Below are 140,148 nucleotides of genomic sequence, written 5' to 3' on the forward strand. Positions count from 1 at the left end.
GTTTTTCTAAGCAATACTTACCAGTGGGGCTTATTGTACAAACATGTTGTGATATCAAATAATTGAACAATTTCAACATCGGATCATCATGACAGATGTGTGAGTACGGAGCCAGAGTCCTTTCCTCAGTCTGTAGGGCTTTAAAGACATGTCAAGGTTTGACAGCTGTGAAAACACAGCACTGTGTTCACAGATCTAAATGGAAACCTGATGAATACCTGTATCTTCCTGCTTAGGAATTGTGGGGGTTTAAGTAGCGGTTGAAAAGCTTGTCAGGAACTGACAAACAAAGATGTAATTGTACACAACCAGAGAGTTGCAACACTTTTGACCAAAGAACCAATTACGGGTTGTGTTAGTAGTTTATACCATTGTAATAAAAATGTTCACATACAGTACAAGTCAAAGGTTTAGACACACCGACTGATTCAAGAGTTTTCCTTTATTTAACTATTTATGATTCCATATGTGTTATTTCATAGTGTTGATGTCTTCACTATTATTCTACAATGTAGACAATAGTACAAATAAAGAAAACCCCTTGAATGAGCAGGTGTGTCTGAACTTTGACAGGTACTGTATGTTAAGTTGTGGTGATAAGAGATGATGTCTTGTCACCAAGCAGCTGAAATATTTGTTTGGTGACATCTTATTAAACATGAAGCATATCATATCAGGTGTTTGAAGGACCCATGTATTGCCAACTCACTGGGCAAAAACTGGTTGGAATCAACGTGCTTTCCACGTAATTGTACTTCCACGAAAAATAAGGCAGGGACTCAATTTCATGGGAAGCCACTCTTCCTCTCCTTCCTCCCTCGCTCACCCCTCCCTCCATCCCCTCCGTCAGCTCTGCCCTGTCAGAAACCCAGACGATGAAGAGATAAATCCGTCCTAATGAACTAGAACAAAATAAGGAGTGCGTTACAGCTTCTCCGGTGCTAAACATTTACATGTGTCTCTATTGTGAAACATGAGCCTCCATTCAGGAGCAGGTCAGGGGACAAATGCTGATGTGAGGGTGGGGAGCTCGAGCCAGTGACTGTGGTTGTGGCAAGCGGAGGCATTAACAAGGTGTTAACACACATGGATCCAAACAGAGCCGTCAGTGAAGCACGGACTGACATCTGCAATCAGGCATGGCCTTAATTGTGGGCCACACCACAAGATAGTTAAAGAGAGCTGGATATACTGTCTCTATAGGGTCGGAGTTGAACTCAGAGAGAGAGAGAGGGAGAGGAGAGAGATCGAGAGAGAGAGAGGGAGAGAGATAGAGACCAACAAAGAGAAAGGCAAGAAGGAATGTATGTTTTTTGTATTATTAGGACGGTGACAGAGTGAAGCAGAGCTTTAAAAACTCCAGCGATGCAGAAATGTAATCACACTACAATCACAAATTGTCATGGGAGAGCAACATGGCATAAAACGCTTCATATTAGGTGAGACTGTCAAAGTGACAATGGCCTCTATCCCTGGCTGTATTTTCTGTCCAAGGGATACTCACACAGTGAATTAACGGCGGTGGCGGGCCCTGGGCTGCACGCAGCTTCAGTTATGTAAACCGATCCAGGCTGGGAGCCAGTCAACCGTCCACGGGACTTTGCATCAAGACCAGGCCCCATCCAGCTGCAATGCAAACAAGACTGAAGCCCTACTGCTCCTGGGTGTACTGGTTGTGTCAGCACACAAACACACACAGGGTGAACAACAGACACATGTGGGCAAACACACACTGTATGCGGAGTATGTGAACATAATTCGATCAAATACACACACTAATACACATAAGCACCGAGATGACAGATACAAATAGTTACCTCATACGAAAAGTAGAACCAACACAATATCAATTCTGATATCTAAACAAACAAGATAAGTGGAATAAGTGGAATAAATTGCCTAGTCAGGAATTAGCCTAATATTTAAATCTAAACTTTTAAAATATTTTTAGATTTAAAATAGATTTAGAATAGAATATCTATTCAATTTATGTATTACATTTTAATGAAGTAACATCAGAACTGGTGTCTGCTAGTATAGTTAGTTATCTTGTTTTTTATTTTGCATAATATGCTGCGACCCTAATCAAAAAGTATTTAATAACTCAAAATAACAAAACGTATGTTGTTGCAACATTTCAACTTAAAAAACGTTTTCATTTTTTTGTTGCACCGCATGGGTCACCGGTGCACTTGAATGCAGCATTGCTGTATGGTGCACTTAAAATGTATTGTAATAGGCCCACATCTATCTCCGTTGCGTCGTGTTTTGTTGCAGGTTTTGTTTTTTATGGGACACAAGTAAGCATTCAGTTAAAGTTAAATTCACCGATGAGAGCGCATCGGGCTGTAATGGTAAGTAGATGACTCAACTGTTGACTCGTTTATTCTCGCTTGTCTGTACTATTTGGCCCGCGGGGACTTGTGTTTGACACATGTGCGCTAGCCACGCAATATTTTGGGACTACCTAGAAATGTATTGGTGAATTATATTAATACTGCATCCATCTATTCTGCCAACAATGCCTTACTGTACGACGTGTACTTTTTTATAAAATATAAACTATTTTTAAAACCTCTTATAAAGTTGGTTTTGAAGCATAAACTGGGATTTTTATATTTTTGACTGGTTTGATTGTTTCATATCTGCAAAGTAGGTTTTACAACACTGTCAGATGCACTTTAAACTGTGGCATATCTTACAGAAACTTCACCTCAGTGATCACATGAGAACTCTCTCCTCCAACCTCAGGGACCCTAACCAGCATGGAGACCAGACTGAAGAGGTCCTCACCCAGTCCCTGACCATGGCCATTGTTCCCAACCATTAGCGTGGCAAACACCAACCGCAAATAACCCACCTGTACACGGCCAGCAAATGGTTAAAGCAAAGCGCTGACATTCAAATAGCTTGATTTGTTTCTCTTTGTTTGCAGAGAGCCGTTTGTCCCGGTCAGCCGGAGTGCTAGTATAGAGACTGGGCCTTGCGCTCTTCATTTGCGTTGGATGGTTACTGCGACGCGGCACAGCTGGACAGATTCATTCCACGACCAGACAGTGGTCATATTCCTCTCTGGGTTGCAGTGATGCGCTAACTGGACGCAGATGGCGGCCACATCCTCTCGAAGTTGCACCAATGCGTAACTACAGGCCTCTTTGCTGTGGGGTCCTTTATGTGTCCACTCATGCTGAACTAAAGCATCCTTCAAATTTGACATGAGGAATAGGTTTGAAACTAAAGTTTGTTTTTAAAATAACTATTTTTTGCATAGAAATAAACGTGAATTATAATTGACGTAACAATTCACATTTCCTGTTGCTGCAGGATTATTTTCCTGCTGTAGCAAACTGCAAAAATCTGTAAGCCACCTTGAGAAACAAGTTCCTATCTAAATACACTTCACTTCTGTAACAATAATCTGAAAGCAGACCTAAAACCACTTGGTCTAGTTTTTATAATTGTCAATTGAGAATCACTCTTGCCCACTAAAACCTCACCTTTCCTTTCCTTGTCATGTCCCTATCATTTAGTTGAATCATTAAAACATGAGTAGCCAAGGTTTCAGCTTTCAGATTTAGTAGAAAATGTTGATACTACTAAGTCCTATCATAATTCTCAATCATAAACAAGATTTGAATCAGATATTAAAACAACTGGGGCTATTGTGCGTGAGGGCCATGTGATGAGGCGTTCATAAACTATGGAAAATATGAGCTCGTGCTCATCCCCCACAGTGAATGTCTCTTAAATGAGTGGATTGTATTGTTCACGACCGTGGAGCCTGAGGTACAGGCTTATGGGGGAAAAGGTGAGGTCCAATGTAGATACTGTTTAACTTGTTCACCTGTCATCAGTATGTGTCATTAACCATGTACAATAACAAGGCATCTAGTTCGATCTATCTATACTGGCTCATACATCTCACATATCCATTAGGAATGAAAATAGACATTTTTGAATTTCTAAAATATGAAGATCTTTACACTAAATGCAACACTATTAAAAGTTAGTGCTGGGTAAACCCATACTGTCATCCATTTTTTGAATCTATTTTCAAAATGTTAAAAGGTCCATTAAAATTCAAAATAGGCCATTATGCATAGAGTACAGAATTAATTTGCATCATTAAAAACACCTGATCTTTCCAGAATTTGCATCACATGATCAAACTATTCTCTCCCTATCTATGAATGGCTATGACTGACACACACAAACAGCCCAACAGGCAGTGAGTGGATGGTGTATTTGCATGTCACGATCTCCTCTCAATGGGTATCCAGACGGGGGTGTCAGCCGGCTTTGCATGCACTAAACACACACACCCCCGTTTTACATACAGCTTCAATGGAGGACCCTGGGGGCCAGTGTGTGGCATCTCACAACTTGCCTTAGATTATCACTAAACGTGCAGTGCTTTTTATAATCTAAATTCTATTTCTATCATTGTAGACAATGACAACAATAAGCTATGTTGATCAGATAATCATGGAATATTTATGACACCAGCTGGCCTATTTTATTTGACCCATAAAGCATCAATCACATATGGTAGATACATAAACAGTTGTTGTTAACTGACAGCTTTTGAATATTGAATTAAACATTGTACCATGTACCATGTACAGTCCATTCTCCATATAAACAGAACAGGGCCAAATAAGTTCTTCCATAGACCAGTCATTTCACTTCAGGCTCACTAGGACTTACTTGAAAAATGTGACATCAATATCTCTGACTTCCCTAGTGAAATAAAATACAAATATTGTATATTCAATAGAATTATATAATATTGACCCCATCAATACGCAGGTTATGAATGTCTGTCATCACAGGAGCCTTGCCTCAATGCTGACACGGGGCCAAGAAGCGGCCATTGTGAGATGCCCCGGATAATTCCTTCGGGCGCTAGGGATTACCTGGAAATGACAGCTATGTGGAGTCTTACGGGAACCCAGGGCGTATTCACCTCTGTGGTGATGACACCTCATGGTGTAAGGCCCTTAGCTCCAGAGCCTACAGACCAGGGGACCCACAGCCCCAGCCCACCCCAGGAGGCAGGGCCTTTCATCGGGCTGTTGTCTGGGGGCTCCCTCCCTCCACCCCTCTGGATCTGACACTAGCACTTTGTGTAACTCTGTGAGTGTTGAGTGCTGGGAGAGTGCAGCAGGGGTTTCCCCATTCTGTTTGCTTAAAGGATTGAGTTAGTTAACCCCAGCACTCTGGAGTAGACTGTGACTCATCATCACATACCAAACGGGCTGTTGAGAGGAGTGAGTGAGGTACTGTTGTTGGCGCTGGTCAAATGGCAAAATGTTTTGTCATCAAGTTGATGACAAGCGTATCTAATAGCACGTGTATTTCAGTGAAGTAAAATGCCAATCAATATTATGTTCCTAACACATGGTCATATTGTACAAACACAAAAATACTTGTAAAAGCTCTACCATACAAAACAAAGGAAGAATAGTGACATTATCTTCAAATAATGATGCTGCCATATATTCATGACAATGAATTAGCAACATTATACATTTTTAAAAATGACTTGTAATTCTGATTTGATGTTTGTCCCTCATTCTCAGGTTATGTCCAGGAGTGTGCTGCCTGCATGGCCTTGCTTTGCATGCATAAAATCACAGGGCAGGTTCAGTCTGGACAACATTTACATCTCTTAACACAGCTGGGCCCGGCTCACCACTGGGCCAAAACAAACAAGGAAACGCAGAAGAACAACAATCCCTAGGTTAAATCACCACTAAAGAGGCCTTTTAGTGTTCAGCATCAAAACAACAAGGCTCCATTTTGGACCTTTTCAAATCAACTTGAGGTGTAACTTTAGAGCTGTATTTGAATGGTTGGAAGGAAAGACAGTTTGTTCATTGGTCACAGGGTTTGAAAAGTACCTTAATAGAACATATTGGACAGCTGTAGTGCGGTACTGAGATCATCAGATTCATTTATTTACTGAAATCTGGTTCAATTGGAACTAAAAACAGAGAATATACTTTTTATATGTTTTCGTAATTTCAATCGTTTACTGTCTTGTACATGTTACTAAAAAGTCAGTGCTACTCTACATCCAATATTTACAGCAACAACAACAACAAAAAATCCTAAATATACACTTTTAAAAAACTGCCAGTGGCATTACATACATTTTAAAACACATGAACAATAAACCCTTATCCATTTTACTGAGGTGAGTCAGTCCCTGGTTGGGGGTGTGGCTCAGGTGTGCTGCAGAGGTGGTAGTCGAGACCTCAGGTAACTCACTGACACTCTCACACACACAACTGGAAGAACGTGTTTACAGTCACTGTATTCTCTCATCTCTACCTGACGAGACTATCCTGGATATATAGAAAACTGGGAATGCAAACCATCTTTATTTGTTTGAACTGCTGGTTTTTTGGACTCGAGGACTGAGTTTTTGAGGACTGTGTGTTTTTGAAGAAGGAATGTTGAAACTTCCCTTTCTAGTAAATATTTTATTGCTCTTCTCTCCCTGCGTCTGCTACTGTTCCTGTCGATGACATACTGCACTTTTGGACAACCTTAGAACGATCTAGACCATTAACTTTGCAAGTTAGTCCGTTCTGTTTTTGGACATTTACAAACTACACTCAACCATGCCGGTGGTCAAAGTGGAGAAAGACAGTCCTTCTGAGATCTCCCTGCCTGCTCCCACCCCTCCTCATACGACCACAACAGTATCGGATGAACCGTCGAGGGGCCGTCGCAGGAAGAGACCCCTCCAGCGAGGAAAGCCCCCCTACAGCTACATCGCCCTCATCTCCATGGCGATAGCCAACTCGCCCAACCATAAGCTGACCCTGGGCGGCATCTACAAGTTCATCACGGAGCGGTTCCCCTTCTACCAAGACAACTCCAAGAAGTGGCAGAACTCCATCCGCCACAACCTCACCCTCAACGACTGCTTCATCAAGATCCCTAGGGAGCCAGGGAGGCCCGGGAAGGGTAACTACTGGGCCCTGGACCCCAACGCAGAGGACATGTTCGATAGCGGCAGCTTCCTCCGGCGCAGGAAGAGGTTCAAGCGCTGTGACTTTACGACCTACACGTCATATGTACATGAGTCCCCTGTCTTCTCGCCTGTCCAGATCGCTCGCTCGACCTACTCCAGCTCCGTCTACGGCTCCAATATGGCGGTGAGTCCCCCGTACGGCCAGCATGGTCAGCTACCCTCTGCCTACTACCCATCCTCCTCGCCCCCCGGGTTTGGTCCTCACTGCCAGTCCCACTCCCGCATGTTCAGCATCAACACAATCATAGGGCACCCCTCCGGGGGTCAGGGGCCCGAGATGATGCAGCAGCCCAGCCGGAGCTTCAGTCCAGAGGGAGGCCCCGCTGGGGGCCCCAGCCACTGTAACCTCGGAGCCCCAGCCTTCCAGGCCCAGTCATGTGGAGGGGCCATGCTGTCCCGCTCCTCGGCCCATGTGGGGTTTCCCTACTCGGGCACCAATGGACACCACCACCACCCACACCACCACCCACCTCAGGGCTCCTACAGCCAGGGACACAGCCAGGGGTATGGAGGTTCAGGGCGCCTCCACTCCCACTCCTCACCCCACATTGCTGGAGATGCTGTGGAGCATTATGGGAGAGTGTCCCCTGGTCAGTTGGGCTCGTTGGTCCAGTATAATGGTGCAGGTACCACCAGCACTGGAGCCTACCTAAGACACCCCACGTACTCGGGGAACATGGATAGGTTCGTGTCTGCCATCTGAGGAACTGTCTTCAAAGAATTATGCATTGGGTTGGTTTTTAGGACAGAACAGTTTCAGTGGACTTTTCCGTTTCAGTTGGCGGCTGTGAGAGACAATGGTGATAGTGGGATGGCATGACTCAAAAAGAAAAGACTAAAGGACATAAGATGAACAGGATTCTTCCGTCATGTTTTGGTGTGTTGTTTTGACTTGAATCAATGTGCATGTTTTGAGATATAAAATGTCATTAATTCAGTGGCTGTGACAAATATGATATGGACTGCAATACAATGTAAACACGCTCAAGTATCAAGTGCAATGCTCAGGACACTACATTGTTAAATATACATGGTTTAAATCCATATCATGATGCACCATAATGTGTGTACAGTTGAGATTTGAGTTTAAAGGTTGTGTCTGGACTTGTATCACTTTGTAGCTTCATCGAGTGTATCTCAAATGCCTGAATGAGGTTTTGCAGTTTGTTTTCTTTACTGTGGTGAAAATCTGTGGTTGTAAAAGCTCAATTTTCATGAGTTGAATGTGTGCAGGGTCTTTTTTTAATGTAAATGTCTAAATATATTTGTAATTAAATTTAAACTGTGTAAATTATTGTTTCATTTTGTGCATTTGATAAAGATTTTTTGAAAAAAATTCTGAAGTATTTTGTGCCTTTTTAAAAATAAGGAATCAGAGTTGATTTACATTCATTTAAGCAAAACAACATAATTACTTCAAAGATAAATGTATCATTGAATAAAATATGCAGATGCCTGTAAGTGCAAGTTGTGACAAAGGGAGTTTCAATGGTAGAAATGAAAACTCTTGATTTGGATCCACTTAACACTTTAATAATTGTTGTAATTAAAGTGCAACAATTGGAAATGGTCACGCAAGGAGTTATGGGAACGTTTCATGTTTTTATTATTCGCATCTACAGGTCAGGATACACAAAATGAAATGCTTACTTGCAGGTTCCTTCTCGACAATGCAACAACTATAAGAAACAAAAGATAAGAACACGAATATAAAGTAAATGGCTCAGTAGAATAGAATAAACATTTTAGCAGAAGCATAGTAATAGAATGTGTCACTGAAAAGTCCATAATTCTGTAGATTTACAGCTAAAGGAATGTAGTAGAAATGCATACAGCTTAGAGAAGAGCTAAAGTAAAAGAGCTCTTCAACACATACACTTCAGGCTTCATGACATTAACAAAAAAAGCCTGCTTCCTTCATTCCTTGCCAGAAACAGGCACTTAAGACATTTCAGACTGCATCTTTTGTGCAGCCCATTCCTCCCCTCCATCATTTCAGCTCAGTTGGACATGAAGTGTGTCTGGAGCCATAGAATTATCAGTCACTGTGAACGGCAGGCACAAGTGTCATGTCCAGACATCCGTGTACAGATGTAGGATCTTCATTTGATCACCCTGTTGCAGGAGATCTAAAACTTGTGGTGTATTTGAGGTTTTAAAATGTTTCTGAAGTCTGACATTTCAAAGCGGATATTACAGACTTGCAAAAAATGTCTTATTAACCCCTACAAAAATATCCATGAATTACAATCCACATAATAATTCACATTTCCTGTTGCTGCAAGATTATTTTCCTGCTCTAGCAACCTGGATCAAATTAGGATCCTACATCTGTAGCGCACACTCAGACAGAAAGCCTGACCTAATCTTTGCTAAGGAACCAGCAATCAGCAAATTAATTCACCTGGAACCTGATATTTTAACTCAGTACACTACGTGTTCAGTGGTGTCAGGTTAAACATGTGTGTGGCTCAGACAGTCTATTGTCTAAATATACTTTACACTCAAGACAACAAGACTTAAAAGGGAGGAAGAGAAGAAAAAAACTGTTTTATGCCATCGTTATGAGGTCGTTTCAGATCAGCTACATTTGAAGTCGTAAGTTTACTTACACCTTAGCCAAATACATTTAAACTCATTTTTTCACAATTCCTGACATTTTATCCTAGTAAAAATGTCCTGCCTTAGGTCAGTTAAGATCACTAATTTATTTTAGGAGTGTAAAATAATAGTAGAGAGAATGATTTATTTCAGCTATTATTTCTTTCATCACATTTCCAGTGGGTCAAAAGTTTACATACACCCAATTAGTATTTGGTAGCATTGCCTTTAAATTGTTTGACTTGGGTCAAACGTTTCGGGTAGCCTTCCACAAGGTTCCCACAATAAGTAGGGTGAATTTTGACCCATTCCTCTTGACAGAGCTGGTGTAACTGAGTCAGGTTTGGAGGCTTCCTTGCTCGCTTTTTCAGTTCTGCCCACAAATGTTCTGTAGGATTGAGGTCAGGGCTTTGTGATGGACACTCCAATACCTTGACTTTGTTGTCTTTAATTAAGCCATTTTGCGTCCATTTGGAAAACCCATTTGCGACCAAGCTTTAACTTCCTGACTGATGTCTTAAGATGTTGCTTCAATATATCCCCATAATTTTCTTTCCTCATGATTCTATCTATTTAGTGAAGTGCACCAGTCCCTCCTGCAGCAAAGCACCCACACAACATGAGGCTGCCACCCCCGTGCTTCACGGTTGGGATGGTGTTCTTCGGCTTGCAAGCCTCGCCCGTTTTCCTCCAAACATAACGATGGTCGTTATGGCCAAACAGTTCTATTTTTGTTTTATCAGACCAGAGGACATATCTCAAAAAGTACGATCTTTGTCCCCATGTGCAGTTGCAAACCGTAGTCTGGCATTTTATGGCTGTTTTGGAGCAGTGGCTTCTTCCTTGCTGAGCTGCCTTTCAGGTTATGTCGATATAGGACTCGTTTGACTGTGGATATAGATACTTTTGTACCTATTTCCTCCACCATCGTCACAAGGTCCTTTGCTGTTGTTCTGGGATTGATTTGCACTTTTTGCACCAAAGTATGTTAATCTCTAGGAGACAGAACGCATCTCCTTGCTGAGCGGTATGACGGCTGCTGGTCCCATGGTGTTTATACTTGCATACTATTGTTTGTACAGATGAACGTGGTACCTTCAGGCGTTTGGAAATTTCTCCCAAGGAGGAACCAGACTTGTGGAAGTCTACAATTATTTTTCTGAGGTCTTGACTGATTTCTTTTGATTCTCCCATGATGTCAAGTAAGGAGGTAGTGAGGATGAAGGTAGGCCTTGAAATACATCCACTGGTACACCTCCAATTGACTCAAATTATGTCAATTAGCCTATCAGAAGCTTCTAAAGCCATGACAGCCTGAATTCAATATACCACAAAATGACAATGTTTTTAGACATTTTGGAAAATGTATTGAAAAAGAAATACAATAAATTCAATTTATGAGTCAATACATGTTTGAATCATTTTTGGCAGCGATTACAGCTGTGAGTCTTTCTGGGTAAGAGCTTTTCACACCTGGATTGTACAATATTTGCACATTATTCTTTTTTAAATTCTTCAAACTCTGTCAAGTTGGTTGTTGATCATTGCTAGACAACCATTTTCAATCTTGCCATAGATTTTCAAGGCGATAAGTCAATATTGTAACTAGACCACTCAGGAACATTCAATGTTGTCTTGGTAAGCAACTCCAGTGTATATTTGGCCTTGTGTTTTAGGTTATTGTCCTTTTTTAAGGTGAATTTGTCTCCAACTGTCTGTTGCAAAGCAGACAGAACCAGGTTTTCCTCTAGGATTTTGCCTGTGCTTAGCTCTGTTTCTTTTTATCCTAAAGAAAACTCCCTAGTTCTTGCAGATGACACACAGACACATAACATAATGCAGCCACCACATTGCTTGAAAATAAGAAGAGTGGTATTCAGTAATGTGTTGTTGGATTTGCCACAAACATAACCCTTTAAATTCAGGACAAAATTCAGCATTTCTTGCAGTTTTACTTTAGTGTCTTATTGCAATCAGGATGCATGTTTTGGAATATGTTTTATTCTTTACAGGCTTCCTTCTTTTCACTCTGTCGTTTAGGTTAGTATTGTGGAGTAACTACAATGTTGACCCAGCCTCATGTTTTTCCTATCACAGCCATTAAACTCTGTTTTAAAGTCACAATTAGCCTCATGATGAAATCCTTGAGCGGTTTCTTTCCTCTCCTGCAACTGAGTAAGGAAGGACACCTGTATCTTTGTAGTGACTGAGTGTATTGATACACCATCCAAAGTGTAATTAATAAGTTCACCATGTTCAAAGGGATATTCTGCTTCCTGTTTTTTTACCCATCGTCCAATAGGTTCCCTTCTTTGTGAGGCATTGGAAAACCTCCCTGGTGTGTGTTCCATGTTTGAAATTCATGCTTGACTGAGGGACCTTACAGAATTCTATGTATGGGGTACAGAGATGTATTCATTAAAAAACATGTTAAAACACTATTACTGCACACAGAGTGAGTCCATGCAACTTAAGACTTGTTAAGCAAATATTTACTCCTGGACGTATTTAAGCTTGCCCGAAACAAAGGTCTTGAATAGTTATTGACTCAAGAAATTTCAGCTTGTCATTTTAATTTGTACACATTTCTAAAAACATAATTCCACTTTGCCATTATGGGGTATTGTGTTTCGGCCAGTGAAACATCGCAACGTAATCCATTTTAAATTCAGACTAACACAACAAAATGTGGAAAATGTCAAGGGGTGCGAATACTTTGAAGGCTCTGTACCGACATGTAGTTGTTGATAGACACATTGACTATATTCATCATGCATTAAGTGAATCTAAATGCGTGAAGTTAGTCAAAATAAATCTGCAGATAACTTAAATTAGTGAAACTTATCAAAGATCAAGTCTTTTTGACAATACAAATTCTAATATCCTACTGGTAATCAAATATAAAGTGAATATCACAAATCCATCTGGATAGACTGTGGGATACGTTCCTTGGAGCCGACAGCAACTCACGTCTTAGGTATTTGTTACATCTAATTGAGAACAGTGTCGGACAGCACGTGGTTGAGACGGTGTATATAAAAGGTAATTAGTCGTATTGAAAAGCAGCCAAGCAGAAACGACGAGGAGCATGACAGACAGAAATGATTTAGAGGACATTTCACAGCGTGCAACATCAAGAAATGACCTAATTGTCAAATATCATTTTACTTGTCGAAAGATTTATGAAACTGTTGTAATACATCATCGATGTTGCCAACCACCAATTAGGCCATAACTGCATGCTCTGTCAAAACTTAACAAGGAGGCCTCCGTCGTTGTCAGTGGGCTCACAAATTATAAAGCATTGAAAAGGATATCTTTGGAGATGTTCGTTTTTTTAACACCCAAAATTAATTCCACTTTACATCATTGTAATGTCAATCCAAAGTGAGAGTAACATATTGATGTAGCCATACTTGTAAATTGTACATAATAAATACAATGTGTGAATGTACTTTCATGGAAAACCCAGAAACAGTTCAAACCAACTCCATTCTGTTCAAGTTTAGATTTAAAAAATAAAAAACTTAGTGGAGAGCAGTTGGAATCATTTCATTGAGTGTTAAGTCTATCAAACCAGAACGCTCTGTAATATTAAGATGACTAAATTTGATACCGTTTGCAATTGCAGAAGTGTTCGGCTGTATATTGTAATGCTGTAAACGTTTACAATACATTTAACATAAATCAATTCCATCAAAACTACTCAGACGTGTTACCAGAATTTTTTATTTGTACAAATAGGTTTAAGAAAAAAAAATTAAACAGAACTGGTTAAAACTACCATTTATAATATGACATTAACCAAGATATTCGACTAGAGTCTTGAGTTCTTTGCAGTGCTTGATAACGTCAGGAACAGAAGACAAAGTCTGTAGAGAAAGAAAAGGAAAAAGTGTCAAGTCTAATGCCAAACTATCAATATACACCAAGTAACACATATGAATATGACCATTTCTATTAAAGGTAGACTCGGCAAAATGACGTTGCCACGAGCAGCACTGCAGATACTGAGATGAGCAAATTGCAAGACTTCACTCTCACAGAGTATTTGCACATGTGCACGGAATCGCATCACGCTTTTACAACTTGGCAGCCACAGGACCAAAACAGGGGAGAAGTGGAGCCTCGCGCTTCAGTGCTCTTAGTTATTGTGGAAATGGACCCACTATGCTGTTTACTTTCAACATCTATGTCATATCGCTGACTCTACCTTTACATTTCAAACAGAAACATGTATATCCCTGTACTCACCTTTCTGACCGTATCAATCATATCGTCAAGGACTCGAAGTTCCTTCTCCGCTTTCTTCTGGTTGGTGTCGTGGATCATTTGCTGCAGAGACAGAGGGGAACATTGAAGATGGTGACTTGTGCATTGGATAACACTTACAGTTGAAGTCGGAAGTTTACATACACCTTAGGCAAATACATTTAAACTCAGTTCTTCACAATTCCTGACATTTAATCCTAGTAAAAATTCCCTCTCTTATGTCAGTTAGGATCACCACTTTATTTTAAGAATGAAATGTTAGAAAAATAGTATTTCGGCTTTTATTTCTTTCGTCACATTCCCAGTGGGTGAAATAATCTGTCTGTAAACAATTGTTGGAAACATTACTTGGTGTCGTGCACAAAGTAGATGTCCTAACCAACTTGCCAAAACTACAGTTTGTTAACAAGAAATTTGTGGAGTGGTTGAAAAATGAGTTTTAAATGACTCCAACCTAAGTGTAAGTAAACTTCTGACTTGAAGTGCTTTCCTTAAAGCTGGAATCCTTAGTTGCAACATCCATTTGTGGACTTGTAAATTAATTACACACCCATTGATCCTTGAAGAATATAACTTATATAAATGACTCATGAGCTTAGTTCAACTGTCATAGCCAATCAGAACCCAGAATATAAGCTTGTTTTAAATGTAAAACACTTCATAGCCTCATAACATGGTTAAAACTATAATTTTGATATCATAGATGGAGATGCATCCATAGCTCTGCATAGGAATTTGAGAGTGGTTACATTTCTCTAGGCCCATCCCTCAAATGTTTACCAAATCAGAGGCGGGGTGACACACTTGTGTATAGATCGTATAGACACTTACATGTCTCTTGGCTCTCTCCAGAAGCTTTGCTCTTCCTTCCTCAGCTTCCAACAGAGTCCTCTTTAGTCTTTCCACCTGTGGTGGAGACAGTGTTTAAGGTCCTACTGCCTGTCAAAGACAACTAGTGTTGGAGGGAAAGGATTGCTTGGTCTTTCAAGGCTGCAGGGTTGGTGTGAGGGGATGTATTTGAGATGTAACTTTGGCCAATTTAAAACAACCCAAGGTTGGGTCATGTGGGTCAGGTTGGCTGTGGCGCGTTCAGATTGAAATATTAGCTGTGGGGACAGCAGAGACATGACACCGTAGGGTAGCTCTAGCAGTTCTTACAGGGATAACAGGCAACCTATGGTCTGGATTGTACCTCTTTCAGTAGGCGGATCTTGTCGTCCATGGAATGCATGCTGTGTGCTGATTGGTTGCCGGTCTTTCTTAGCTCGTCCCTTAGAGCCTGGGACTCCACCTGTGATTGGTGCAGTGAACGGCGCAGGTCTGCCACCTCCCTACACAGCTCCTACAGAACACAGCAGCAATAACAATAGGCTAAATGGAAGCACATCATGACATATAGGTGACAATTCACACAAGGATAAAATGTTGCCTAAGAACTTTTAGGAAGATGAAATCAAGTGAATGTTGACAGTATTTTTTGGTCAAAAAAGTGATATAGTCCCTTACTTTGTTCTCAGATTTGTGCTTGTAAAGAAACTCCCTGGCCTCATCCACTTCACTGCAGATCCTCTTCATAGTGTCTACCTCCTAGTAAAACAGAACAAATGACCTGGGTTCAGCCTCAGTCACACAGACCACTATTCACCAAAATACCATGTCAGTCAAGTAATCAGACATGTCTCATGTCCTGTAGCCAAGAAACTAATAAAAAGTATAGATTGCTCAGTAAAATAATCTATAATGCACAAGTATTGGCAGCACTTTGCCAATATGCACATTAATACAGGGTTTAACACAGGTAAGAAGTGAAGTGGAACTAAAACTGGTGTTTTAAGTTGTACGGTCTGATCTGAGAGCAGTGTAGTGTCTCACCTGGGCTTTGTTCTGTAGAGCCACCTGGTACCGGCCTAGCTGGGTCTGGAGACTGCTCAGCTGGCCCCTCAGCTCGGATACCTCAGCCCTGTGTCTGTGGGCCTGGGCCTCCTGCTCCCCCTGCAGCCCACAGCTGGTATCGCAACACAATTATTGGTTAGGTTTACTCAGCGTATCCCAAACCCTGTGCACCAAAGTGTGATGATTAGTTGATTATTTGAATCAGCTGTGTAGTGTTAAGGCAAAAACCCAAACGTGCCCCCTTAGGGTCCCGAGGACAGAGTTTGGGAAACCCTGGGTTTAACCCTAATATGATGGAACTTGACATAGGGCAGGCAGTGTTTCCCACACTGGAGTCAACTTCAACTAATCATCAAACCCTCAATGAGTTCAGGTGTGTTTGCCGGGGCTACAACAATGTGTGGTGTTGGGGTTACTGGAGGGCTGGAGTTGGGAAACACTGACTTATGGTGACCACAATGGTAAATAAAACAGTAAATAATTGAATGCTTAAAGGAGAAATTGTAAGCTTCACATCTCAACACAAAATAAATGCCACCCACGTCACAGTGCTTACATGGTTTTGTTCAGTGCCTCCTGCTCGGTGTCCTTGCTCTGTCGTAGCTGTGTGATGGTGGAGCCGAGCTCAGAGACTGTGTTAGCCAGGTCTGCTAGCAGCTCCACCACGCTACTCTGCTCCTCCTCTGGAGGCACCACTGGAGACCAGGAAGGGAGGGCATTTAGTGACTGGGCCCAGGACACATCAATACAGACAAACAAATGGGTTGTGTCCAGTAGGTACTAAACGTTTTGAAACAGGGGAGGTGCTACGAACTTGTCCAATAAAAACACAGACTTTAGTTTTTCGTTGTACGGTTTGCTACAGTGTACCCTGCTGAACAGAACCCAGATACCCCCTGGGGCTACCAGCAACCCCCCTGGGGAGATGCGATGGAGGCCTCACCCTGACACTTCTTAGGAGTGATGGGTGCGAGGCGAGTGAAGGCGCTGGTCTCGCTGCCCAACCCTTCAGCTTGTGGTTCATCTGTCATGTCTAAGGGGGGATGTGTGTCATTGACCTGCGCCAGGTCAGTGGTGATGGCCACCATGATGCTGTCCACGAAGGAGGTGGAGGGATGACGCTCAACATGGAGGGAGGGCTGGGACACCTCGTCTTTACCACAGACCTCTGGCTTCTGAAATAATGCCACATATCACAAGACTGATAAAGGGTGTGTGCAGTGTGTGTGATTACCTTGGTGGTCAGAGCAGTGTGAACATCGTTGGTCAGTCGTCTCAGTGTGTGATTACCTTGGTGGTCAGAGCAGTGTGAACATCGTTGGTCAGTCGTCTCAGTGTGTGATGTAACAGGGTGTGTGTGATTACCTTGGTGGTCAGAGCAGTGTGAACATCGTTGGTCAGTCGTCTCAGTGTGTGGTGTAACAGGGTGTGTGTGATTACCTTGGTGGTCAGAGCAGTGTGAACATCGTTGGTCAGTCGTCTCAGTGTGTGGTGTAGCAGGGTGACGTCAGTAACAGCCTGGGCTAGCTGCTCTACCAGGTCCAAGTGGACTGACTGGGCTCTGGCTTGACTGTCCTCCAGCTCTGCCTGCAAAGCCTCCCTCTCAGCCCTGACACACACACACACACACAATCAGCTAAAGACAATTGTTCAATTGTTTGTAATAACCACATCCCATGTAGTCATATGAGACAACCCCACTCCCACCCCCCAGAACTCATCACAGCTCAACTCATTAAAAATAAATAATGTCTAATAACTAAATGTACTATGACTCCACAGTGAGTGGTACTGGGACTTACTGGAGGTGGCTGAGGGCTCCTTTCAGATCCTCACACTGGATGTTTCTCTCCCTGAGCCCCTGTAGGTTAGCCCGGAGGGTCCCCTCGCTCTCCACCACCTGCTCCCTGGCCATATCATTCTCCATCTGTAGGAACTACACAGGGGAGGAGGAACAGAGCTGTTACACACAGCACTCACCACGGCTGAGTTTAGGATCAGCACACAGGAAGAGAGGGAGCTCTACAGAGTAAAAGAAGGAGAGAGAGACTGGTAAGGAACAGAGAAAGAGACAAAAAGGTAGAGGAACTCAAAGCAAGAGAGCACCACCACATACAGTACTGTAGAGAGATATCCAGAGGTCCACCTACCTCGTTCATCTCCATCATGCTGTTGAGCTGCACGTGCACTTCATGGAGATTCTGCAGCTGCAGGCTCTGGCTGTGGGAGTGGCTCTGCAGCTGGCTCAGCTGCTCCTCGCTGTGGGCCAGAGCCTGGGACAGCTCACATACACGCTGCTCTGACTGGACCAACGCACCCTCCAACCTGGACACAGGAGGGGTTCAATGAAATGTTATAAAACGGGTTGTTTGCATCCTGGATGCTGATTGGTTGCTATGCGAGAGTTGTGGGACAACTCCTCCCACAAAATAGCATGTGCTAATTCCACTGTCCTGCAGCCCAGGCAGGAAATCCATAAACTTTATATCCCTCGGGGTAAAAAAAGCATCACCACATTAGTTTTCCATGCTACTATTTGGTTTGCAACAGTTAGAGGCAGACAGGTCGTTTTATACAAGCCCTATGACCTTGCACCAATGTATCATTTTACACATTTCTCCTGTGCCAGTAGGCTTGAACACAAAACTAATAATTCACCATGGAAACCGTAAACAGTCAGAATTCCATTCATTCCTTAACCAGTGCTGCCTATGTAGGCCTATTGGATATTTAATAAATCATTATTTATTACAGTTCTTTTATCTCATCATTGAATCTCTACTAGCTAGCTACATGCCAATGATTTGTTTCGCATAGCGGAATGAAAAGAATGATTCTAATTAACGACTGGGTCAAAACATGAGAAAATAACTAATGACCAGAACACAAAAACAAATTTACCCGTTCAAAATAGTGTTTAATGAAGAAAATATATATATATATTTTTTTTTATTAATATGCCGGCAACTGTTATAAAAGCAATAAGGAATGAGAATCCGGCTGTTCCCTCTGCCTTGATTCAGGCCTAAGAACATCCCGTAGTCAGGAGTAATCCCTGGGTTCTCATGCCTTATTGCTTAATTAAACCCAATGACTAAACATGCCTTAATAGTTAAACCAATGTGCATTATTGATTACAAATAGCAGAAGGTATGCGTGTCTTAGTTCATGTTAAATCATCTTTATAGCTGCAATGTAATGGGGCTAAACAGAAAAATACATCAGAATAGCTCATTTCAATGGTAAAACAGATTTAAATAGTAGTGATAAGAGAAATGAGGTAACGGAGTTCACTTACTGGTTGGCCCTGTCGGTAGCTTGCTGGACTTCTTGCCATGACTGTTGCAACCTGAAATAAGAAAGTTAAGGTTATTTTTCTCTATATATAAAAATATGTTTAATTGACAACTGCCATAGTTGAAGCACCATAACAGCTTAGAGTGAACTTTGAACTGACTTGGTGGACTCTGCAGCCAGGGCCTGCTCTAGGAAGGCATAGGAGGCCAGGGTAGATGAGACTGTGGCAGACAGCTCCGTGACCTTCCTCTCCAGCTGAACTCGCTCCTCTTCTCCCTCACTCAGCTTCTGACGCAGAACACCCAACTCTGAGAGAGTGAGAAGGCGGGAGAGCAAGAGGGAGAGAGAATGACAATGCTAGATTATAAACATATCAGCACTTATTTTTAAACTTACCACAATAACACTTGAAACTCAAATGCTATCTTCAATGGTTTGTTTAAATCCCTACCTGAATTGATGATGGTGGCCTGCAGATTCAAGTCCCCAACCTCCTGTCTGGCATCTTGGAGACTCACGTTGGTTTGGTCCAGTTCCTCTTGGATCTGTCATGTAGAAGTGAGCCACGACGCATTGGAATGAAGCCATAACATTGTGGAGAGACGAGTTGCAGAAGACAACAGAGAACAGAGCAAATAGAACAGGCAGTAGAGACATTGTGACTTGTGGGAGATGATAGAGAATAGAGAGGTCAGACCTGCTCTCTCTCCTCCACAGCTTGGTCTCTCTCTGAGAGGTGCTGGTCTCTCTCTCCTATAGCGTTGGCTGCCTTCTCATTCAGCTTCACCAGTATAGGAGTTGTCCTCTGGAGGAGATGCCTGGCTGTTTTCAGCTGGGGAGAATATGACATCTTACACACGCGTCGTACAGAACAAAACAACACATTGCAACCATTTGGATGTCTTTTCTTTCCTGAGAAGACAATGTAGCCTGCAGGTTAAGACATACCTCTTGATGCAGACTGTCGTGATCGCTCATGGTTCCTCTCAAGAGCTCAGATGCAGAGTTGAGGGATTCCACGTAGGCCTTGTTCAATGCAACCTGAGTAAGGACACACACATGAGCACGGGAAAACAAATACACAGCACCAAAATAAGCACAAGCCGGGAACCAGGCGATTGCCTCTAGCCCTGACCTCAGACTGTGTGGGGTACCTGTTCTGGGTAGGTCTTGTTCAGGGCAGCCATCAGCTCCTGGTGAGATCCCACACTCTCCTGCAGCTCAGAGATACGCACGGCACAGTGAGCCCTCAGCTGCTCAGTTACACTGAAGGCTGCGTCCTTGGCGGTGAAAGCCTCCTCCATCCGTCTCCTCATGTCCTCTCTCTGCTGCAGGGTGTCTCTGACCTTCTGCACCATCCTGCTCTGGGTCTCCTTGCACTTCTCATAAAGGGACTTCATCTGACCATACTGTGTAACCAGGCTCTGCTGGTCCTCTTTAACCAGGTCTGTTATCTGCCTCATGCTGCTGAGAGCAGCCTCAGTGTCTCTACTCAGGGCTGTCATGGTGCTCCTGGTGTCCTGCATGCTGTGGAGCAGGTTCTGTAGAGTGGTTTGATCCAGTTCTAGCTCCTTGATCCTCTCCAGGGCCGTCACATACAGGTCTTTGTAGGTTACCGTCTGGCTGAGTTCAGTGTGGTCGGTCTGGACCAGCTTGTCTCTGAATTCTGAGGGCCCGGGGCCCCTAGAGTGGCCCTGTCCCCTGGCTGTGCACAGCTGCTGCACCAGGGCCTCCACCATGATGAGAGTGGAGGTCAGCCTCTGCTCCAGCTCCTGTCTGGGGACCCCACACAGGCTCCCAGGGGCCAGACTGACACAGAGAGAAAATAGTCAGTTCTCATACCACACACGGGAAATACTTGTGAACACTCTCAGACAAACACCAAAAAACAATATTTACATGGTTCATATTACATAAACACAGAACATTTGACAGAGTTTTCACTCACAAAAACACACAGGCCATTACTCACTTCCAGAGCAGAGTCTCGGTGCTGGTGCAGGCGTCAGACACAGAGAACTCCCTCTTCCTCTCAAACTGACCAGAGGTGTTGGCACTGCGTTCTGCCCGCCTCACTGGAGTGGTGCCAACACACATGCTGTGGCACTCCACAGCCACGGTCCCCGCTGTAGTATCCACTACAGGAGGGGCGGGAGCGGGTGTAGGGGCTAGGGCAGGGTTGCTAACAGGGTCCATCTTGCCCGATGCCAGGATGAGAAATTGGGCCATCTGGATGAGTTGCTGCTGAAAGGGCTCCTCACAAACCAACCTTGGTAAATGATCAAAAAGACCCATCTTTACTTTCTCCACCTTGGGTTGGGATTTTACATGAGGTACATCCACTTCTGGCCTCGTCTCCACAGTCTCTGTGACTGGGTCTGGAGGAGGAGGGGGCTTGCAGGTCGATGCGGCACCCACTGCCGTCGAGTTGAACTTGGGCAGAGGCATGGGGCTCTCCAGGACGGCCCCCCAGAGTCGGCTGTCTGGGTTGGCGGGGACAACGGAGCTACCCTCAGCAGAGTTGAGGACACAACCTCTACCGTTTTCCAGAGCGGATTCCTCCATTTGGGCGAAAGACGATTTCTGAATGCCCCTTCTTCTGGTCATGGGGGTAGTGCTAAGAACGGGGCTGAAGATCTCAAACTGTAAAGCATCACCACCGCCGGCCCACGTCGCTACAGAGGGGATCTTGGGTAGCGCAGTCAACATGTGAGCAATGTTCTCAGAGCTCGCTTTGTCTGTAGTGTTGGAGAGAAGAGGAGCGTTACTGCTTGAACCCAGCGCGCTGTCTGTGGCCCCACTGGACTCCTGCATTGAACCATGAGAATGGGAGTGAGAGGCTATCGATGGGTTGTCCTCATCTACAGGTGTGGAGCTCCTGGCCGAGGCTCCAAACTCATTGCAATGGGAGCGGTCAGTTTCCAACTGTATAGCTGGAACCACGGCGCTGTCTTCATGAGAATAACCCTGTTTGGGGCCTTCAGGGAAAAGCTGACAGGCGACATCATCCAGGTCCTTCAATGACCTTAAGGATGCATTTCCCATTGAGGGTTCACTGATGGCAGCGGCATCCGCTTTCCACACGCCACCTTCACTTTCCACATGGCTGTAAGGGTGTTTTGCATGATCGGAGGACTGCTCCTCTATGATGCTTGGGTTGACCCTGTCGTTGTACGGTAGATGACTTGTCACAGTCTGATTCTCAGGTAGGAGGATAGTGTCTTTGGACACTCTGGTGGACTCTGAGACTTCAACCTCAAGCCCAGTGCAGATGAAGGATTTGACTGTCACATGTCCTTGTCCGCCAGTGGCATTTTGAACACCAGTTGACTCTTCATTGGTATGTACCATCTCTATGGATTTCATAGTACTACAATGTGTAGGTTCTTTGAAGGAAAGGTGTGCACTAGAGGCCACATTACAATAGAGGTGATCTGCGTGGTCATCGATGGACTGCATGTCCAACTCATCTACTATAACACTTTGATATATACTGTCGTTGTATGGCTGATGGTGGTTTGCAGGCTGATCCGTTGGTAGGAGTATAGTCTCAAGTGCCACCCTGGAAGCCTCTGAAACTTCCACCTCCCCTCCGGTGCAGATGAAAGACTTAAACGTTACATCTCCCTGTCCGCCAGTAACAGTCTCAGTGATGTGGGCTATATCGGTGAACTGTGGAACACTAAGACTGGCGTTTGAACCCCCATTAAAGGACAGGTCAGCTTTAGTTGTGGCCAAATCTCTTTCCAAATCACAATAGACGTGATCCACATGGTTGTCGCAGCATTGAGTAACCATACTGTCAGAGAGACATGTGTTTTCATCGTCATAGCCAGGAAGAGAAGAGATGTTCAGTTGATTCTTGGGTAGCCGGATGGTTTCGTCTGCAATCCTTGAGGGCTCTGAAACCTCAACCTCACCCCCAGCACAGATGAAGGACTTGAAGGTAATGTCTCCAAGTCCACTGCTTGTATCAACAGCTGTGTCCTCAGTGGTAGGAGCTGTATCGCTGGTAGTAGTTTTATCACTGGGCTTTGGAACACTAGGAGAGCATAGGACCTCAGCTGGTGGAGGGCAATGTGTTAACGGGTCTGTGTAGATGAACACAGCATCATTCTGTAGGGAGAATGGGAGAAGTATAAGGTAAATTTTACATTTCAAACAACAGTTCAGTGAACCAGATCCATAGGCCCATAGCTTGGCTGTTCGTCATACCTTGGGTGTTTTGAGGATATTGCTGCCCGACCCTGATCTAGATTTGAGTCTAGAAGATGGGGTTGAGACATGGCGCATTTCATTCTGGACACACTTCAATGGGGTGCGTTCTCCAGATCTTGTTGAAGGCTGGGTGCATTGAGAGAAGCCAACATCCAGTTATTGATAAACAACGTAGCTAGTTAATGTTAGTGACTGCTATCCACAATTATGGTCGAAAGTTATGTTCAGTAAATTCATAATACATGTGTGAAATGCAAATCTTACCATGGTCTCTCCAAATGTTTGTGATCTTCTCGTGGACATATGAGGGCTTGCGTGGCTGGGCTACTGTCAGAATACAAACACCCTGTCATTATTGTTGGAGCCATATCAGACCTGTTACCAACTTGCCTGGCTAGTTAGCGTTCAGATAAAAGTGATGGGGTGTATTCATTGTTCGGATTCAGTTGCAAAACGTCTATTGGACTAATTCAAGTAAGTCCCTCCCCGTTTCGTTCCATTTAATAAACGTTTTTCAACAGAATCGCCGGAATTAATACACCCCTGATGTAGGTAGCTATGTAACGTTAACTATGGAAAATAACGTTATTAACGTTGACTGAAATTAGCTAATAGGCCTACCTTTGAGCATATTATCCATTGTGTTAAATGACAGAGCTCATGCAGAATTTGAGTTTCACGGGGACATTTGTGTAACGTTTGTTAGCGAACGTTAGCTAGCGTTATCCCATAACGTTAGCTGGCTAACGTTATGAGTTGTGACCAGATTTCAAATATTCGGCTACAAAACGCTGTAAATAAAAGTCAGAGCTATTGCATATGGTTATTATTAACAGCTACTTAAAATATTTTGCTAAATAAAATGTTTTTGAATGAAGTAAACAAACCTGCTGTAGGAATAAACGTCAACCGCCTGTTCTTCTTTCAAACATGAGTAGGTTCGCTGCTATTGGCTATAAACCGTAAACGTAAACTCTCCAACGCCTTCACGTAAATCTATGGGTCGCCTTTTACCCATTACTGACACCTGCTGTTGTGTTTGTTTCGTGTATGGTATTATTTTCAAATGTTTCAGATGCTACATGTTCTCAAAGACAAAATTCAATGGAAGTCACAGCCCTGCCCATACTGGATTTGAGTAATTTTATTCATAAGACTGTATTTTATTTTCATACAAAAGACTTAACATTCAAACATTCCAAATCAAGTTGTATACAAAAACAAACTTTTAGGGAGATTACAGAAATGCCAGATGGATCAACTGCATCTAACCCTCATTGCATCTGTCCCACTCAATGATTGGTATTAACTTTTTAATACAGACACATCAAACTTCATTATATTGAATACTGCACTATATTCCATCACACAAAAACAACCATCCATATTCCATCATCATCAATAAACCTTCAGATAAGCAAAGCATACATTCATTTCTGTCTGACAAGCTGAACTTTTTCAGTTCCTGGATCCTGACCAGTGGTTTAGAAGTGACCCTTGTCTCCCCTCTAGCTCTGTGGTGCTGGAGCTCCTGCTTGTCAGCCCCATCCTGATCATGGGTCACACTGCACCGGCGGCGGAACGAGCCAATGGTCGTCCTCTCTTTCAGCAGGCTGTCGCTGATGGCGTCCAGGGACATCTTCCTTCCCTTCCCCCGGCACTGGCGGAGCAGGGCCCCCACAGTGAGGCTGGCCCCCAAGCGAGGTGTCCTGCAGTGGAGGAGAGAGGAAGGAGGCCGGGGCTGGGCCTGGGGCTGGTAGGAAAGGCTGATCTGACCCAGTAAGGCCTCGGTTAGACTCCTCATGTATAACTTCCAGTCCTTAGATGGGGAGGGGGTGGTTGTCTTCCCTTCCTTCCCCTGCTTAGACCCTTCAGTCAAGGCCTTCTTTGTCTCAGGTTTTGCCTCTGGTGGCTTCACTGTTTTATAGAAGTTCTCCCTCTTTGTCCATAGGGTTTCTGGAAGGGGCTTGAAAGGCAAGTCCTTTCGGAACAATGGAGGTAGACCTTTCTCTGGCTGAGGCTTCAGGTGACCTGTGACCTTGTGGTCAATGGCACAATTAATGGCATTCTGCTTGACTGCTGTCTGGTGTTTGACCAGAACTTGACCGGGTTTATCATGACCACAAAGCCTGGGGACTGCGGCCTCAGATATGTCAGTGCTCAGACAGTACTTCTTCATGGTTTTCAGCAGCAGGTCAATGATAGGACCGTTACCTACCTGAGCTGAGTACCACAGAGCCATGTGACCGTGCTTGTCGACGTGGTTCAGGTCATAGTCCAGCGCTTGGAGGAACAGCCGAACCAAACCCAGACGCCCGTACAAGACCGCATACATCAGAGCGGTTCGACCGTGGCGGTCACAGAGCCCCACATGGCCTCTGTGAATCAGGAGCATGCGTGCCACACCGAGGGACCAAGACTCCCCATCATGGAGGCAGCAGAGCATTAAAGGGGTCCTCCTCTCCTCATCCCTGCTGTTGACATTAGCCCCAGCCTCGATTAACCTTCTAGCTAGGATGAAGTCAGCCTTTAATATAGCCTGGTGGGGATTCAGTGGTCCCATTAGGCAATTCATGTCAACTGGTGAAGGCGTAGTTGTTTTCTCTCTGTTCAGTGAACTATTTACATCCAATTTAACAACACAATTAATTTGTTGTAATTTGCTGACCCTAAAAACAGCGTCTCCTCAAACGAAAATACCCACTGTGTGTGTGTTACTCCGAACCTCCAACTCTCTCACACACTCTCACAAGAATACAAAGTAGTAGTGTGAAAGAGAGATTTGCTGTTGCTATTGGAAAGGGGAGTGGTTCTAGTAGTAAATCTATGCCAGACAATGAAAGGCCCACCACTCCACTCCATCCAACAATGACAAGTTGAACAATCCCACAGACTGTTGTCACACTGGATATAGACAGATGGCAATTAAGTTCCCAATATAAATCCCTGAATTTAAAAGACTTTGTACTAGACATTGGATTACTAAAACTGAGAGGTTGACAAAGGTCAAGGGAAATACTGGAAGCAATTTTGGAATCCATATCCTATCATAGCGGAGTTGTTATTAAAACTGTGCAACAATCTAACTTAGATAGTAAAGGCGTGTTCACTACCATTACTAAACAGAACTCAACCGTAAAGATTCCATCTGATAAGTGATAGTGTGCACTGCAGTGTACTGAGGTGCTCTCTCCCAGCCTAGAGGTGCTTGGAATAAATGCTCTATAATGTAACTTACTTAGTAAAATAAAGTGTTACGATCATACGGTATAACCAACCATTTCATCAAGCACTCTATCTTCACAGGAAAATTAAAACAATGTTTTAATTAAACAATTTTTAAATAAAAATATAAACGAAACATGTAACATTTTCAACGATTTTACTGAGTTACAGTTCATATATGGAAATCAGTCAATTGAAATAAATACATTAGACCCTAATCTGATGGATTTGACATTCCTGGGAATACAGATATGCATCTGCTGGTCACAGATTACTTTAAAAAAGAAGTAGGGGTGTGGATCAGAAAACCAGTCAGTATCTGGTGTGACCACCATTTGCCTCATGCAGCGTAACACATCATCTTCGCATAGAGTTGATCAGACTGTTGATATTGGCCTATATCCAATGTAAAGAAGAAGAGTATGTTCTTACAGCGGCTCCTCCAATACACTGACCTGGGGTCAGCAGATAGGAACCCCCTTAATGGCGTCCGCAGCCTCCTATGGATCGTGCAGGAACCGGAACCTGGGTCGGTCACGAGATTCTAGAGAAACGGGGACATTGATAGAGGAAGAAGCTAGTGAAAATATATCTACTTTAACAATTATAGCAAAATGGATGACGGAGAAACATTACTTTTTTAAAAATACCGTTGACTTTAATTTGGTAGAATAGTTTAGGCATGAGATGCATCTATACAAACCTGCTGCAAAAACAATTGGCGCCACAATGGTGCTCTCTGGTGGATGAATGCAGAACTCAGTCCTTTTAAAAAGCAATAAAGCTCTCAAGTCAACCTCAGCTCGGGGAGAATTCTATAGGCTTACCTGCACTGATGGGGTAAAAGGAACTCCCCCAGCGCTCTCTCTGCATGGGGGGGTGAAGTGCACCTCCAGACTGGTCACAGGAGGCTCCCTGATCCAGCTGGGAACTCTGGGAAAAAACAAGCTCCAAATTGGAATTCCAAGTTGGGAACTCTGGCCTCTTTCTAGAGCTCCGACATGAAGATCCCTGACGTCATGATTCAACCTTCCTCTTTTCCAAGTTCCCAGTTATCTTGAAAGCACCATAAATCCAGAGAATGATAGACTTTGGTGAAAGTTTCATGACAAATTCTTCCCACAAGAAGGACCCCAGTGCCACCTTCCTGTTCAAGTGAGCACAGCACAACGGTGAGTCCAAAAATATATTGTATACTGCTGCATAAATTATGTAATATGCCAGGGAGATAAGTATACTGTAGCTAAGAAAGTAATACTAAGTGTATGTTGTGTAGTAAGCTGTTAGTAGCCCATGTGCCTCACCCTAATCATTTGGTCCCTTTCCCCCTCAAAACAAAGCCTACTGTTCTGACTTGGTGGTGCACATTTAGCATATACCCTGTTTAAAAAAAATGTAATAATCAAATATTGTAAGTGCTTTCATTGTCTGCTTATATGCCCCCTTCTGACTTGGTGTACGGGGAAAATACTATAAGAACAGCCCATATTCTGTTGCTGTACATTTCAAAAGTGCTGAACAAATAGATTTTTGACAACGTCTGTTTTAGTTCGCTCCTTAATGTCTTAATCAAAATGACAGATTGCCTCTTATCCGCTCATCGTTCCCTTATGCCACAGTTTGCACATCTCAATTGTCAGTAGAAACCACATTTGTTCAGCAAGGCAGACATATATTTTTTTAAAGCAGTAAATGAGGTTGAATGAACTGTTTCGATACCAGACAAGGCTCCGCTGATAGGCAGGTGTAGCAGTGGTAAGGATTCATTCCCTCCATGGTGCTGAAAAGAAAGCTTTGCTTTTGGGACAGTTTGTGGGCACCGTTTGTCACCGTTATAATGGAGTTAAGTATTGTTTAGTGTTGTGTTGTGTAGTGGCTTTGCTGGAATGCATCTACAAAAAGGTTGAGTTTGCCCCACCAAGATTTACATGCTAAAATGATTTGACAACTTGGAACAGCACATCATGCCATTTAGGCTGGCACATTTTCAGTTTGCGTAATCTCCAACAGCCTACTGTCACTCACAGATTCAGACTTGAGGCAAATTAAGGCTATTTTCTTGCCTGCCGAACCCCCCTTCTATTTTGGACACTTATTCTTTGGACACTGTGTTAATTAACAAACCGCCAGACGAGCTTCAACGCCATAAAACACTCCTTCTGTGTCCTCCAACTGCTCTTAAATGCAAGTAAAACTAAATGCATGCTCTTCAACCGATCGCTGCCCGCACCCGCCCCGCCCGTCTAGCATCAATACTCTGGACGGTTCTGACTTATGTGTGGACACCTACAAATACCTAGGTGTCTGGTTAGACTGTAAACTCTCCTTCCAGACTCACATTAAGCATCTCCAATCCAAAATTAAATCTAGAATCGGCTTCCTATTTCACAACAAAGCATCCTTCACTCATGCTGAAAAACATACCCTCGTAAAACTGACCATCCTACCTATCCTTGACTTCGGCAATGTCATTTACAAAAGAGCCTCCGACACTCTACTCAGCATGCTCTTGTTGGCTGGCCCTCGCTTCATATTCGTCGCCAAACCCACTGGCTCCATGTCATCTATACGTTTTTGCTAGGTAAAGCCCCGCCTTATCTCAGCTCACTGGTCACCATAGCAGCACCCACCCGTACTATGCGCTCCAGCAGGTATATTTCACTGGTCACCCCCAAAGCCAACTCCTCCTTTGGCCGCCTCTCCTTTCAGTTCTCTGCTGCCAATGACTGGAACGAACTGCAAAAATCACTGAAGCTGGAGTCTTATATCTCCCTCACTAACTTTAAGCATCAGCTGTCAGAGCAGCTTACTGATCATTGCACCTGTACACAGCCCATCTGTAAATAGCCCACCCAACTACCTCATCCCAATATTATTATTATTTTTGCTCCTTTGCACACCAGTATCTGTACTTGCACATTCATCTTCTGCACATCTATCACTCCAGTTTTTAATTGCTAAATTATAATGATTTCGTCACTATGGCCTAATTATTGCCTTACCTTCTTAATCTTAATACATTTGCACACACTGCATATTGATTTTTGTATTGTGTTATTGACTGCACGTTTGTTTATCCCATGTGTAACTCTTGTGTTGTTTGTGTCGCACTGCGTTGCTTTATCTTGGCCAGGTCACAGTTGTAAATTAGAATTAGTTCTCAACTGGCTTACCTGGTTAAATAAAGGTGAAATCAATTTACATTTAAAAAGTAACATTTTGCGACTGCAAGGCTGGCATACTTCAGAATAATTTTGGTAGCTCATGTGGACAAATAGCCAAACCGAAAACTGCAGACATTACTAGTGCCTCCCCCGCTATCAAACCGACATAAAACATTAAATGATTCAGAAATCTCAACGAGCAAGCAAGTCGCAGCAATGAAGAATTGAGTGCGTGCGCGTTCATGCAAGTCGCAGTCATGAAGAATTGAGTGCGTGCGCGTCCACGCGAAGAGCGGTGGAGAATTCTGGCAAGGGGTGCTTTTCGGCACAACACCGGAATGTTTTTATAGTTTCTTATTTAATACCCCGTCCAGCTGTTCGCGGTAATGCACCGTTAACTTTGGATGCCAACCGCGGTTAAACCTTAAACCCCATCGAAGAAGAAGTAGAACGCTCCAGCCCAAGTTACACCACCCCATTCCCGAAAATGGATCGCTCCTACAGACAGTGAGTCACGTGGCCTGCTATATAAACCAGGCAGACAGGCAGGCAAGCAGCCAGCTATACTGCTCGATTGAACGTAACAATGGGTAAAACGAGTGACCTAAGGGACTTTGAGCGTGGTATGATCGTAGGTGCCAGGCGCGCCGGATCAAGTGTCTCAGAAACGGCCGCCCTCCTGGGCTTTTCACGCACGACAGTTTCTAGAGTTTACCGAGAATGGTGTGACAAACAAAAAACATCCAGTCAGCGGCAGTTGTGTGGGCGAAAACAACTAGTTGATGAGAGAGGTAGAATGAGAATGGAAAAAATCGTGAAAGCTAACAGTCGGGCCACAAACAGACAAATAACAGCTCAGTACAACAGTGGTGCGCAGAACGGCATCTCGGAACGCACAACTCGGCGATCCTTGTCACGGATGGGCTACAGCAGCAGACGACCACGTCGTGCAAACGAGGAGTGGAAAAACATCGCCTGTGTAGATACGGTAAGGAGGCAATAGAATGTAGACTGTTCTATTGTCATTGACCAGATTGCCCCACATTCAACAAATCTGGCCTAACTAAGTGGAAAGTCGTCAAATCCGTCATGATTTATTTATTGTAACTGGCCCACAGTGGTTAAGTCCAATTTTAATATAGTTGGTTGTTTTCGCTGCATAACATTTAGAAGTTGCCCCTTTTCAGATTTAGAAGTGACTGCCAAATTCTAACTGCCTTTCCTATAAACTGGGTAGCGTAGTTAGTATACAAAAGTCATGGTAGTCAGTCGTTTTAAACTAATGCATGTGTTGGTTGACATCCATACAAGCATTATACTCCAAGTTTTACCTCGACACACAGTATAGTGTGAAATACACATAAATAATATCCTAAATATAGGCTATTTTGCTGGGGGAGGAGGAGATTTGGGATCTTCCTTCACTGTCCTTTAACTCACGCGTTTCCATGGCAATGCCATTGTTTGTTTTGGTTGGATTGATTGACCTCTTTACCATGTCAGCTGGCTGTAATCTCCAGGAGACACATTTGATGTCAGCAGTGCTGTAAAAAGTACTCACTACATATTCGTCACCAAACCTACTGGCTCCAGGTCATCTACAAGTCTTTGCTAGGTAAAGCTCCGCCTTATCTCAGCTCACTGGTCACCATAGAAACACCCACCTGTAACATGCGCTCCAGCAGGTATATTTCACTGCTCTTCCCCAAAGCCAACACCTACTTTGGCTGCCTTTACCTTCCAGTTCTCTGCTGCCAATGACTGGAACGAATTGCAAAAATCACTGAAGTTGGAGACTTCTCTCCCTCACTAACTCCAAGCATCGGCTGTCAGAGCAGCTTACCGATCGCTGCAGCTGTACACAGCCCATCTGTAAATAGCCCACCCAACTACCTACCTCATCCATATATATATATATATATATATATATATATATATATATATATATATATATAATGAAATATTCTTATTAAATACTTTTTTTCTTTACATATTGCTGATATACAAAAAAAAATAAAGGGAACACTAAAATAACACATCCTAGATCTGAATGAATGAAATATTCTTATTAAATACTTTTTTCTTAGTTGAATGTGCTGACAACAAAATCACACAAATTATCAATGGTAATCAGATTTATCAACCCATGGAGGTCTGGATTTGGAGTCACACTCAAAATTAAAGTGGAAAACCACACTACATGCTGATCCAACTTTGATGTAATGTCCTTAAAACAAGTCAAAATGAGGCTCAGTAATGTGCGTGGCCTCCACGTGCCTGTATGACCTTGAATCCTCGAGCTGACAAAGTGAAAAGTCTGTGGATGTGCCCTTGAGCAAGGCACTTAACCCCAATTGCTCCACGGTCGACATTGATGATGGCAGACCTTGGCCGTGACCTGACTCTCCAAGGATGTCTCGGGGCGAGGGGGATATGCAAAAATAATAATAATTCCAATTCATACATGTGTATTATCACACATTAATGTGTAAAGTAGGACAAATATAAGCCCTCACCATATGATGTATGCATAAAATTACATTTGAATGTGTGTATTCTCAATTTTGAGTGTTTGTAGTGCAGCTGTAAACGATGTACGCAAACATTAAAACAAATATTCTGTCTGAATTACATATATATATATTTTTTTCCCTTATAGGTACGGGAACTTGTCCTTGACAACTGTAGCTCAAATGAAGGAAAAATTGAAGGCCTTACAGCAGAATTTGTCAGTCTGGAATTCCTCAGTTTGATAAATGTTGGTTTAATCTCTGCCTCCAACCTTCCCAAACTTGAGAAACTCAAGAAGGTAAAGTTTTGCTTTAGAATTTATTTATTTTTTACACAAGCTTACATTTACAGTACGTTTTTTTTTTTTTTTTACACATTTTGTGTTGGAGGGGAGAAGGGGTAAAAAAAGCAATTGACTACGTTCCTAATGGCACTACCTTTTGAGGCCCCTTCGTCTAAAGTAGTATTACATTTACATTTAAGTCATTTAGCAAATGAAGGAAAAAATTGAAGGCCTTACAGCAGAATTTGTCAGTCTGGAATTCCTCAGTTTGATAAAGCCTCCAACCTTCCCAAACTTGAGAAACTCAAGAAGGTAAAGTTTTGCTTTAGAATGTATTTATTTTTTACACAAGCTTACACTTACATTTGTACCTTTTTTTTTTTACACTTTAAAAAAGAAAGCAAGCTCTTATCCAGAGCGACTTACAAATATGTATGTAAGGAATAGGGTTTCATTTGGGACGTAGTCATTATTTTCTGAAAGGCTGTTACTTGCTTTGGTGTTTTTGGACAGAAGTGACTGATATCTTCACATTATGTTGCAGTTGGAACTCAGTGACAACAGAATCTCTGGTGGCCTTGACGTGTTAGCAGAGAAACTCCCCAACCTCACACATCTAAATCTAAGCGGAAACAAACTGAAAGACATCAGCACGTTGGAACCTTTGGTAGGTACACAACTCCCGGTAGAGCACAATACAGTGCGACACAATCTCATTGTCTCAGGCTGTCTCAAATGACACTTTTCCCTTTTGACCATAGACCTAGTTGGCAGTGTGATGTTTGTTTCCCTATGATAGTAAAGTTAATGCTGACAGACACGGCAGCTCTGCTTCTAGCTCCTAAGCAACTTTGCAGTATTTTGTTATTAGCCCAGAAAGTTTTTATGTGTTAATACATACAGCCTGAAATAACTTTTGGATAACAGCACAGCGGTCACTCACCAGCATTACGACCAGGAATACGACTTTCCCAAATTTGTTCGTACCCACCAGGGCAATTTAAGTTATCCCAGAGGCTGCTCCAAGACACTACCGGCGGAGAAGAGGTATTCGGAGTGGACTTCTAGTCCGACTCATGAGGCGTGCACACCATTCACCACTTCTGAGTATATTACTCGCTAATGTTCAGTCTCTGGACAATAAAGTAGACGAGCTCAGGGTGAGGATCTCCTTCCAGAGAGACATCAGGGACTGTAACATACTCTTTCACGGAATCATGGCTCTCTTGGGATATACTGTCCCTGTCCATACTGCCAGCTGGGTTCTCAGTTCATCGTGCAGACAGGAATAAAGAACTCTCCGGGAAGAAGAGTCGATGGTGTATGTTTCATGATTAACTACTCATGGTGTGTTTGTGATAACATAGATACTCAAGTCCTTTTGTTCACCCGACCTAGAATACCTCAATCAAATGCCGACTGTATTACCTCCCAAGATAATTAACTTGGGTTATAGTCACAGCCGCGTATATTCACCCTCAAGCCGATATCACAAACTGGAAACTACATCCCGAGGCCGCATTTATTGTAACTGTGGATTTTAACAAAGCAAATTTGAACAAATTGGTACCAAAGTTCTATCAACACATTGACTGTAGTACTCGCTTCGGAAAACCACTAGACCACTGCTACTCGCCCTTTCGCAATGCCTACAAGGCCCTCCCTTCGGCAAATCAGATCACGACTCCATTCCTTCCTAGGAGGCAGAAACTCAAACAAGAAGTACCTGTTTTAAGTTCTATTCAACGCTGGTCAGACCAATCAGAATCCATGCTTCAAGATTGTTTTGATCACGCAGACTGGGAAATGTTCCGGGTAGCCTCTGAGAATAACATTTGACGTATACACAGACACGGTGGCTGAGTTCATCATTAAGTGTATTGGGGATGTTGTTCCCGCGGTGACGATTAAAACCTAACCAGAAACCGTGGATAGATGGCAGCATTCACGCAAAACCGAAAGTGCAAACCACTGAATTTAACCATGGCAAGATGATTGGGAATATGGTTGAATAAAAACAGTGTAGTTATTCCCTCCGTAAGGCAATCAAACAGGCAAAACATCAGTACAGAGACAGTGGAGTCGCAATTCAATGGCTCAGACACGAGCCATATGTGGCAGGGTCTAAAGACAATCACGGATTACAAAAGGAAAACCACCCACTTCGGACACTGATGACTTGCTCCCCGACAAGCTAAACACCACCATCGCCTGCTTTGAGGATAACACGGTGCCACCGACGCGGCTCGCTCCCTAGGATTGTGGGTTCTCCTTCTCCGTTGGCTGAGGTGAGTAAGACATTTAAGCATGTTAATCCTCGCAAGGCTGTCGGCCCAGACGGCATCCCTCGCTGCGTCCTCAGAGCATGCGCATAGCAGCTGGCTGGAGTGTTTACGGACCCATTCAATCTCTCCCTATCCCAGTCTGCTGTCCCCACTTGCTTCAAGATGTCCACCATTGCTCCTGTACCCAAGAAAGCGAAGGTAAATGAACTAATTAACTATCGACCCGTAACACTCACGTCTGTCATCATGAAGTGCTTTGAGAGGCTGGTTAAGGATCATATCACCTCTACCTTACACCCTAGACCAGGCCTCTGCAAAGGCCGACCCGGGGGCCGTATGCGGCCCGCAACCTGATTTCAATACGTCCCGTGGAATCATGTTCGGATCACAAAGAATTTGCAATAGTAAAGTTTTGAAAAATGTGTTTGTATTCATTGGGCTTTGAATTTGAATAACAATCTTTTGCGTAATGATTTAACTCCCAGCGCTTGTGGGACATTTATTTTGAAGGCATGTATAAATAACAACTGCACGAGGACAGACCGTGACTGACAGGCTGACACACGCGTCCTGTCAGCTAGCTAGAAATTGTGCAAAAATTAGTTTTTCAAAGGAAAGTAGACAATGAATGTAGGGTGTTCCAGCAAGAGTGGACATCGAAATATTTATTTATTGAGGTATCAGGAAAAGCTGAAGGCAAAGGGAGGATCGCTGTCCTGAAAGACTACAACTTGTCCTGACACTTCCAGACGAAGCAGAGAAATATAGGAATGTGTTTTCTGAGCAGTGGGCAAGTGCATCGAAAGAGTTGCTTTATCAGTTGCAAAAGCAGCAAGGACTTTTCACAAAACTGCATTCAGCAAATGACAGAATTGCAAGAGCTAGCTATGTACTGTCCCACAAAATTGCTAAACATAGCAAGCCATTCGCTGAGGGTGAATTCATTGAAGAATGTTTAATTGACTGCAGCAATACTTTGCCCCGACAAGAAAGAGCTGTTTGAAAATGTTTCCCTGTCAAGACGAACAGTGACACGGCGTGTTGAGGACGTCACAGAGAATATGGAACAACAGTTGAAAGACACGGTAAAGGATTTAGCCTATTTCTCCTTGGACCTGGATGAGAGCAGTGATGCATGTGACATGGCACAGTTGTTGATATTCTTACGAGGCATAACCCCAGACTACAGAGGAGCTTGCTTCAGTGCAGTCAATGAAGTGCACAACCACAGGGAAAGGTTTATTGGGGGAGGTTAATAAGTGTGTGGCAAAGCTGGGACTGCGTTTTGAAAAGTTATCCAGTGGGACCACTGATGGTGCCCAAACTTGACAGGAGAAAACTTTGGCCTTTTGAAAAGGATATAAGATCAAGTAGCTGAGCTGAACCCAGATCAGAAAATTATTTTCCTGCATTGAATTATTCATCAGGCGGTGCTCTGTAAATGTGTACTGAAAATGAGCTATGTTGTGGATAGTCACTAAAGTATGAGCAAAAATCATAAGCACAAAATCTTTAAACCACAGGCGGTTTGTCTCGCTGTTGGAAGGGTCATGCAGATCTCCCCTACCACACAAATGTGAGATGCCTGAGTTTGGCCAAGGTGCTTAAAAGGGTGTGGGACCTGAAGTCCGAGAGTGCTGAGTTTTTGCAAGTGAAGGGAAAATATGTGGATTTCCCTCAACTGCAAGATAAAGAACGGTTGGCAGATTATTTTGTTGCCTTCACCGTGGACATCATGGCCCTCATGAATGAACTGAATTCCAAACTACAAGGGAAGGGCCTTTTTCCACATCAGATGTACAGCCTGATCAAAACCTTCAAGGGAAAATTACTCCTCCTGACACGCCAAGTAGAAGCCAACAATCTCACCCACCTTCCGACACTACTAGTCTGTTCCCTATCAGATGACAACAATCTCACCCACCTTCCGACACTACTAGTCTGTTCTCTATCAGATGACAACAATCTCACCCACCTTCCGACACTACTAGTCTGTTCTCTATCAGATGACAACAATCTCACCCACCTTCCGACACTACTAGTCTGTTCTCTATCAGATGACAACAATCTCACCCACCTTCCGACACTACTAGTCTGTTCCCTATCAGATGACAACAATCTCACCCACCTTCCGACGCTGCTAGTCTGTTCTCTATCAGATGACCAGTGGGAGAAGTATACATCGCTGCTGCGTGCTTTGAACAGTGAGTTCTCATCGTTTTGAGGATTTCAAAGTGTTGGAAAATGGTTAATTCTCAAATATTAAAACGGCATACAAAGAACAGCATACAAAAAACACATGGATAGCATACGATAGATTCATTTTAGACTACACAAGCTTACAAACAATTACAATGGTCAAGTCACAAGAATGGCTTCAGATCAAAGTCTACGTTGAGACCGAAGGGAACAAGGGTCTTTAAATTAAAGAGCCAGGCAGTCTCTCGTTTTAACAATAAATGATCAAGGTCACGCCCTCTCCTAGGGAGGGTGACATGTTCGATGCCAATATAACGCAGAACCTATGTATGTGAACAGACCTTTTCAGTGATGAAATATAGCAAGTCAAGTCACAGATCATCTCTTACTAACTCCCACCTTTCAGCAATCCTGCACATAGTGACGTCAGAAACTATACCTGACTTCACTGCTCTAGTCAATGCCCATCAGACTTCACTCCTCACACAGTAGTTTAAATGTAATGTTGAGTGCTTTAACTTTCTTCTGTTTTTATGCATACCTGTTAACAAGAGTTCTGTCCGTGGTGCTGAATGCACAGTGTACTTTTCCCTCCATATAGTTAATTGTATGTTTTAATAATGAAAATACCTACCAAAAGGAGAACATTGATGTGGTTTATTTATGTGCATGTTAAAGTAAAATAAGTAGCATATCTGGATGTGATTTACAGTAATATCTGTCAACACAGTCGTACACATGATGTATAATCCTGTAATATGATTCTGGCCCACGATGGCAAAAATATATTCTGTCGCCCTCCATGGAAAATAATTGCCCAGGCTTGCCCTAGACCCACTTCAATTTGCTTATCACCCCAATAGATCCACAGACAATACAATCACCATCGCACTGCACACTGCCCTATCCCATCTGAACAAGAGGAATACCTATGTCTGAATGCTGTTCATTGACTATAGCTCAGCCTTCAACATCATAGTACCCTCCAAGCTCATCATTAAACACGGGACCCTGGGTCTGAACCCTGCCGTGTGCAAGTGGGTCCTGGATCTCCACTTTGCAGATCCTCAACACTGGGGCCCCACAAGGGTATGTGCTCAGTCCCCTCCTGTGTACTCCCTGTTCACCCATGACTGCGTGGCCACGCATGCCTCTAACTCAATCATCAAGTTTGCAGACAACACAACAGTAGTAGGCCTGATTACCAACAATGACGAGACACCCTACAGGGAGGAGGTGAGGGCCTTGGTGGAGTGGTGCCAAGAAAATAACCTCTCCCTCAACAAAACAAAGGAGCTGATCGTTGACTTCAGGAAACCGCAGAGGGAGAACGCCCCTATCCACATCGATGGGGCCGCAGTGGAGAAGGTGGAAAGCTTCAAGTTCCTTGGCCTACACATCACTGACAATCTGAAATGGTCCACTCACAAAGACAGCGAGGTGAAGAATTCGCAACAGCGCCTCTTCAACCTCAGGAGGCTGAAGAAGTTCGGCTTGGCTTTTACAGATGCACAATTGAGAGCATCCTGTTGGGCTGTATCACCGCCTGGTACGGCAACTGCACTGACCGCAACCACAGGGCTCTTCAGAGGGTGGTGTGGTCTGCCCAATGCATCACCAGGGTCAATCTGCCTGGCCTCCACGACACCTACAGCACCCGATGTCACAGGAAGGCCAAAAAGATCAAGGACATCAACCACCCAAGCCAGAGCCTGTTCACCCCTCTATCATCCAGAAGGCGAGGTCAGTACAGGTGCATGAAAGCTGGGACCGAGAGACTGAAAAACAGCTTCTATCTCAAGGCCATCAGACTGTTAAATAGCCATCACTAGCCGGCTACCACCCAGTTACTCAACCCTGCACCTTAGAGGCTGCTGCCCTATATACATAGACATGAAATCACTGGCCACTTTAATAACGGAACACTAGTCACTTTAATAATGTTTACATACTGCTTTACTCATTTCATATGTGTGCGTGTGTGTGTATATATTGTATTCCATTCTACTGTATTTTAGTCGATGCCACTCCAACATTGCTCGTCCTAATATTTATAGATTTCTTAATTCCATTATTTTACTTTTAGATTTGTGAATTGTTATATACTGCTGTACTGTTGGAGCTAGGAACACAAGCATTTCACTACACCCGCAATAACATCTGCTAAATATGTGATCATTTGATGTGGCACTCTACTATAAAATCTAGTGAGAGATTTTATTCAGGCAGTGTTGTTCACCCCCTAAATCCCCTAACCCATTTGGTCCCACAGAAAAAGCTGGACAGCCTGAAGTCTCTAGACTTGTTCAACTGTGAGGTGACCAACCTGAACGACTACAGGGAGAGTGTGTTCAAGCTGCTCCCTCAGCTCACCTACCTGGACGGGTACGACGCGGAGGACCAAGAGGCATCCGACTCGGACGGAGAGGTGGCCGGTGACGACGATGAGGGTGGGCAGCCATTTAGTTTTCTTGTTGCGGGAATATGAGGAAGTGCAGATGTGAGTGGAATGGGGGTGTTCTGTAGCTCAGTCGGTAGGTCATGGCACTTGCAAAGTTAGGATAGTGGGTTTGATTCACGGGACCACATACATACAATGTATGCTTGCATGACTAAGTCGCTTCAGATAAAAGCATCTGCTAAATGGCATATTATATATTACAATCCAGATTAGTACATCGTGGGTGTTTTGTCATTCAAGGGAATTCTATTGTGTATTTGGTAGGGTTTGTCAGCATGTATCTGTGTGACTGACAATGGATGTGATATATATTATTTTATATATATTTTAATTTTAGAAGGGAATGAGGATGGAAAGGAGGAACACTTTGACAAGGACTGTGATGAAGAGGAGTAGTAGTAGTAGAGGAGGAGGAGGTAAAACCTTTTTTGGTTTGTTTGTGACTCAATAGTTTAATGTGGGTTATAGTTTGAGAGCTCTGTGGATGCTGACCTGCTCTGTCACTTCTCTCCAGGAGGAAGACCTCGGCATTGATGATGAAGTTGACGATGGTATGTAATTTTCATACTTTTTGTCACAAGCTCATGTTAAAGCTCATGTTTCACGTTTGGATACTTTACTAAGTACAGCATCATATAGTATAATAAGCCTTTCCCATTTCTCCCAGAAGTCAAGGCTGTACAAGGAGAGAAGAGAAAGCGAGAGCCTGACGACGATGACGATTAAGAGCAAAAAACGAAAGCATAGTGTTACCAACTCCTTCCCTCTCCAATAGTTGTTACATAGGATGAGCCTTCACTAGAATACAGTATATACATATGAAGTGGGTAAAACAGTATGTAAACATTATTAAAACGGCAGAAGTCTCTAAGGTGCAGGGTTGAGTATCGGGTGGTAGCCGGCTAGTAACAGTGACTAAGTTCAGGGCAGGGTACTGGTCGGTGGTCAGCTAGTAACAGTGACTAAGGTTCAGGGCAGGGTACTGGACGGAGGTTAGTTACAGTGTCTAAGTTCAGGGCAGGGTACCGGGCGGTGGTCAGCTAGTAACAGTGTAAGTTCAGGGCAGGGTACTGGGCGGTGGTAACAGTGACTAAGTTAACAGTGTAACAGTGTCTAAGTTCAGGGCAGGGTACTGGGCGGTGGTCAGCTAGTAACAGTGACTAAGTTCAGGGCAGGGCGGTGGTCAGCTAGTAACAGTGACTAAGGTTCAGGGCAGGGTACTGGACGGAGGCCGGCTCGTGGTGACTGAGTAACAGTCTGATGGTCTGGAGATGGAAGTTGTTTTTCAGTCTCTCATTCCCAGCACTGTCTTCGCCTTCTAGATGGTAGCGGGTTGAACAGGCCGTGGCTCGGGTCCTTGATGATCTTCTTGGCCTGTGACACTGGGTGCTGTAAATGTCCTGGAGGGTAGACCGTGTGCCCCCTGGTGATGCGTTGGGCTAACCTCATCACCCTCTGGAGAGCCTTGCGGTTGCGAACTGTGCAATTGCCGTACCAGGCGGTGATCCAGTCGGACAGGATGCTCTCAATGGTGCATCTGTAGAAGATTGAGGGTATTAGGGGTCAAACCAAATTTCTTCAGCCTTGTCATGTTTTTTTTCATACTGAACGCAGCCCTGGTTTGATTTAAGTCAAAACGATGTAAATACCTGAATGTTTGTTTAGCAACGATCAACGCGGGTGTTTCTACAAGTATTTCATTTTCAATAAATGTGCAAACATTTCTAAACTTGTTTTCACTTGGTCATTATGGGGTATTGTGTGTAGATGGGTGAAGGGAAAACATGATTTAATCCATTTTGAATTCAAGCTGTAACACAATGTGGAATAAGTCAAGGTGAATGAACACTGATATTCCTCTTTCTACTATCTTTAAACATACCAATGTTTAAAATGTTTAAATGTTTTGTATTGCAACAGTTGTGAAAGAATGACATGAATAATTCACCAAAAATTGTATGTGTGTTAGGCATCTGTGATAAGTTGATGTAATAGATCTATTATTCAGGTTCCCCTAGTACCCGAGTCCTGACATGGAATCATCTAACAATTAAAAATATCAGATGTGAGTCACATTTGAAATATATTGAATGATCTATTTTCCTCTATGCCAGGCTATATGAAGAAGACAAATGACATTGACTCCTGGGGTGTTGAATTGTTGCTCATAGCAACCCTGGTTATCTATGAACGTTGGAACATCTTAACCTGTTTTTGTTTTGACATTATAGAATATTGATAAGGCCTCAATGGTCTTCCTCTGCACCCATGCAGGACTAGCCACCCCCAGAGCACAGCTGCACCCAGCACAGCTGGAAAGGACTAGCCACCCCCAGAGCCTGGTTCCTCTGCACCCAGCACAGCTAGAAAGGACTAGCCACCCCCCAGAGCCTGGTTCCTCTGCACCCAGCACAGCTAGAAAGGACTAGCCACCCCCCAGAGCCTGGTTCCTCTGCACCCAGCACAGCTGGGTATTATGTTACAGGTGAGACATACCCAGAAATGGTCAACGTCTTGTCGAGCTCTCAAACCCAGGCCTTATGGATAAACCCTCAAAACGACTACATTAGCTTGGAGGAGCTGAAAGTGAGTGGTATTGGGGGAAAAAAGCTCTCAAACCCAGGCCTTATGGATAAACCCTCAAAACGACTACATTAGCTTGGAGGAGCTGAAAGTGAGTGGTATTGAGGAAAAAAAAGCTCTCAGACCCAGACAATCATGTAGCTCCAATTTACAAGAATGGGTTTACAGGGCAGTGATGAAAGCAGTTTATATGAGCTCTACACAGCATTGGGAATTCAAACAAAATTATATTTGATCCACATTCAATACTGTTTCAAAAACATGCACTAAAGCATGTCAAGATAAATATAATTACAAGGTTTCGCAAACATAACTGTCTCGTTGATGTTTTACCGACTAACACCCTGCTGAGGAAATTGTTCTTAAAGCTACAAAGCAACTTTTTGGGCGCCCTGACCAAATTCACATAGAAATGTGGGTTATAGAGCTTTCATGCTCATTGAAAGCAAGTCTAAGAAGCAGTAGATATGTTCTATGTGCTCTATTTCTATGCTTCATGTCAAGTTTAGTGGTCTTTTCCTTTCGGTTTTGTACACCGGCTTCAAACAGCTGGGGGAAAAAAACTCTGGTTATTGAGAATATATTTCACAGCGTTTTGATGGTACAATGATTCTCTACACAGGTAGTATTCATCTCTTACCCTGAGGTCCGGCACCTGCTGGATTTCTGTTCTACCCGTTAATTAATTGCACCCACCTGGTGTCCCAGGTCTAAATCAGTCCCGGATTAGAGGGGAACAATGAAAAATAAGCAGTGGAACTGGCTTCGTGGTCCAGAGTTTAGGCACAAACTGAAATTAGGCAAACTGTTAGAATTTTAGCAACCATGTAATGGCTGTGCGATTTCTGCATATTCTACTTTTAAGTAGTTAACCAAATAGCTACCCAGTCTATCTGCAATAACCCTTTTTGCACGAACCATGACTCACCACACTGCTGCTACTGTCACTCTATTCCTAGTTATATGGACACATTTACCTCGTACCCCTGCACAGACTTGGTACTGGTCCCTCTTGCTATCATTATTCATTGTACATCTGCTATTTTATTACATGCTTTACTTGATTTCCTTTCTCTGTATTGTTGGGAAGGGCCTGAAAGTAAGCATTTCACTGTTAGTCTATACCTTTTTACAAAGCATGTGACATAAAATTTGAGTTGCAGTGAAACTCCTGTTCCTATTGCAGTCTTTTCACCTTCCCTCCCATTCAAAATAAAATAAGCTGCAACATGTCATCTCGTGGAGTGACTGAAGTATCCATTGAGGAATTTGGTGCATATTGTGTGATATAAATATGAGTTCTAGACTTGTCACTAGCACAAAATGTAAACATTTTATTTACAAAGCTTGGTCATACAGAGAGTAAAAAAAAAAATGTAGCTATAACCTTGATTTGTGCAACAGGCAGCCACACAAAATCACAGCTCGCTTGTCGCACAGTTGCTATAGCGATTTTATTTTGGGGGAAAAAATAAAGAATGCAGACAAAGGGGTAAGAAATAAACCTAACAATGTATTCATAATTCATCCAACAAAAATATTAAAAGCGCAGACCCAAAATGAAATACCAATCCTGAAGTCCTCACACAGGTATACATAAAGGGGAGTTGACAGTGAAATTGTGGAATGCGGAGTGGTGCGCTGCTTGAGAACCTTGGGAATGTCTCTGGATTCCATGGGGCGGAGGCAGCTCCACTCTGACCAACCGTCTGGTACAGCCTTGCCCTAGACTAGAGGTCGACCGATTAGGATTTCTCAACGCCGATACAGATTCGAGGACCGAAAAAGCCGATACCGATTAAATTGGACGATTTTCTATTTATTTATAATAATGACAATTACAACAATACTGAATTAACACTTGTATTATATTAAGTTAAAATATCAATAAAATCTATTTAGCCTCAAGGAAATAATGAAACATGTTCAATTTGGTTTGAATAATGCAAAAACAAAGTGTTGGAGAAGAAAGTAAAAGTGCAATATGTGCCATGTAAGAAGGCTAAAGTTTCAGTTCCTTGCTCAGAACATGAGAACATATGAAAGCTAGTGGTTCCTTTTAACATGAGTCTTCAATATTCCCAGGTAATAAGTTTTAGGTTGTAGTTATTATAGGAATTATAGGACTATTTCCCTCTATACCATTTGTATTTCATTAACCTTTGACTATTGGATGTTCTTATAGGCACTTTAGTATTGCCTGTGTAACAGTATAGCTTCCATCCCTCTCCTCGTACCTCCCTGGGCTTGAACCAGCAACACAACAACAACAGCCACCATCGAAGCAGCGTTACCCATGCAGAGCAAGGGGAACAACTACTAGAAGGCTCAGAGCGAGTGATGTTTGAAATGCTATTAGCGCGCACTAACTAGCTAGCCATTTAACTTCGGTTACACCAGCCTCATCTCGGGAGTTGATAGGCTTGAAGTCATAAACAGCGCAATGCTTGACGCACAACAAAGAGCTGCTGGCAAAACGCCCGAAAGTGCTGTTTGAATTAATGTTTACACGCCTGCTTCTGCCTACCACCGCTCAGTCAGATTATATGCAACGCAGGACACACTAGATAATATCTAGTAATATCATCAACCATGTGTAGTTAATTAGTGATTATGATTGATTGTTTTTTATAAGATAAGTTTAATGCTAGCTAGCAACTTACCTTGGCTTACAGCATTAGCGTAACAGGCAGTCTCCTTGTGGAGTGCAACGAGAGAGAGGCAGGTCGTTATTGCGTTGAACTAGTTAACTGTAAGGTTGCAAGATTGAATCACCCTGAGCTGACAAGGTGAAAATCTGCCGTTCTGCTCCTGAACAAGGCAGTTAAACCCACCGATCCTAGGTCGTCATTGAAAATAAGAATGTGTTCTTAACTGACTTGCCTAGTTAAATAAAAAGGTATAAAATTAATTAATAAAAATTGTAAAAAATATATAAAATCGGCGCCCAAAAATACCGATTTTTGAGAACTTGAAAATCGGCCCTAATTAATCGGCCATTCCGATTAATCGGTCGACCTCTACCCTAGACGGGCTCAAAGCTGGGAGAGAGTCGTGGCGTAGGCAGGGTGGGTGTCAGGGTGGAGAGGGAAGGGGTTGGTAACTTGATAGGCTGTCGTTTTCTGCTCATAATCATCTTTGTCAGGCTCTTGCTTTCTCTTCTCTCCCTGGACAGCCTTGATTTCTGGTAGAAATGGGAAAGGGTCATTATACTATACTAGTGATGCACTGACATGACATTTTTTGGCTGATACCGATATGCACCATTTTCCTTGCCAAAAAAACTGATACCGATAACCAATATTTAACATTTTAGCAGCCTTTTAAGCATTCTCGTACAGTTAAATAGTTAACACACAAACATGGACGCAGCGGTCTAAGGCACCGCAACTCAGTGCAAGAGGCGTCACTACAGTATCTGGTTCAAATCCAGGCTGTATCACATCCGGCCGTGATTGGGGGTCACATAGGGCGGTGCACAATTGGCCCAGCGTCGTCCAGGTTTGGCCGGGGTAGGCCGTCATTGTTGTTCTTAACTGACTTGCCTAGTTAAATAAAAAGTTACACATAAACTGACCAAAAGGTTATTTTGATGGCACTTACGCATGTCTCCATTACCAGTAAAACATAAAAACGCATTTATTTCACTTACTTGCTGTGTCGTTCATTTGTTCAGTCGTTTCATTCTCAACCAGGATTGATATGGAACGCCGTTTGGGTCTTTGCACGGAAATAATATATGAATTGTTGTGACATGAAATTCAAGTGATAGTGTAAAAAAATTTATGAACACGTTAAATTATTGTGATATGCAGTCATATTCAGGTCCTGATTGGTCATACCATTTGACGTGTCAAATAAGCTTGTTGACCAATCAGGACCTGAATATGACTGTACGTCACAATAATTTAACATGTTCATTAATTTACGTAATTCCTATTTCATATGTCACAACGATTCATCGGTACGTATGCTATGATGCTGGTAAAGTTGTCTCGCACAGTGCTGATCATTAAAAAAAAATTCTTGCTAGCTCATGGATGCAAACAATGTTCTTCCCCAAAAACATAGCAAAACCACATGTTTCAGTAGCATAGCTAGGTGTCATCTAAAATAACCCTAATTTATAAGACAGTTCTTATTTGATTAATGGTGGTCGGACCCATCTATGTGAAGCTAGCCACAATAAGGATTAGCCACAATAGTAGACTTTGCGGTTAGCCTTCAAAATAAAAGTTTGGCATAATTCTACTATTTGTGTTCATTTGCATCACTGTCAATGACACTAATCCTTATTGTGGCTAGATTCACGACACATAACCCGGTCCGGTCGAGCATCACTAGCCAGATGAAGTTAACTGGCTGCTTATAACGTTAGCATTGGGCAACAGGGTTAAGTAGCTGGCTAGCTATTTATTTTCATGAACTTCAGTTCAATTACAATAGGTGAACAACAAGTGGCTACCTAGCTAACACTTACGATTCCTAAATCCTTGCTAAGAATAATGAAAATGACTGCAGTTTCTACTGTTATTGCTTTTCAAGCTGGTTGTATTGGTGCTACCTGAAGCTAGCTACCCCAGAAGATGCGGTCAAACAAATGACGCTTTATTAAACGCGGCATTGTAAACATCGTTCATGGCCGGTGTTTGCAGACTTTTTTGTAGAGCTTTGACAGTTCTACTGTATCATTTTTGACACGCAAAGACCCAAACGGCGTTCCATAGTATGTATGTCATAACGCTACTACTGTGTAACTCCGGTAGGAGCTATTCTGAAAAATAGCGCAATTGGTAGTGTGTACCAGTCGGCGAAAGCCAACATTACCACGACAGAGAACGGTTGATTGTCAAGCGCAATGAATTCCATTATCTTGGCTTTAATGGATTTCGCCTTTGGGTTGTCTTGTTGAAATTCTTACGCTTTCAAATAACTGCTCAACTTGTTGACTACTCGATCCACACAGCAGACATTGTGGGCTAGGTTAGGAATGCTGTGTTGCACGTGTAGCGCAAATTTTTTACATGGCGTCATTAGCTCATGTACCTACTTTATAGGTATGCATGTCAGCTTTGACATCGGTTTTGCACTTTGGCGTTAACCAGATATGTTCACCGATATATCATGCATCCCTATACTATATGGTACTGTACTTAGTAAAGTGTCCAGAAGTGAGCTTGTGACAAAGTATGAATGACATACCATCTTCGTCAACTTCATCATCAATTCCGAGATCTTCCTCCTGGAGAGAAGTGACAGAGCAGGTCAGCATCCACAGAGCTCTCAAACCATGTTGATCTTTTTAAACTATTGGGTCACAACACAAACAAACCAAAAATGGCTTTACCTCCTTATCTCCGCTGATCTCATCATCCTCTCCTACTACTACTCTCTCCTCTTCATAGTCATCATCCTCCTCGTCAAAGTCTTCCTCCTCTACGTCCTCATCCTCTCCTAAAAAACAAATACACCACCTCCATTGTCAGTAATCACAGAGAAATGCCGACAAACCCTACAAATGCACAACAGAATTGCCTTCCATGACAAAACATATGGATTGCAATATATAAATATTCCATTTAGCAGATGTTTTATAGTGATGCGAGCATACATTTTACGAACGGGTGGTCCCGGGAATCAAACCCAGTATCCTGCCGTTGCAAGTGCCATGCTCTACCAACTGAGCTACAGAAGACCTTCCAGTCAACGCACATCTGCACTTACATTTCCTTGTATTCCCTCAAAACACAAACTAAATGGCTGCCCACCCTCATCGTCGTCGTCATCGTCCACCTCTCTGTCCGAGTTGGTCGCCTCCCGGTCCTCCGCGTCGTACCCGTCCAGGTAGGTGAGCTGAGGGAGCAGCTTGAACACACTCTCCCTGTAGTCGTTCAGGTTGGTCACCTCACAGTTGAACAAGTCTAGAGACTTCAGGCTATCCAGCTTTTTCTGTGGGACCAAATTGGTCAAAACTATATGGGGAAATGAAATTTGAGGCATAGCCTGAGCCAATGAGATGGTGTCGCACTGTATTGTGCTCTACCGGGAGTTTGGTGTACCTACCAAAGGTTCCAATGTCCTGATGTCTTTCAGTTGGTTCCCGCTTAGATTTAGATGTGTGAGGTTGGGGAGTTTCTCTGCTAACACGTCAAGGCCACCAGAGATTCTGTTGTCACTGAGTTCCAACTGCAACATAATGTGAAGATATCAGTCACTTCTGTCCAAAAACACCAAAGCAAGTAACAGCCTTTCAGAAAATAATGACTACGTCCCAAATGAAACCCTATTCCTTACATAGAGCACTACTTTAGACCAGGGCCCTCAAAAGTGCACTATATAGGCATTAGGGTGCCATTAGGGACGAACAAATGGCTCTTTCTACACCCCCGGCAGAATTGAAGGTATTTTTCAAAAGGAGTTAACACAAATGTTACTGGAAGTGTAAGCTTGTGTTACAAATGGAGAGAACCCCCCCACCCCACCTTTTTCAGTTTCCCAAGTTTGGGAAGTTTGGAGACTGAGATTAGGCCAACGTTTATCAAACTGAGGAATTCCAGATTGACAAATTCTTCTGTGAGTCCTTTGATTTTCCCTTCATTTGAACTGCAGTTGTCCAGGACAAGTTCTCGTACCTATAAGGATAAAATACTTTGTTAAATTGTAATCCATGTAATTAAAAATAAACACATGCATGCGTTGTTTCAGATGCATTAAACACTCAATGGATAATGCACCCATATTATGAAAAACATTTGATGCATTTATATAAAAGTTGTGGGAAACATGTGAGAATAGTCACATGTTGGCAACAGTAACTTGCTGCATCAATATTTTTCATGGATAAAAACAAAAAGCTTTTAATCTAAACTTCAGGATGAAAGAGGTCAAGACACAAAATATGGACCGCAATGATAGGAGTGGTTGTTATTCCACTGACAGTTTTCCTGACTTCTGTATGAATACTTGCAACTGCTCAGTTCCTAGTTACAAAATGTTAAATGTAATTGTTTAAAGAGCAGAGTTCACATTTAATAGTCAGGGACAGTCGTTGCGCAACAAAAAGGTTTAAGAAAGTTAACGTTGAACGTCAAAGGTCATGATTTGCACACTAACAAAGTGAAACATTGATAAGGCTGTCGAGTAGAGCCATCAATAAAGGTATTTGGTTGCATGATGTTTTATGTCGAGGCACCGCGGTTGTTTCTTTAAACCAGCTGCCACGAGGAAGAACCGCACAATACAGTTCTACCTTCACTTGCCCGCTGTTCAGTCACTAATGACACATGCAATGCTTTTTGTTAGCAAGCTCGCTACAGGCTAGCCATTGCCCTTTTAAGCGCTGCCGTGCAGTTGAGGACCTGCAAGAGAAGCCTGACTGCCCGCCATTACCTACCCTACAGCAATGGAAAGGATTGCAAATATACTCTAAATCGAAAACATTGAGGTAAATTGATTGACTAGCCATCGAGCAAACAACTGATAGGACAGTTTGTTAGAAATTAGGTTGCAACTGCAGCCCGCAAATCGGGGTGTTCCTACAGGAGCCTCTCTATATTGTAATGACCTGACTAGATCATAAAAGGAACAATTGTCCAGACTGAGGTTCGAGTTTACGGTTTATTAACCCAACTTTACACAGGCTACTGTTTGGCCGTAGCTTCATGCCAAATAAATTAAGGATACCCCACAAACCAACCGTGACCTTCTCTTGTGAAGCCCAGACGTAAGAGAGAGAACAATGGCTAAACCTGGTCTTAACTTCCAATGCTCCATCCCCCTGCCCAACCCCCCTCCACACCACTCCGCCAACCACCAGGATGCCCAGCATCAGAACATTCCAGGCATTCCCGTGATTGGGAGATAGCAGGTTGATTGGCATGTCGGACACCGAGAATACTGATAAGTACAACACAACCCACTTATAGCCTAACACACAGCTGTCTGTGCGGGTCGCTACACAGCCCCCCCACCATAAAGTCCCTCGTCACCGAGGGAATAAAGTCTCTGAAGCGACCCGGAGGGCTCCTTTGTCTGAGTGGCCGTGATGGTCGCAGAGTGTCCAGATGTGGGACCCAGGGGAGGAAGCTGCACCCGGTAATCAACCTCCCCTACTCTCTCCAGGACGCTGCAGGGTCCGACCCAGTGCCTGTCCAACTTGGGGCATCTGCCTTTTTTTTCTTAGGGGGCTGTAGACCCAGACCAGCTCCCCAGCCAAAGAGCCTTCCCCAGGTGTGCACGTCATAGTTCCTTTTCTGCCTCACACCTGCATTCACCAGCTGCTCTCTGGCGAAGGTGTGGGCTGTCTTCAGGCGGTCCTGGAGTCTCCGGGCATACTCCGGTCCTGGGGGAACGTGAGGGCTATCCAGGGGCCGACCAAATGCCATCTCTGCAGTGGTGCGAATCCCTCTCCCCAGCATGAGGAGGGCAGGCATGCAGGAGGTGGAGTCTTGGACAGCAGAGCAGCATGCCATGAGGACCATAGGCGGGTGCTTGTCCCAGTCACGCTGGTGTTTGGAAGAGACGATGGCCAGCTGCTGTCCAAGCATTGTGTTGAAGCGCTCCACAAGGCCATCACTTTGAGGATGGAGAGGGGTAGTGCAGGTCTTTTGCATACCCAGCCTCTCACACATGGTGGCAAACACACGGGACTCAAAGTTTCTGCCTTGGTCGCTGTGGATGGACTCAGCTCCAAACCTGCTGAACACCCCGCTGTCAGGGCGTCGACGATGGTCTCTGACTCCTGGTCAGGCAGAGCATAGGCCTCGGGCCATTTTGTGAAATAGTCCATGGCCTTGAGCACCCAGCGGTTTCCACTGTCTGTGGTGGGGAACGGCCCAACTTACATCCACTCCCACCCTCTCCATGGGAGCCCCCACTGGGAACTGTTAGAGCTGAGCACGAGAGCGGCCTGGGGGTCCCTTTTTCGCTGTGCAGTGGTCACAGTGGCAGCAAAAGTCCTCCACATCCCTCGTGCTGCCCCCAGTAAAAGCCCTGACAGGCCGAAGCACATAATGGTGCCAGGTTTCCTCCAGACGCGACGCTTGGCATTCAGGCCAAAGACTTCAATCTTGGTTTCATCAGACCAGAGAATCTTGTTTTCCATGGTCCGAGAGTCCTTTAGGTGCCTTTTGGCAAACTCCAATTGGGCTGTCATGTGCCTTACTGAGGAGTGGCTTTCATCTGCCCACTCCAGCATGAAGACCTGATTGGTGAAGTGCTGCAGAGATGGGAGAACCTTCCAGAAGGACAACCATCTCCACAGAGGAACTCTGGAGCTCTGTCAGAGTAGCCATCAGGTTCTTGGTCACCTCCCTGACCAAGGCCCTCCTCCCCCGATTGCTCAGTCTGGCCGGGCGGCCAGCTCCAGGAAGAGTCTTGGTGGTTCCAAACTTCTTAAGAATGATTTAAGAATGGAGGCCACTGTGTTCTTGGTGTGCCTTCAATGATGCAGACATTTTTTGGTACCCTTCCCCAGATGTGTGCCTTGACACAATCGGTCTCATGGCTTGGTTTTTGCTCTGATGTGTACTGTGGTACCTTAAAATAGACAGTTGTGTGCCTTTCCAAATCATATCCAATCAATTGAATTCACCACAGGTGTCTCAAGGATGATCAATGGAAACAGGATGCACCTGAGCTCAATTGAGTCTCATAGCAAAGGGTCTGAATACATATGTAAATAAGACCATTTTCACTTTGTCATTATGGGATAACAAAACAACAAGTCAAGGGGTCTGAATACGAAGGTTGCTGCCTGTCACATGACCTATATCAGTACACTTAACTTGAACATTATGAAACATATATTAGATCAAATACACCTCACGTAGCAAATAGGCCATACATTTTTGTTGACCAAATTCGAAACTCATTGACCGCCATACAAAAACTCCTTGCTTGGTTGGCGAAACAACCCCACTTGCTGGAGGGAGAAAGATTTTCAGCCAAATTAGGCCTCACTTCCTCTTTGTTATAGCTAGTACACACCAGTAGCACAGAACAATCAGACAGATATTTCACCAGTTGTATGAATGTGAAGCATCTGGTCACTCAATACTAAATATGGTGATGAGAGGAAGCCCAGTGGCCAGCAATGGGAGAAGATGGAGTTTGGGCCAACATTCTGCTAATTTTCTCATCTATTAAACATTTGATCTCCATACAGTATTGCGTTTCCAAAACTAGAACCTGTAACAGACAAGAGTTTTGTAGATTTGACCCTTTGCCAAAGTTAAAAATGTATGTGTTCCATATAAAAAATATGCAATAAATGATAGAACGTGCCAATAGGATCTCACTAGCTCGTGCATGCTCTGCCCATCTCCTTGGTTGTTCTGCCAACTATGATTCATTTGCTCCCATTGGAAGTGACAGGCTCAGGTCTATCTTGGGCACAGGAGGTTGGTGGCACCTTAATTGGGGAGAATGGACTCGTGTTAATGACTGGAGTGGAATGGTATCAAATGTGACTTGTTTCAGAAAAAACCTTGCGTATGTCACGGGTCACTATTTCACAGGAGAGCCATTTGAATATCATTTTTTTTTAAATCAAAATGCATATTTTGGCAGAAATGTCTTCTGAAACATAACTTTCATGTGCCTTAAGACTTGTATGCCTTCTGTAAATACAAATAAAATAGTTAAATACTGAGCCTAGTTGGTTTATCCACAGAAAGACAGCAACCTTCTCGCTAGCCATGATTGGCTGAGATAATGAGTGGACTAGACATGCCGAGAGATGAGTTCGGATTGGTCTGCCATATAGCACGCTTCTGTCCATTTGAGCTGGTCAGTATGTGTAGGTAATCCTGTCTTGTGCGGCTTTTTTTTACCAAGTATATTGCGTAGGAGAACTGCATAAGTGTTGCTCTCCACTTTCTGGAGGACCAAGTTTTAACCAGTGGAATTAGAGAATGATAGCTAAGGAGATGGAGAAAACACCAGTCTCTGGATTACATCTTCAAACTAAGGGCAACCATGGTAGAATACATCAAAACACGTGGTTTCCGGCCATTATGAGTCGTTCTCCCCGCAGCAGCCTTCTGTGCTCTTGGGTTAGTTACAAAAATCTTTACCAGTAGTGTCCTTCACCCCCACTGGTCAGACACTGTTTTCCCGCAGTTCTGTTAACGACGGCGGCAGCGGAGGACACTGTGCTAGCTTAGCCAGGTCGTCCTGAGGCTGACGCCGGTACACAGCAGGCGGGGGCGATGACGTGTGTTAGTTAGCTAACAGTGTCGCTGACTAGCAAGCTAGCTAGTTAGCACATGGTGTCGTCCTAGCCTCCCGCGGGGGCGACCGTTAGACAGTGTCCTTCGCCCCCGCTTGTCAGGCATGGTTTTCTCCGGTACGTGGGGGTGACAGTGTGCTAGCTAGCTAACTAGCATGCTAGCACATAGTGTTTTCCCAGCTTCCCGACTGCTGTGGGAGTGACCCGGTACAGTGTCCCGCTAGCTAGCAAAGAGGACTCTGGTACACAGCAGGCGGGGGCGACGCCGTGCGTTAACTAATAAGCTACCAGTGTCGCTGACTAGCAAGCTAGCTAGTTAGCACATGGTATCGTCCCAGCCTCCCACGTGTTGTGCTCGTGGGAGGCGACCGGTAAACAGTGTCCTTCGCACCCGCCTGTCAGGCATGGTTTTCTCCGGTATGTGGGGGCGAAAATGTGCTAGCTAGCTAACTAACAAGCTAGCAGTGTCACCCCAGCCTCCCGACTGCTGTGCTAGCGACCACTAGACAGTGTCCCGCTAGCAGGCAAAGAGGACTCCGGTACACAGCAGGAGAGAGTGAAACATTTATTTCCCTTTTGAGCCACATTCAAAAAGGTGTCACACAAGCATGAAGATGTTGTGCTCTAGGGGTGCATTCATGCGGGAACCAATGGACTTATCGGGGTGTTTCTACAGATGCAGGAGGGGACGTCCCTAAAGATGCAGGAATGCCCACATGCAACAACGCCCTGAATTGCAGGCTGCAGTTGCACACTATTGGAAATTAGTAAAACAAAGATGGAGTTCCTTCCTCTAGAGCTTCAAAGACGACAGAATGACAACATGGTGATTCCTGAGATGCAGTGATCTAAACGCTCCAAATAAGAATGACTGTTTACTCGCAGTAATACCGTAAAAATATCAATTCAAATGCATTCAATGTTGAATACTTGTATTCATGCATTCATGAAAAGCCAGAGGTCGAACGGAGTTTTAGCAGCCCACACACCGAACGCCTTTGGCTCGGTCTCATGTCATTCAGGCCGGCTTTTTCACAAGACGGCGACCAACATGTTAATCGTCTTTCCTATACATTATAAAATGTGAGATTATTAACACAAAGTACAAAATATCGACAATGAACGTGGAGCTTGTTGGCCAGTTTCAGTAAGTTTTTTGTTTTCCTTCGTGGTAGTTGCGAGGAATAATATGACTGGGAATATACATTCGTTGACCGCTCACAACAGATGCGGTAAAGAAGTCGATCGAACTGGACCAAAACAATGGAATTGCCATGGAAACGCATATGGGAAAGGGCTGTGGAGGAAAGATTCCGAATTTCTTCATTGCCCCAACGAAATTAGTTTACATTTAGGCAATGTATTTTACACGTTAAGGTAAAAATCGGAGTAGAACGCTTACATGGATGTCAACATCATGTCATCGTAACCAATCAACTGTGTTACAGTTTTTAAAACACGACTACCATCGATTTATGTATGCTACCTAACAAGTTTAGCTATATGAACGGGAGTTAGTATTTATCCGTCACTTCTGAGCCTTAAGGGGCAACTTCTAAACATTATGCAGCGAAAACAGCCAAACATATCAATCGGGTTTAAGTAACCACATTGTGGGCCTGTGACAATACATAAATAAACCCTTATTTGATACATCCACTTTGTTTGGCGCACATTCAACAAATCTGACCTATCTAATCAATGGAACGGTCTGCATTCCATTGACTCCTTTACCTTATCTACACCGGCGATGTTTTTCCACTCTTCGTTTGCCCGGCGTTTGCTGCTATAGCCCATCCGTGACAAGGATCGACGAGTTGTGCGTTCCGAGATGCCGTTTTGCACACCACTGTTGTACTGCGCCGTTATTTGTCTAACTGTAGCCCGCCTGTTAGTTTGCACGATTCTTTCCAATCTCATTCGACCCCTCTTATCAACGAGCTGTTTACGCCCACTGGACTGTCGCTGACTGGATGTTTTTTGTTTGTCGCGCCATTCTCGGTAAACCACAGACACTGCCGTGCGTGAAAAGCCCAAGAGTGCGGCTGTTTGTGAGATACTGGATCCGGCGCGTCTGGAACCGACGATCATACCACGCTCAAAGTCCCTTAAGTCACTCTTTTTGCCCATTCTTACGTTCAATATAACATAACTAGACGCCTGTCTGCATGCTTTATATAGCAAGCCACGGCCACGTGACTGTCTGTAGGAGCGATCCATTTTCGGGAACGGGGTGGTGCACCTAATTATGTGTTTAACCCCTGGAGTGGGGTACTGTATTGCAGCCATCTTGGCACTCAATTGTGAAAGAGTATTTTAGAAGCTATAGAAAAGCATGTGTCTACATTCGTTTTTGACAAGTGTATTATATTACAGACAACTTAATGCATTCTTTTAGGGTAAGTAAGGGTAAGTAATCCTTCTCACCCCCCCAACAAGATTTAGATGCAAGTGGCTGTTCCACTGGTTGTCATAAGGTGTATGCACCAATTTGTAAGTCGCTCTGGATAAGAGCGTCTGCTAAATGACTTAAATGTAAATGTAAATGTTTTAAATTATATGAGCTAAGCATAAAATATAAAAATGTTCCTTAAAGTAAACTCAGGAAAAAAAAGAAACGTCCCCTTTTCAGGACCCTGTCTTTCAAAGATAATTCGTAAAAATCCAAATAACACAGATCTTCATTGTAAAGGGTTTAAACACTGTTTCCCATACTTGAACCATAAACAATTAATGAACATGCACCTGGAATGTCGTTAAGACACTAACAGCTTATAGACGGTAGGCAATTAAGGTCACAGTTATGAAAACTTAGGACACTAAAGAGGCCTTTCTACGGACTCTGAAAAACACAAAAAGAAAGATGCCCAGGGTCCCTGCTCATCTGTGTGAACGTGCCTTAGGCATATCCCACCCATTTTCACCTACCTCATCCCCATACTGTTTTTATTTATTTGCTCTTTTGCACACAAATATCTCTACCTGTACATGACCATCTGATCATTTATCACTCCAGTGTTAATCTTCAAAATTGTAATTATTCGCCTACCTCCTCATGCCTTTTGCACACAATGTATATAGACTCCCCCTTTTTTTCTACTGTGTTATTGACTTGTTAATTGTTTACTCCATGTGTAACTCTGTGTTGTCTGTTCACACTGCTATGCTTTATTTTGGCCAGGTCGCAGTTGCAAATGAGAACTTGTTCTCAACTAGCCTACCTGGTTAAATAAAGGTGAAATAAATAACTAAATAAAACATGTAAAAAAGGAGGCATGAGGACTGCAGATGTGGACAGGGAAATAAATTGCAATGTCCGTACTGTGAGATGCCCAAGACACAGAGACAGGATGGACAGCTGATCTACCTCACAGTGGCAGGCCATGTGTAACTGTAACCAAAGTAAAATGGCTAGCTAGTTAGCAGTGGTGCGCGCTAATAGCGTTTCAATCGGTGACATCACTTGTTCTGAGACCTTGAAGTAGTGGTTCCCCTTGCTCTGCAAGGGTCGCGGCTTTTGTGGAGCGATGGGTAACGATGCTTCGTGGGTGTCAGTTGTTGATGTGTGCAGAGGGTCCCTGGTTCGAGCCTGGGTAGGGGCGAGGGGACGGACTAAAGTAAAACTGTTAAACAGCTACATCCGAACATCACACCTGCAGGTCAGGTACAGGATGGCAACAACAAATGCCCGAGTTACAACAGGAACACACAATACCTCCAATGAGCTGAAATAGGCTGGACTGAGGGCTTGTAGGCCTGTTGTAAGGCAGGTCCACACCAGACATCCCGGTCAACAAAGTCACCTATGGGCACAAACCCACAGTCACTGGACCAGACAGGACTGGCAAAAAGTGCTCTTCGCTGATGGTCGGATTCACGTTTATCGTCGAAGGAATGAGCGTTACACCGAGGCCTGTACTCTGGAGCAAGATCGATTTGGAGGTGGAGGGTCCGTCATGGTCTGGGGGCGGTGTGTCACAGCATTATCGGACTGAGCTTGTTGTCATTGCAGGCAATCTTCTCATCGCTGTGCGTTACAGGGAAGACATCCTCCTCCCTCATGTGGTACCCTTCCTGCAGGCTCATCCTGACATGACCCTCCAGCATGACAATGCCACCAGCCATACTGCTCGTTCTGTGCGTGATTTCCTGCAAAACAGGAATGTCAGTGTTCTGCCATGGCCAGCGAAGAGCCAGATCTCAATCCCATTGAGCACGTCTGGGACCTGTTGGATCGGAGGGTGAGGGCTAGGGCCATTCCCCCCAGAAATGACCGGGAACTTGCAGGTGCTTTGGTAGAAGAGTGGGGTAACATCTCACAGCAATAATTGGCAAATCTGGTGCAGTCCATGAGATGCAGCTGGTGGCCACACCAGATACTGACTGTTACTTTTGATTTTGACCCCCCCCCCATGAAACATAATTGAAATACTGCAGAATCCCATTCATTCCTATGGAGGACTGCTCCTACTATGGAGTGCCAATATGGCCAACCGGTGGCTTCAAAGCCTCAATGCCCAATAAATAGCATCAGCAATCCAGGGTTTATATAAATCATTGGGTCTACCTAAAACTGACCAGAGTATGTAACAAATCAGCTTTAACTTGCCAGAAAATACATTTGTTTATGAATATCAAATCAAACAATATAACATTTGTCGAGATGCGAGGCTAGGCAAGTAGAAGATGATCTGCAACATTGTATATGGCAATGGCCCCTCAATAACTTCAATCGAATGTTAGCAAGCTAGTATTATAAACTGGGTGGTTCGAGCCCTGAATGCTGATTGGCTGATAGCCATGGTATACCATTTATTTATTCATTGGAAACCAGTTTATTGGTTAGAGCATTGGTCCAGTAACCGAAAGGTTGCTGGATCGGATCCCTGAGCTGACAAGGTAAAAATCTGTCGTTCTACCCCTGAGCAAGGCAGTTAACCCACTGTTCCTCAGGCTCCGAAAACGTGGATGTCGATTAAGGCAGCCCCCTTAAATGCAGAACACACATTTCAGTTGAAGGCATTGTTGTACAACTGACTAGGTATCCCCCTTCTCCCTTTAAAGTTGGCAATAAGGCACCTTGGGGTTTGTGATATATGGCCAATATACCACAGCTAAGGGTTGTATCCAGGCACTCCACGTTGCGTCATGTATAAGAATAAGAACAGCCCTTAGCCGTGGTATATTGGCCATATCACAAACCCCCGAGGTGCCTTATTGCTTAAATATAAAACATTACATTATGGCTAGGTTTGCTTAAGGGGGGCTAATGGTCGTTATAGCCTACAAAGATGTGGATGAAACTAGTTACCTTCTGTAGCTCAGTTGGTAGAGCAGGCTTGTCCAACGCCAGGGGGTGGGTTCGAAACCAGTGGACCACCCATCTAAATCGTTAGAATGTATGCACACATGACTGTAAGTCGCTTTGGATAAAGTCTGCTAAATGGCATGATATGATTATTATTATACTAGTGAAACATTTGTTTGCGTAGCTAGCCTAGCTAAATATCTGGGTCCCTACTGAATCAGGAAAAATGTCTAGGACTCCATTTAGCACAAATATAGTTGGACATGCTGTAAAAACAGTGTATTATTGCTGGGGGAAGTGCACTGTAATAAAGGGTGCCCCCATTTGAGCATTTATGCTAGCAACAAACATGGCTACCAAGGTCAATATAAAATAAACCATTCCGCCTGTGTAATGCATTGTGAAAAGGTTGACCTCCTACAACACTGATGTAGAAGTTAAATGATTGAGACAACTTTGCAATTAAACCATGTGTGTGTGCAACCCACTAGGAGGCTGTGAATTGGTTAAACACTGCACTAATGCCAGCAAGCAAAATCAAATCGTCAGTGATGCCCCATTCATGTGCAAACCGGAAATGTCAGACTTGCTAATAGGTTTTAGTTATACACATGCTACGTTCAACCAGTTAGCATTCCGAGTTCCGACCAGCACTTGAATGTGGCATAAGGCCTGGCAGGCTGTCTGGTTGGCAGTTAGTAAGTTGCTGGTTGGCTAGCTAGAAATTACAACATGCACAGAAACCTATTACAATTTCCCATGTGTACTTTTGTTAGGCGGCATAAACAATCACTGATATCTTACAACGTAATCAGATGTATGAATTCAGATCTATTTAATCTATTCAGATCTGTCTCTGTGATACGATCACAGGCACCCTACATCTCTATGACTCCCCACACAGTAGAGTGGACATTGACACAGATACTTGTGACTGTGGCGTCCAACTTGAGAGCACCAGTGTACCATCAGAAGAGGGGACCACCAGTGTGGAGACGCTGCATTCAGACTCAGTAGCTTCGTCCTCCTGTACTGTTGATCCCCAGTTGGACTTGGGGGTTGAGAGACGGGATAGTCATAGCACAGACCCCAGAATACTCCACTCAAAAGACAAATCCAAAGTTCACATCCTCCATCCAGGCAATGCCTCCAGCTCTTATGCTCCTAAATACCAAGGCAAAGACATCACCCCTGTGCTGGGGGAGCTCAAGGACTATATCAGCCAGGTAGATGACCACCTAGCCCTGGGAAGCTCTATAGGAAAGTGCCTGTAAAGTAAGCTTTTCACTGTTAGTCTACACCTGTTTACAAAGCAAGTGACGAATAAACTTTGATTTCATGTGTTCCTATTGCAGTCTTTTCACCTTCCCTCCCATTCAAAATAAAATAAGCTGCAACATGTCATCTCGTGGAGTGACTGAAGTATCCATTGAGGTATTTGGTGCATATTGTGTGATGAGTGTTCGACTTTTCCCACGGAGGCAACCCATTGCACTCAGCAGGAGTTGAGCGACAGGCACTTGTAGCTACAACCTTGATTTGTGCAACAGTCGGCCACACTGAATCTTAGCTCGCTCTTCACACAGTTGCTATAGCAATACATTTTATTGGTGACAAAATAAGGAACAGAAAAGATGAAGAGGGAAGAAATAAACCCAACAACAACTTTCTCTTCATAATTCATCCAACAAAATATTAAAAAGCACAGACCCAAAACTAGATACAGTACCTGTCCCAAAGTCCTCACACAGGTATACATAAAGGGGGAGTTGACAGTGAAAAAGTGGAATGCGGAGTGGTGCGCTCCTTGAGGATGGCTCTCGGTTCCATGGGGCGGAGGCAGCTCCACTTGAACCACCTGTCCGGTACAGTCTTTCCCCACACGGGGGCTCAAAGCTGGGGGAGAGACATGGAGTAGGGAGGGTGTGGGTGGGTATCAGGGTGGAGAGGGAAGGTGTTGGTAAGTTGATTGGCTTTCTTTTTTTGCTCATAATCATCATTGTCGTTAGGCTCTTGCTTCATCTTCTCTCCTTGGACAGCCTCAACTTCTGGGGGAAATGGGAAAGGGTTATTATATTATACTTTGTAAAGTATCAAAAAGTTAAACTTTTTAACATAAGCTTGTGACAAAAAGTACAAGAATGACATACCATCATCATTGTCGTCCTCATCATCAATACTAAGGTCTTCTTCCTGGGGAGATAGGACAGTGCTTTCAAACCATATCCCCCGTTGATCTTTTGGGTCACAAACAAACCAAAAAAACGGGCTTTACCTCTTCGTCGCCGCTAACTTCATCATCCTCCTCGTCAAAGTCTTCCTCCTCTCCATCCTCATCCTTCACTCCTAACATTTTTTTTAAAAAGCAAAGAAATACATCACACCCACTGACGAAAAACCCAACACAATAGAATCCCCTTGCATGACAATATCCACGATGTACTAACATGTACTGAAAAAATATATATATATAAAATGCAACATATAAAGTGTTGGTCCCATGTTTCATGAGCTGAAATAAAAGATCCAATAATTTTCCCATTCGCACAAAAAATGTATTTGTCAAATTTGTTTACATCCCTGTTAGTGAGCATCTCTTTTGTCGAGATAATTAATCCACCTGACAGGTGTAGCATGTCAAGAAGCTGATTAAACAGCATGATCATTACATAGGTGCACATTGTGCTGGAGAGAATAAAAGGCCACTAAAATGTGCAGTTGTCAAAACACAATGCCACAAGTTGAGGAAGCATGCAATTTGCATGCTGATTGCTGAAATGTCCACCAGAGCTGTTGCCAGATAATTGAATGTTCATTGCTCTACCATAAGCCGCCTACATCATTTTAGAGAATTTGACAGTACGTTCAACTGGCCTCACAACCGCAGACCGTGTAACCAAGCCAGCCATGACCTCCACATTCTGCGGCTTCATCACCCGCAGAATCATCCGAGACTAGCCACCCGGACAACTAATGACACAGAGTTTGCACAACTGAAGAATGTGTGCACAAACTGTATCAGGGAAGCTCATCTGCATGCTTGTCGTCCTCACCAGGGTTTTGACCTGACTGCAGTTTGGCGTCATAACCATCTTCAGTGGGCAAATGCTCACCTTTGTGTATTGCGTTGTGTGGACGAGCGGAATGCGGATGTCAACGTTGTGAACATTAGTGGCCCATGGTGGCGGTGGGGTTATGGTATGGGCAGGCATAAGCTACGGACAATGAACACAATTGCATTTTATCAATAGCAATTTGAATGCACAGAGATACCATGATGAGATCCTGAGGCCCATTGTCATGCCATTTATCTGCTGCCATCGTCTCGTCTTTCAGCATGATAATGCAGGACCCCTTGTTGTAAGGATCTGTACACAATTCCTGGAAGCTGAATGTCACAGTTCTTCCATGGCCTGCATACTCTGACATGTAACCAATTGAGCATGTTTGGGATGCTCTGGATCAACTTGTACGACAGCGCGTTCCAGTTCCCGCCAATATCCAGCGACTTCGCACAGCCATTGAAGATGAGTGGGACAACATTCCACAGACCACAATCAACAGCCTGATCAACTCTATCCAACGACCCTACCATTAAGGTATCTGTAACCAACAGATGCATATCTGTATTCCCAGTCATGTGAAATCCATAGATTAGGGCCTAATGAATTTATTTCAATGGCTGATTTCCTTATATGAACTAACGCAGTAAAATATAAGAAATTGGTGCATGTTACATTTATTTTTGTTCAGTGTATAATGATATACCATTTAGTAGATGCTTTTAGCCAAAGTTGCTTGCAGTCTTGTGTGCATAAATTTTACATATGGGTGGTCCCGGGAATCAAACCCACTATTATGCCATTGCAAGCTCCACGCTCTACCAACTGAGCTACAGAAGACCCACATTCTCAACTCAAATTACAACTGCATTTTCATTTTCTATTACTTCCTCAAAACATGGAAAAAAACTAAAATGGTTGCCAACCCTCATCGTCGTCGTCCACCCCATCCAAGTCAGATGCCTCTCGGTCCTTCACGTCGTACCCATCCAGGTAGGTGAGCTGAGGGAGCAGCTTGAACACACTCTCCCTGTAGTCGTTCAGGTTGGTCACCTCACAGTTGAACAAGTCTAGAGACTTCAGGCTGTCCAGCTTTTTCTGTGGGACCAAATGGGTGTAGGGTAATTAGGGGGTGAACAACACTGCCTGAATAAATCTCTAATTAGATTTGAGAGCACACCGTATCCCCATATAGGCTAGCAAACTAATTTTGACCAGAGCCACATAGGGAAACAAACATCACACTGCTAACGAGGTCTATGGTCAAAACTCTAAAAAGGGAAAAGTGTCATTTGAGACATAGCCTGAGACAATGAGATGGTGTCGCACTGTATTGTGCACTACCGGGAGTTTGGTGTACCTACCAAAGGTTCCAACGTGCTGATGTCTTTCAGTTTGTTCCCGCTAAGATTTAGATGTGTGAGGTTGGGGAGTTTCTCTGCTAACACGTCAAGGCCACCAGAGATTCTGTTGTCACCGAGTTCCAACTGCAACATAATGTGAAGATATACAGTAAGCTCCAAAAGTGTTTGGCCAGTGACATTTGTTGCTTTGACTGTACTCCAGCACTTTGGATTTGAAATGATACAATGATTGTGGTTAAAGTGAAGACTGTCAATTTTAATTTGAGAGTATTTTCAAGTGAGCATTTTAGAAATTACAGCACTTTTTGTACATACAGTACTTCCCTTTTTACGGGACATAAAGTATTGGGACAAATTCACTTGTGTATTAAAGTAGTTAAAGACTTGAGTATTTGGTCCCATATACATGGCACGCAATGACTACATCAAGCTCGTGACTCCACAAATTTGTTGGATGCATTTGCTGTTTGTTATGGTTGTTTCAGATGATTTTGTTCCCAATATAAATTAATGGTAAATAATGTGTCATTTGAGTCACTTATTGTACATAAGAACAGATTACATTTCTAAACAGGTCTACATTAATGTGGATGCAACCATGATTACGGATAATCCTGAATAAATTGTGAATAATGATGAGAAAGTTAGATGCACAAATAGCATACCCCCAAGACATGCTAACCTCTCACCATTACAATAACAGGAGGTTAGCATTTTTTGGGGGGCTATGATATTTCTGCGTGCCCCTGTGACAACAACGTTGGACCCCCTTGTGGCCCCACTAAATGTGGAGTATGAAAGCACTTTTTAGGATATGACAACAATAACATCTAATGTAACTGGCCCCTCTAACAGCACAACTGGCCCCAGACCTAACCACTAGAAATGGGCAAATGTTTTAGTAAGTGGTGTCAGGTGAGGTCACGGGACATTTCCAAGTGTCCCTAAAACTCTCCAAAGTGGCATTTGTCTGTAAATTAGACAATTTCAATGCCACTACATATTTGCAATCCCTAAATGCTTTTTGTTCAGTATAAAAACACAATTTCTACCATATCAACCTCACTCAAACATTGTGGTGGTGTTATGGGGCATCCGGGGTAAATTCAAGTATTAATGCAGTAATTGCACACTGGATGAGTCTAAAATGTATTGTTCACTATAAAAACAAACTTTCTAAAACACCAACCTCTCTCAAATATTGTGGTGGTGTCAGGGGACATCCAAGTGTTTTTTCAAGCTCTCCAAAGTACCTGAACCTCTCCAAAGTGCCACCAGAGAGGAGGCTGGTCGTAAACTTTCTCTTGCCTTTTCAGTATTGAGAATAAGTGTCTCAGACATTCCAAACACAAATTATGCGGGAAATGGTTGGTGGGGATTGAAACAATCATGTCATATCATTTAGCATTTTGTGATGTCATTACGGATGGTATAACAATAACTATCTTTAACAGCTTTCACAATGTAGATATCAGATTTGCATCTAAATGTTCTAAAACTTATGATTAAATATGAAACTAGCTGTGAAAAGATAGCAATGTGACTTTAGCCTTCTAAATGAGAATTGACTGACACCAAATCAGGCCCTCGAGGACTGGAGTTGCCCACCCCTGCATTAGACGGACCGGGCGATTTCAACAGAGAGAAGACAGACAAGTGTAAATAAATACATTGCAATTCTTTTCAAATGAGCGGTCGTTCATGTGCAACGTATTCACATGAGCATAATTTTCCAACTGTATATACGATGGGTTCCCTCTGTCTCTCCCGCTCTCTTTCCAATTGTTTAACAAGCCTTCAAATCGGGTTAGTCCACTAGGGACCTTTCATTGCATTGTTAGTAATCAATTCAACCTATACTGTGTGTGTTTTTTTATGTATTTCTGTGTATAGTTAGTAAATAAATTAAGCCAATTTTTGTGTCGCTGAATCATTTAGACTATGGTTCGTGCAGATTTAAGAGGTCAAGAATTTCAGAATGAGACTGATGAGGTAATAATGATTAATGGATGACTGGTATGATAATATATTCTTGAGTTATTTCAGAAAACGGTAACTCATTAAACAAACTTTTTCCATGGTACCCCAAGTTACTAATGATTTAATTGTTACATGATTAATTTAATCACGTAATAATTAGTTATGTGATCACTTATTTTATCAAATCAATTCAATTATAGTCACGACATACATAAAATAGCTTATCAAACAAACTTGGTTACACACGTGTCCTTCACTTAAACAAGGTGCAAAAATAGAAATAAACTGAACTATTTACAAATGGCATTAGTGTTCATTTTACATCCCAGGTGTAGATGACTAGATTTCACCTTCACCATAGCTTGTGCATGTCGTGATAGTCTGAAGCAGTCCCTCTCTGACAGGAAACAAAAAGCAAACTGGTATTTCAGACAGAAGATCTGGCATTTCACAATTTTTCCCCCTTGTGTTTTGCAGTTCTTCCTTTTATCTGTTGGCATGCGTGTTGGGTAGTGACACTCACCTTGAATGGGGGGGGGGGGTTGTGATATTTGTGAAGTTGCTTTTGGACCCCAATTCAGCTATTTCCAACACCAGCTGCTCTCAGAAGGCCAACTTGCTTTGGCCATCGGCTTCAGGAGAATTAAATACTTTACTGTGTCAATGTCCACAAAGTGGTAGAAAAAAAACTATCATTCCACTTCCTGTAGAGGACCTTGTTGTGGCCTATCAGAGCATCAGATCAGTTGACACCCCCGTGCTGGCATTGTAGTCCTTCACAGACACAGAAATTCTTCCTCAACCATGCTCCATTGGCATTTTTCACTCTCTGAGACATGGAAATGATTGAATGCCTTATGCTGTGTGGTGAGCATGGTTACTTCCCTAGTAGTGTCCTTCTATTTCACAAAAAGCAGCTTGTTAGTCCTGAGCCAAATAAATGGTCCCACGCTCTGCAGTCTTTGCCATGTCGTTTACCTTGGTATTGGCGAAATCGACTCTGTTAGGACTAATGGTGCCACAAGCCCCTATTTTCTTTTTCAATAGGTCTATGAAAAGCATGGGACTACAATAACAATTGTCCACAAAGATGGGGAAGCCCATCAGCTGCATGAGTCATAACTAAGGCCCTTACCAGTGGGTGTGATCGCCTTCATAGATGAAACATTTGCCCATGTAGGCAGAGCCTGAATCGGCTAACACAAAGAGCTTGTAACCCCATTTGGTCAGCTTATTTTTAATATTATGCATCAAGCCAATTCAAGCCTTTGAGACAACCATATGCTCATTTATAGATAGATTTTGAGCAGGCTGGAAGTAAGTTTTGCATGCCTCCACCATGTCATGATAAAGGGGCTTGACTCTTGCAAGACGATCATACCCTGAAGTCCCCTTCTGGTCATTCTCCTGATCCTTTTGTGGGTCACACCTGTGACGAGTATGGTTGATGGCCAAGAATAGGTTCACTCATGATGGAGGCGGGAACTCAAACCGATAAGAGTAGGGACTTGCTCCAGTTGTCAACTAGTCTTGATACCTTTACCAGTCACATATAAATCACCAAGGAAAGGTAGTTGAGCATGTCACCCATGGTTTCCAGGTTTCCACCATGCTGCTTTTTGTCCCCATACTAGTTGGTCATACTAATTAGTGTTCCCAGTACAGAGGTGGTAAAGTAGAGCTGAAACAGCTGTAAGGGGGTGTATGTTTAATCACTAACCAACTGTGGGCCTTCAGGTCGTTTGGGTATAGACCTAATTTGTTCTGGCTCCTCATCTTCAAGGACTGTATGCCACCGGTCCTCAGTTTCATCTCCCTCTGTTCTGCTGCTTCCACAGACTCTTTGTTGAGGCCTAGATTTCCTCCCTGCCCCACCACCTCCAGGTGAACATCCAGAGAGGGGAGTTGTGCCAGGGTCTACAGTGCCAGGGTCTGCAGTGCCAGGGTCTGCAGTGGGGGAGGTTGAAGAGGAGTGGGGCCTCAGCAAAACTCAGGAAAAAAAAAAGAAACATCCCTTTTTCAGGACCCAGTCTTTAAAAGATAATTCGTAAAAATCCAAGTAACTTCCCAGATCTTCATTGTAAAGAGTTTAAACATTGTTTCCCATGCTTGTTCAATGAACCATAAACAATTAATGAACATGCACCTGTGGAATTGGCCGTTAACTTCTTTGGGACTGGGGGGGCAGTATTGAGTAGCTTGGATAAAAAGGTGCCCAGAGTAAACTGCCTGCTACTCAGTCCTAAAAGCTAAAATATGCAGATAATTAGTAGATTTGGATAGAAAACACTGAAGTTTCTAAAACTGTTTGAATGATATCTGTGAGTATAACAAAACTCATATGGTAGGCAAAAACCTGAGAAAAAAACCCAACCAGGAAGTGGGAAATTTGAGGTTTGTAGTTTTTCAAGTCCATTGCCTATCAAATATACAGTGTCTATGGGGTCATATTGCACTTCCTACGGGACCTGTTGGATCGGAGGTTGAGGGCTAGGGCCATTCCCCCCAAGAAGTGTCCGGGAACTTGCAGGTGCTTTGGTGGAAGAGTGGGGTAACATCTCACAGCAAGAACTGGCAAATCTGGAGCAGTTCATGAGAAGGATATGCACTGCAGTACTTAATGCAGCTGGTGGCCTCACCAGATACTGCCTGTTACTTTTGATTTTGAACCCCCCCTTTGTTTAGGGACACATTATTCCATTTTTGTTAGTCACATGTCTGTGGAACTCGTTCAGTTTGTCTCAGTTGTTGAATCTTATGTTCATACAAATATTTACACGTTAAGTTTGCTTAAAATAAAACGCAGTTGACAGTGAGAGGACGTTTCTTTCTTTGCTGAGTTTAGATGTCCAAATAAAATGTTATTGGTCACATACACATGGTTAGCAGATGTTAATGCAAGTGTTGCGAAATGCTTGTGCTTCTGGTTCCGACAGTACAGTAATATCTAACAAGTAATGTAACAATTCCCCAACAACCTCAACTAATACACACAAATCTAAAGGGGTGAATGAGAATATGTACATAAGTATATGGATGAGCGATGGCCGAGCGGCATAGGCAAGGTGCAGTAGATGGTATAAAATACAGTATATACACGTGATATGAGTAATGTAAGATATGTAAACATTAAAGTGGAATTGTTTAAAGTGACTAGTGATGCATTTATTAAAGTGATCGGTGATTGTGTCTCAATGTTGGCAGCAGCCTCTGAGTTAGTGATTGCTGTTTAGCAGTCTGACGGCCTTGAGATAGAAGCTGTTTTTTAATCCCTCGGTCCCAACTTTGATGCACCTGTACTGACATTGCCTTCAGGATGATAGTGGTGTGAACAGGCAGTGGCTCGGGTGGTTGTTGTCCTTGATCTTTTTGGCCTTCCTGTGACATTGGGTGTTGTAGGTATCCTGGAGGGCAGGTAGTTTGCCCCCGGTGATGCATTGTGCAGAACGCACCACCCTCTGGAGAGCCTTGTGGTTGAGGGCGGTGCAGTTGCTGTCCCAGACTGTGATGCAAGCCTGACAGGATGCGCTCGATTGTGCATCTGTAAAATTGTCAGGGTTTAGGTGAAAAGACAATTTCTTCAGCCTCCTGATGTTGAAGAGGCGCTGTTGCACCTTCTTCACTACAATGTCTGTGGGGGTGGACCATTTCAGTTTGTCTGATGTGTACGCCCAGGAACTTAAAAACGTTCCACCTTCTCCACTGCTGTCCCTTTGATGTGGATAGGGGGCTGCTCTCTCTGCTGTTTCCTGAAGTCAATGATCATTTCCTTTGTTTTGTTGAGTGAGGTTTTCCTGATGCCACACTCCACGTGCCCTCACCTCCTCGCTGTAGGCTGTCTCGTCATTGATCAACCCCACTACTGTTGTGTCGTCTGCAAACTTGATGATGGAGTTGGATGGCCATGCAGTCGTGGGTGAACAGGGAGTACAGGAGAGGGCTGAGCACACACACTTGTGGGGCCTCAGTGTTGACGGTCAGCAAAGTGGAGAGGTAGTTTCCTACCTTCACCACCAGGGGTTGGCCCGTCAGTCCAGGATCCAGTTGGACAGGGCGGGGTTGAGACCCAGGGCCTCCAGCTTGATGATGAGCTTGGAGGGTACTATGGTGTTGAATGCTGAGCTGTATTCAATGAACAGCATTCTTACATGGGTATTATTTTTTTCCAGATGGGACAGGGTAGAGTGCAGTGTGATGGCGATTGTGTCATCTGTGAACTTGTTGGGGCAGTATGCAAACTGAAGTGGGTCTAGGATGGCCGGTAAGGTGGCGGTGATATGATCCTTGACTAGCCTCAAAGCACTTCATGATAACAGAAGTGAGTGCTACGGGGCGGTAGTCATTTAGTTTACTTATCTTTGCCTTCTTGGGTACAGGAACAATGGTAGCCATCTTGAAGCATGTGGGGACAACAGACTGGGATAGGGAGCGATTGAATATATCCGTAAACACATTAGCCAGCTGGTCTGCGCATGCTCTAAGGACACAGCTAGGGATGCCGTCTGGGCCAGCAGCCTAGCGAGGGTTAACACGTTCAAAGGTTTTACTCACGTCAGCCACGGAGAAGGAGTAGGGCAGTCGGTGTTAGCGAGCTGCGACGGTGGCACTGCATTATCTTCAAAGTGGGCAAAGAAGGCATTTAGTTTGTCTGGAAGTGTGACGTGGCTGTTTTTGTAGTCTGTGATTTCCTGTAGACCCTGCCACATACGTCGTGTCGGAGCCGTTGAATTGTGACTCCACTTTGTCCCTGTACTAGCATTGTGCTTGTTTGATTGCCTTGCAGAGAATAACTACACTGTTTATTAGCCATATTTCCAGACCTCTTTCCATCGTTAAATACGGTGGATCACGCTTTCAGTTTGGCGCAAATTCCGCAATTCATCCATGGTTTCTGGTTAGAGTAGGTTTTAATAGTCACAGTTGGTACAACATCTCCAATGCACTTCATTATAAAAACGCACTCACCGAGTCAGCATATAAGTCAATGTTGTTCTCAGAGACTGACCGGAACATATTCCAGTCCTGGTGATCAAAACCATGTTGAAAAAAAAACAATGTTGAAGTGTGGTGTCCGATTGGTCAAACCAGCATTTAATGGTTCTTGTCCCCGGTACATCCTGTTTGAGTTTCTGCCTATAAGACCGAACAAACAAGATTTCGGATTTGCCGAAGGGAGGGCGGGGGAGGGCTTTATCATGGAAGTTAGAATAACAGTTGTCGTGCAATCAATATGCTGTCAGAATTTAGGTAGCCTTGTTCTCAAATTTGCTTTATTAAAATCCCCAGCTACAATAAATGCAGCCTCTGGATATATAGTTTCCAGTTTACATAGAGTCCAGTGAAGTTCCTTGAGGGCAGTCTTGGTGTTTGCTTGAGGGGGAATGTACACAGCTGTAACTAACTGATGAGATTTCTCTTGTGAGGTAAGGTCGGGTGAGCAGAAGGACTTGAGTCCCTGTATGTTGTTATGATTACCTCATGAGTTGTTAATCATAAAGCATACACCCCCGCCCCTTCCTCTAACAGCACCCCTTTGTCACACATAATATGCACGCAGCTCTCGCTCCTATACACTCTTTCTTATTATAATGATCATAATTGTAATAAGTAAAGTCGTTATCATTTGTAGGCATAATATAGTATCCTTGTATAACCCCCATAGAGCTGTAGACCTAACGCGTCCTGTTAAGTTTTAATACCGTAACTTAGGCCTATATTTCAATATATAGGCTACTGTATCAAATCAATCAATCATTCCTGCCATCACACAGCATACGAAACATTCAGGCTTTGAAACGCAATCAAACATTTTAGTTTTAAAATGAAATAAAAGGAAGCTTTGAATAATTAACCTAAACAATAAATAAACCGCAATTTACTAATGCATGCAACTGTTTTTAGTCTGCTGTAATAAAGGCTATATAATTTTTGTTAGATAAGACTCTGGTACAACACTTAGTGTTGTTTACGCTGTTCCAAATGGTCAAAAAAAAAATTGTAATGTTAATGCAACTGTTTGGCACACACAATACTCACACAAGGTGTGCTCCTATACAGCTTTAGCAGGGACAGTGCAATAAACACTTGCTGTGGTGCCTTTTTCTGCAGTAGGGAGGTGAGCGAGACAACATGCACCAGTCACACAGGCACTCCGTCATTTAAAAAAAAAAAGACTGTTTAACCGAGTCATTTGTGTGGCTTAATTATTTAATCAAACAGTGTGCTTAAAGCGTCAGACAAGCACAGTGCATATGTAGTTGGTTTTATTCAAACACATAGGGTGTGTATGTCAATTATGGATAAAGAAGTTTAAACATTGACCAATCGATTGGTCGAAAGAACAAGACGATTCTCGTTTGACCAATATATTTATGGGGACAGCCCTAGTAGCATCCACATTAATATAAGTTTAGAAACATCAATCAAATGAATCAATAAAATGTATTTATAAAGCCCTTCTTACATCAGCTGATGTCACAAAGTGATGTACAGAAACCAAGCCTAAAACCCCAACCAGCAAGCAATGCAGGTGTAGAAGCAAGGTGGCTAGGAAAAACTCCCTAGAAGGGAGGCTATGAGGGGTGGCCAGTCCTCTTCTGGCTGTGCCGGGTGCCGTCTGATTTACAAAAAAGTGACTACAAAAATGACAAACCATTCATTTGTATTGGGCACAAAATAATGTGAAACAACCAAAACAAACAGCAAACAAATGTATAGAGTCACTGCATGCTATGAATATGGGACCAAATAATTAACTTTGTACTACTTTAATACACATACAGGGCCTTCAGAAAGTATTTATACTCCTAGACTTATTCCACATTTTGTTATGTTCCAGCCTGAATTCAACATTGAATAAACACAAAACGAAAACATGTTTAGAAATTTTTGCAAATGTCTTAAATTATATACAGTAATCTCTCATTTACATAAGTATTCACACCCGAGTCAATACTTTGTATAGGCGCCTTCGGCAGTGGTTACAACTGTGAGTCTATCTGGGTAAGTCTAAGACCTTTCCACACTTCGATTGTGCAACATTTGCCCATCATTGTTTTCCAAATTCTTCAAGCTCTGTCAAATTGGTTGTTGATCATTGCTAAACCATTTTCACGTCTTGCCCTAGATTTTAAAGTAGATTTAAGTCAACTCTGTAACTCGGCCACTGAGGAACATTCAATGTCATCTTGGTAAGCAACTTCAGTGTAGATTAGGCCTTGTGTTTTAAGTTATTGTCCAGCTAAAGATGAATTAACCTCCCAGTGGTCTGGTGGAAAGCAGATTGAACCAGGTTTTCCCTGTGCTTAGCACCATTCTGTTTATTTTCTTTATACTGAAACACTTACCCATCCTTAACTATTACAAGCGTTCCCATTACATGATGCAGCCACCACCATGGTTGAAAATATGGAGAGGTACTCAGTAATGTGTTGTGTTAGGATAAATCCAATACTTTTAATTCAGGGCAAAGTTTATTGCTTTGCAACATTTTTTGCAGTTTTACTTTCAGTGCCTTATTGCAAACAGGATGTATGTTTTGAAATATTTTTATTCTATACAGGCTTCCTTATTTTCACTCTGTCAATTAGGTTAGTATTGTGGAGTAACTGATCCATCTTCAGTTCTATCACAGCCATTCATTTGTAAAAAATATCTAAAAACATAATTCCACTTTGACATTAGGGGGTATTGTCTGTAGGTCTGTGACAAAACAATCTAAATTTAATCCATTTTAAATTCAGGTTGTAACACAAAATGTGGAATAAGTCAAGGGGTGTGAATATTTTCTGAAGGTACAGTAAAAGTGAATGTCCCAATACTTTTGGTCCCCTAAAATGGGCCGACTACTGTAATTTCTAAAACGGTTCACCCGATACGGATGAAAATACACTCAAATTAAAGTTGACATTCTGCACTTTAACCTCAGTCGCTGTATAATTTCAAATCCAAAGTGCTGGAGTAGAGCCAAAACAAAATTGACACTGTCGCAATACTTTGAGCAGTCACTTCTGTCAAAAAATGCCCAAGCAAGTAACAAATCTTTCAGAAAACAATGATCATGTCCCAAATGGAACCCTATTCCTTACATAGTGCACTACTTTTGACCAGAACCCTCAAATGTAGTGCACTGCACAAGGAATAGGTTGCCATTAGGGACTAAATTTAAGCTATTTTTCAAAAGAACACAAATGTCACTTTTACTATAAGTGTAAGCTTGTGTATAAAAAAAATATTTAAAAAAGGGCCCCTCCACACACACCCGGTCAAAAGTTTTAGAACACCTACTCATTCAAGGGTTTTTCTTTATTTTTACATTGTAGAATAATAGTAAAGACATCAAAACTATGAAATAACACATATGGAATCATGTAGTAAACAAATAAAATGTTAAAGAAATCAAAATATATTTTATATGAGATTCTGCAACGTAGCCACCCTTTGCCTTGAGGACAGCTTTGCACACTCTTGGCATTCTCTAAACCAGCTTTGAGGTAATTTCAATCAACATGTATGCCTTAAAAGTTCATTTGCGGAATTTCTTTCCTTCTTAATGCATTTGAACCAATCAGTTGTGTTGTGACAAGGTATGGGAGGTATACAGAAGATAGCCCTATTTGGTAAAAGACAGAGGCCATATTATGGCAAGAACAGCTCAAATAAGCAAAGAGAAACAACAGTCCGTTACTTTAAGACATGAAGGTCAGTCAATGCAGAAAATTAAGAACTTTGAACATTTCTTAAAGTGCAGTCACAAAAACCATCAAGAGCTACAATGAAACTGGCTCTCATGAGGACCGTCACAGGAATGGAAGACCGAGTCACCGCTGCTGCAGAGGATAAGTTCATAAGTTACAAGCCTCAGAAATTGCAGCCCAAATAAATTCTTGACAGAGTTCAAGTAACAGTAACATCAACTGTTCAGAGGAGACAGTGAATCGGGCCATCTTGGTCAAATTTCTGCATAGAAACCACTATTAAAGGACACAAATAAAAAGAGACTTGCTTGGGCCAAGAAACACGAGCAATGGACATTAGACCGGTGGAAATCTGTCCTTAGGTCTGATGAATCCAAATGTGAGATTTTTGGTTCCAACCGCCATGTCTTTGTGAGACACAAAGTAGGTGAACGGAAGAGCTTCATGTGTGGTTCCCACTGCGAAGCATGGAGGTGGTGGTCTGATGGCGTGGGGGTGCTTTGCTGGTGACACTGTCAGTGATTTATTTAGAATTCAAGGCACACTTAACCAGCATGGCTACCACAGTATTCTGTGCCATCCCATTTAGTTTGATCTTAGTGGGACTATCATTTGTTTTTCAACAGGACAATGACCTAACACACCTCCTGGCTGTGTATGGGTTATTTGACCAAGATGGAGAGTGATGGAGTGCTGCATCAGATGACCTGGCCTCCACAATCACCCAAACTCAACCAAATTGTGATGGCTTGGGATGAGTTGGACCGCAGAGTGAAGGAAAAGCAGCCAACAAGTGCTCAGCATTTGTGGGAACTCCAAGACTGTTGGAAAAGCATTCCAGGTGAAGCTGGTTGAGAGAATACCAAGAGTGTGCAAAGCTGTCACCAAGGCAAATGGTGGCTATTTGAAGAATCTCAAACATAAAATCCATTTAGATTTGTTTAATGCATATCCATATGTGTTATTTCCTAGTTTTTGATGTCTTCACTATTATTCTACAATGTAGAAAATAGTAAAAATATATTTAAAAAAATGTTGAATGAGTAGGTGTTCTAAAACTTGTGAGTGAGTGTTTGTATAAAATGAAGCAAAACATTACCTTTTTGAGTTTCCCAAGTCTGGGAAGGTTGGAAACTGAGAATAAGCCAACATTTATCAAACTGAGGAATTCCAGATTGACAAATTCTTCTGTGAGACCTTCGATTTTCCCTTCATTTGATCTGCTGTTGTCCAGGACAAGTTCCCGTACCTATAAGGATAAAAAATAAAAATGTGAATGTGTACAATTTAATGCATATGTACATTGTTTACAGCTGCACTACAAACTCAATTGAGAATGCTAACTTTATTTTATGCATACATGATACATAATCATTTGAGTGCTTATTTCTATTCTACAAATGTCCTGAGACACCCTCGGAGAGTGGGGTCTCTGCCAGGGTCTAATTATCTACGGTGACCCTGGAGCAATTAGGGTTAAGTGCCTCTAGGGCACACCCACAGATGTTTCACCTTGTCGCCTTAGGGATTTGAACTAGAGACCTTTCGGGTTATTGGCCCAACAATAACGGTTAGTGTCATCTGGGATCCTTGGGACATCCCTACCCAAAACCTTAACCCTTACCTAACCTTAGCCATTTTAAAATGTCAACTTCAATGGGGTAACATCGGATAGGATAAAGTAATCCTTCTCACCCCCCTTAAAAGATTTAGATGCACTATTGTAAAGTGGCTGTTCCACTGGATGTCATAAGGTGAATGACATCCTCGAGGATCCTGGACATCCCGAGGATCCTGGATAGCATGGGCCACGCTAATCGCTAGCCTACCTGCCGCCCTAGCTATATACCAAAGTGTTGTCGAAAACCTGTTGGCAAGAATAACTTTATGGAATTAAAAATATAAATAATTGAATATAAACGTAATGATGAAAAATGTATAAAAATATGGACCTCAATGATAGGAATGGTTGTTATTCCACTGAAGTTTTTATGAAGTTGCAACTCCAGTTCAGAGCTACAAAATATTACATTTAATTGTTTAAAAAGAGCAGAGTTCATGCATACTAGTCAGGGACAGTCATTACCAAATCAAAGTCTTGATAAAAAGGGTCAAGAAAGTTAACGTGGAAAATCAAAGATCACGATTTGCACACTTTAAACCAGCTGCCACTAGGAAGAACCGCACAATACAGTTCTACCTTCACTTGCCCGCTGTTCAGTCACTAATGACACATGCAATGCTTTTTGTTAGCAAGCTCGCTACAGGCTAGCCATTGCCCTTAAACTGATGAGCTGCAAGAGAAGCCTGACTACCTACCCCACAGCAACAGGAAAATTGTGAATATACCCAGAAAATAATATTTTTACCTTCAAATCTATTGGAGGAAATGGATTGCCTAGACATCGAGCGAACGACTGCTAGAGCAGTTTGTTACATTATATTAGTGTTTTGTAAACAACATTGAGGGAAATATTCAGAACGGAAATTAGTAAAACAAGGAAAATGTGGTCAAGGTATCCTGCAAACAAAATTCCTTGGGTCAAGCTATACGGGCTGTAGAATATGCGTACGCATGCATGCACATTATGGTTTCACATAGAATACACATGATAGGAAGAAATGCTCCGATCTCTGAACCTCTTCGAAACATTTGTCGCCAATGAATTGTTTGATGTGATATGTTTATACCCAGTAACTTCATTCAAAAAGTGAGGCAAATTGTATTGACTTTATTCACACTTTTGTTTTGGTTCAGTAGCAGCAGGCATCACAAATAAGTCTTGCACTGTTGCCACCTGTTATAGACCCCCCTCAGCTCCCAGCTGTGCCCTGGACACCATATGTGAGTTCATTCTGTTAGGTGACCTAAACTGGATATGCTTAACACCCCAGTAGTCCTTACAATCTAAACTACAGTGTGGAGAACAAGTATTTGATAACCTGCAAAATTGGCAGTGTTTCCTACTTACAAAGCATGTAGAGGTCTGTAATTTTTATCATAGGTACACTTCAAAAATCCAGAAAATCACATTGTATGATTTTTAAGTAATTAATTTGCATTTTATTGCAGGAAATAAGTATTTGATACATCAGAAAAGCAGAAATTAATATTTGGTACAGAAACCTTTGTTTGCATTTACAGAGATCATATGTTTCCTGTAGTTCTTGACCAGGTTTGCACACACTGCAGCAGGGATTTTGGCCCACTCCTCCATACAGACCTTCTCCAGATCCTTCAGGTTTCTGGGCTGTCGCTGGGCAATACGGACTTTCAGCTCCCTCCAAAGATTTTCTATTGGGTTCAGGTCTGGAGACTGGCTAGGCCACTCCAGGACCTTGAGATGCTTCTCACGGAGCCACTCCTTGGTTGCCCTGGCTGTGTGTTTCGGGTCGTTGTCATGCTGGATGACCCGGCCACGACCCATCTTCAATGCTCTCACTGAGGGAAGGAGGTTGTTGGCCAAGATCTCGCGATACATGGCCCCATCCATCCTCCCCTCAATACAGTGCAGTCATCCTGTCCCCTTTGAAGAAAAGCATTCCCGAAGAATGATGTTTCCACCTCCATGCTTCACGGTTGGGATGGTGTTCTTGGGGTTGTACTCATCCTTCTTCCTCCAAACACAGCGAGTGGAGTTCAAAACAAAAAGCTCTATTTTTGTCTCATCAGACCACATGACAGTCTCCCATTCCTCCTCTGGATCATCCAGATGGTCATTGGCAAACTTCAGACAGGCCTGGACATGCGCTGGCTTGAGCAGAGGGACATTGCGTGCGCTGCAGGATTTTAATCCATGATGGCATAGTGTGTTACTAATGGTTTTCTTTGAGACTGTGGTCCCAGCTCTCTTCAGGTCATTGACCAGGTCCTGCCGTGTAGTTCTGGGCTGATCCCTCACCTTCCTTATGATCATTGATGCCCCACGAGGTGAGATCTTGCATGGAGCCCCAGACCGAGGGTGACTGACCGTCATCTTGAACTTCTTCCATTTTCTAATAATTGTGCCATAATTGCGCCAACAGTTGTTGCCTTCTCACCAAGCTGCTTGCCTATTGTCCTGTAGCCCATCCCAGCCTTGTGCAGGTCTACAATTTGATCCCTGATGTCCTTACACAGCTCTCTGGTCTTTGCCATTGTGGAGAGGTTGGAGTCTGTTTGATTGAGTGTGTGGACAGGTGCAGTTAATACAGGTAATGAGTGGAGAACAAGAGGGCTTCTTAAAGAAAAACTAACAGGTCTGTGAGAGCCGGAATTCTTACTGGTTGGTAGGTGATCAAATACTTATGTCATGCAATAAAATACAAATTAATTACTTAAAAATCATACCATGTGATTTTCTGGATTTTTGTTTTAGATTCCATCTCGCACAGTTGAAGTGTACCTATGAAACCTGCAAAATCGGCAGTGTATCAAATACTTGTTCTCCCCACTGTAGATGCCCTAAATCTCACACAAATTATCAAGGAACCCACCAGGTACAACCATAAATCTGTAAACATGGGCACCCTCAGATATTATCCTGACCAACTTGTCCTCCAAATACACCTCTGCTGTTTTCAATATGAATCCGCTATCGGTCCACAGTCAAACGACCACCCCTCATCACTGTCAAATGCTCCCTAAAACACCTCTGCGAGCAGGCCTTTCTAATCGACCTGGCACGGGTATCCTGGAAGGATATTAACTTCATCCCGTCAGTGGAGGATCCCTGGTCTTTCTTTAAAAGTAATTTCCTCACCATCTTAAATAAGCATGCCCCTTTCAAAAAATGTAGAAGTAAGAACAGATTTTGCCCTTGGTTCACTCCAGACCTGACTACCCTTGACCAGCACAAAAACATCCTGTGGAGGACTGCACTAGCATCGAATAGTTCCTGCGATATGCAACTTTTCAGGGTAGTCAGGAACCAATACACGCAGTCAGTTAGGAAAGCAAAGGCTTTGCTTTTCAAACAGAAATTTGCATCCTGTAGCTCTAACTCCAAAAAGTTTTGGGACACTAAAGTCCATGGAGAATAAGAGCACCTCCTCCCAGCTGCCCACTGCAATGACGATAGGAAACACTATCACCACCAATAAATCCACGATAATTGAGAATTTCAAGCATTTCTCTACGGCTGGCCATACTTTCCTCCTGGCTACCCCAACCCCGGCCAACAGCTCCACACCCCTCGCAGCTACTTGCCCAAGCCTCCCCAGCTTCTCCTTCACACAAATAAAGATAGCAGATTTCTGAAAGTGCTACAAAACCTGTACCTGTACAAATCAGCTGGGCTAGACAATCTGGGCCATCTCTTTCTAAAATTATCCGCGCCATTGTTGCAACCCCCATTACCAGTCTGTTCAACCTCTCTTTTGTATGGTCCGAGATTCCTAAAGATTGGAAAGCTACCGCGGTCATCACCCTCTTCAAAGGGTGATCACCGACAACAATGTTTAACTCTGTTGTTTGTGTCGCACTGCTTTGCTTTACCTTGGCCAGGTCGCAGTTGTAAATGAGAACTTGTTCTCAACTAGCCTAACTGGTTAAAAAAAGGTGAAATAAAAATCATTTTAAAAAGCTCATCACTAAGCTAAGGACTCTGGGACTAAACACCTTCCTCTGCAACTGGATCCTGGAATTCCTGACGGGCAGCCCCCAGGTGGTAAGAGTAGGCAACAACACGTCTGCCACACTGATCCTTAACACTGGGGCACCTCAGGGGTGTACTTAGTCCCCTCCTGTACTCCCTGTTCAACCACGACTGCGTGGCCAAACACGACTCCAACACCATCATTAAGTTTGCTGGCGACAATGGTAGGCCTGTGGTAGGTCGTAGGCCTGATCACCGACAACAATGAGACGGCCTATAGGGAGGAGGTCAGAGAACTGGCAGTGCGGTGCCAGGACAACAACCTCTCCCTCAATGTGAGCAAGACAAAGGAGCTGATCGTGGACGACAGGAAAAGGCGGGTTGAACAGGCCCCATTAACATTGACGGGGCTGTAGTGGCGAGGGTCGAGAGTTCCTAGTTCCTTGGTGTCCACGTCACCAATGAACTATCATGGTCCAAACATACCAAGACAGTCGTGAAGAGTCGTGAAGAGTCGTGATGAGGGCACTCAGGGGACAAGGAGATTTGGCATGGGTCCCCAGATCTTCAAAATGTTCTACAGCTCACGGGTCCCCAGATCCTCAAAAGGTTCTGCACCATCGAGAGCATCCTGACCGGTTGCATCACCGCCTGGCACATCAACTGCTCGGCATCTGACTGTAAGGCGCTACAGAGGGTAGTGCGTATGGCCCAGTACATCACTGGAGCCAAGCTTCCTGCAATCCAGGACCTAAATAAATAGGCGGTGTCAGAGGAAAGCCCATAAAATTGTCAGAGACTCCAGTCACCCAAATTAGAGACTGTTTTCTCTGCTAACGCACAGCAAGCGGTACCAGAGGCACCAGTCTAGGACCAAAAGGCTCCTCAACAGCTTTTACCCCGAAGCCATAAGACTTCTGAACAATAAATAAAATCGCCACCGGACTAATTTACATTGACCACCCCTCCTCCCTTTTGAACACTGCTGCTAGTCACTTCACCCCTACCTACATGTACAAATTAGCTCAACTAACCTGTACCCCTGCACACCAACTCAGTCCCGGTACCACCTGTATATAGCCTTGTTATTCTTATTGTGTTTATTATTTTAGTCTATTTGGTAAATATTTTCTTAACTCTTCTTGAACTACACTGTTTGTTAAGGGCTTGTAAAGTAAGCATTTCACGATAAGGTCTACACTTGTTGTATTCAGCACGTGACAAATAAAGTTTGATTTGATGATATACAATATTTGAATATCTATGATTTTAATTGAGCCAACTCAACTCGTTTGCCAATTCAAGTAATTACTGGGTTAGTTTCATCTCATATTCCATAATATACACAGTTTACCAAACATTAGGAACACCTTTTTAATATTCAGTTGCACCCCCATTTTGCCCTCAGAACAGTCTCAATTTTGTAGGGGCATGTACTCTACAAGGTGTCGAAAGCGCCCCAGGGACGCTGGCCCTTGTTGACTTCAATGCTTCCCACAGTTCTGTGAAGTTGGCTGGATCATTCTTGATGCACACAGGAAACTGTTGGGAAACTTGGCGGTGTAAAGACTCTATAATTTTTTACTTTTATTTTTTAACTTTAGTTTATTTGGTAAATATTTTCTTAACTCTTCTTGAACTGACCTGTTGGTTAAGAGCTTGTAGTAAGTAAGCATTTCACAGTAAGGTCTACACTTGTTGTATTCAGCCCATGTGTCAAATAAAGTTTGATTTGAGCATGAAAAACTCAGCAGTGTTGTAATTCTTGACACAAACCGATGTGCCTGGCACCTATTACCATACCCAGCTCAAAGGCACTTACATTTCTGTATTTCTCTTTCACCCTCAATGGCACAAATAGACAGCATGTCTCAATGGTCTCATGGCTCAACAATCCTTCTTTAACTGGTCTCCTCACCTTCATCTACACTGATTGTGGTGGATTTAACAAGTGACATGGGATCATAGCCGTCACCTGGTCAGTCTCATGGAAAGAGCAGGTGTTCCTACTGTTTTGTATATACACTCTGTGTGTATGGGTCCTTCTATAAATAAAGGGGGCCAACGTATGACATCACGCCTGAAGAATGAAAAAGATAAACATAATTTCTATGCTTTAATAACAAACAATTCACTGACCGCTCGCAACAGATGCGGTAAAGAGGTAAATCGAACTTAAGGCTATTGTTTGTTAGAGGTAAAATCGGAGTATAATACTTGATGTCAACCCCAATACATTCATGTCATCGTCACCAATCAACGTAATTAGTTCAAACCGACTGACTACTGCCGATTTCTGTATGCTAGCTAGGCTAACCAGTTTATATGAACGGGAGTTAGAAGTTAGCATTTAGCAGTCACTTTAAGTCTGAAAAAGGACTACTTTTAAATGTTATGCAGCGAAAACAGCCAAATATATCGAAATCGGACCTGATTTGACGAATATCGACTTTGTTAGATCAGATTTGTTGAATGTGCGAAAATCTAGTAAATGTTGGAACGCAGTGTTTTCCATTGACTCCTTTACCTTATCTACACAGGCGGTGTTTTTCCACTCCTCATTTGCCCGGCGTTTGCTGCTATAGCCCATCCGTGACAACGATCGGCGAGTTGTGCATTCAGAGATGCAGTTTTGCACACCACTGTTGTACTGCGCCGTTATTTGTCTAATTGTAGCCCGCCTGTTAGTTTGCACGATTCTTTCCAATCTCATTCGACCCCTCTTATCAACGAGCTGTTTACGCCCACTGGACTGTCGCTGACTGGATGTTTTTTGTTTGTCGCGCCATTCTCGGTAAACCACAGACACTGCTGTGCGTGAAAAGCCCAAGAGTGCGGCTGTTTGTGATATACTGGACCCTGCGCGCCTGGAACCGACGATCATACCACGCTCAAAGTCCCTTAGATCTCTCTTTTTACCCATTCTAACGTTAAATCGAAAAGTTAAGCTGGATGCCAGTCTGCCTGCTTTATAAAGCAAGCCACCGCCACGTGACTCACTGTCTGTAGGAGCAATCCATTTTCGGAAATGGGGTGGTGTATGCAGCAATCTACGGTCAGGAGTATTAGGGCCAAGTGAAGAGAAAAAAGAGACTTTACACAAATATAAACACAACATGGAAAGTGTTGGTCCCATGTTTCATGAGCTGAAATTCAAGAGTGCAGAAATGTTCCATATGCACAATATGCATATTTCTCTCAAATGGTGTGCTCAAATTTGTTTACATATCTGTTAGTGAGCAATTTATCCTTTGTCAAGATAATCCATCCACCTGACAGGTGTGGCATATCAAGATGATTAAATAGCATGATCATTGCACCTTGTGCTGGGGACAATAAAAGGCCACTAAAATGTGCAGTTGTGTCACACAACACAATGTGACATATTTTGAGGGAGAATGCTGTGCGTGCCATTGTTGAAATGCCTGACTTCGATGACCTGGTGAAATTATACTTTAGAATGTATTTATCTGTATTTATTTAACGAGGCAAGTCAGTTGCAAGGTGTCCCTTCCACTGGAGGGTTGAGCTAACTTAGGCTAATGCGATGAGCATGAGGTTGTAAGTAACAAGAACATTTCCCAAGACACAGACATATCTGATATTGGCAGAAAGCTTAAATTCTTGTTAATCTAACTGCACTGTCCAATTTACAGTAGCAGTGAAAGAATACAATACTATTGTAGGAGGAGAGTGCACAATTTAGCACAAAGTTATTAATAAACAAATTTGCCATATTTGGGCAGTCTTAAAACAAAATTTGAACAGAAATGCAATTGTTCATTGGATCAGGTAAACTTTGCACATACACTGCTGCTAACTAGTGGCCAAAATGTATATTGAACCTGGGCTGCAATAACACATTATGGCCTTTTTCTTGCATTTCAAAGATTATGGTACAAAATAAAGTTTTTTTTTCTCCTTTGTATTATCTTTTGCCTATGTATGTTATGTTGTGAATTTGAACATGAACTATGCCCTTATTTAAGATGACTGTTTTTCGTATGATGTACACAATGATTAATGACAACTTGCTCGGTAGGTCTATGTCCTCATTGTGGTTTTACAGACGTCTTTAATACGTCTTATTTAGACACTTTATTCAAATATTTATGAAATGCATATGGTTATATTTGGTAGCACTTATTTGTTTTTCCTTCGCCCCAACCCCTTTCGATGCGTGGAATGGATGTGGGTGGGGCTAGGTCTACATAAGGGTGTTTTTTTTTGTTTTTTTTTACTCACAAAAGCTCTGACGAAGGCCGTGAGGCCGATAGGTAAGCTTATTAAAGATCAGTGATACTATCAAGAGCAGTGTGCGGTTTCCTGTTTCCTTCATCTTGTTCAACTGTTACCATTTGGGGTTTTTCTCTGAGACCGCCTAGTATAGACATCCTGGAGGGCAGGGAGCTGCTCTCAATTGTGCCACTGTATAACCTTTTGAGGATCTGAAGGCCTTTGCCAAATCTTTTCAGCCTCCTGAGGGGGAAGAGGCATTGTCGTGCCCTCTACATAACTGTGTTGGTGTGTTTGGACCATGATAGCGTCAGAGCGTTCATACATCTTGCGCTTCATAGAGCAGAGCTCTTGTGAAACAAGTTGTCAAGGAAGTGAGTTTCTGTTTATCCAGCACCTCCCATCAACCAATCATGTCAATGTGGAGCTATACGGAGCCTTAGGCATTGTTACAAAATTGGGGAGATGCAAGGCGATATGGTACACAGCTTGATTTGGCCTCCGGAGGCTCCGCAATTATGTCAAATCCTCCGGATCCACTACAGCCCTGTTGATGAGGACATGCTCGTCCCTCCGTTTCCTGTAGTCCACGATCTGCTCCTTTGTCTTGCTGATGTTGGGGGAAGAGGTTGTTGTCCTAGCACCACACTGCCAGGTCTCTGACCTCCTCCCTATGGGCCAGGGATGGTCAACTTTTGTAGGCCTGCGGACTAATAAAAAAAGGTTTGTCTCTCAATTTACTGTTGAGAGTTAGAATAATAGAATACAGAAGGTGCAATTTCAAAATGTGGTTGTGCATCAGTCACTTAATTAGCCCATGTCAGCAAAGCATTTTTAGATTGGTAAGTTAGCTGGTCGCTAGACTATCTAAACTTGTAGTAAGCAAGGTCGAATTACCGACTGGGGTGGGGCCCATTGATCATCAGTTATCATATTAAAAACTGCAAACATTTGCCTCCACCCTATGGCAAAATAAGTAGAATTGCAGGAAAGTAGCTGACCCACGAGACACTGCAGCCCCTTATGATGAGTTCTGCTTTTTTGTGGCCCCCACACCCCCATCAGTTGCCCATCTCTGCTATAGGCTGTCTCATCGACGTCAGTGATCAGGCCTCCCACCGTCGTGTCGTCAGCAAACTTAATATTGGTGTTTGGAGTTGTGCACAGTTACAGTGTCGGGTGAACAGGGAGTATAGGTGGGGACTATCCACGTACTCCTGAGGAGCCCCGTGTTGAGGGTCAGTGTGGTGGACGTTTTGATTCCTAGCCAGGAAGTCCAGGATCCAGTTGCAGAGGGAGGTGTTCAGTCTTAGGGTCCTTAGCTTAGTGATGAGCTTGGAGGGCACAATGGTAGTAATCTCCTCGTGAACATGATGATGATAGCTTAAGTGGCTAGGCTACTGTCAGAATACAAACAACCTGGTATTATTGTTGAAGCCATATCAGACATGTTACCAACTTGCCTGGCTAGCTAGCTTTTAGACTAAAGTGCTGGGGTGTATTCATTAGTCAGATTCCATCAGCAAACTGAGCAAAATGGGGCAGGACCTACCCACATTTCCCCAATAGAAACTCGTTTTAGTGGAAAAATGTTTTTGGTTTGGAGTAAATTATTTCCCTTTAGAACATTTTGCAACAGACGAAACGTTCTGCAATTTTTTTTTATTAAAGAACTCACTCCTGGGGTGTAATCTTCCACTACTAATTGGCAACACGTTTCGTTGGCAACTAAAACGAGTTTCCTTTGTGACAAATTCAGGTAGGTCAGGCCCCGTTTAAGAAACGTTTTGCAACAGAATCGCCGGAATTAATACACCCCGATGTACAGTATGTAACTAGTTAATGGGCTATGGAAGATAACGTTATCATTACGTTGACTAAAATGAGCTAATACCCATACCACTGGGCATATTATTCACTGTGTTAAAGGACAGAGATAAAAACAGAATTTGAACTTCCCGGGGACATTTGTGTAACGTTAGGTAAATTGCCGTTAGCTAGTTAACTACAGTAGCTAGAGTTACTGGCTAACGTTATGAAACGTGACCCTGTTTAAATTATTCGGCTACAAAGCGCTGTAAATAAAAGTCCGAGCAATACTTAAAATATTTCCTAAAGAAAATGTTTTTGAATGAAGTAAACAAACATACTGCAGAAGGAAACGTCAACCACCACTTCTTCTTTCAAACACGAGAAGGTTCGCTGCTATTGGCTATAAACCGTAAACGTCAAATCAAACGCCGTCACGTAAATCTATGGGTCGCATTTGACCAATTACTACTACCTGCTGTTGTGTTTGTTTCGTGTATGGTATTATTTTCAAACGTTTCAGATGCTGCATGTTCACAAAGACAAATTTCAGTGGAAGTCACAGTAAAGCCCAAATTTGATTTTAGTAATTTTATTCACAAGACAGTATTTGTTTTATTTTCATACAAAATACAAAACATTCCAAGACAAGTTGTATACAAAAACAAACATTTAGGGAGATTACAGAAATGTCATGTCTCATCTGCATCTAATCCTCACCTCAATGCATCTGTCCCACTCGATGATTGGCATTAACGTTTTAATACAGACAGGTCATTGATAGGACCGTTACCTACCTGAGCCGCGTACCACAGCACCATGTGATCGTGCTTGTCGACACAGTCATAGTCCAGTGCTTGGAGGATGAAGTCAGCCTTTAACATAGCCCGGTGGGGATTCAGTGGTCCCGTTAGGCAATTCAAGTCAACTGGTGAAGGCGTAGTTGTTTTCTCTCTGTTCAGTGAACTATTTACATCTGATTTAACAACACACTATTAATTAGTTGTCATTTGCTGACCCTAAAAACAGTCTCCTCAAACAAAAATACCCACTGTGTGTGTTACTCCGAACCTCCAACTCTCTCACACACTCTCACAAGAATACAAAGTAGTAGTGTGAAAGAGCGATTTGCTGTTGCTATTGGAAAGGGGAGTGGTTCTAGTAGTAAATCTATGCCATGAAAGGCCCACCACCACTCCATCCAACAATGACAAGTTGACCAATCCCACAGACTGTTGTCACACTGGATATAGACAGAGGGCAATTAAGTTCCCAATATAAATCCCTGAATTTAAAAGACTTTGTACTAGACATTGGATTACTAAAACTGAGAGGTTGACAAAGGTCAAGGGAAATACTGGAAGCAATTTTGGAATCCATATCCTATCATAGTGGAGTCGTTATTAAAACTGTGCAACAATCTAACTTAGATAGTAAAGGCGTGTTCACTACCATTACTAAACAGAACTCAACCGTAAAGATTCCATCTGATAAGTGATAGTGTGCACTGCAGTGTACTGAGGTGCTCTCTCCCAGCCTAGAGGTGCTTGGAATAAATGCTCTATAATGTAACTTACTTAGTAAAATAAAGTGTTACGATCATACGGTATAACCAACCATTTCAACAAGCACTATCTTCACAGGAAAATTTAAAAACTTTTTTTTTTATTAACAGTTGTTTATAACATTGCATTTATTTAGTTAAATATTCATATTTTCTCAGATTCACCTGTAAAACAATTATTGAGAGCTGATTCCAAAATCAATCCATAGAACCAGAACCATTAGGATCATACAGAACTTGAACCATTCAGCTGGCCAGTTCTTTTCCAACAGCCACGAGTCTGACCCGGAGCACCTCAGCGAAGCCCTGACCGAACCAGCAGGTGATGTCTGCCGTGTCCAAGGTGAAGAAGAAGAGTCTGTCCTTACAGCGGCTCCTCCGATACACTGACCTGGGGTCAGCAGATAGAACCCCTCTGATGGCGGCAGCAGCCTCTTTTGGACCACGCAGGAACCGGAACCTGGGTCGGTCACGAGATTCTAGAGAAAAAGGGACATTCATAGAGGAAGAAGCCAGTGAAAATAAATCTACTTTAACAATTATGGCAAAATGGATGAAGGAGAAACATTACTTTTTTTTTAAAATACCATTGACTTTAGTTTGGTAGAATAGTTTGGTGGTTCCAAACTTCTTCCATTTAAGATTGATTGAGTACCTGTATTCTTAGGGACCTTCAATGCTGCAGAAATGTTTTGGTACCCTTCCCCAGGTCTGTGCCTTGACACAATCATGTGTCGGAGCTCTACGGACAATCCCTGACATGCACTGTCAACTGTGGGACCTTTTATAGACAGGTGTATGCCTTTCCAAATCATTTCCAATCAATTGAATTTACCACAGGAGGACTCATTTATCATCTCAAGGATGATAAATGGAAACAGGATGCACCCGAGCTAATTTTCGAGTCTCGTAGCAAAGGGTCTGAATATTTATGTAAATAAGCATTTTTAAATATTTTTTTAAACATTTGTAAAAAAATATATACCCGTTTTCGCTTTGTCATTATGGGGTAGTGTGTAGATTGAGGATTTTCTTTGAAATGTAATCCATTTTAGAATAAGGCTGTAACGTAACAAAATATGGAAAAAGTCAAGGGGTCTGAATACTTTCCCAATGCATGGGCTTACCTGTATTGATGGGGCCAAGGAACTCCCCCAGCTCTCTCTCTGCATGGGGTGTGAAGCGCACCTCCAGACTGGTCACAGGAGGCTCCCTGATCCAGCCAGCGATGGTGCTGTAGGCCTCTTCCCCATAGTAAGGCCTAGCACTATCCTCCACTGGCTCCAATGGCTTGGCTTTAGGGCCATCTGAAGCCTGAGACTTTCCTACAGAGCTCCCCAGGGTGAAGGGGTCATGTCCCTCGCTGATGTAGGCCTTGAGCTCCCCCAGCACAGTGGTGATGTCTTTGCCTGGGTATTTAGGAGCATAAGAGCTGGAGGCATCGCCTGGATGGAGGATGTGAACTTTCGATTTGTCTTTTGAGTGGAGTATTCTGGGGTCTTTGCTATGACTATCCCGTCTCTCAACCCCCAAGTCCAACTGGGGATCAACAGTACAGGAGGACGAAGCTACTGAGTCTGAATGCAGCGTCTCCACACTGGTGGTCCCCTCTTCTGATGGTACACTGGTGCTCTCAGGTTGGACGCCACAGTCACAAGTATCTGTGTCAATGTCCACTCTACTGTGTGGGGAGTCATAGTCAGAGATGTAGGGTTTGATATCGAGGACAGGGGTGCCTGCGATCATGTCTATCTCACTCAGATGAAGTGTGTCACCTTAAAGTAGAAAGTGAACTGTTTATTTCATAAAATACACCAATCCACATAGCAGGCAGTTCGACACTGAACAATAGTGTGCCTATGGCATGCCAAGCTTAGCAATTATGGAGACAATAAGACTAAGCATGACACACACACACACACACAAAATGTACTGCTCAATCTGAAATGAGATTCTGCAACATTCTGGGGATTATATATTTGGGGATGCACCTTTAGACAGAAGACCGTCACACTGCGCAGAAGAGCAAAGCAATTAAAGCTGTTTTTGGTGACTGATACTAACCTGTGACTCTGTCCAGCTTGGCCAGGGTCAGACCCAGGGCGTTGGGCCGGTGGGGGCTACGTGTGGAGTACACCCCAACCCTCTGGCCGTTCAGTCTGGGGGGCTTCACCTTGGCCTTATAACTCAGGTGGCCGTTCTTATGGAACAGGAAGATGACCCTGGAAATGGAATGAGTGAATGAGTGAAAGCAGGCTAATGTATTTACTGTACAAGTGTAGACAAATTGGGAATAATGGGATGTAAGTTGATCAAAATAGTTAATGACTAAGAAAATGATTGTGACATCCTTGATACGTTTAGCTAATGAGAGAACTGTCTTTGCAAAAAATACAGATTGTTTTATGTAGTACTGACATTGCTACCTTCTTAAACAGCCTTAAGTTTAGCTAGCTACCCCCTCTACTAAGTTTGGCTCCCTGTCCCCGTCTCTAGTACGTACCAGACATGAGAGTAGTTGTCCAGGCCGACCAGTGAGTGTTCAGGGTTGTTGAAGACACTCTGCTGGATCTGAAGGGTGGCCCTGGAGGGCCCACATATGGTTGGCTGTCTGGGGGTGCCATTCTTCACTGAGAAACAGGAGCTGATGTAACCTATGGGGACTGTCTGGATGGTCCCTGTGAAGGAGAAATTGACATTTTAAAAAATTATTAAAGGTCCATTATCTAGCTTTGTACCAGATCAAACATATTACAGATACAAATGCAAGCTATAGATATGTCATTCTCATAGAAAATGATTCCCATTGGAAGAAAGTCTGATAAGCGGAAGATCCTTTGTGTGCGATATTTCTATATGGATTCTATATTGAATAGAAGTTCTAATTAAGTGCCAGTCAGCTAAAGCTAAATAATGATCAAGACAAGTCATGCGAGGAAGATATAAGAGAGGGATATAAGCGAGAAATCGAGTGCCTTAGCCAGCTACCTTTCTCAAGTGAAGTCTGTGTCTCTAGTTCTGCCTGTGGCCTTGGCTGACTCTTTGGAGATCGACTCTGGCCAATGTGTGTCAAAGCAGACTGGAGAGATGTCATGTGTTTTCGATGAGAACGAACAGCACTGTCCAACAATTGCCTGGGTTGGGGGGAACATTTTAATATCTGTATTGACACATTATGGTCAGCAGCATATAGTCAGTATGTAATACGAATAGCGACTTCCAAGATGCCATGCGTTACTTCTTGCATTCATTTCATACCTGAGATTCTTGATTTCTTTTCGCATGACAGATATCTGCTGGTTGAGTTTGCTGGCATGCTCGGTACAGTTGCAAGTGGCAGACATTTTGATAGTGTCCTGATTGCTTTGCTAGTTTGTCATTGATTAGATTAAATAATCAGAATTCATACAATAACATCTGATAATGTAAAATATCAGAGATTGTTTGTGCTGCCTAACAAAAGTACACATATCTGCTGAAATGCTTTCGCACATGTGTGTCGTCATTTCTAGCTGGCCAACCAGCAACTTACTAATGGAAAGCGGTGACTGAGTGCTGTAGCAAGCATGCGCAAATGATTACGTAAATTGTGAAGCAAAATTTCAAACTCGTGTCCTGATGGGGAGTTATGGATGAAACTCGTAGAAATAACTATTTTTAATGGTTGTCAGTTTAGAGAAATGCCAAAACAACATGTCTACTGTAATATTGAATATATATAATGACTCCTTCGACATTGTTTCACTACTGTAAAAGGACAGCAGAGGGTACTATTGAGCAACTGAGACTTGTTCTTGTTTTGTAGATGATCATAACAAGGAGACAGTCATATTATCAACAAAGCATCACACCTTTATTATCATAGCGCTTATCTGAAATAAACCATTGGTATAAAAAATGTAAAAATCACAATTAGAAAACACAGTTACCAGAAATGATTAAATACAAATGCACTTTCAAATGCTGCCATATTTAGCTTTACAAATCATGTATTAAATACAGACAATTCAGTTCTTGCAACATAACAAATTTAGACACCATTCATGAAGCAAAAATAAATAAATCCATGGGTCGGTTTAAAGCTGGAATTTATGCATCTCATTGTACATTACATTTCATATCCATACTCTATCAGGCTCAAAATGACAAAGATGAGTTAACCAGTAAGGCTAAACTGCATCACCTCTCAAATGCACATGTTGACAGAATAGATTACATTGCATGTAATCTGTCTGTATGTTATCAGAGGCCAGATCTGAGTGGATTTCAGAAGACGTTTCTTGGTGGATGATCTTGTGAAGGAGCACCCGTGTAAAACCTGGGGAACGTAGAGAACACTCTATTCTGTTCAGGCACATTGACAGACGGCTCCTCACTTGACCCTATGACAGAAAGGTGGTTAGTTGAACATTTCTGATTATGCTATATGTGACAAATATCATATCCCCCACAGCTAGATAACATCCCAATGAGCTCATTGGCCAGACACTTCAGTATATTCAGAAGTCAAGTACATGACTGCAAAGAGACATTCATTAATTGATGCCATTAGTACCTTGATCAGTGCCCCAGTTGTTTTGAGATGGAGGGATGTCTTCCTTCTCATCAGGACCCAAGTCCTCAATCAGCACCTGGTCCAGGGTGTCACTACCCTGGTCACTGCCTTCAGTGTACAGGGTCTCCGACAGGGATGGTGCAGGGGCAGTAACAGGGTTATTATACATTGGAGAAGGGGCAACAACAGCCACAGGAGCAGGGGCAAGGATAGGGATAGGTTCTGAGACGGGGGGAACATACGCCGGTAGTGATTCTGGCGGGCCAGGGTCCACCGGAAGGAATGGGGATAGTGAGATCAAGGTAGGGGCAGGGGTGACTTCCACTGGTTTGGACACCACCTTTACAATGACAGCCTCCTGTTCTGGCTCTTCCTGGGAAGCTGGGACCTCCGGTGTTGGATCAGTCTTCCTCGGCCTTCCTCGTCTTCCCGAGCTACTCTTCTCCTCTCTTCCCCTCGCTCTCTTCCTCCTGCTCTCTAGCCTGAAGTCACACAAATAGAAATGTAATCGTGGGTTGTCATTATACACTTCCTCGCAACTGGAATGTTTACACTTTGCAGCTGATTACGGTGATAAGCTTGGCGATATTCATTCATTCATTGTTGATAGTGCAAAGTACTTGATCGAAATGTGTGGTGCCAATAGCTGGAAACGCCTAAGCAACCTTTGGTTTCCTCTTGCTTCATATTGGACAATGTGGGCTGGAAGACTGATAGACAGCCAAATACGATCATTATCAAATATACTGTTTCATGTACACAAATTTATTTATGCATGTACACATCTTTGACTATTTTCTGCTCTTACATTCTTTAAACATACAAAAACATAAAGTCATGTTAAGTGGCTTTTCAGCCAAACTTATTTAAGCACGTAAGCACTAGAGTAAGCCAATAAGGACAAAGGGCTTAGCAGCTGTATTGAAGCCCACATAGTCCACTCAAGTGTCTAGTTAAACACATTTGTCGGCTGAAGCAGAAAACCGTCATTAGTGGTTGAAATCTAGGCCTCTTCCTAACTCTAACATGTTTGTTAGAGGATGAGTGTGCATTACTAGTTCTGCACCTCTTCTTAATGTCTACATTTACCCATAAACCCACTGGTTAATCGCCTTCTCCTCGGCCTCTGCCTTTCTTTTCTTGAGAAGGTCTCTGTCTCTTAGCCGCCGCTGGATCCCACCTGTAACACCGACCAACATACACCAGTCAGCCAGTCAGTCAGTCAGCTGTCAACGACAGACAGGACACTTCACTCTCATTCCTCTTTTCAATTCTATTACATCAATAGTCAGAGTGTAAGACACATTTAGTAAATATCGTAATAAACTGACAATGATTCAATAAAAATTGGGTTACTTTGTTTCATTATCATTTGTTTCACTGTCCTCGCTGTACTTGATCAATTACTGGTTTATGCTGAAATAACAAAACTCTCTCCATATATGAGTGTTCCAGTAGTTTATGCTGAAATAACAAAACTCTCTCCATATATGAGTATTCCAGTAGTTTATGCTGAAATAACAAAACTCTCTCCATATATGAGTATTCCAGTAGTTTATGCTGAAATAACAAAACTCTCTACATATATGAGTGTTCCAGTAGTTTATGCTGTAGTAACAAAACTCTCTCCATATATGAGTGTTCCAGTAGTTTATGCTGTTGTAACAAAACTCTCTCCATATATGAGTGTTCCAGTAGTTTATGCTGTTGTAACAAAACTCTCTCCATATATGAGTGCTCCAGTAGTTTATGCTGTTGTAACAAAACTCTCTCCATATATGAGTGCTCCAGTAGTTTATGCTGTAGTAACAAAACTCTCTCCATATATGAGTGTTCCAGTAGTTTATGCTGAAATAACAAAACTCTCTCCATATATGAGTGTTCCAGTAGTTTATGCTGTAGTAACAAAACTCTCTCCATATATGAGTGTTCCAGTAGTTTATGCTGTAGTAACAAAACTCTCTCCATATATGAGTGTTCCAGTAGTTTATGCTGTTGTAACAAATCTCTCTCCATATATGAGTGCTCCAGTAGTTTATGCTGAAATAACAAAACTCTCTCCATATATGAGTGTTCCAGTAGTTTATGCTGAAATAACAAAACTCTCTCCATATATGAGTGTTCCAGTAGTTTATGCTGAAATAACAAAACTCTCTCCATATATGAGTGCTCCAGTAGTTTATGCTGAAATAACAAAACTCTCTCCAAAACTCCAGTAGTTTATGCTGTAGTAACAAAACTCTCTCCATATATGAGTGTTCCAGTAGTTTATGCTGAAATAACAAAACTCTCTCCATATATGAGTGTTCCAGTAGTTTATGCTGTTGTAACAAAACTCTCTCCATATATGAGTGTTCCAGTAGTTTATGCTGTTGTAACAAAACTCTCTCCATATATGAGTGCTCCAGTAGTTTATGCTGAAATAACAAAACTCTCTCCATATATGAGTGCTCCAGTAGTTTATGCTGTAGTAACAAAACTCTCTCCATATATGAGTGTTCCAGTAGTTTATGCTGAAATAACAAAACTCTCTCCATATATGAGTGTTCCAGTAGTTTATGCTGTAGTAACAAAACTCTCTCCATATATGAGTGTTCCAGTAGTTTATGCTGTAGTAACAAAACTCTCTCCATATATGAGTGTTCCAGTAGTTTATGCTGTTGTAACAAAACTCTCTCCATATATGAGTGTTCCAGTAGTTTATGCTGAAATAACAAAACTCTCTCCATATATGAGTGTTCCAGTAGTTTATGCTGAAATAACAAAACTCTCTCCATATATGAGTGTTCCAGTAGTTTATGCTGAAATAACAAAACTCTCTCCATATATGAGTGCTCCAGTAGTTTATGCTGTAGTAACAAAACTCTCTCCATATATGAGTGTTCCAGTAGTTTATGCTGAAATAACAAAACTCTCTCCATATATGAGTGCTCCAGTAGTTTATGCTGTTGTAACAAAACTCTCTCCATATATGAGTGTTCCAGTAGTTTATGCTGTAGTAACAAAACTCTCTCCATATTTGAATGTTCCAGTAGTTTATGCTGTAGTAACAAAACTCTCTCCATATATGAGTGTTCCAGTAGTTTATGCTGTAGTAACAAAACTCTCTCCATATATGAGTGCTCCAGTAGTTTATGCTGTAGTAACAAAACTCTCTCCATATATGAGTGTTCCAGTAGTTTATGCTGTTGTAACAAAACTCTCTCCATATATGAGTGTTCCAGTAGTTTATGCTGAAATAACAAAACTCTCTCCATATATGAGTGTTCCAGTAGTTTATGCTGTAGTAACAAAACTCTCTCCATATTTGAATGTTCCAGTAGTTTATGCTGTAGTAACAAAACTCTCTCCATATATGAATGTTCCAGTAGTTTATGCTGTTGTAACAAAACTCTCTCCATATATGAGTGCTCCAGTAGTTTATGCTGTAGTAACAAAACTCTCTCCATATATGAGTGCTCCAGTAGTTTATGCTGAAATAACAAAACTCTCTCCATATATGAGTGTTCCAGTAGTTTATGCTGTTGTAACAAAACTCTCTCCATATATGAGTGTTCCAGTAGTAGTAACAAAACTCTCTCCATATATGAGTGTTTAGTTTATGCTGTTGTAACAAAACTCTCTCCATATATGAGTGTTCCAGTAGTTTATGCTGAAATAACAAAACTCTCTCCATAGTTTATGAGTGCTCCAGTAGTTTATGCTGAAATAACAAAACTCTCTCCATATATGAGTGTTCCAGTAGTTTATGCTGTTGTAACAAAACTCTCTCCATATATGAGTGTTCCAGTAGTTTATGCTGAAGTAACAAAACTCTCTCCTGAGTGTTCCAGTAGTTTATGCTGTAGTAACAAAACTCTCTCCATATATGAGTGTTCCAGTAGTTTATGCTGCTCCAGTAGTTTATGCTGTAGTAACAAAACTCTCTCCATATATGAGTGCTCCAGTAGTTTATGCTGTAGTAACAAAACTCTCTCCATATATGAGTGTTCCAGTAGTTTATGCTGTAGTAACAAAACTCTCTCCATATATGAGTGTTCCAGTAGTTTATGCTGTTGTAACAAAACTCTCTCCATATATGAGTGTTCCAGTAGTTTATGCTGAAATAACAAAACTCTCTCCATATATGAGTGCTCCAGTAGTTTATGCTGAAATAACAAAACTCTCTCCATATATGAGTGTTCCAGTAGTTTATGCTGTAGTAACAAAACTCTCTCCATATATGAGTGTTCCAGTAGTTTATGCTGTTGTAACAAAACTCTCTCCATATATGAGTGTTCCAGTAGTTTATGCTGAAATAACAAAACTCTCTCCATATATGAGTGCTCCAGTAGTTTATGCTGTAGTAACAAAACTCTCTCCATATATGAGTGTTCCAGTAGTTTATGCTGTTGTAACAAAACTCTCTCCATATATGAGTGCTCCAGTAGTTTATGCTGTTGTAACAAAACTCTCTCCATATATGAGTGCTCCAGTAGTTTATGCTGAAATAACAAAACTCTCTCCATATTTGAGTGCTCCAGTAGTTTATGCTGTTGTAACAAAACTCTCTCCATATTTGAGTGCTCCAGTAGTTTATGCTGTAGTAACAAAACTCTCTCCATATTTGAGTGCTCCAGTAGTTTATGCTGTTGTAACAAAACTATCTCCATATTTGAGTGCTCCAGTAGTTTATGCTGTAGTAACAAAATTCTCTCCATATTTGAATGTTCCAGTAGTTTATGCTGTTGTAACAAAACTCTCTCCATATTTGAATGTTCCAGTAGTTTATGCTGTAGTAACAAAACTTTCTCCATATTTGAGTGCTCCAGTAGTTTATGCTGTAGTAACAAAACTCTCTCCATATTTGAATGTTCCAGTAGTTTATGCTGTAGTAACAAAACTCTCTCCATATTTGAATGCTCCAGTAGTTTATGCTATTGTATGATTTGTGACAGAAATTGACTTCAAATCCAATGCAGCTATATAGCAGCAGTTGTATAAACCATCAGCATACCAAAGTATAGGATGATAGTACATATTATACCATGGCATTGTTGAATACTCCTTTCTGATTGGCTTGAAGGGCATTCTAGAGCGTGCATTATTTCCCTATAACTCACTCTATATTTGCACAGTATAATTCAATGGCTATTACATTGTTTGAGCTGCTTTTGAAAGAAAAAGTTTAATTGAAAACAGTATTGTATAGGATGATTAGTATATGGTGTCTGGGACTACAAACATACACTATGAGAGAAACAGACTCAGACAGAGAACATCTACAGTAAAATTGTCTTCCAAGTACATGTTCCTATTGAGTTGCAATCATCTTAGTGGTACATCTGTTTGGACAGATCAACCATCAGTAAGTCCTTTGTGACCCAGTTTGCAACAAATACATTGGCAGGAATATGCATGAATAGAGCCAATGTTAACAAAGAAAAGGACAGTATGACATACTAATACTAGGACTAAGATTGTAACCTTTTCCAGAGAACAGTGGTACATCTGACAAATAATTAGATATTTCACTATAAAACACAGAATAGAGACAATGTTCGGAGGTCATTTACCTTGGTTATCATTGGGATTTTTATATTCCAACTCTGGTTTCTCTTTATCGAACGTCCCCTCCATTTTGCCTCCTGTAGAAATGAATGTAACTTGTTGAGAGGGGCAAGCGAGCAGAGAGGGGTAAAAACGTTGATAAAAAATTATGTCTGTTTGCAAGTCCCGCCCCCCAAAAATCCTTATCTGGTTAACCATTACCATAGCCCTGGAAGAGTTCTTATGGCTCAGCTCTTATCCTTTTTGTAAAGGTGGAGGAGTTGGCACAAAACGGGCATAAAAAAGCAGGCCATGTTGCTGGCTGTGTGTGCGTGTGCGTGTGCGTGTGCGTGAGAGAGAGAGAGAGAGAGAGAGAGAGAGAGAGAGAGAGAGAGAGAGAGAGAGAGAGAGAGAGAGAGAGAGAGAGAGTTGTCATGGGGCTGCCTATACAGATGTGTGTGTCTGAGAATAGCAGCACAGTATAAATATAAGGTGCGGAGTATGTCACTGGTGCTCAGGAGGGAGAATGACTGAATTCAGGCAATTTATCTCTTGGTGTTATGCAATATCCAGTCAGTGATATGAGAAGGAGCACAGTAGGGTTCAACAAGAGAAAATAAAGCCCAGAGGGACTGGGGCAGACAGTGTAGGTAGGCTAGCTAGCTGTGAGTCAACGCTTCTGGGATTGACTGTGTGCAGCACGTTAGAAGGGTATAGCCATAGACATGCACACATTCCGGAAGGCCCCACACCGGCCCTACATACATACAGTATTTGACTTGGACTGAAAAAAGTGCCGCCGGTACTCATTTTGGGTGACGGTACTGTTTATATTTAGGTGCAGGAGTTCCACAATACTTTTGAGCTAATATTATTTAAGAGGAACAGGAGCTCAAGCAGTAGAACATTTGAGGTGCCAATACTCATCTCTGGGGAGTTCCTGCCCAAGTCAAACACTGAATACATATTCTACATACTTTAGGCCATGTATTTTTCTCTTTTGAGAACTACAGTGCAGAGAAAATGTATCCTATATACCAGATTCACTGGAACTATAGTATACATTCCTATAAGTTGGAAAGTAAACACAATGTCCTCCAATCCATTCACTGAATACTATTTAGTCTGACAAAAAGATAACTTTATGGCTGTTGTTTTTTCTTTCTCACAAATGAAGAACATAGCCAAAAAACCTTGAAATACCGCCATGTTTTGTTTTTGAATCAGGCGGCAAAGGTTGCACCCCTACCCCGTGACTCAGGGTCTTCTACAGTAGAGTGGAGGCATAACCATCTTATCTCATCACAAGGTGCTCATCACCCCTGCTCATTCTCTGGGCGTGTTCTCAATCTTCTCCCTGCACATTGAAGCCTCAGCCTGCTGTGTCTGAGCCAGTGAGCCTCTCTGGAAGCCGCTGCTTCACTAAAGAAAATAAGACTCAACTGCCTATCAGTCTTCAGTCAGGCACAGTTCTACTAAGATACCCTATACTTGATTACTGTACTTAGCCTAGTTTCTGGCTTTGGAATTTTGTGTCAAATATAATTTTTCTCAAACAATAATTTTACATCAACTTAGCAGACAGCCAAGTACTTCGTTAGCCATTAACAAAACTAAGTAAGCCATAGCCTAAACAGTTCATTTTGGGAGACTAGCAATTTCCAATGCAAGGCCACAAAGAGTACTGCCCTACAAATAATCTATGCACTACCAGATATGTGACACCTCCTCTATTTTCATCTTCAGCTTTGGAGGGGAGTTTGACAATGACACTTATGCAGAACAATTTGCAAAGCAATAGTAGGTTACCAAAATAATAACTCAATGTGCAACAAATGAGGACACACACATACACAAAACTACCTTGAAAAATGTGTGTTGAGGAAAATCAGTTTGCCGGGATCCTGCTGTCAGATTCAAAGCAACTAACACACTAACACTTCCGTGGATATTATACTCAGCCGGTTCACAATAATGTACCCCCTTCTGTCTCTTTAAGGTGCAATCTGCACTTGCTACATCCATTTTTGGATGTATAAATTAATGATATGTACCCATTGATTCTTGAAGAATATAATTTATAAATGCCTCATAAGCTTAGTTCAAATATCCTACCTCATCAGAACCCAAAATATAAGCTTTTTTAACTCCAATGTTTGTAAACAAAGTAGCCTCAAAACATGGTTAAAATTATAATTTTGATTTCATGTCTGGTCAGTCCTTGCATCCATAACTCTGTCTATGAATTGAGAGTGGTTACATGACACCCTCAACCGTTAACTAAAACAGGGGCAGCGAAAAAACACTGTTTCCACTGCTGATTGCCCCTTTAAAGGCTCGCACATACTTCTAAGCAATCGATTAGATAAGCAGATACAGTCAGAGAGGAGAGAAGGCACCCACACACACCCATAATGCATGATAACCTCATGAGTTTGAGGCTGTACAAAGACATTGCAGTGCCCTCTCCTGGTAAATACTTTCTATTACCGATTACTATGTTCAAAACATGGTTGAAATGTACAGCATAGTACAGTAGGTCCTGTAATGGCATTTATTTTAGAACATTGATTTGAAGAAGATAGTTACATTTATATCCAATATACAAAACTTTCATGTTTTACATATTGTGATTTAAAAGCTGTGATTGCGATTTTACAAACGTTACCACCATATTAATTAAAATCCATACCAAAATAGAAACACATAGCTATCTCAAGCATAGTAATTGTATCGGTACCGTTAGTCTTGAATAGGACACACATTGGTGACCTGACTAGATCCTACGAAAGGCTTTTGTAGAGATGCATCTATAGATGCAAGAGACTCTTTCATTGAAAAAAATGTAAACAAATAAATTGGCTTGTTGATGAATAGAAATTTTCACTAAGGTAATTTGTTGCTGGTTCATAATTGCCATAGGTGTTAGTGTTTCTTGTCCTGACAGAGAGAAGGTGATCTTTGGTGGTAGCGGGAGGCACACTGGTGTGTTCTTCTGCTTCAGGGATCTTGCGTCTCTATGCAGGAAGCGTAAGGGAGAAGTACCCCATCACGGTGTGCATATACAATGCTCCCTTCACTGTAAACCAAATAAACGCACTCTACTTACCGGTTCTAATAAAAGGGCAAATTTTATAACATTATGGGGCATCGTCATACTGCTTGAGATGCTGATTATTATGAAATGAAATAAGTGTAGACACATTAAATAGGGTGTAATGTTTATTGAGCATATGTACATTAGGACAACAATGTCATGTGTTTAGGCTACGTTGAAATGTACTGATAAACAAAGAATGCTATGAAATTAATTTGCCGCTGCCTTGTCAACAGGTATCTTATTAATTTCAAAATAAGGCCTTTTTAAATACAATAATTAGATGGTTGCTTGGGTTTGACCTGTTACACACATGTACCAGTGTGTATTATACATGTGTGAAATGGAAATGTACTTTTTGCATATCCCAAATACCCCGGAGACACCCTCGAAGTGTGGGGTCAAGGCTGGGAGGAGGGGAGCTCAAACATCTCTGCTGTAGATGTTTGAATTAAGTAAATAATAGTCCTGATTTCATTTGTTTTTTCTTTAGCAATTTTGTTATGATTTCTGATTATGTAATCAATTGATTTGTTAAATATGTTTCAAATAATCTCCGAATTACAGAATGTTACAAACTGGTTATTTTCATAAAAATAATCAAATAAAAAGACTGACAAAAAACAGTTGTTTTAACTTAGAATTGTACATAATACATCACTTTTCCCCCCAGAAATACCTCAGTTGTTTCATGGCAGCGTCATGTTCTGTGACTGCAATGCCTGTTTAACGGCAGTGAGCGTTTCTGACCAGAGATGGCGCTATTGAGAATATATTTTGTTTTAGTCCCGTTTCCCTCCATGGTTTCTCCTCTCCGCGGGTAACTTGGCGTTTGGCTCAGTTCATTATACAGTCCCATATTCTTCCTCCATTAGGGCATCTCTCTGCCTTTGGACTGAATATAAATTACACCGACACCCAAGATAAAAGTTCAACTTTCGTAGGGCGAGATGGACATGAAGAAGAGGATCCACTTGGAACTAAGAAACAGGACCCCATCTGATGTAAGTCGTGCCTTTTAAACCAAACCTTTAGTTTTCTGGCTAGCTTGCTACTTTTTTGCTTTCCAAGTGACCTGTGTAGCTAATGGTGACCACATGGGCTTAATGTTTCTCATTTATTAATAGAGCAGAAAATACTTAACTGTAACAAGCTACATTACACTGTCCCCGTTGGGGCGTGAGGGGGAACAAGACAATATTCAATCGTTACTTTCGAAAGCCCATTATTTTTGCTTTCTGGCATTATTGCAGTGTTAACAGTTTCAGTCACTGGGTAGATAGATGTTGCACACACACGGTTCGAATGCAACAACGTTGTCTCAATTATTTGTTAACTTCTACATCTGTGTTGTAGGAGACGTGTTTTTCCACGATGCGTTAGACATTGACGGAATGGTTTATTTTATATAGACCTTGGTAGCCATGTTTGTTGCTAGCATACATTCTAAAATGGGGCGCCCTTTATTACAATGCACTTATATCCACAACAATAATCCAAAAATAAGTTTATACCATGCCTACTTTTGTGATATCATTCATGAGATCACGGGTGGCTTCTTTTCGACATTTTCCACAAATTGGGTAGGGACACATTAGATAGCTCGTTTGCTAGCTAGCAAGCAAACAACATTAGTCATTAACGTTTGTGCTCACGAGCCATCCACATCTTGTAGGTTACAACTTACTAATTACACCCCCCTTTCGATAGCTAGCAATAAACGTTTTATATTACTTTACTTGCTAAGAATCAACTGAAGTTGAGGAAATTAGCCAGCTACAATGTCGCCGATGATTTAACGTTACATGCCTACCTCACGTTCCGTCAAATGTTATTGTTCGAATTGAGATTCATAAACTAAATCATTTCCCGCAAATTAAAGCTGATTTGTTAATGTTGCTAATTCGTAGCAGTCAGCGAATGTTTGGTTCCCGCCATATTATTCACCACAACTACCACGAAAGCAAACGAAATACTTATTGAAACTGGCTAACCTCCACGTTCAGATTCGGTATTTTGTATGTTAATAATTTAAAATATCTAATGCTTCGGCTACCGACAATCTCCGAATAACGTGTTGGTCGTCGGCTCGTGCAATAGCCTGCCTGAATGACACGAGACAGAGGAAACTGCGTTCGGTGCGTGTGTTGCTAAAACTCTACGTTGACGCTCTCTGGTTTTCATGCAAACATTGATAAAAGTATTCTACATTGAAAGTTAATTTTAAGGGATGATTTTACGTAATTACTGCATGTAAACAGTCATCCATCTCCGGAGAGTTTAGAGAACTCTGCATACTGTATCTCAGGAATCGCCATGTTGTCATTCTGCCGTCTTTGAAGCTCTGGAGAAAGGAGGCTCCATCTTTGTTTGACTAATTTCCGTTCTGAATATTTCCTTCGACGTTGTTTACGAAACGGTGATCTAATGTAACAAACTGTTATATCGGTCGTTCGCTCGACGGCTAAATGATCCATTTCCCCAATAAATTCGATTTGAAAATAAGAAAGTTTATCTTTACACGGTATATTTGCAATCCTTTCCATTGCTGTAGGGTAGGTAATGGCGGGCAGTCAAGCTTCTCTTGCAGGTCCTCAACTGCACGGCAGCGCTTAAAAGGGCAATGGCTAGCCTGTAGCGAGCTTGCTAACAAAAAGCATTGCATGTGTCATTAGTGACTGAACAGCGGGCAAGTGAAGGTAGAACTGTATTGTGCGGTTCTTCCTCGTGGCAGCTGGTTTAAAGAAACAACCGCGGTGCCTCGACATAAAACATCATGCAACCAAATACCTTTATTGATGGCTCTACTCGACAGCCTTATCAATGTTTCACTTTGCCACTGTGTGAATCATGATATTTGACGTTCAGCGTTAACTTTCTTCAACCCGTTTATCGAGCTTTTGGTTGCGTAACGACTGTCCCTCACGTGAACTTTTTAAACGATGATATTTTGTTGTGAGGAATTGAAATGTTGCAAGTATTCATACATAAATCAGGAAAACGTCAGAATAACAACCACTCCTGTCATTGAGGTCCATATTTTGTATATTGACCTTTTTCAATCATGAACTTTAGATTCGATCGTAGTTTGGTTGTTGTTTTGATGCCGCAAGTTGTTGTTGCCAACATGTGACCATTCTTAACATATTTTTGCATATATGCGTAAAATAAAGCTTTTATAATATGTGTGCATTCTCAATTTTAGAGTTTGTAGTGCATCTGTAAACAATGCATACATATGCTTTTCTTTGGATTACAATTGTACATTTTTATAGGTACGAGAACTTGTCCTGGATAACTGCAGATCAAATGAAGGGAAAATCGAAGGTCTCACAGCAGAATTCGTCAATCTGGAATTCCTCAGTTTGATAAACGTTGGCCTAATCTCAGTCTCCAACCTTCCCAAACTTGGGAAACTCAAAAAGGTAATGTTTTTTAAATATTTTTTTTACACAAGTTACTTACAGTATAAACATTTTTTGTTGACTCCTTAAAAAACATACCTTAAGTTCTGCCTGGGGGTATAGAACGATGCGTTCCTAATGGCAACCTATATAGTGTGCTATTGAGGACCCTTGTCAAAAGTAGTGCACTGTTGTGTAAGGAATAGGGTTCCTTCCATTTAGGGCATAGTCATTGTTTTCTGAAAGACTTACTTGCTTGGGAGTTTTTTTGCTGTTGTTGACAGAAGTGACTGATATCTTCACATTATGTTGCAGTTGGAACTCAGTGACAACAGAATCTCTGGTGGCCTTGACGTGTTAGCAGAGAAACTCCCCAACCTCACACATCTAAATCTTAGCGGGAACAAACTGAAAGACATCAGCACGTTGGAACCTTTGGTAGGTACACCAAACTCCCGGTAGAGCACAATACAGTGCGACACTGTCTCAGGCTATGCCTCAAATGACACTATTCCTCGTATAGTTGGTAGGCAACTGTTTTAGACTAATTTCTGATTTGTTTCCCTATGTGGCTCTAGTGAACATTTGTTTGCTAGCCTATATGGTCAAAGGTGTGCTCTAAAATCAACTTAGAGATTTATTCAGCCAGTGTTTTTTTTCACCTCCTAATTAACCTACATCCATTTTGGTCCCACAGAAAAAGCTGGATGGCCTGAAGTCTCTAGACTTGTTCAACTGTGAGGTGACCAACCTGAACGACTACAGGGAGAGTGTGTTCAAGCTGCTCCCTCAGCTCACCTACCTGGATGGGTACGACGTGGAGGACCGAGAGGCATCCGACTCGGACGGAGAGGTCGACGGTGTGGACGATGATGATGATGAGGGTGGGCATCCATTCTTTTGTGTGTGTGTTTTCCGGGAAAAATATGAGGAAGTGCAGATGTGAGTTGAATGGGGGGGGGTCTTCTGTAGCTCAGTTGGTAGATCATGACACTTGCAACATCAGGATAGTAAGTTTGATTCCCGGAATCACCCATACATGTATGCTCCCGTGACTAAGTCGTTTTGAATAAAAGCATCTGCTAAATGGCATATATTACTATATATTAGAATCCATAATAGTATATCGTGGGTGTTTTGTCATGCAAGGGAATTTTATTGTGTATTTGTACTGTTTGTCGGCATGTGTCTGTGTGATAACTGACAATGGATGTGATTAGATTTTTGTTAGGATCTCTTTTAATCCTCAGTTGGACTAATCTACCAAGAGTCCTTAAACATTCAAATACAATTTATAATATTATCACATTTTCACATAACACACTGTTGCAAACTGACATAATACACAGACATTGACCAGATAAATACTCTAAGTCTGAAAATAGAGATTGATTCCTTCATCTACCATAGTCCTGCACAACCTTCCAATTTATTATATCTAAATGGTTCTAATGTATTCTTTGAATTTCTATATTGAAAGGTTTTTGGTTTGCTCAGATAAATTATTCAATTGCTCTGAATCGAAAACTGATGCATTTATTTTGTTTTTTTTAGAAGATGAGGAGGAAGACTTGGATGAGGAGGATGATGACGATGAAGAGGGAGTAGAAGGAGAGGAGGAAGATGAGGTCAGCGGCGATGAGGAGGTAACCCCCTTCTTGGTTTGTTTGACTCAATGGTTTAAAAGATCAACAGAGGGCATATGGTTGATTCTGACCTGCTCTGTCCCTTCTCTCCAGGAGGAAGACCTTGGCATTGAAGGTGAAGTTGAAGATGAGGATGATGAGGACGACGATGAAGAGGGTATGTCATTGTCATACCCGCGGCAGGGTAGCCTAGTGGTTAGAGCGCTAGACTAGTAACCGGAAGGTTGCAAGTACAAACCCCCGAGCCGACAAGGTACAAGTCTGTCGTTCTGCCCCTGAACAGGCAGTTAACCCACTGTTCTTAGGCCGTCATTGAAAATAAGAATTTGTTCTTAACTGACTTGCCTGGTTAAATAAAGGTAAAATTCAATTAAAATACTTTTTGTCACGAGCTCATGTCTGAAACTCGTGTTAAAAAGTTTAACTTTCGGATACTTTACTAAGTACCGTGTAATAACTTTCTCATTTCCCCTAGAAGTTGAGGCTGTCAAAGGCGAGAAGAGAAAGCGAGAACCCGATGATGAAGATGACGATGATGATGACGACGAGGACGACGATTAAGAGCAAAAAACAAGAGCCTGTCAAGTTACCAACCCCTTCCCTCTCCACCCTTACACCCTGCCTACGCCACGCCTCTTTCCCCCCCAGCTTTTGAGTCCCCGTGTGGGGAAAGACTGTACCGGATGGGTGGTCCGAGTGGAGCTGCCTGCTCCCGATGGAACCGAGAGCCATTCCCAAGGTTCTCAAGCAGCGCACCACTCCGCATTCCACAATTTCACTGTCAACTCCCCCTTTATGTATACCTGTGTGAGGACTTTGGGACTGGTATCTAGTTTTGGGTCTGTGCTTTTAATATTTTGTTGGATGAATTTATATTTTAAGTTGTTGGATTTATTATTTCTTCCCCCTCTTCTTTTGTCTTTGCTTTATTTTGTTCCTTATCCCCCCCAATAAAATGATTGCTATAGCAGCTGTGTGATGAGCGAGCTATGATTTTGTGGCCGCCTGTTGCACAAATCAAGGTTGTAGCTACATTTTTACTTCCTGTATGACCAAACTACTTTGTAAATAAAATGTTACAATTTTGAGCTTTGCTCTCTTCCTGCCAGAATGAATCTGAGTTAAGTGCAAGTTGTCTGTCACACCCCCTGCTGATTGCAATAGGTTGCCTCAGTGGGAAAATGTAACACTCATTTTTATATTACATAGAATATTAGTTTCCTAAGGCCCCAGAATGGATACTTCAAAGTCAGTCTATAAGATGACATGTTGCACCTCATCATTGTATTATTTTGAATGGGAGGGAAGGAAAGAATTGGAAGATGTGAAATCCACTTTAACCCCAGAGCTGCCATGTGTTCGCACTTCTCTTTGTATGTTTGACTTTGAGAGTTGCAAAAGAGGTTATTGGTTCAATTCTAATTTGTTTTGCTTTGAGGAATCTAGTGCCCAAAATGCCTGTTTTAGCATGTGCAGCACCCCCCCCCCTAAACAAGGGATTATAAAGTTGAACCCAGTCCTGGCTCTGGAGCAGGGTTGCCTTAACACAGGACTGCCACAGAGCGCATCAAGGCCACTGGGAGTGGCTGCCTAACATTAGATGGCCAGAAAGTGGTGATGTTGGCCGGAAGGGTGCCATAAATGATCGAGTTCCCCCCTGTGGTGCCTGAACACTAACCAGCAGTGGATCTGGGGAGAAGTCCCCGGAAAAAAAGTTGACACTTAGTTTTAATATGTAAAAAGGGCTCTTTAAGAACAGTCTACTTTTTTCAGGGATTTTCCACCATAACCTCTGCTGTACTCAGGAGAGGAGACCCCAGGTATTCATAACCATTTTTTTGTGTGAATGCCACCACATTGCCCTGCTTGTAAACTCAGCAAAAAAAGGAAACAGCCCATTTTCATGACCCTGTCTTTCAAAGATAATTTGTAAAAATACAAATAACTTCACAGATCTTCATTGTAAAGGGTTTAAACACTGTTGCCCATGCTTGTTCAATGAACCATAGACAATTAATGAACATGCACCTGTGGAACGGACGTTAAGACACTAACAGCTTACAGACGGTAGGCAATTAAGGTCACAGTTATGAAAAGGACACTAAAGAGAACTTTCTACTGACTGAAAAACACCAAAAGAAAGATGCCCAGGATCCCTGCGCATCTGTGTGAACGTGCCTTAAGCATGCTGCGAGGCATGAGGTCTGCATCTGTGGCCAGTGCAATAAATTGCAATGTCCGTACTGTGAGATGCCTAAAACTGCTACAGGCAGACAGCTGATCGTCCTCGCAGTGGCAGGCCACGTGTAACAACACCTGCACAGGATCGGTACATCCGAACATCACACCTGCGGGACATGTACAGGATGGCAACAACAACTGCCGAGTTACACCAGGAATGCACAATCCCTCCATCGGTGCTGACTGTCCGCAATAGACTGAGAGAGGCTGGACTGAGTGCTTGTAGGCCTTGTAAGGCAGGTCCTCACCAGACATCACTGGCAACAACGTTGCTTATGGGCACAAACCCACCTTCGTTGGACCAGACAGGACTGGCAAAAAGTGCTCTTCACTGACGAGTCGCGGTTTTGTCTCACCAGGGGTGATGGTCAGATTCTCGTTTATCGTCGAAAGAATGAGTGTTACACGAGGCCTGTACTCTGGAGCAAGATCAGTTTGGAGGTGGAGGGTCTGTTATTGTCTGGGGTGGTGTGTCACAGCATCAATGGACTGAGCTTGTTGTCATTGCAGGCAATCTTAACGCTGTGCGTTACAGGGAAGACATCCTCCTCCCTCATGTGGTACCCTTCCTGCAGGCTCATCCTGACATGACCCTCCAGCATGACAATGCCACCAGCCATACTGCTCGTTCTGTGTGTGATTTCCTGCGAGACAGGAATGTCAGTGTTCTGCCATGGCCAGCAAAGAGCCCGGATCTCAATCCCATTAAGCCCGTCTGGGACCTGTTGGATCGGAGGGTGAGGGTGAGGGCTCGGGCCATTCCCCCCAGAAATGTTCGGGAACTTACAGGTGCCTTGGTGGAAGAGTAGGGTAACATCTCACAGCAAGAACTGGCAAATCTGGTGCTGTCCATGAGGAGGAGATGCACTGTAGTACTTAATGCAGCTGGTGGCCACACCAGATACTGACTGTTACTTTTGATTTTGACCCCCCCCTTTGTTCAGGGAGACATTATTCAATTTCTGTTAGTCACATGTCTGTGGAACTTGTTCAACTTATGTCTCGGTTGTTGAATCTTGTTGTGTTCATACAAATATTTACACATGTTAAGTTTGCTGAAAATAAACACAGTTGACAGTAAGAGGACATTTCTTTTTTTGCTGAGTTTATATGAACCTACAACCTTGTGCTCCAGGGGGACCAGCCTTTCCACAGGGTTAGATGCCCATTCACACTTCAAACTGTTCTCTGCATTCATTTGATATGAAGAAATGCTGAAATGGGGAAAAGAGGAGAGGGTTTGATAGAGGACTCATCTTTGTATCTGTGCCATTATAGTGTCTGTGACAGCATGGGCAGCGCCATTGAGGCTATCTCCATTTTAAAGTATTACATTTTCATATTCTGCATTGGCTGATTGCTCCCAACTAATAGGAAACCCTACCCAGTTGGCTACTTTAAAATCGTGGACACCCTCAATGTCCATGTTGAAACAGGTCATATCTGTAACCCAGAGGTAATCCCCTTTTCTGCCTTAGCCAATCAGAGGGATAGTAGGGGAAGTGAAGGGAACAAATGACAATAGCCGTGGGGCAGAGACACTTCTATAGTGAGTACTGTGTGTCAAAGTAGTTTAGGATGAGCTCAGATAGTGACACTAGATTCCAGGAAATACTAGGGTTTCCTCTGAGTCTCGTGAAGAAACATCATCTGGCTAATTAGAAAAGCGATCCCTCTGTTTCTCACCACTGCACTGAATACGGACCGCTCTCGCCTGCATTGGGACTCCCGCTCCAGAAGCCACACACACACAAACACAAAGCACAGTTCTGCAACGTAGTAAAAGTTATTACATTGCAGAGCTCTGATAGTTAAGTTTTTTAAAGGTTGCAACCGTTTTGACTATTATTGAATGTGTATGTTTTTACATGTATGGTGAATGACAGTGATATGGTTTTAATCTATTGGTTGACTTGGTGCCATACTGACTGGTTTATGTTTACCCGCAATTGAATATCTTATACGATTTATGAATATGTCTATTTGCTGAGAGAGGTGTTGCTTTTCCATACTTAATATAATTTCTGAAATGAGAAATTTTGCAGTGTGCATTTTCTTTCCATGTGTCTGATAACGGGTCAGGTTAAACTAAGGTTATTTGAATAGGGAATTTGTATTTGTATTTATAATGGATCCCCATTAGCTGCTGCCAAGGCAGCATGAGAACACACCTTGGGTTGAGAATGAGAACACACCTGGGGTTATTTCATTTTAGTTAGACCGCAGACCACTATCAACCAGACTTCTCCCTGGTTAGGAAAATGGGTGTAACATATCCAAATGTAACACTACCCAGGAAAGGGCTGAAAATATCCCGTACTAAGATATATAGCCTTAGAAATAAGGTTAATGAAATCAATAACATCAGATAACATTCATATTAGCCATTTCTTAGATAATCAATTTTATGATACAACAGTAGCAATGCAAGGATATAACATCTATAGAAGAGACAGGAATGCTTATGGGGGAGGTGTTGCTATATATATTCTGAGCCATATCCCAGTAATGCTTAGAGAAAATCTTATGCCAAGTGTTATTGAAGTGTTGTGGTTGCAGGTTCACCTGGCACATCTAAAGCCTTTTATTTTGGGGTGTTGCTATAGGCCACCAAGTGCTAACAGCCAGTATCTAAATAATATGTGTGAAATGCTTTATAGTGTACAGTATGTGATGTAAACAGGTCTACTTTCTCAAGGACCTGAATATTGACTGGTTTCATCAAGCTGTCTGCTCAAGAGGAAGTTTCTCATTTTAACCCGTGTCTGTAATCTGGTTCAGGTTATTAATCAACCTACCAGGGTGTTTACAAACACTACAGGAACAAGATCATCCACATGTATTGATCACATTTGTACTAACACTGTAGAACTTTGTTGTAAAGCTATATCCGTACCCATTGGATGCAGTGATCACAATATAGTAGCTGTATCCAGGAAAGCCAAAGTTCCAAAAGCTGGGCTTAAAATAGTGTACACAGATTTTGCTGTGACTCTTATGCGGATGATGTTCAAAATATTTGCTGGTCTGGTGTGATTAATAAAGAGCATCCAGATGCTGCACTTGATGCATTTATGAAATTGCTTCTTCCAATTATTGATAAACATGCACCTGTTAATAAACTGACTGTTAGAACTTGTTAAGGCTCCATAGGAATTAAACAACTGTATGGTTGAAAGAGATGGGGCAAAAGGAGTGGCTAATAATTCTGGCTGCACATCTGACTGGCTGACTAACTGAAAATGGAGAAATGATGTGACTCAACAAAAGAAGAAGAAACTGTATTATGAATCCAAAATTAATGATATAAAGAATGATGGAAAAAAAAAAGCTTTGGAATACTTTAAATGAAATTATGGGCAGAAATGATTATGTTGCCAATTATTTTAATGATTACTTTATTGGCAAAGTGGGCAAACGTAAGCAGGAAATGCCGACAAAGAATCGTGAGCCATTGTATTAATGCATAAAAATAAAAATAATAAAATAAAAGCATTGCAAGTTAGAATTTTGTAAAGTTAGTGTGGGAGAGGTGGAAATATTATTGTTATCGATCAATAATGACAAACCTTCTGGCATTGACAACTTAGACAGGAAGCTACTGAGGATGGTAGCTGACTCTATAGCCACTCCTATCTGTCATGTCTTTAATCTGAGCCTAGAGGAAAGTCTTTGTCCTCAGGCCTGGAGGGAAGCCAAAGTCATTCCGCTACCCAAGAGTGGTAAAGTGGCCTTTACTGTTCTAACAGCTAGCTGCAAGCTCTTAGCAAACTGTTGGAAAATATTGTGTTACACCAAATGCCAAATACAATGCTATTTCTCTGTAAACAAATTAACAACAGACTTTCAGCATGCTTATAGAGAAGGGCATTCAACATGTACTCATGATTGGTTGAAAGAAAGTGATCACAAGAAGATTGTGGGAGCTGTACTGTTAGATTTCAGTACAGCCTTTGATATTATTGACCATAACCTGTATTTTGAAAACGTACAATACCAGTCAAAAGTTTGGACACACCTACTCATTCAAGGGTTTTTCTTGATTTTTTACTATTTTCTATTTTCTAACTTCTAGATTTTTATTTTATTTGTATTATTTTTTTTAATCCTTTATTTAACTAGGCAAATCAGTTAAGAACAAATTCTTATTTTCAATGACGGCCTAGGAACAGTGGGTTAACTGCCTGTTCAGGGGCAGAATGACAGATTTGTACCTTGTCAGCTCGGGGATTTGAACTTGCAACCTAATAATGAAGACATCAAAACTATGAAATAACACATATGGAATCATTTTGTAACCACCCCAAAATATTTTGATTTGTTTAACTTCTCTAGGGTAGGGGGCAGCATTCAGAATTTTGGGTGAAAAGCATGCCCAAATTAAACGGCCTGCTACTCGGGCCCAGAAGATATGATATGCATATAACTGGTAGATTTGGATAGAAAACACTCTAAAGTTTCCAAAACTGTTAAAACAGTGTCTGTGAGTATAACAGAACTGATTTGGCAGGGGAAAACCTGAGACAAATCCATTCAAGAAGTATTTTTGGGGTGGATTTTGTAGTTTTCTATTCAATGCCATTACAGTATCCATTGATTTAGGATTCAATTTGCAGTTCCTATGCCTTCCACTAGACGTCAACAGTCTTTATAAATGGTTTCAGTATTCTTATAAATGAGGGAGTAAGACCAGTCTGAATGAGTGGACCCTGACGTGTCACAGAGCTTTTTCATGCGCAATCCCGAGAGAGTGCATTTCTTGTTTACCTTTTATATTGACAACGTTATTGTCCGGTTTAAATATTATAGATCATTTAGGCTAAAAACAACCTGAGGATTGAATATAAACATCGTTTGACATGTTTCTATGAACTTTATGGATACAATTTGGATTTTTTTGTCTGCCTGTTTTGACGGCGTTTGAGCCTGTGGATTATTGAAGAAAACGCGCAAACAAAACTGAGGTTTTTGGATATAAAGAGACTTTATAGAACAAAAGGAACATTTGTTGAGTAAATGAATGTCTTCTGAGTGCAACCATATGAAGATCATCAAAGGTAAAGGATTCATTTTATCTCTATTTCTGAGTTTTGTAACACTTCTGCTTGGCTGGTTACTGTTTGTAATAATTTGTCAACTGGGCTATATGTTCTCAAATAATCATAAGGTATGCTTTCACCATAAAGCATTAAAAAAATCTGACACCATGGTTGGATTCACAATAAGTTAATCTTTAAACCTATGTAAAATATGTTTTATAATGAGTATTTCTGTATTTGAATTTTGCGCTCTGCAATCTCACTGGATGTTGGCCAGATGGTACGCTAGCGTCCCTCATACCCTAGAGAGGTTTTAACACCTTTTTGGTTACTATATGATTACATGTGTTATTTCATAGTTTGATGTCTTCACTAATGTTCCACAATGAAGAAAATAAAGAAAAACCCTGGAATGAGTAGGTGTGTCCAAACTTGGTACTTGGTACTGTATGTGTTATGGCTTTTCAACCTCTGCCATATCGTGGATTCAGAGCTATCTAATATAACTCAGAGGGTTTTCTTTAATGGAAACATCTCTAATGTCAAACATGTAAAGTGTGGTGTACTGCAGGACAGCTCTCTAGGCCCTCTACTCTTTCTATTTTTACCAATGACCTACTACTGGCATTAAACAAAGCATATGTGTCCATGTATGCTGATGATTCAACCCTATGCACATCAGCAACCACAGCTAATGAAGTCACTGCAACCCTTTTCAAAGAGTTGCAGTCTGTTTTGGAATGGGTGGCCAGTAATAAACTAGTCCTGAACATCTCTAAAACTAAGAGCATTATATTTGGTACAAATCATTCCCTATATTTTAGACCTCAGCTGAATCTGGGAATGAATGGTGTGGCTGTTGAACAAGTTGAGACTAAATTACTTGGATGTTACCTTAGATTGTAAACTGTCATGGTCAAAACATATAGATTCAATGGTTGCAAAGATGGGGAGAGGTCTGTCCGTAATAAAGAGATGCTCTGCTTTTTGACAACACATTTCACAAAGCAAGTCCTGCAGGCTCTAGTTTAGTCTTATCTTGATTATTTTCCAGTCATATGGTCAAGTGCTGCAAAGAAATTCCTAGTTAAGCTGCAGCTGGCCCAGAACAGAGCAGCACGTCTTGCTCTTCATGGTAATTGGAGGGCTAATATTAATACTATGCATGCCAGTCTCTCTTGGTTAAGAGTTAAGGAAATACTTACTGCTTCACTTCTTGTTTTTATAAGAAACATTAATGTGTTGTAAATTCCAATTTGCATAGTCAACTTACACACAGCACTGACACACACACTTACCCCACCAGACATGCCACCAGGGGTCTTTTCACAGTCCCCAGGTCCAGAACAAATTCAAGGAAACATACAGTATTATACACAGCCATGAGTGCATGGAACTCCCTTCCATCTTGTATAGAGCAAGTGAACAGAAAACCTGGTTTAAAAAAACAAATAAAGCAACACCTCATGGCACAACACCTCTCCCCCATGTAACCTACTCGTTGTGTGTATGTACTAACATGTATGTACACACACACACACACACACACACACACACTGCATGTTAATATATGTAAATTGTCAAGTATTTTGTCTTTTTCGTTATGTGCCGGACCCCAGTAAGACTAGATGTCACCATTGCCGCTAGCTAATGGGGATCCTAATAAATCAAATCAAATAATGTGTCCCCTATTAATCTCTATGGTTTGTCCCCACAACTTCCTGAATGCAAGGCCTTCCCCTTCCTCATAAAAGATTATGGATATACAGGGTGCTTCCCGAGTGGCGCAGTGGTCTAAGGCACTGCATCACTAGCTGTGCTACTAGAGATTCTGGGTTCGAGTCCAGGCTCTGTCCCAGCCGGCCGCGACCAGGAGACCCATGGGGCGGCACACAATTGGCCCAGCGTCGTCCGGGTTAGGGGAAGGTTTGGCCGGGAGGGATGTCCTTGTCCCATCGTGCACTAGCGACTCCTGTGGTGGGCCAGGTGCAGAGCACGCTGACACGGGTCACAAGGTGTAGTGTTTCGTCCGACACTGGCTGGCTTCCGGATTAAGTGGGCATTGCATCAAGAAGCGTTTCGGAGGATGCACGGCTCTCGGCCTTTGACTGTAACTACCAATTGGGGAGAAAAAGGGGTACAATTTTTTTTTTAAGAGTATGGATAAGATAGTTGTCTGTCCACCCTAACAATGGGAGTCTTCGTCCACAAAGCTGGGGTGTCTAGCTCCCGGTGGGGTGTCTAGCTCCCGATGGGGTGTCTAGCTCCCGCCTATCCTTTCTTTGGATTGGTAGATACATCTCATTATGTTGACGTCAACCACCTGTATTCAATGGAGAAAGATGCTATGCTACTAGCCTCATGCCATGAATGTGCATAGTCATCTCGAGACAACACCGATATAAAGTAGCCGGGATGTCACGTGTCTTACTTATATCAGTACACTTGCAACCACCTAAGCATTACGAAAACGTATTTTAAAACAAACATAGCAAATAAGCCATTCATTGTTTTATTGACAAAATGTGACATTTTCTCATTGACCTCCATACAAAAACTCCTTGGTGTGCTAAACAACAACAAAAAATGCCACCTGCTGGAGGGAGTCAGATTTTCCGGTAGTTGGATCTCCCTCTTCCTCTTTGTCATAATGCACCTGAACCATAGAGATAGATGGAGTCCTAGTGCACACAAGCCTGTTTTAGCATGGGAAATGCCATTGAGGACTTTCACAATTTTGAAGTAGTCAACTGGGCGGGACTTCAAATGTGTATCAAAAGACTTGAAAAAAGACGTAAATTATCCAAAGTAATGTTTTCACCTATTTTTTTTATTCTCTACACCTGATGTAGTTCTTGATATATATAAAAACAATATTAAACATAACAGGAACAAAATTAGAATCATTTCATAAATTGTTCACTGTATTTGTGAGTTGTGTGAACACTAATAATAATATTCGTTCTGAAAGACATCATAATACCTATACAAAAGAAAACTAAAATTGCAGCTTGATTCTTAGGCACAGTAAGGCTCAGTCATGATATTGCCCAGCAGAAACCCTCTATTTTCAACTTATTTATACATATGTCCTTGTTTCCAATGAGCAAGATAATGCTAGTGATCGTAGTGTATGCCCCTCAAACTACTGCTCTTTCTACTGCTAAAATATTGCTTCTGTAAAAATGTAAATGGTACACACAGACAGTTTGGGGATTTAAAATGCCATCAAGTCCCTGGAATGGACTTTGTGATTTGGTCGTATCTTTTCTGAAGAAAAATGGGATACAGTAGTCGGTGAAGTCTACAATGCTTAAAGAGGCCCAAGCACCAAAGTAGTAGTACAGGGATGTGATTGCCAGATATCTAGCCATTGTAGTTGGCAGTAAATGCAAAAGGTCTACAAAAGACCGAGAGACTTATTGCTAAAGTACACATGCCAAGCTAGCTAGACAAGATAGACTACATGCACTCCACAATGACCATCTGGATTACAATAACAGTCGCTTTCCGGATTGTTTCTGAGACTGTCTTCCCTAAGGTGCCATTAGCTAAGTAGTGACTCCATTCAGTCAAGTACCATTTAGAAATATTACCCTTCAAATGGCAATACTCTGACTGAGCTACATTGGCCTACATACAATAGCATTTATGAGCTGACAAATAAGGCTAAAACCAAACACATTGCAGGTGCCCTGGCCCACTTAGTGAAATATTATCCAAGCATATGCAGTTACATGTTAATGTTTTATTAATAAATCTATACTAGCGGTGACAATGGTTGGCTTGCCCTCATGCTGCTCTTTGACCACGGTTCTCTATGGGAATAGGGGATGTCTTCTCTAGATGCCTCCTCACAAGTGTTGAATAGCTCACAATTATATTTTGGCATATGTGTGCCGTGCTTGTGTAAAATGTCGATATTCGATATACAGTCAAACGTTGGCCTCTTGCTTTTCTTTGGACAGGGGCAGTGGGTCTCTGATTGTCTAACTAACATATTATGATGCACAATTACAGAGCAGTTCCAATCCCATTTCTTGCCATAGTATTTCCATTTCAAAATATTATGAACCACCAAGTAAGTACTTGCAGAGGAGGCTGGCGGGAGGAGCTATAGGAGGATGGGCTCATTGTGATGGCTGGAATGGAACAAATGGAATGATATCAAACACATGTTTGACTCTGTTACATTCATTCCATTCCAACCATTAAAATGAGCATGTCCTCCTACAGATCCTCCAACCAGCCTCCTCTGTAATGCATCACAAAAGCAATGGACATCATATCAAAAACAAAGGCTTAGTGTTATCCTGAACAAATGAGCCTGCTCCAAACACATATATTCCCTTTTACAGTTTCCTCTGTTGTTTTCAATAGACAACCCAATCACTTTGGTCAGCACTTACACATTAACAACACAGTTATCATGTTCCCTGTTAAGTCATATATTACACAATGGCTTTTTGAGGTTCATTCAATCCCTTTTTTAAAACAATCATTCCTACTTTTACACAGTGGCTTCGGACCAATGAAAACGGATGGACCAGCAGCAAACAGTAAAACTTTGTGTGCCCTACCAACCCACTCCCTACATGATGTGGTGTGTGTGTTATCTGATAGTGTTAGACATACTCAATGGTGTGCCTGAAGCATGGCTGTGACCACTGGTGTGAAAACATGCCTCTGTAATTGGTCATCATTCCATACTACCTTTTTTTTTTGTCAACAAATTAAAAAAAACAGAATAAATAAATGCAATTTTAAAAACGACAAGTGAGATTCCCTGTGCTGCTTTCGGGAAAAATAAATGGTGTATTTAAAAGCTGCTGGGAAACGATTGTTCTTTCAGTTGATTGATCTTTCACCAGTTTACCAGTCATTAAAACAAAACGCAGCTTCATTAAAGTTGGACTCAGTGAAATGACGTTGCCACGAGCAGCACCGCAGATATTGTGACGAGTGAGATGCAAGACTTCGTTCTCACACAGTCACACACTGTATCTGCGCATGTGCACGGGTTCGCTTCACGCTGTTCACACAGCGGTAGCGGGACAAAATAAAGCGGAGAGGTTTCGCCAAGCGCTTCAACGCCCTTAGTTGTTGTGGAAATTGACCCACTATGTTTACTTTCTGCATCTACGTCATATCGCTGAGTCTACCTTTAAATGGAAAAGACCCAAATTGACTCAATATATACAAAATGACGCACGTCTCTTTCCCCCTGTCTCTCTCTCACCCACACATATACTCTGTCATTCTAGATGTAGACATCACCGCAGACATCTCCACCAGCATCCATCCATGTACAGTTGTTTAAATATGCAAAATCACAAAGCATAGGAAATCAATTCAGTGTATCTTACAATCATGTGTGACATCTGCTCCCATCCGGACAACATTCAAATATAACCAGCAGACAACCACAGCATCTTTTAAAGACAGGCACGTACATCTTATTTTCATTCGTTTTCAAATAAAAAGGGCATAAACATGTTTGTTTTTTTTTACCACAAAAACAAAACTAAAATACATCAAACTTGCATAGCTCTGAAGTGTACAAAAGGAAAAAGGAAAAGTGACTTTGGGGAGAGGAGCAGGGAGAGGGACAAGCGGCTTACATGTATGTTGATGCAGTAGCATTAAAATATGATACATATTGAGGAGTGACTGAGAGTCTATCGGTGTATGTACATATATGGGGGACATGAGAAACCCTTGTGAGGCTTTGCCCCATCCACAGAGACAGATAGTGTTCTGCGATGAGACAGCGAGGCCCCTGGGAAGGGCCCTTGTCTTTAGGGTAAGGAAGGTGGGGGTCGAGGGGTGTTAATTACAGTGAGACCCCCAGGGTGAGAGAGCGGGGGAGGGGGTGGTCAGAGAGTAATCCAGGGAGAGGTGAGGGTGGCTTGGTACGACGGAGGGGGCAAGAGGAGCCTCTTCTCAGTGCGAGTCCTGGGAATTCCTCACGTTGTTGATCTCCAGCTCCAGCTGCTTGATGCGTACGTCCCTCTGGTTGAGCATCTCCCGCAGACGCCGGATCTCCTCCTGCTGCTTGTGGAACTTCAGACGCAGCTGCACACCCAACACACACACACACACAAACACACATACACACACGGAACACACGTTGAGAAAGAATGTTGGTGAGTGCAAGACTAGGGCCAGCATATTTTCTGACCCTATATAGTCACCTACAAAACTCCTACCCTACCCATGATGGGATAGGATACAGTCAGTTCAGCCTCCATAGACTAAACCTTCCCCAGCCCACAGTAGAATGGTATACAGCCAAGCTGGGTAACTCACATCGAAACCGCCCCATACCTCGTTCTCTGTTTTGGGAGGCGAGCAGAGCGTGGGGTCCTGTCCGTTGCTGACAGACGTCTTACTCCTGCACTCCTTGTTGCCAAGCTGGTCCTGGATGTACGCCAGCTGCAGTTGGCCTGGTCTGCTCTGGGACCTCCGAGTGCCCAGGGAGTTGCCCAGCCCCTTACTGCCCAGGCCGGAGCTCAGCTCCGGGTAGGAGTCCGGTACTCGACTCCCAGGCTTCAGAGACTGGAGCACCGGGCCTAGTGGAGGTGGAAGGTGAGAGAGCAAACATGATGTTAATGTAATGATTACCTTCTTACTGTCTCACATATGGTTGGTTGATGATAACACAACACAATGCTATCATTGTCGAGATTTCTTTGAAGGTCAACACATATATATATTCTTTAACATCAGAACATTTGAATTACGAACACAATTTATAACCAAATCAAGGTTCAAAGACATGATAGTGGACGATGGAATATAAACTCTACAGGGTCTTCTTTGCACAGGACATTGCAGGGTAGTATATATTGTATGAATGGTGCATAATTGGCAACTTCCTGGCCATTCACATGACAAATGAGAATATCACATCTCGTAGAGGAGCAAATAGGATGCAGCTGAGGCTTTTAGGCAGACATGGGTTCAAACACTATTTGAAATACTTCAACTGGGCTAAATTGAGTTTGCCAGGGGCAATGGAACCAATAGAATAGTATCAAAACTGCAAACCCCGCCCATCTGGTACTCCAGGCAGGCTAAAGCAAAATGCTCCATATTTTTGAAAGATTTTAAATAATATTTGAACCCAGGTCTGCATCTACTGAAGGTAAACAGATTTCATGGTCAGCTAAAGGGACATCTTGATCCTCCTTTGACCTTTCCACTGTAGGGGGCAGCAAATGGAATCCATGTTATCTCAAACAGAGAACTAATAATCAGCATTAGGCCCTATTAGGACCTTGGATTGAGAGACAGCAATGTGACCTTGCTGTAAATGAAAGAGCCTGCATGTCTGATGGCTGACCCCTTACACTGATAATCCGTATTCTGATCATATTGAAATACACAATACACATTTTGATACATAATGTATAAATATCCCTTGAATATACGTATATTACTGATAATGTACAAATCCCTTTTGAATACAGTTCTTCGTTTCCTCAGTATAGCCAGCTACTTGTGCTTTTCTATTGCAGTTTCCCCATTGCATAATTCATGTTACTATTCATGTTACTAAACTATGGACAGCATACGATAACCCTGCCTATCCCCACGACCACCCTCTCTCTGTGGTGGTGACCTCTGACCTTTGTCAATGCCGCTAAGCCACTCCTCGGCCGACATGGCGGCCGCGCTCGACGCCGTCATGGGGTAGATGTCATCCTGGTACGACTCCGACTACAGGGGATGCAAATACACACAGTTGATGCCGAGTTTGTCATGTTTTCACTACATTGCGATAAAGCATTTGGATCAGTAGATTGTGACTATGTTGTGTTCTAGTGCTCAGTAGATTATCACTACATTGTGTTTTAGTGCTCAGTAGATTGTGACTACATTGTGTTCTAGTGCTCAGTAGATTGTGACTACATTGTGATCTAGTGCTCAGTAGATTGTGACTACATTGTGTTCTAGTGCTCAGTAGATTGTGACTACATTGTGTTCTAGTGCTCAGTAGATTGTGACTACATTGTGTTCTAGTGCTCAGTAGATTGTGACTACATTGTGATCTAGTGCTCAGTAGATTATCACTACATTGTGTTCTAGTGCTCAGTAGATTGTGACTACATTGTGTTCTAGTGCTCAGTAGATTGTGTCTACATTGTGTTCTAGTGCTCAGTAGATTGTGACTACATTGTGATCTAGTGCTCAGTAGATTATCACTACATTGTGTTCTAGTGCTCAGTAGATTGTGTCTACATTGTGTTCTAGTGCTCAGTAGATTGTGACTATATTGTGCTCTAGTGCTCAGTAGATTGTGACTACATTGTGCTCTAGTGCTCAGTAGATTGTGACTACATTGTGTTCTAGTGCTCAGTAGATTGTGACTACATTGTGTTTTAGTGCTCAGTAGATTGTGACTACAGTAGATTGTGACTACATTGTGTTCTAGTGCTCAGTAGATTGTGACTACATTGTGTTCTAGTGCTCAGTAGATTGTGACTACATTGTGTTCTGTGCTCAGTAGATTGTGTGCTCTAGTGCTCAGTAGATTGTGACTACATTGTGTTCTAGTGCTCAGTAGATTGTGACTACATTGTGTTCTAGTGCTCTCTACATTGTGTTCTAGTGCTCAGTAGATTGTGACTACATTGTGTTCTAGTGCTCAGTAGATTGACTGTATTGTGCTCTAGTGCTCAGTAGATTATCACTACATTGTGTTTTAGTGCTCAGTAGATTGTGACTACATTGTGATCTAGTGCTCAGTAGATTATCACTACATTGTGTTCTAGTGCTCAGTAGATTGTGACTACATTGTGTTCTAGTGCTCAGTAGATTGTGTCTACATTGTGTTCTAGTGCTCAGTAGATTGTGACTATATTGTGCTCTAGTGCTCAGTAGATTGTGACTACATTGTGTTCTAGTGCTCAGTAGATTGTGACTACATTGTGTTCTAGTGCTCAGTAGATTGTGACTACATTGTGTTCTAGTGCTCAGTAGATTGTGACTACATTGTGTTCTAGTGCTCAGTAGATTGTGACTACATTGTGTTCTAGTGCTCAGTAGATTGTGACTACATTGTGCTCTAGTGCTCAGTAGATTATCACTACATTGTGTTCTAGTGCTCAGTAGATTGTGACTACATTGTGCTCTAGTGCTCAGTAGATTGTGACTACATTGTGTTCTAGTGCTCAGTAGATTGTGACTACATTGTGTTCTAGTGCTCAGTAGATTGTGACTACATTGTGTTCTAGTGCTCAGTAGATTGTGACTACATTGTGCTCTAGTGCTCAGTAGATTGTGACTACATTGTGTTCTAGTGCTCAGTAGATTGTGACTACATTGTGTTCTAGTGCTCAGTAGATTGTGACTACATTGTGCTCTAGTGCTCAGTAGATTGTGACTACATTGTGCTCTAGTGCTCAGTAGATTGTGACTACATTGTGCTCTAGTGCTCAGTAGATTGTGACTACATTGTGTTCTAGTGCTCAGTAGATTGTGACTACATTGTGTTCTAGTGCTCAGTAGATTGTGACTACATTGTGTTCTAGTGCTCAGTAGATTGTGACTACATTGTGCTCTAGTGCTCAGTAGATTGTGACTACATTGTGTTCTAGTGCTCAGTAGATTGTGACTATGTTGTGTTCTAGTGCTCAGTAGATTGACTATATTGTGATCTAGTGCTCAGTAGATTATCACTACATTGTGTTTTAGTGCTCAGTAGATTGTGACTACATTGTGATCTAGTGCTCAGTAGATTATCACTACATTGTGTTCTAGTGCTCAGTAGATTGTGACTACATTGTGTTCTAGTGCTCAGTAGATTGTGACTACATTGTGTTCTAGTGCTCAGTAGATTATGACTACATTGTGTTCTAGTGCTCAGTAGATTGTGACTACATTGTGTTCTAGTGCTCAGTAGATTGTGACTACATTGTGCTCTAGTGCTCAGTAGATTGTGACTACATTTTGTTCTAGTGCTCAGTAGATTGTGACTACATTGTGTTCTAGTGCTCAGTAGATTGTGACTACATTGTGTTCTAGTGCTCAGTAGATTGTGACTACATTGTGTTCTAGTGCTCAGTAGATTGTGACTACATTGTGTTCTAGTGCTCAGTAGATTGTGACTACATTGTGTTCTAGTGCTCAGTAGATTGTGACTACATTGTGCTCTAGTGCTCAGTAGATTGTGACTACATTGTGTTCTAGTGCTCAGTAGATTGTGACTACATTGTGTTCTAGTGCTCAGTAGATTGTGACTACATTGTGTTCTAGTGCTCAGTAGATTGTGACTACATTGTGATCTAGTGCTCAGTAGATTGTGACTACATTGTGTTCTAGTGCTCAGTAGATTGTGACTACATTGTGTTCTAGTGCTCAGTAGATTGTGATTATCACTACATTGTGTTCTAGTGCTCAGTAGATTGTGACTACATTGTGTTCTAGTGCTCAGTAGATTGTGACTACATTGTGTTCTAGTGCTCAGTAGATTGTGACTACATTGTGCTCTAGTGCTCAGTAGATTGTGACTACATTGTGTTCTAGTGCTCAGTAGATTGTGACTACATTGTGTTCTAGTGCTCAGTAGATTGTGACTACATTGTGTTCTAGTGCTCAGTAGATTGTGACTACATTGTGTTCTAGTGCTCAGTAGATTGTGACTACATTGTGTTCTAGTGCTCAGTAGATTGTGACTACATTGTGCTCTAGTGCTCAGTAGATTGTGACTACATTGTGTTCTAGTGCTCAGTAGATTGTGACTACATTGTGTTCTAGTGCTCAGTAGATTGTGACTACATTGTGTTCTAGTGCTCAGTAGATTGTGACTACATTGTGTTCTAGTGCTCAGTAGATTGTGACTACATTGTGTTCTAGTGCTCAGTAGATTGTGACTACATTGTGCTCTAGTGCTCAGTAGATTGTGACTACATTGTGTTCTAGTGCTCAGTAGATTGTGACTACATTGTGTTCTAGTGCTCAGTAGATTGTGACTACATTGTGTTCTAGTGCTCAGTAGATTGTGACTACATTGTGCTCTAGTGCTCAGTAGATTGTGACTACATTGTGTTTTAGTGCTCAGTAGATTGTGACTACATTGTGATCTAGTGCTCAGTAGATTGTGACTACATTGTGTTCTAGTGCTCAGTAGATTGTGACTACATTGTGCTCTAGTGCTCAGTAGATTGTGACTACATTGTGCTCTAGTGCTCAGTAGATTGTGACTACATTGTGCTCTAGTGCTCAGTAGATTGTGACTACATTGTGTTTTAGTGCTCAGTAGATTGTGACTACATTGTGATCTAGTGCTCAGTAGATTATCACTACATTGTGTTCTAGTGCTCAGTAGATTGTGTCTACATTGTGTTCTAGTGCTCAGTAGATTGTGACTACATTGTGTTCTAGTCCTCAGTAGATTGTGACTACATTGTGTTCTAGTGCTCAGTAGATTGTGACTATATTGTGATCTAGTGCTCAGTAGATTGTGACTACATTGTGCTCTAGTGCTCAGTAGATTGTCACTACATTGTGTTCTAGTGCTCAGTAGATTGTGTCTACATTGTGTTCTAGTGCTCAGTAGATTGTGACTACATTGTGTTCTAGTGCTCAGTAGATTGTGACTACATTGTGTTCTAGTGCTCAGTAGATTGTGACTATATTGTGTTTTAGTGCTCAGTAGATTGTGACTACATTGTGATCTAGTGCTCAGTAGATTATCACTACATTGTGTTCTAGTGCTCAGTAGATTGTGTCTACATTGTGTTCTAGTGCTCAGTAGATTGTGGCTACATTGTGTTCTAGTGCTCAGTAGATTGTGACTACATTGTGTTCTAGTGCTCAGTAGATTGTGACTATATTGTGTTCTAGTGCTCAGTAGATTGTGACTACATTGTGTTCTAGTGCTCAGTAGATTGTGACTACATTGTGTTCTAGTGCTCAGTAGATTGTGACTACATTGTGTTCTAGTGCTCAGTAGATTGTGACTACATTGTGCTCTAGTGCTCAGTAGATTGTGACTACATTGTGCTCTAGTGCTCAGTAGATTGTGACTACATTGTGTTCTAGTGCTCAGTAGATTGTGACTACATTGTGTTCTAGTGCTCAGTAGATTGTGACTACATTGTGTTCTAGTGCTCAGTAGATTGTGACTACATTGTGTTCTAGTGCTCAGTAGATTGTGACTACATTGTGTTCTAGTGCTCAGTAGATTGTGACTACATTGTGTTCTAGTGCTCAGTAGATTGTGACTACATTGTGTTCTAGTGCTCAGTAGATTATCACTACATTGTGTTCTGGTGCTCAGTAGATTGTGACTACATTGTGCTCTAGTGCTCAGTAGATTGTGACTACATTGTGTTCTAGTGCTCAGTAGATTGTGACTATATTGTGATCGAGTGCTCAGTAGATTGTGACTACATTGTGCTCTAGTGCTCAGTAGATTGTGACTACATTGTGTTCTAGTGCTCAGTAGATTGTGACTACATTGTGTTCTAGTGCTCAGTAGATTGTGACTACATTGTGTTCTAGTGCTCAGTAGATTGTGACTACATTGTGTTCTAGTGCTCAGTAGATTGTGACTACATTGTGCTCTAGTGCTCAGTAGATTGTGACTACATTGTGTTCTAGTGCTCAGTAGATTGTGACTACATTGTGTTTTAGTGCTCAGTAGATTGTGACTACATTGTGATCTAGTGCTCAGTAGATTATCACTACATTGTGTTCTAGTGCTCAGTAGATTGTGTCTACATTGTGTTCTAGTGCTCAGTAGATTGTGACTACATTGTGCTCTAGTGCTCAGTAGATTGTGACTACATTGTGTTCTAGTGCTCAGTAGATTGTGACTATATTGTGATCGAGTGCTCAGTAGATTGTGACTACATTGTGCTCTAGTGCTCAGTAGATTGTGACTACATTGTGCTCTAGTGCTCAGTAGATTGTGACTACATTGTGTTCTAGTGCTCAGTAGATTGTGACTACATTGTGTTCTAGTGCTCAGTAGATTGTGACTACATTGTGTTCTAGTGCTCAGTAGATTGTGACTACATTGTGTTCTAGTGCTCAGTAGATTGTGACTACATTGTGTTCTAGTGCTCAGTAGATTGTGACTACATTGTGTTCTAGTGCTCAGTAGATTGTGACTACATTGTGTTCTAGTGCTCAGTAGATTGTGACTACATTGTGTTCTAGTGCTCAGTAGATTGTGACTACATTGTGTTCTAGTGCTCAGTAGATTGTGACTACATTGTGTTCTAGTGCTCAGTAGATTGTGACTACATTGTGTTCTAGTGCTCAGTAGATTGTGACTACATTGTGTTCTAGTGCTCAGTAGATTGTGACTACATTGTGTTCTAGTGCTCAGTAGATTGTGACTACATTGTGTTCTAGTGCTCAGTAGATTGTGACTACATTGTGTTCTAGTGCTCAGTAGATTGTGACTACATTGTGATCTAGTGCTCAGTAGATTGTGACTACATTGTGCTCTAGTGCTCAGTAGATTGTGACTACATTGTGTTCTAGTGCTCAGTAGATTGTGACTACATTGTGTTCTAGTGCTCAGTAGATTGTGACTACATTGTGTTCTAGTGCTCAGTAGATTGTGACTACATTGTGTTCTAGTGCTCAGTAGATTGTGACTACATTGTGCTCTAGTGCTCAGTAGATTGTGACTACATTGTGTTTTAGTGCTCAGTAGATTGTGACTACATTGTGATCTAGTGCTCAGTAGATTATCACTACATTGTGTTCTAGTGCTCAGTAGATTGTGTCTACATTGTGTTCTAGTGCTCAGTAGATTGTGACTACATTGTGCTCTAGTCCTCAGTAGATTGTGACTACATTGTGTTCTAGTGCTCAGTAGATTGTGACTATATTGTGATCGAGTGCTCAGTAGATTGTGACTACATTGTGCTCTAGTGCTCAGTAGATTATCACTACATTGTGTTCTAGTGCTCAGTAGATTGTGTCTACATTGTGTTCTAGTGCTCAGTAGATTGTGACTATATTGTGCTCTAGTGCTCAGTAGATTGTGACTACATTGTGTTCTAGTGCTCAGTAGATTGTGACTACATTGTGTTCTAGTGCTCAGTAGATTGTGACTACATTGTGTTCTAGTGCTCAGTAGATTGTGACTACATTGTGTTCTAGTGCTCAGTAGATTGTGACTACATTGTGTTCTAGTGCTCAGTAGATTGTGACTACATTGTGTTCTAGTGCTCAGTAGATTGTGACTACATTGTGTTCTAGTGCTCAGTAGATTGTGACTACATTGTGTTCTAGTGCTCAGTAGATTATCACTACATTGTGTTCTAGTGCTCAGTAGATTGTGACTACATTGTGTTCTAGTGCTCAGTAGATTGTGACTACATTGTGTTCTAGTGCTCAGTAGATTGTGACTACATTGTGTTCTAGTGCTCAGTAGATTGTGACTATATTGTGATCGAGTGCTCAGTAGATTGTGACTACATTGTGCTCTAGTGCTCAGTAGATTGTGACTACATTGTGTTCTAGTGCTCAGTAGATTGTGACTACATTGTGCTCTAGTGCTCAGTAGATTGTGACTACATTGTGTTCTAGTGCTCAGTAGATTGTGACTACATTGTGCTCTAGTGCTCAGTAGATTGTGACTACATTGTGCTCTAGTGCTCAGTAGATTGTGACTACATTGTGTTTTAGTGCTCAGTAGATTGTGACTACATTGTGATCTAGTGCTCAGTAGATTATCACTACATTGTGTTCTAGTGCTCAGTAGATTGTGTCTACATTGTGTTCTAGTGCTCAGTAGATTGTGACTACATTGTGCTCTAGTCCTCAGTAGATTGTGACTACATTGTGTTCTAGTGCTCAGTAGATTGTGACTATATTGTGATCGAGTGCTCAGTAGATTGTGACTACATTGTGCTCTAGTGCTCAGTAGATTATCACTACATTGTGTTCTAGTGCTCAGTAGATTGTGTCTACATTGTGTTCTAGTGCTCAGTAGATTGTGACTACATTGTGCTCTAGTGCTCAGTAGATTGTGACTACATTGTGTTCTAGTGCTCAGTAGATTGTGACTATATTGTGTTTTAGTGCTCAGTAGATTGTGACTACATTGTGATCTAGTGCTCAGTAGATTATCACTACATTGTGTTCTAGTGCTCAGTAGATTGTGTCTACATTGTGTTCTAGTGCTCAGTAGATTGTGACTACATTGTGCTCTAGTGCTCAGTAGATTGTGACTACATTGTGTTCTAGTGCTCAGTAGATTGTGACTATATTGTGATCTAGTGCTCAGTAGATTGTGACTACATTGTGCTCTAGTGCTCAGTAGATTGTGACTACATTGTGTTCTAGTGCTCAGTAGATTGTGACTACATTGTGTTCTAGTGCTCAGTAGATTGTGACTACATTGTGTTCTAGTGCTCAGTAGATTGTGACTACATTGTGTTCTAGTGCTCAGTAGATTGTGACTACATTGTGTTCTAGTGCTCAGTAGATTGTGACTACATTGTGTTCTAGTGCTCAGTAGATTGTGACTACATTGTGTTCTAGTGCTCAGTAGATTGTGACTACATTGTGTTCTAGTGCTCAGTAGATTGTGACTACATTGTGTTCTAGTGCTCAGTAGATTGTGACTACATTGTGTTCTAGTGCTCAGTAGATTATCACTACATTGTGTTCTAGTGCTCAGTAGATTGTGACTACATTGTGCTCTAGTGCTCAGTAGATTGTGACTATATTGTGATCGAGTGCTCAGTAGATTGTGACTACATTGTGCTCTAGTGCTCAGTAGATTGTGACTATATTGTGTTCTAGTGCTCAGTAGATTGTGACTACATTGTGTTCTAGTGCTCAGTAGATTGTGACTATATTGTGTTCTAGTGCTCAGTAGATTGTGACTACATTGTGCTCTAGTGCTCAGTAGATTGTGACTACATTGTGTTCTAGTGCTCAGTAGATTGTGACTATATTGTGTTTTAGTGCTCAGTAGATTGTGACTACATTGTGATCTAGTGCTCAGTAGATTATCACTACATTGTGTTCTAGTGCTCAGTAGATTGTGTCTACATTGTGTTCTAGTGCTCAGTAGATTGTGACTACATTGTGCTCTAGTGCTCAGTAGATTGTGACTACATTGTGTTCTAGTGCTCAGTAGATTGTGACTATATTGTGACCGAGTGCTCAGTAGATTGTGACTACATTGTGCTCTAGTGCTCAGTAGATTGTGACTACATTGTGTTCTAGTGCTCAGTAGATGGTGACTACATTGTGTTCTAGTGCTCAGTAGATTGTGACTACATTGTGTTCTAGTGCTCAGTAGATTGTGACTACATTGTGTTCTAGTGCTCAGTAGATTGTGACTACATTGTGTTCTAGTGCTCAGTAGATTGTGACTACATTGTGTTCTAGTGCTCAGTAGATTGTGACTACATTGTGTTCTAGTGCTCAGTAGATTGTGACTACATTGTGTTCTAGTGCTCAGTAGATTGTGACTACATTGTGTTCTAGTGCTCAGTAGATTGTGACTACATTGTGTTCTAGTGCTCAGTAGATTGTGACTACATTGTGTTCTAGTGCTCAGTAGATTATCACTACATTGTGTTCTGGTGCTCAGTAGATTGTGACTACATTGTGCTCTAGTGCTCAGTAGATTGTGACTACATTGTGTTCTAGTGCTCAGTAGATTGTGACTATATTGTGATCTAGTGCTCAGTAGATTGTGACTACATTGTGCTCTAGTGCTCAGTAGATTGTGACTACATTGTGTTCTAGTGCTCAGTAGATTGTGACTACATTGTGCTCTAGTGCTCAGTAGATTGTGACTACATTGTGTTCTAGTGCTCAGTAGATTGTGACTACATTGTGCTCTAGTGCTCAGTAGATTGTGACTACATTGTGCTCTAGTGCTCAGTAGATTGTGACTACATTGTGTTTTAGTGCTCAGTAGATTGTGACTACATTGTGATCTAGTGCTCAGTAGATTATCACTACATTGTGTTCTAGTGCTCAGTAGATTGTGTCTACATTGTGTTCTAGTGCTCAGTAGATTGTGACTACATTGTGCTCTAGTCCTCAGTAGATTGTGACTACATTGTGTTCTAGTGCTCAGTAGATTGTGACTATATTGTGATCGAGTGCTCAGTAGATTGTGACTACATTGTGCTCTAGTGCTCAGTAGATTATCACTACATTGTGTTCTAGTGCTCAGTAGATTGTGTCTACATTGTGTTCTAGTGCTCAGTAGATTGTGACTACATTGTGCTCTAGTGCTCAGTAGATTGTGACTACATTGTGTTCTAGTGCTCAGTAGATTGTGACTATATTGTGACCGAGTGCTCAGTAGATTGTGACTACATTGTGATCTAGTGCTCAGTAGATTGTGACTACATTGTGTTCTAGTGCTCAGTAGATTGTGTCTACATTGTGTTCTAGTGCTCAGTAGATTGTGACTACATTGTGTTCTAGTGCTCAGTAGATTGTGACTACATTGTGTTCTAGTGCTCAGTAGATTGTGACTACATTGTGTTCTAGTGCTCAGTAGATTGTGACTACATTGTGTTCTAGTGCTCAGTAGATTGTGACTACATTGTGCTCTAGTGCTCAGTAGATTATCACTACATTGTGTTCTAGTGCTCAGTAGATTGTGACTACATTGTGCTCTAGTGCTCAGTAGATTGTGACTACATTGTGTTCTAGTGCTCAGTAGATTGTGACTACATTGTGTTCTAGTGCTCAGTAGATTGTGACTACATTGTGTTCTAGTGCTCAGTAGATTGTGACTACATTGTGTTCTAGTGCTCAGTAGATTGTGACTACATTGTGTTCTAGTGCTCAGTAGATTGTGACTACATTGTGCTCTAGTGCTCAGTAGATTGTGACTACATTGTGTTCTAGTGCTCAGTAGATTGTGACTACATTGTGTTCTAGTGCTCAGTAGATTGTGACTATATTGTGATCTAGTGCTCAGTAGATTGTGACTACATTGTGTTCTAGTGCTCAGTAGATTGTGACTACATTGTGTTCTAGTGCTCAGTAGATTGTGACTACATTGTGTTCTAGTGCTCAGTAGATTGTGACTACATTGTGTTCTAGTGCTCAGTAGATTGTGACTACATTGTGTTCTAGTGCTCAGTAGATTGTGACTACATTGTGCTCTAGTGCTCAGTAGATTGTGACTACATTGTGTTCTAGTGCTCAGTAGATTGTGACTACATTGTGTTTTAGTGCTCAGTAGATTGTGACTACATTGTGATCTAGTGCTCAGTAGATTATCACTACATTGTGTTCTAGTGCTCAGTAGATTGTGACTACATTGTGTTCTAGTGCTCAGTAGATTGTGACTACATTGTGCTCTAGTCCTCAGTAGATTGTGACTACATTGTGTTCTAGTGCTCAGTAGATTGTGACTATATTGTGTTCTAGTGCTCAGTAGATTGTGACTACATTGTGCTCTAGTGCTCAGTAGATTATCACTACATTGTGTTCTAGTGCTCAGTAGATTGTGTCTACATTGTGTTCTAGTGCTCAGTAGATTGTGACTACATTGTGCTCTAGTGCTCAGTAGATTGTGACTACATTGTTTTCTAGTGCTCAGTAGATTGTGACTATATTGTGTTTTAGTGCTCAGTAGATTGTGACTACATTGTGTTCTAGTGCTCAGTAGATTGTGACTACATTGTGTTCTAGTGCTCAGTAGATTGTGACTACATTGTGTTCTAGTGCTCAGTAGATTGTGACTACATTGTGTTCTAGTGCTCAGTAGATTGTGACTACATTGTGTTCTAGTGCTCAGTAGATTGTGACTACATTGTGTTCTAGTGCTCAGTAGATTGTGACTACATTGTGTTCTAGTGCTCAGTAGATTGTGACTACATTGTGTTCTAGTGCTCAGTAGATTGTGACTACATTGTGTTCTAGTGCTCAGTAGATTGTGACTACATTGTGTTCTAGTGCTCAGTAGATTATCACTACATTGTGTTCTAGTGCTCAGTAGATTGTGACTACATTGTGCTCTAGTGCTCAGTAGATTGTGACTACATTGTGTTCTAGTGCTCAGTAGATTGTGTCTACATTGTGTTCTAGTGCTCAGTAGATTGTGACTATATTGTGCTCTAGTGCTCAGTAGATTGTGACTACATTGTGTTCTAGTGCTCAGTAGATTGTGACTACATTGTGTTCTAGTGCTCAGTAGATTGTGACTACATTGTGTTCTAGTGCTCAGTAGATTGTGACTACATTGTGCTCTAGTGCTCAGTAGATTGTGACTACATTGTGCTCTAGTGCTCAGTAGATTGTGACTACATTGTGTTCTAGTGCTCAGTAGATTGTGACTACATTGTGTTCTAGTGCTCAGTAGATTGTGACTACATTGTGTTCTAGTGCTCAGTAGATTGTGACTACATTGTGTTCTAGTGCTCAGTAGATTGTGACTACATTGTGCTCTAGTGCTCAGTAGATTGTGACTACATTGTGTTCTAGTGCTCAGTAGATTGTGACTACATTGTGCTCTAGTGCTCAGTAGATTGTGACTACATTGTGCTCTAGTGCTCAGTAGATTATCACTACATTGTGTTCTAGTGCTCAGTAGATTGTGTCTACATTGTGTTCTAGTGCTCAGTAGATTGTGACTATATTGTGCTCTAGTGCTCAGTAGATTGTGACTACATTGTGTTCTAGTGCTCAGTAGATTGTGACTATATTGTGTTTTAGTGCTCAGTAGATTGTGACTACATTGTGATCTAGTGCTCAGTAGATTATCACTACATTGTGTTCTAGTGCTCAGTAGATTGTGTCTACATTGTGTTCTAGTGCTCAGTAGATTGTGACTACATTGTGCTCTAGTGCTCAGTAGATTGTGACTACATTGTGTTCTAGTGCTCAGTAGATTGTGACTACATTGTGTTCTAGTGCTCAGTAGATTGTGACTACATTGTGTTCTAGTGCTCAGTAGATTGTGACTACATTGTGTTCTAGTGCTCAGTAGATTGTGACTACATTGTGTTCTAGTGCTCAGTAGATTGTGACTACATTGTGTTCTAGTGCTCAGTAGATTGTGACTACATTGTGTTCTAGTGCTCAGTAGATTGTGACTACATTGTGTTCTAGTGCTCAGTAGATTGTGACTACATTGTGTTCTAGTGCTCAGTAGATTGTGACTACATTGTGTTCTAGTGCTCAGTAGATTGTGACTACATTGTGTTCTAGTGCTCAGTAGATTGTGACTACATTGTGTTCTAGTGCTCAGTAGATTGTGACTACATTGTGTTCTAGTGCTCAGTAGATTGTGACTACATTGTGTTCTAGTGCTCAGTAGATTGTGACTACATTGTGTTCTAGTGCTCAGTAGATTGTGACTACATTGTGTTCTAGTGCTCAGTAGATTGTGACTACATTGTGTTCTAGTGCTCAGTAGATTGTGACTACATTGTGTTCTAGTGCTCAGTAGATTGTGACTACATTGTGCTCTAGTGCTCAGTAGATTGTGACTACATTGTGTTCTAGTGCTCAGTAGATTGTGACTACATTGTGTTCTAGTGCTCAGTAGATTGTGACTACATTGTGATCTAGTGCTCAGTAGATTGTGACTACATTGTGTTTTAGTGCTCAGTAGATTGTGACTACATTGTGATCTAGTGCTCAGTAGATTATCACTACATTGTGTTCTAGTGCTCAGTAGATTGTGTCTACATTGTGTTCTAGTGCTCAGTAGATTGTGACTACATTGTGCTCTAGTCCTCAGTAGATTGTGACTACATTGTGTTCTAGTGCTCAGTAGATTGTGACTATATTGTGATAGTGCTCAGTAGATTGTGACTACATTGTGCTCTAGTGCTCAGTAGATTATCACTACATTGTGTTCTAGTGCTCAGTAGATTGTGTCTACATTGTGTTCTAGTGCTCAGTAGATTGTGACTACATTGTGTTCTAGTGCTCAGTAGATTGTGACTACATTGTGTTCTAGTGCTCAGTAGATTGTGACTATATTGTGTTTTAGTGCTCAGTAGATTGTGACTACATTGTGATCTAGTGCTCAGTAGATTATCACTACATTGTGTTCTAGTGCTCAGTAGATTGTGACTACATTGTGTTCTAGTGCTCAGTAGATTGTGACTACATTGTGTTCTAGTGCTCAGTAGATTGTGACTACATTGTGTTCTAGTGCTCAGTAGATTGTGACTACATTGTGTTCTAGTGCTCAGTAGATTGTGACTACATTGTGTTCTAGTGCTCAGTAGATTGTGACTACATTGTGTTCTAGTGCTCAGTAGATTGTGACTACATTGTGTTCTAGTGCTCAGTAGATTGTGACTACATTGTGTTCTAGTGCTCAGTAGATTGTGACTACATTGTGTTCTAGTGCTCAGTAGATTGTGACTACATTGTGCTCTAGTGCTCAGTAGATTGTGACTACATTGTGTTCTAGTGCTCAGTAGATTGTGACTACATTGTGTTCTAGTGCTCAGTAGATTGTGACTACATTGTGTTCTAGTGCTCAGTAGATTATCACTACATTGTGTTCTAGTGCTCAGTAGATTGTGACTACATTGTGTTCTAGTGCTCAGTAGATTGTGACTACATTGTGTTCTAGTGCTCAGTAGATTGTGACTACATTGTGCTCTAGTGCTCAGTAGATTGTGACTATATTGTGTTCTAGTGCTCAGTAGATTGTGACTACATTGTGTTCTAGTGCTCAGTAGATTGTGACTATATTGTGTTCTAGTGCTCAGTAGATTGTGACTACATTGTGCTCTAGTGCTCAGTAGATTGTGACTACATTGTGTTCTAGTGCTCAGTAGATTGTGACTACATTGTGTTCTAGTGCTCAGTAGATTGTGACTATATTGTGATCTAGTGCTCAGTAGATTGTGACTACATTGTGTTCTAGTGCTCAGTAGATTGTGACTACATTGTGTTCTAGTGCTCAGTAGATTGTGACTACATTGTGCTCTAGTGCTCAGTAGATTGTGACTACATTGTGCTCTAGTGCTCAGTAGATTGTGACTACATTGTGTTTTAGTGCTCAGTAGATTGTGACTACATTGTGATCTAGTGCTCAGTAGATTATCACTACATTGTGTTCTAGTGCTCAGTAGATTGTGTCTACATTGTGTTCTAGTGCTCAGTAGATTGTGACTACATTGTGCTCTAGTGCTCAGTAGATTGTGACTACATTGTGTTCTAGTGCTCAGTAGATTGTGACTATATTGTGATCGAGTGCTCAGTAGATTGTGACTACATTGTGCTCTAGTGCTCAGTAGATTGTGACTACATTGTGTTCTAGTGCTCAGTAGATTGTGACTACATTGTGTTCTAGTGCTCAGTAGATTGTGACTACATTGTGTTCTAGTGCTCAGTAGATTGTGACTACATTGTGTTCTAGTGCTCAGTAGATTGTGACTACATTGTGCTCTAGTGCTCAGTAGATTGTGGCTACATTGTGTTCTAGTGCTCAGTAGATTGTGACTACATTGTGTTCTAGTGCTCAGTAGATTGTGACTATATTGTGTTCTAGTGCTCAGTAGATTGTGACTACATTGTGTTCTAGTCCTCAGTAGATTGTGACCACATTGTATTCTAGTGCTCAGTAGATTGTGACTACATTGTGCTCTAGTGCTCAGTAGATTGTGACTACATTGTGTTCTAGTGCTCAGTAGTAGATTGTGACTACATTGTGTTCTAGTGCTCAGTAGATTGTGACTACATTGTGTTCTAGTGCTCAGTAGATTGTGACTATATTGTGTTCTAGTGCTCAGTAGATTGTGACTACATTGTGCTCTAGTGCTCAGTAGATTGTGACTACATTGTGTTCTAGTGCTCAGTAGATTGTGACTACATTGTGTTCTAGTGCTCAGTAGATTGTGACTATATTGTGATCGAGTGCTCAGTAGATTGTGACTACATTGTGTTCTAGTGCTCAGTAGATTGTGACTACATTGTGTTCTAGTGCTCAGTAGATTGTGACTACATTGTGCTCTAGTGCTCAGTAGATTGTGACTATATTGTGTTCTAGTGCTCAGTAGATTGTGACTACATTGTGCTCTAGTGCTCAGTAGATTGTGACTACATTGTGTTTTAGTGCTCAGTAGATTGTGACTACATCTAGTGCTCAGTAGATTATCACTACATTGTGTTCTAGTGCTCAGTAGATTGTGTCTACATTGTGTTCTAGTGCTCAGTAGATTGTGACTACATTGTGCTCTAGTGCTCAGTAGATTGTGACTACATTGTGTTCTAGTGCTCAGTAGATTGTGACTATATTGTGATCTAGTGCTCAGTAGATTGTGACTACATTGTGTTCTAGTGCTCAGTAGATTGTGACTACATTGTGTTCTAGTGCTCAGTAGATTGTGACTACATTGTGTTCTAGTGCTCAGTAGATTGTGACTACATTGTGTTCTAGTGCTCAGTAGATTGTGACTACATTGTGTTCTAGTGCTCAGTAGATTGTGACTACATTGTGCTCTAGTGCTCAGTAGATTGTGCTACATTGTGTTCTAGTGCTCAGTAGATTGTGACTACATTGTGTTCTAGTGCTCAGTAGATTGTGACTACATTGTGTTCTAGTGCTCAGTAGATTGTGATTGTGTTCTACATTGTGACTACATTGTGTTCTAGTGCTCAGTAGATTGTGACTACATTGTGTTCTAGTGCTCAGTAGATTGTGACTACATTGTGTTCTAGTGCTCAGTAGATTGTGACTACATTGTGTTCTAGTGCTCAGTAGATTGTGACTACATTGTGTTCTAGTGCTAGTCAGTAGATTGTGACTACATTGTGTTCTAGTGCTCAGTAGATTGTGACTACATTGTGTTCTAGTGCTCAGTAGATTGTGACTACATTGTGTTCTGTGTCAGTAGATTGTGACTATTGTGTTCTAGTGCTCAGTAGATTGTGACTACATTGTGTTCTAGTGCTCAGTAGATTGTGACTACATTGTGTTCTAGTGCTCAGTAGATTGTGACTACATTGTGTTCTAGTGCTCAGTAGATTGTGACTACATTGTGTTCTAGTGCCCAGTAGATTGTGACTACATTGTGCTACATTGTGTTCTAGTGCTCAGTAGATTGTGACTACATTGTGTTCTAGTTCAGTAGATTGTGACTACATTGTGTGCTCAGTAGATTGTGACTCATTGTGTTCTAGTGCTCATTGTGACTACATTGTGTTCTAGTGCTCAGTAGATTGTGACTACATTGTGTTCTAGTGCTCAGTAGATTGTGACTACATTGTGTTCTAGTGCTCAGTAGATTGTGACTACATTGTGTTCTAGTGCTCAGTAGATTGTGACTACATTGTGTTCTAGTGCTCAGTAGATTGTGACTACATTGTGTTCTAGTGCTCAGTAGATTGTGACTACATTGTGTTCTAGTGCTCAGTAGATTGTGACTACATTGTGTTCTAGTGCTCAGTAGATTGTGACTACATTGTGTTCTAGTGCTCAGTAGATTGTGACTACATTGTGTTCTAGTGCTCAGTAGATTGTGACTACATTGTGTTCTAGTGCTCAGTAGATTGTGACTACATTGTGTTCTAGTGCCCAGTAGATTGTGACTACATTGTGTTCTAGTGCTCAGTAGATTGTGACTACATTGTGTTCTAGTGCTCAGTAGATTGTGACTACATTGTGTTCTAGTGCTCAGTAGATTGTGACTACATTGTGTTCTAGTGCTCAGTAGATTGTGACTACATTGTGTTCTAGTGCTCAGTAGATTGTGACTACATTGTGCTCTAGTGCTCAGTAGATTGTGACTACATTGTGTTCTAGTGCTCAGTAGATTGTGACTACATTGTGTTCTAGTGCTCAGTAGATTGTGACTACATTGTGTTCTAGTGCTCAGTAGATTGTGACTACATTGTGTTCTAGTGCTCAGTAGATTGTGACTACATTGTGTTCTAGTGCTCAGTAGATTGTGACTACATTGTGTTCTAGTGCTCAGTAGATTGTGCTCTAGTGCCCAGTAGATTTGACTACATTGTGTTCTAGTGCTCAGTAGATTGTGACTACATTGTGTTCTAGTGCTCAGTAGATTGTGACTACATTGTGCTCTAGTGCTCAGTAGATTGTGACTACATTGTGTTCTAGTGCTCAGTAGATTGTGACTACATTGTGCTCTAGTGCTCAGTAGATTGTGACTATATTGTGTTCTAGTGCCCAGTAGATTGTGACTACATTGTGTTCTAGTGCTCAGTAGATTGTGACTACATTGTGTTCTAGTGCTCAGTAGATTGTGACTACATTGTGTTCTAGTGCCCAGTAGATTGTGACTACATTGTGTTCTAGTGCTCAGTAGATTGTGACACTACATTGTGTTCTAGTGCTCAGTAGATTGTGACTACATTGTGTTCTAGTGCTCAGTAGATTGTGACTACATTGTGTTCTAGTGCTCAGTAGATTGTGACTACATTGTGTTCTAGTGCTCAGTAGATTGTGACTACATTGTGTTCAGTGCCCAGTAGATTGTGACTACATTGTGTTCTAGTGCCCAGTAGATTGTGACTACATTGTGTTCTAGTGCTCAGTAGATTGTGACTACATTGTGTTCTAGTGCTCAGTAGATTGTGACTACATTGTGTTCTAGTGCCCAGTAGATTGTGACTACATTGTGTTCTAGTGCTCAGTAGATTGTGACTACATTGTGTTCTAGTGCTCAGTAGATTGTGACTACATTGTGTTCTAGTGCCCAGTAGATTGTGACTACATTGTGTTCTAGTGCCCAGTAGATTGTGACTACATTGTGTTCTAGTGCTCAGTAGATTGTGACTACATTGTGTTCTAGTGCTCAGTAGATTGTGACTACATTGTGTTCTAGTGCTCAGTAGATTGTGACTACATTGTGTTCTAGTGCTCAGTAGATTGTGACTACATTGTGTTCTAGTGCCCAGTAGATTGTGACTACATTGTGTTCTAGTGCCCAGTAGATTGTGACTACATTGTGTTCTAGTGCTCAGTAGATTGTGACTACATTGTGTTCTAGTGCTCAGTAGATTGTGACTACATTGTGTTCTAATAAGTAGATTGTGACTACATTGTGTTCTAGTGCTCAGTAGATTGTGACTACATTGTGTTCTAGTGCCCAGTAGATTGTGACTACATTGTGTTCTAGTGCTCAGTAGATTGTGACTACATTGTGTTCTAGTGCTCAGTAGATTGTGACTACATTGTGTTCCTGAGTGCTCAGTAGATTGCTGACTACATTGTGTTCTAGTGCTCAGTAGATTGTGACTACATTGTGTTCTAGTGCTCAGTAGATTGTGACTACATTGTGTTCTAGTGCTCAGTAGATTGTGACTACATTGTGTTCTAGTGCTCAGTAGATTGTGACTACATTGTGTTCTAGTGCTCAGTAGATTGTGACTACATTGTGTTCTAGTGCTCAGTAGATTGTGACTACATTGTGTTCTAGTGCTCAGTAGATTGTGACTACATTGTGTTCTAGTGCTCAGTAGATTGTGACTACATTGTGTTCTAGTGCTCAGTAGATTGTGACTACATTGTGTTCTAGTGCTCAGTAGATTGTGACTACATTGTGTTCTAGTGCTCAGTAGATTGTGACTACATTGTGTTCTAGTGCTCAGTAGATTGTGACTACATTGTGTTCTAGTGCTCAGTAGATTGTGACTACATTGTGTTCTAGTGCTCAGTAGATTGTGACTACATTGTGTTCTAGTGCTCAGTAGATTGTGACTACATTGTGTTCTAGTGCTCAGTAGATTGTGACTACATTGTGTTCTAGTGCTCAGTAGATTGTGACTACATTGTGTTCTAGTGCTCAGTAGATTGTGACTACATTGTGTTCTAGTGCTCAGTAGATTGTGACTACATTGTGTTCTAGTGCTCAGTAGATTGTGACTACATTGTGTTCTAGTGCTCAGTAGATTGTGACTACATTGTGTTCTAGTGCTCAGTAGATTGTGACTACATTGTGTTCTAGTGCTCAGTAGATTGTGACTACATTGTGTTCTAGTGCTCAGTAGATTGTGACTACATTGTGTTCTAGTGCTCAGTAGATTGTGACTACATTGTGTTCTAGTGCTCAGTAGATTGTGACTACATTGTGTTCTAGTGCTCAGTAGATTGTGACTACATTGTGTTCTAGTGCTCAGTAGATTGTGACTACATTGTGTTCTAGTGCTCAGTAGATTGTGACTACATTGTGTTCTAGTGCTCAGTAGATTGTGACTACATTGTGTTCTAGTGCTCAGTAGATTGTGACTACATTGTGTTCTAGTGCTCAGTAGATTGTGACTACATTGTGTTCTAGTGCTCAGTAGATTGTGACTACATTGTGTTCTAGTGCTCAGTAGATTGTGACTACATTGTGTTCTAGTGCTCAGTAGATTGTGACTACATTGTGTTCTAGTGCTCAGTAGATTGTGACTACATTGTGTTCTAGTGCTCAGTAGATTGTGACTACATTGTGCTCTAGTGCTCAGTAGATTGTGACTACATTGTGTTCTAGTGCTCAGTAGATTGTGACTACATTGTGTTCTAGTGCTCAGTAGATTGTGACTACATTGTGTTCTAGTGCTCAGTAGATTGTGACTACATTGTGTTCTAGTGCTCAGTAGATTGTGACTACATTGTGCTCTAGTGCTCAGTAGATTGTGACTACATTGTGTTCTAGTGCTCAGTAGATTGTGACTACATTGTGTTCTAGTGCTCAGTAGATTGTGACTACATTGTGTTCTAGTGCTCAGTAGATTGTGACTACATTGTGTTCTAGTCCTCAGTAGATTGTGACTACATTGTGTTCTAGTGCTCAGTAGATTGTGACTACATTGTGCTCTAGTGCTCAGTAGATTGTGACTACAT

General features: G+C 42.0%; 8 protein-coding genes and 1 pseudogene across 23 annotated transcripts; 3 read left to right on the top strand and 6 right to left on the bottom strand.

Annotated features, from left to right (window-relative positions):
- The first annotated feature begins 6,265 nt into the window (after positions 1–6,265).
- Positions 6,266–8,336, top strand: foxe1 (forkhead box E1). The gene has a single exon (XM_035743798.2). It carries the CDS (start codon positions 6,630–6,632, stop codon positions 7,746–7,748), a length of 1,119 nt encoding a protein of 372 aa, XP_035599691.2. The 5' UTR covers positions 6,266–6,629; the 3' UTR covers positions 7,749–8,336.
- Positions 8,337–13,355: 5,019 nt separating this feature from the next.
- Positions 13,356–24,343, bottom strand: spag5 (sperm associated antigen 5). Of its 3 annotated transcripts, none has more exons than XM_052511361.1 (21): positions 24,214–24,333; positions 23,591–23,653; positions 23,324–23,452; positions 21,081–23,224; positions 20,263–20,917; positions 20,057–20,149; positions 19,806–19,940; positions 19,560–19,653; positions 19,269–19,416; positions 19,110–19,160; positions 17,962–18,136; positions 17,614–17,747; positions 17,252–17,420; positions 16,755–16,986; positions 16,368–16,506; positions 15,791–15,923; positions 15,425–15,505; positions 15,111–15,260; positions 14,750–14,824; positions 13,901–13,981; positions 13,356–13,518 (listed from the first exon to the last, which is right to left on the bottom strand). In XM_052511361.1, exons 2-21 carry the CDS (start codon positions 23,627–23,629, stop codon positions 13,447–13,449), a joined length of 4,929 nt encoding a protein of 1,642 aa, XP_052367321.1. In that variant the 5' UTR covers positions 23,630–23,653; positions 24,214–24,333; the 3' UTR covers positions 13,356–13,446. The 3 variants fall into 3 exon arrangements, with proteins under 3 accessions (XP_052367321.1, XP_052367322.1, XP_052367323.1); XM_052511362.1 differs by lacking the exon at positions 24,214–24,333 and adding an exon at positions 23,948–24,141; XM_052511363.1 differs by lacking the exons at positions 13,356–13,518; positions 13,901–13,981; positions 14,750–14,824; ... (3 more) ...; positions 16,368–16,506; positions 16,755–16,986 and adding an exon at positions 17,043–17,101 and having other exon boundaries at positions 17,177–17,420; positions 24,214–24,343.
- Positions 24,344–29,912: 5,569 nt separating this feature from the next.
- LOC118374024 (acidic leucine-rich nuclear phosphoprotein 32 family member B-like) lies at positions 29,913–41,183 on the top strand. 9 transcript variants are annotated; one of them, XM_052511387.1, is made up of 8 exons: positions 29,913–30,703; positions 32,375–32,524; positions 33,054–33,176; positions 39,311–39,443; positions 39,792–39,870; positions 39,969–40,005; positions 40,122–40,391; positions 40,630–41,183. In XM_052511387.1, the coding sequence occupies exons 1-5, from the start codon at positions 30,302–30,304 to the stop codon at positions 39,848–39,850; spliced, it is 867 nt and encodes a 288-aa protein (XP_052367347.1). In that variant the 5' UTR covers positions 29,913–30,301; the 3' UTR covers positions 39,851–39,870; positions 39,969–40,005; positions 40,122–40,391; positions 40,630–41,183. The 9 variants fall into 9 exon arrangements, with proteins under 9 accessions (XP_052367347.1, XP_052367348.1, XP_052367349.1 ...); XM_052511386.1 differs by having other exon boundaries at positions 29,915–30,703; positions 39,266–39,443; XM_052511384.1 differs by lacking the exons at positions 29,913–30,703; positions 32,375–32,524 and adding exons at positions 32,786–32,821; positions 37,857–38,736 and having other exon boundaries at positions 39,266–39,493.
- Positions 41,184–43,348: 2,165 nt separating this feature from the next.
- Positions 43,349–55,431, bottom strand: LOC118374025 (acidic leucine-rich nuclear phosphoprotein 32 family member B-like; annotated as a pseudogene).
- A 4,734-nt stretch (positions 55,432–60,165) lies between these two features.
- Positions 60,166–82,249, bottom strand: LOC118374030 (acidic leucine-rich nuclear phosphoprotein 32 family member B-like). 2 transcript variants are annotated; one of them, XM_052511380.1, is made up of 7 exons: positions 81,781–82,249; positions 74,777–74,926; positions 63,002–63,124; positions 62,564–62,735; positions 60,851–60,921; positions 60,726–60,768; positions 60,166–60,620 (listed from the first exon to the last, which is right to left on the bottom strand). In XM_052511380.1, exons 1-7 carry the CDS (start codon positions 82,174–82,176, stop codon positions 60,466–60,468), a joined length of 1,110 nt encoding a protein of 369 aa, XP_052367340.1. In that variant the 5' UTR covers positions 82,177–82,249; the 3' UTR covers positions 60,166–60,465. The 2 variants fall into 2 exon arrangements, with proteins under 2 accessions (XP_052367340.1, XP_052367339.1); XM_052511379.1 differs by having other exon boundaries at positions 60,166–60,623.
- Positions 82,250–86,582: 4,333 nt separating this feature from the next.
- trmo (tRNA methyltransferase O) lies at positions 86,583–90,391 on the bottom strand. Its single transcript, XM_035760366.2, has 6 exons — positions 90,121–90,391; positions 89,851–89,996; positions 89,366–89,540; positions 88,927–89,084; positions 87,990–88,637; positions 86,583–87,341 (listed from the first exon to the last, which is right to left on the bottom strand). Exons 1-6 carry the CDS (start codon positions 90,204–90,206, stop codon positions 87,109–87,111), a joined length of 1,446 nt encoding a protein of 481 aa, XP_035616259.2. The 5' UTR covers positions 90,207–90,391; the 3' UTR covers positions 86,583–87,108.
- Positions 90,392–90,691: 300 nt separating this feature from the next.
- On the bottom strand, positions 90,692–97,141 carry hemgn (hemogen). 2 transcript variants are annotated; one of them, XM_052511391.1, is made up of 4 exons: positions 96,973–97,141; positions 92,519–92,597; positions 91,418–91,899; positions 90,692–91,244 (listed from the first exon to the last, which is right to left on the bottom strand). In XM_052511391.1, the coding sequence occupies exons 1-4, from the start codon at positions 97,034–97,036 to the stop codon at positions 91,129–91,131; spliced, it is 741 nt and encodes a 246-aa protein (XP_052367351.1). In that variant the 5' UTR covers positions 97,037–97,141; the 3' UTR covers positions 90,692–91,128. The 2 variants fall into 2 exon arrangements, with proteins under 2 accessions (XP_052367351.1, XP_052367350.1); XM_052511390.1 differs by having other exon boundaries at positions 92,507–92,597.
- Positions 97,142–100,843: 3,702 nt separating this feature from the next.
- On the top strand, positions 100,844–106,181 carry anp32b (acidic (leucine-rich) nuclear phosphoprotein 32 family, member B). Of its 3 annotated transcripts, none has more exons than XM_052511393.1 (7): positions 100,844–101,047; positions 103,319–103,468; positions 103,763–103,885; positions 104,145–104,331; positions 105,002–105,093; positions 105,187–105,250; positions 105,569–106,181. In XM_052511393.1, exons 1-7 carry the CDS (start codon positions 100,994–100,996, stop codon positions 105,652–105,654), a joined length of 756 nt encoding a protein of 251 aa, XP_052367353.1. In that variant the 5' UTR covers positions 100,844–100,993; the 3' UTR covers positions 105,655–106,181. The 3 variants fall into 3 exon arrangements, with proteins under 3 accessions (XP_052367353.1, XP_052367354.1, XP_052367352.1); XM_052511394.1 differs by having other exon boundaries at positions 100,845–101,047; positions 105,572–106,181; XM_052511392.1 differs by lacking the exon at positions 100,844–101,047 and adding an exon at positions 102,232–103,075.
- An 8,688-nt stretch (positions 106,182–114,869) lies between these two features.
- On the bottom strand, positions 114,870–120,160 carry coro2aa (coronin 2Aa). 2 transcript variants are annotated; one of them, XM_052511375.1, is made up of 3 exons: positions 120,005–120,160; positions 118,683–118,945; positions 114,870–118,448 (listed from the first exon to the last, which is right to left on the bottom strand). In XM_052511375.1, the coding sequence occupies exons 1-3, from the start codon at positions 120,063–120,065 to the stop codon at positions 118,317–118,319; spliced, it is 456 nt and encodes a 151-aa protein (XP_052367335.1). In that variant the 5' UTR covers positions 120,066–120,160; the 3' UTR covers positions 114,870–118,316. The 2 variants fall into 2 exon arrangements, with proteins under 2 accessions (XP_052367335.1, XP_052367336.1); XM_052511376.1 differs by having other exon boundaries at positions 118,701–118,945; positions 120,005–120,145.
- Between the last annotated feature and the right edge of the window lie 19,988 nt (positions 120,161–140,148).

The sequence above is a fragment of the Oncorhynchus keta genome, unplaced genomic scaffold (assembly GCF_023373465.1).
Source record: "Oncorhynchus keta strain PuntledgeMale-10-30-2019 unplaced genomic scaffold, Oket_V2 Un_contig_6766_pilon_pilon, whole genome shotgun sequence".
Classification (NCBI taxonomy): domain Eukaryota; kingdom Metazoa; phylum Chordata; class Actinopteri; order Salmoniformes; family Salmonidae; genus Oncorhynchus; species Oncorhynchus keta.

Excerpts from the sequence above, each read along its gene's own strand:
- foxe1 (XM_035743798.2), top strand. The coding sequence starts at position 6,630 with ATGCCGGTGGTCAAAGTGGAGAAAGACAGTCCTTCTGAGATCTCCCTG.
- spag5 (XM_052511361.1), bottom strand. The coding sequence starts at position 23,629 with ATGTCCACGAGAAGATCACAAACATTTGGAGAGACCATG. Across the intron at positions 18,137-19,109 it reads GCTACCGACAGGGCCAACCA|GTTGGAGGGTGCGTTGGTCC; the intron begins GTAAGTGAACTC and ends TCCTGTGTCCAG. Across the intron at positions 16,987-17,251 it reads ACACTGCTCTGACCACCAAG|AAGCCAGAGGTCTGTGGTAA; the intron begins GTAATCACACAC and ends GCATTATTTCAG.
- LOC118374024 (XM_052511383.1), top strand. The coding sequence starts at position 37,933 with ATGCTGTTCATTGACTATAGCTCAGCCTTCAACATCATAGTACCCTCC. Across the intron at positions 38,737-39,265 it reads TCTATCATCCAGAAGGCGAG|AAAAAGCTGGACAGCCTGAA; the intron begins GTCAGTACAGGT and ends TTGGTCCCACAG. Across the intron at positions 39,444-39,791 it reads GGCCGGTGACGACGATGAGG|AAGGGAATGAGGATGGAAAG; the intron begins GTGGGCAGCCAT and ends TTTTAATTTTAG.
- LOC118374030 (XM_052511379.1), bottom strand. The coding sequence starts at position 82,176 with ATGGGTAAAAAGAGAGATCTAAGGGACTTTGAGCGTGGTATGATCGTC. Across the intron at positions 62,736-63,001 it reads TCAGCACGTTGGAACCTTTG|AAAAAGCTGGACAGCCTGAA; the intron begins GTAGGTACACCA and ends TTGGTCCCACAG. Across the intron at positions 60,922-62,563 it reads GGTGGACGACGACGATGAGG|GAGTGAAGGATGAGGATGGA; the intron begins GTTGGCAACCAT and ends AAAAAATGTTAG.
- trmo (XM_035760366.2), bottom strand. The coding sequence starts at position 90,206 with ATGTCTGCCACTTGCAACTGTACCGAGCATGCCAGCAAACTCAACCAG. Across the intron at positions 89,997-90,120 it reads AAAGAAATCAAGAATCTCAG|GCAATTGTTGGACAGTGCTG; the intron begins GTATGAAATGAA and ends CCCCCAACCCAG. Across the intron at positions 89,085-89,365 it reads GACAACTACTCTCATGTCTG|GGTCATCTTCCTGTTCCATA; the intron begins GTACGTACTAGA and ends TTCCATTTCCAG.
- hemgn (XM_052511390.1), bottom strand. The coding sequence starts at position 97,036 with ATGGAGGGGACGTTCGATAAAGAGAAACCAGAGTTGGAATATAAAAAT. Across the intron at positions 92,598-96,972 it reads AAATCCCAATGATAACCAAG|GTGGGATCCAGCGGCGGCTA; the intron begins GTAAATGACCTC and ends TCGGTGTTACAG. Across the intron at positions 91,900-92,506 it reads ATTAACCAGTGGGTTTATGG|GCTAGAGAGCAGGAGGAAGA; the intron begins GTAAATGTAGAC and ends GTGTGACTTCAG.
- anp32b (XM_052511392.1), top strand. The coding sequence starts at position 102,986 with ATGATATTTTGTTGTGAGGAATTGAAATGTTGCAAGTATTCATACATA. Across the intron at positions 103,469-103,762 it reads AACTTGGGAAACTCAAAAAG|TTGGAACTCAGTGACAACAG; the intron begins GTAATGTTTTTT and ends ATTATGTTGCAG. Across the intron at positions 105,251-105,568 it reads TGAGGACGACGATGAAGAGG|AAGTTGAGGCTGTCAAAGGC; the intron begins GTATGTCATTGT and ends CATTTCCCCTAG.
- coro2aa (XM_052511375.1), bottom strand. The coding sequence starts at position 120,065 with ATGACGGCGTCGAGCGCGGCCGCCATGTCGGCCGAGGAGTGGCTTAGC. Across the intron at positions 118,946-120,004 it reads GCTTAGCGGCATTGACAAAG|GCCCGGTGCTCCAGTCTCTG; the intron begins GTCAGAGGTCAC and ends CACCTCCACTAG. Across the intron at positions 118,449-118,682 it reads AGGTATGGGGCGGTTTCGAT|CTGCGTCTGAAGTTCCACAA; the intron begins GTGAGTTACCCA and ends TTGGGTGTGCAG.